The 144,179-nt window shown below is 47.3% G+C and overlaps 6 protein-coding genes across 6 annotated transcripts in view; 3 read left to right on the forward strand and 3 right to left on the reverse strand.

Moving 5' to 3' along the window:
- Positions 1–1,155, reverse strand: part of PtA15_6A826 (uncharacterized protein) — a gene marked incomplete at both ends in the record, with an annotated part of 2,074 nt that extends 919 nt beyond the window's left edge. Inside the window, 4 exons of the mRNA XM_053170571.1 lie at positions 1–79; positions 128–186; positions 241–312; positions 383–1,155. The exon at positions 1–79 is cut by the window's left edge and continues 433 nt beyond it. Of these exons, the coding sequence (XP_053021749.1) occupies positions 1–79; positions 128–186; positions 241–312; positions 383–1,155 (983 nt within the window). The remainder of the gene's footprint in view (positions 80–127; positions 187–240; positions 313–382) is intronic.
- Positions 1,156–10,471: 9,316 nt separating this feature from the next.
- PtA15_6A827 (uncharacterized protein) lies at positions 10,472–10,869 on the forward strand (the record flags this gene model as incomplete). The annotated part of the gene is made up of 3 exons (XM_053170572.1): positions 10,472–10,559; positions 10,657–10,750; positions 10,818–10,869. The coding sequence occupies 3 exons, from the start codon at positions 10,472–10,474 to the stop codon at positions 10,867–10,869; spliced, it is 234 nt and encodes a 77-aa protein (XP_053021750.1).
- Positions 10,870–16,217: 5,348 nt separating this feature from the next.
- PtA15_6A828 (uncharacterized protein) lies at positions 16,218–16,531 on the forward strand (the record flags this gene model as incomplete). Its single annotated transcript, XM_053170573.1, has 2 exons — positions 16,218–16,382; positions 16,502–16,531. The coding sequence occupies 2 exons, from the start codon at positions 16,218–16,220 to the stop codon at positions 16,529–16,531; spliced, it is 195 nt and encodes a 64-aa protein (XP_053021751.1).
- Positions 16,532–26,793: 10,262 nt separating this feature from the next.
- PtA15_6A829 (uncharacterized protein) lies at positions 26,794–84,141 on the reverse strand (the record flags this gene model as incomplete). The annotated part of the gene is made up of 4 exons (XM_053170574.1): positions 26,794–27,159; positions 27,234–27,263; positions 83,688–83,822; positions 83,887–84,141. The coding sequence occupies 4 exons, from the start codon at positions 84,139–84,141 to the stop codon at positions 26,794–26,796; spliced, it is 786 nt and encodes a 261-aa protein (XP_053021752.1).
- Positions 84,142–95,676: 11,535 nt separating this feature from the next.
- Positions 95,677–96,454, reverse strand: PtA15_6A830 (uncharacterized protein; the record flags this gene model as incomplete). The annotated part of the gene is made up of 3 exons (XM_053170576.1): positions 95,677–96,137; positions 96,343–96,394; positions 96,437–96,454. The coding sequence occupies 3 exons, from the start codon at positions 96,452–96,454 to the stop codon at positions 95,677–95,679; spliced, it is 531 nt and encodes a 176-aa protein (XP_053021753.1).
- A 1,999-nt stretch (positions 96,455–98,453) lies between these two features.
- PtA15_6A831 (uncharacterized protein) lies at positions 98,454–101,642 on the forward strand (the record flags this gene model as incomplete). The annotated part of the gene is made up of 6 exons (XM_053170577.1): positions 98,454–98,518; positions 98,729–99,009; positions 99,072–100,421; positions 100,515–100,775; positions 100,863–101,233; positions 101,325–101,642. 6 exons carry the CDS (start codon positions 98,454–98,456, stop codon positions 101,640–101,642), a joined length of 2,646 nt encoding a protein of 881 aa, XP_053021754.1.
- Positions 101,643–144,179: the final 42,537 nt, after the last annotated feature.

Consider the following 144,179-nt stretch of genomic DNA (forward strand, 5'->3'; position numbering starts at 1 on the left):
AAACAAACCCACACGGGGTCTTTCTTCTTGGTTTTCTTATCCGGGCAGTAGATCTCGAAGGATATCGCACAATGAAATTCTAGAGAACCACATTGCACTGGTTGAACATGGGCTCATTTTGCTGGACGTGGAGTGGGCGATGAATTGCGCAACGCCGGGCCCCGCAGGTTGGATGAACAAGTGAGCCTGAGGAATTCAGTCAGTAAGGACAACGTGCATGAGCAATTTCAGTAGGCTTACCTGATTGCCTTGGTTGCGTCAGGAAGCGGCGACAAGACAGGTGAGATCTGTCGTTCTGGTGCCAAAATTACACTGGTACAGTAAACAGTAAAATCAGTCAGTTGAGATTATTTGGTGGAAGAAACTCAATCAATTTACAAACCGGATGGAATCAGTCTCATCTGTGAATGAGGTTGAAGAGCGCGTGAATGCTTGGGAGGGGGCGGGAGTGCATCTGAAATGACTGGGCAATTCGGAGGGTGCTGGGGAGACGCAGAGCTGATTTTGGGAGTATGACGGATGTATGACGGAGTCGGATCTGAAATGACTGGGCAATTCGGAGGGTGCTGGGGAGACGCAGAGCTGATTTTGGGAGTATGACAGATGTATGACGGAGTCGGATCTGAAAGCATTGGGCAATTTGGTGGGTGCTGGTGAGATGCGGAGCTGATTTTGGGAGTATGAGTCGGACATGTTGCTGGGGCCTGTTGAAAACTGTGAGACAGGAGAAAATTGATCAGAGCGTTCAGTGGGTGGTGCTAGTGAAGCGCGGACCCAATTTTGGGTGTATGACCGCCGTATGATTGATTCAGATGTGTTGTTGGGAACAGTCAAAGACTGTGAGAACAGTCGGCAGGGTGCTGGGGACCACCTGAATGAATCAAATGTATTGCTGGGGGCGGCCACGGATCGTGAGTGGGGTGCAGTAGTGTAACTGGGAGATTCAAAAGCATGGGAGGATGGTCGGTAGGGAGCCAAGGGTTGTTCAAAGTGTTCATTCAAGTTACGGCCGGAATTGTAAGAGCGCTGGCTGGCTGGATAACAAAGCGATGGGGGCAGACAACGTGAAGGAGGGGCGGTACCAGCGTCAAGGTTGGAATATTGGTTGGAGCTCATGTAAGGGTCTTGCAAATCTGGGTTGTAATCATAAGACATTTTTAGTATTGATAAGTGTTGAGTCGGTGGAAAATGGAGAATGATTGGAAGGGGGTTGAGGGAAATGGGATGAAGGGGAGAAAAATCAGGAAAACGGCCAGCTCACCAGTTAGTCCGGCCTACAGCGCCCTCAGGTTCCAATCAAGCACGGTTGGGTTGATTCGGTGGGTGGATGGAGGTGATATCATTCACGCAGTAGGTGCGGCGTGATGGAGCTCGATTGAGTTGGTGGGGTGTCAGGTCGTAACATTTTTGCTTTGCACAGCTCGCACTCAAACATTAAAAGTATGCGACCAACGAAACCGGAAAAATTGAGAAATTATCCAAGCTTTACGGAAAAGACAATATCTTAAACACAACTTTAACCAAAGTCAGGCTCACCCCACTTCAATAAGACCCTTCACCTTGTTGTGTTACTTCCTTCTTTGCAGACTAAGTGTGCTTCCTCGCTGCTTGTCTTGAGCAGAAATCATTTCCCTTCCTTCGGCCAATCTGATCCACCGACGGTAACACACTCCGTTTCTGACTCTCTTTCTACTATCCGCTCAAGCAAACTATGGCTGGGTGCTGCGAAGTCCCACCTTGGATCTATTGTATTTGCAAGAAAGCTTGGACCCAGCTCCTTTTTGAAAATTTTGGCTTCCCCTAAATTCATGTGGTTAGTCGAAAGCAGTATTGTTTTGCCCAAAACCCAAACCCAGCTCCAAAAGCTCATGCAACGTCAGCATGTCAGCTGTCGAGCTATGTACCAAATAAACCAATTTCCAATCATGCAAATCGACACCCAACAGCGACAGCAGCCCTGCCCGATCCTTGCCCCCCCCAACCCGCAATCAATCCAATCCGAATTCCACCCGCCATCCAGAAAACCGCTGCAAGGAAAATCAGTTGTTTTGGTTTGTTTTTGTTCCTCCCACCTCCCCCAGCAGCCCTACTCAATTCTCCTCCCTCAGAGCCTGAATCAACCCAACACTCACCCTGGCATTGACAAGAAACTGAATCTCCATGATGCGCAAGATGATGGGACGCAGATTGCCGACAAGATAAATCTGTCTACCACTGTTATTCAGGAGGTTGCGTTGACGGAGGCTGAATACGTTAAGATGATGGATATTGGTGTTCTACTTGTATATACCCTCTGGAGGGCGGAATCTGATTTTTGGAATGCCTTTCACTATTTGAACAATGGCGACGACATTGAGTTGGTGCTCAATCTTGTGTGCATGGCGGCCAGAAAACTACAGCAATTCTTGGACCTGTTCATCCAGAAATACGAAGCAAAAAACAAACTAGTTGATTTTTGCAGGTTGCGGCGCTCAAGATCAATGGCGACCTGTTGATTCCCAGCATCCTCTTCTGGGCCAATACGCTGCTGATCATGATGTTGAAGGCGTACATGCGGATTGTGGGTCGGAGGTTCGTAGAGTCTACTCTCAGCCCGGTCATCCAGTGCATCTGTGAGGCAAAGGCCGAGCTGGAGATAGACCATGCGACTTTCAACTCCCTAGGCAGTGACACCTGTCTTGGCCGATCTTGTTTCTTGTTTGATTTTGCCTCAATTTTCTTCTACCCAGATGACCATTGTGTTACGTTATTTTCCACATTATAATAATTGAATAAATTTTAATGAATCAACATTATTGGGATCACTCCTTTTTCCTCCCAAGTCCATTTGGTTCGCATCCAACCTTCACCTTTTGAGATGAACTTATCAACGGTATCAGTGGCCGTTGAGTGACGCTGAGGGACTTGTAAGACTGCAGGCATGGTGGAGCAAGGGTTGCCCAGAGAGAAAGTATCCAAGGGACTTGATGTGATCTGCTGTAAAAAAAAAAAACGAGCCCTGAGGCTAATTGGGCAATGTTCCCCCTGGCTTGAAAACACAGCTCTGATTCATTTGGGCATCATGTGACTGTGTCAGGATTTGAAAGTCGCAATTTGTTTTTTTTTTGAAATACTGTTGTATTGATGGCATGGTAAGGTCTGTTTTACAGCAACTAGTTCAGAAAAAACAAATGTGTATAATTCAGATGGTCAAGAAGAAATCATGTAGAGACTGTAAAATGAAGATGTGTCTGGTGAGAGTCAAACTCACGACCTCAGCTACGCTGAGACACATACTAGAGTGCTGCCTTTACCAACTAGGCTACACCACCCGCAAACGGGTGTGGTTTTCTCCGCAGCCACACCCAGTGGTTTTCCTGCGGAACTCGCGCGGCCCCCCGAAAACTCGTGCGGCCCCCGGACCCCCTAGCTGCATATCATTTGGGGTCCTCACCAGGGGGGAAAGTGTGGCACTCCCTGGAGAGTGCCAGACTGTATGTTCCTTTGGGAAGACTGTCTGATGTCGAATGTGTGAGCATGTGGGATTTAGGCTTCAAATATGTTGACCTTATGTTCAACTCAGGCTGATCTTTGATCCACTCCATGGTGAACATGTTGGTAATTGAGTTGAGGGTACCCCCACTTGATGCCTGGTACACCCTGGTATTCTACACTTAGTGGTGTGTTTCAGGAATCAATTTGAGACCCCCTCCACTCAATGAATGGGTTGTAAAGTCATTGAGTGGAGATTCCCTCCACTTGATGACTGTTGGACAACCATTGATTAGAGGTTGTGTCCACTCAATGACCATATCTAAATTACCAGCCACCAAGTGGAGACATCCTCCACTCAATGACTGGTTTTTAATGTCATTGAGTGGAGGGATTCTCCACTCGAGAACTGGTGTGTATACTGGCTGTTGAGTGGGGGGGGGGGGTTCCTTAATTGGTGACTGGTTCTACTGGCCGTTGAGTGGAGACACCCTCCACTTGATCACAGTTCACTAGGCTGGGAAAATCCCAGAGCAGTGACCAGTACTGCATGTTGGTCATTGAGCCTGGCCTCTCCCAGCTTTAAGGAATGTATGTACTGTACTCAGCGCGGGGAAAGTCCCGGCTTGATGGACAGTATGTACTGTCCATCCTGCTGCACTTTTCCAAGCTGAGTGGCCAGTGTAGGCTGCCTACCGCGATCGAAAAGGCTGACTAGATGATCAGCATTTGCTGGTCATTGGGCCAGGGCTTCTCGCTGGATGACCAGTATCTACTGGTCATTGGATTTGAGCTCGGAGAGGCTGCAGATCAATGACCAGGGCATGATGCCTGTCAAGCGCAGCCTCTCTGAACTCGATGACCAGTTTGTGTTGGCCATCCAGTCGGAGAAGCCCTGGTCCGATGACCAGCACCTATTGGTCATTGTTCTGGGCCTGTCTGAGCTTTGTGAGCAGTCTGTACTGTCCACCAACCTCGGAAAAGCCAAGCTGAATGAACAGTATTTAGTGTACTGTTCATTGAGTTGGGGCTTTCCCAGCTCAATGACCAGCAAACAAAGGTCATCAAGCCCGTGTAAAAAAGCAACTCGCCAATGTCCACCCTGATGTTCGGCCGAACATGACGGTGGACATAGCAACAAAAAAAAACACGCTCCCCGGGGACACCCGGGGATACAGAGCTGATCCCTGTTGCCCCGCTGCCACCGTAGTTCACTTGTGCCCAGATTGAAACTCCTGGAACACAAGCTTTTTTGGTGATTTGCAACACATATGAACACCATTTTTGCCACTACAAAATGATGATGATTTTGATTGTTCTGGATACAGCAGGTCAAAAGAGCATCATTCTTATCTTACACCTGGTGCTAATAATTACCATGTGATAAGAGCAATCAACCCCATTTTGTTGCACAATGGCCACAGACATAATGGTAGGTGTGATGAAGGTATGCTACCTGGAGGAAAAAATCACCCAAAACAGTCAGGCAAAAGGTGTGAAGATGATCAATCTACAAGACAAACGGTATGACCCTGCATGCTGAGATGTGTGTGGACATTTCAGATTTGACTTTTCACCTCAGAGTTCAGACCAGCTATTGAAATCTTTCTCCTGCTGGTTCCAGGATCATCAAAATATTGATGCATCTATTGATATCCACCAATCTGCCCCCTTCCCTCTGTGAAGCTTAATAATTTTAACCTCTAGCTGCTGCATTTTATCAGGCAGATGGAGGTCAAGTGAAGGAAAATTGTGCAATGTGTATTCACATACAAAAGGTGCATGGACCCAAATGAACAGCTGACCGCATGGCAAACTTTAGCCTGCATAAGTGGACCATCACTTGGTAAACATGGTTGGTGAAAAGGCCTCTTTGATTGTTCAAATTTCATATTACAGGGAGGGAAGACAGGTTACAGAGGTTTTCCCAGCTTTGACACTGTGTGATACTCAAAAAAGAGAAATTTAATTTTACATAACTTTCCTCCCAATTGATGAAGGGAACAGGCATGGCAGAAATATCCCACAAGGATTAATCTACCAGTTAGCTGAGTCTTTGCAGTTGCTATAATTTACAGCTATTTTTCATTATGTGATTTTATGTGGGTTTTGATTGAAAAAAATCAGCCCTGAAAAATCTTCCTTCTCACTTGGTCAAGGATATCTTTGAGCATCAGGATAGTTAAATTCTTGGCAAAACATGTTGTGAATTGAAGCTCACATCCTGGATTTTTTTTGATATGAACCAAACAGAAAATTTCAACTAAGATATTTCCATGTGTTGGAATTGAGTTACAGATCATCCCGCAACCACTTCACCTACAGTTACACATCTGTTGGGAAGAAAATTGAACAAAGAGTTGCGACTCACATCTAACTCACATCAGACCATTTGACTGACAGAATTACGGCCTGGCACTCTCCAGAGAGTGCCACACTTTCCCCCCTGGTGCCTTATGGGGCCGACCGGTCATCAGCATAAATCTCGATGACCGGCGAGCTGGCTGGTCATTGAGGTTGTATAAATGTACCTCAATGACCATCTGAACGGTCATCGAGGTATACATAAACCTCGATGACCGGCCAGCTGGCTGGTCATTGAGGTACATAGTACCTTGATGACCGGAGCCAACCAATCATCAAGGCATAAACCTCGATGACCGGAGCCGGCCGGTCATCTGTATACTTCAATGACCATCTCAATTGAACGGTCATCGAGGTGTGGTATTCAGATGACTGGCCGGCTCCGGTCATTGAGGTCCTTGATGACCGGTCGGCTCCGGTCATCAAGGACCTCAATGACCTCAATTACCGGAGCCGGCCGGTCATCTGGATACCACACCTCGATGACCGTCTCAATTGAACGGTCATCGAGGTGTATGCCTTGATGGCCGGTCGGCTCCGGTCATCAAGGACCTCAATGACCGGAGCCGGCCAGTCATCTGAATACCACACCTTGATGACCGTCTCAATGGGACGGTCATCGAGGTTTATGCCTTGATGACTGGTCGGCTCCGGTCATCAAGGACCTCAATGACCGGAGCCAGCTGGACATCTGGATACCACACCTCGATGACCGGTCAGCTCCGGTCATCGAGGTGTATGCGTTGATGAACTGTCAGCTCCGGTCATTGATACACCGCGATGACCGGCCAGCTGGCTGGCCCTTGAGGTACATATTTAGGTACCTTGATGACTGGAGCCGACCGGTCTTCAACGCATACACCTCGATGACCGTTCAATTGAGACGGTCATCGAGAACGGTCATCGAGGTGTGGTATCCAGATGACCGGCCGGCTCCGGTCATTGAGGTCATTGAGGTCCTTGATGACCGGAGCCGACCGGTCATTAAGGCATACACCTCGATGACCGCTCAATTGAGACGGTCATCGAGGTGTGGTATTCAGATGACCGGCCGGCTCCGGTCATCGAGGTCCTTGATGACCGGCCGGCTCCGGTCATCAAGGTCCTTGATGACCGGCCGGCTCCGGTCATCAAGAGCCGACCGGTCATCAAAGCATACACCTTGATGACCGTTCGATTGAGATGGTCATCGAGGTGTATGCCTTGATGACCGGTCGGCCCCACAAGCACCCTGAATGATATGCAGCTAGGGGGTCCGGGGCCGCACGAGTTTTTGGGGGGCCGCGCGAGTTCCGCGCAAAAACCACTGGGTGTGGCTGCGGAGGAAACCACACCCATTTGCGGGTGGTGCTACAGACGCTTGTGGCTGCCAGCTGGGTGGTTGGTTGGTAGTGCTCATGGGTCGATCCGACAGCCCTCCATACTGTGGTGATACATCATGGTAGCAGACTAACAGACAACTCAACAAATCATGGACAAGAGAGAAGAATAAGCCAAGATATATAGGAAATAAAAATGTGAAGAAAAGCGTGGAGGGGGCTACTATGGGGCTCATTGGCAAGAAAAAGTAAAGAGATAGTTGACCTGCTTGTGTGTCGAATGACTGGCTGTGGATTCATTAATTGTCGTAGAGGGTATCAGGGCTTTCCGGACCCAGATGGAGACAAAGAGGATCCACTTCATCTTTTGATTGTAAAAAAAGTAGTGCGAGCTCCACAGCAGTCCGCCGGCAGATTCCTCTTCATAACTCGACTCGCCCGAGCTTGATAGCGGGGAGAGGAGCGGGGCCTAGGGATCTGAGTGCGCCTTGAAGGATTGGTGGAGCTCGGAGTTTGGCCGAGTTGGTTTTTGGGATGGTTTTGAGAATTGGGTAGGATGGGTGGCCTGGCTAGGCAGTGGGGAGGAGGGGGTGCTGATGGTCTGAGTGGGTAGGTTGGATGTGCCGAATCATGAATGAGAAGACTGGCATGTATGTATCATCAAGGAGGCGGGCATCTCCCTGAAACACTCCCACAAAACGGTCCTGGGCACGCCCTAACTTAACACAAGTCCCCCTGGTGGGAGGCTCGCTGTGGCTGGTGGCAAAGTTGCCCCTCCTGCAGGGAGGGACTTGCGCATTATCCCAAATTTTACGCGGGAGCAGAAAGTTCATTTGGCTGAGAGGTTTTTAAAATTTTTATAGCTCCTCCCCCAGCCTCTCCACCAATATGCCCTATCTGTACCCTATGCTACTTTTCTTTCTCTACAATTTGGTCTACTCAGCTTTTTTCTATCACAATCTGTTGACCTTTTCATAAGATCAAAAATGCACCAGTCTTCCAAATGAGGCTCCACTTATTTGGGACTCCAGGAGTTGGTTTTCTGGCTACAAGATAGATAAGTGACTCAAATTCCTTGCAAGAACAGAAACTAAAACTCTGTGTATTCAGTTTTTCTATATTAGTTGGGATTTGTAGTGTAGCAGATCCTTTCTGCTCCTGCTTAAATCAAGACTTGACTCATAAGCCTCTCCTGCGGAGAGCCCTCCGGGCGGGGTCCCCCGGACCCTCCGCCCGAGAGGCTTTGTTAAGCTAGGGCACGCCCAAACAGCGGCTCTTGGCCCTCGGCGCCCACGGAGATCTGCGCTTCTAATCGGCACATTTGTCCCAAGGGGTTGCTTTATCTGAAAATTGGTGGGTCATAAGGGTGAGAAGTGCCAGGGATGAGCAATGAAGGTTTAGAGGAGAGGATCGATCCGACGGAGGGCACTTACAGCTCCAAACCGAATTTTGATAATTTCAATCCACATACGACAATGTCAGCCGAGAAATGCTCCCCCAGTCGCCACCTGCTCAAGCTGCCAAGAACTCACCTGGACCAGAAGAGGGACTGCTGCAAGTATGCTGCTGGGGGAGGTGGGAGGAACAAAAACAAGCCAACACGACTGATTTTCCTTGCAGCGGTTTTCTGGATGGTGGGTCGAATTCGGATTGGATTGATTGCGGGTTGGGGGGGGGGGGGGGGCAAGGATCGGGCAGGGCTGCTGTCGCTGTTGGGTGTCGATTTACCCGATTGGAAATTGGTTTATAGCTCGACAGCTGACATGCTGACGTTGCATGAGCTTTTGGAGCTGGGTTTGGGTTTTGGGCAAAACAATACTGCTTTCTAACCACATGAATTTAGGGGAAGCCAAAATTTCCCAAAAGGAGCCAGTCCAACCTTTTCTGAAAATACAATAATCACATTGAGGTCGAACCAGTTTCCTATCGGTCTATCGGAGGTGGAAGTTCTGTCATCATGGATCATATTTATAACTTCGCTTTGAGGTTGCTCATTCTTTTGGCGTCGTCGACGGTCGTCACCGCTATCATCAAGGGGGTCAATCCGGCCAACCCTCCGTATCAAACCATGAAAGGTCAATATGGATACAACCAGTGTGGCACCGGCGCTTCTGCAGATAGTAGATGCCAGTAAGTGTGCTGTGGACAGGATTAGAAAAACCCATTCGAAGCGCAATACTCACTACTTATTGATGACAGAAATGTGCACATCAAGAGTGCCACCGACTTCTGCATATTTGGGCGTGAGGATCCCTATTGCTGACCTGCGGACTTGAGTCGCATTATGCACTTACCACTTGCCTTTTTGACAGCTCCGAGGTTTGCTGGAGTATCTGAAACGGAGCGGGAGGCTGTTTCCTATTGCACTCAACCTACGCACGGCACGCGCTTAATTCCACCGGGGACGTTCAGCAGCTTGCATTATGTGTAAGAATTATCCACCCCCCCCCCCCCCCCCCCCCCCCAGGAGACGACGTAATTACTTATTTTATCAATTGGAACATCGTGCCCTTCTGCCCTTCTGATCCAGCTCCACCCCAGTGAGTTCCGACTGCTTACCTTGACATCTTCTCATCAGGTATGTCGGAGGAAGAAGGTTAACCTACTACTCTTGCGAGGAAATAGTCCTACGTTCAGATTACCGGCCGCGGAAATGTGAGTCAAATGATGAAATTTAGTCACTTGGAAGGAAGGAGCTCATTTTATGTGATTGATCTTCTCACCTGTAGTTCACGAAAATAAATGTTCCGGCCGATGACGATGGTGGTGAAATGGGTAGGTCGTCTGGCTCCACAAGTCTCTATCAACTAGTAGAAATTTAACTTCCGGTTTTCCCATTGGTACATGGTAACTCTACAGACCCGAACAGGTACAGGCTTCAATCTTAGCAGATAATGCATGATAGCTGGCTAACACGACTGACTGGTTCCACCTTTTTCGATGCTGCATTGAGTTGGGACGCTCGAGGGAACCCCATCGGTGAGATCATTTTCCTTTCTATCAAAGAAATTCTAGTATGTGCTGTCGCGCCGTCGGCGACCACGCAGACGATGAACCTTTTTTTATTCTTAATTTTTGTGACAAGAACTAATCATCTCCGAACTTGATCATACAGGTGGTGTGGTATTCGGGAATGGTAATCAATTCGTACAATGGACCGAGTTTCTGCTTCCCGACGAGTTTTGTATTCGTGCTTGCTACAACGGCCCCGATGCATGGAGATACTGCAATCACATATGTGGGTACCGCAGCTTGACATTGGACGCGAACCATTTCCATTAACATGAGCGTTGCCACCCGCAACATCAGATGACTTGATGGCTTGTCGATGGAACATCCCCGGGGACTACGGACCAGGCTTCGATAGCTGCAAGGGAGATGATGTGCCACGTCCCATGGGCGAATGTGAGTAGAACCATTCCTCCCCTTTTCACGCCGAATTATTCCAATGGTGAGCGTGGAGTAACCTGACTCGCCAGAATACTTGATTTCTATCGTTTAGACAAGCTCGCGAATGGTTCCATCTTCACCTGGCATCAAGACGATGGAAATCCGCCGCCGCCTGGAGTGCCCGGAAAAGTGAAATCCTGCTCCAAGTAAGTATCATTATAACTGTCATCTTTGCGCGGAAAAGTGTGATCTAATACTCATGGGACCAAACAGAATTGCACCTCCCGGAAGCCTTTACGCTGACGGCAGAGGAAATCTGCCTTGAGCAAGACACCAATGCTGACAAGCCAGCCACGCACCCATCTCAATTTGTCAGTTACAAACTAAACAAACAATGACTTTTGGTTTGTATTGAAATAACGTCGTTCCTATGTACATGGACATTTGCCCTTCCTATTTCGGGTTTGCTTGCAACACACGACCGCCTGATTGGTCCTTTGCTTCTGGAAATCTACCCCATTACTCGCATGTAGAAATGGGCAGAAATTGGCGAGCTTTTCGTGCCTCCTCGGAGAGGCTTACACCAGGTCTGCAAGCAAACTTTCTTGAGTGGTATTTGAAGCCACTCGAGAAAGTTTTCAATAGAATTCAGATTGGACATCGGGTCCCGTTCACGGTGGAAACCGAGTTGGGATGTTTTCCAAGACTTCTATCAAATAGTTTGCATCTAGTAAACATTTGGTTTCTATTCCCCAAAAAGTTGCCAGGTGGTTTGGAAAACATTATGTTTCAGGAAAACCTTTTTTGCAAACCACCAAGATGTTTTTGACTGAATTGAAAACTTCTTCCAGAACTACAAAAGGTTCGGTAAACTTTTCCAACTCAATTGAAAACACTTCCATGATTTGCAAAAGTTTATTTTTTGTAAACCTGCAAACTGAACTGGAAGAGTTTGTGCTTTTTACAAAAGTTTGAAGAAAATTTCTCTGAAAACACCTGAAATGTTCTTGGTAGCTCATGAAAATTGGAAAACATTTTCATCACATTCATTGCAATGCATTTTTCTGTAGCAGTTGGAAAAAAAGGCTAGCAAAATAAATAAAACTGTGCAACAAGTGGCCGTATAGCTTAGGGGGTTGAGAAATCGACTCCCTCAAATTACAAAATCGACTCCCAAAAGGAGTTTACGTCGCGCGGACCGCCGCGCGACGCCTTCCCCGGGTCCTCGTGACCGCATTTTGACCCGGGGGCGTTTTGGGAGTCGGAATTGTAATTCCGCGATCCCAAACGGGAGTCGGACAATTAAATTTCCAAAATAATCATCTGGATATTTTTCGTCCGCCGGGGGGAGTCGGAGGTCTAATCCCCCGCTCCAGAACGGGAGTCGATCCCCCAATCAAACACCCGTGGGAGTCAACGTGTATATGCCCCCCTCGACTCCCGCTGCTCCAGTCGGAATCCGAATTTTGGGAGTCGGAGTGAAAAGTTTGGGAGTCAGGGTATCTAATGTAAATTTTCATTTTCCCGTCCGCAACAGAGCATGCGCCCCATCACGAAACACACAAAAGAGGCCGCGCTTTCAACAATTGACGAGATCAAGGCCAAGCTCCTCGCCATGAACCCCGCGCAGCTTGACATGCAATTGGCCGCAATCAACCGACTTCTTGAGGGCACGGGACCGTAATAGACGTCAAGTTGCCCACTGAAGCCCAAAAGACCCGTGGAAGACCCAAAGGAGCGCCTAATAAACCCAAAACTACTCGCCGGGACCCGTCCGCGTTTGAACATGTCAAAAAAAAGCGCAAGATTGAAGAAAAAGAAACTCAGAAGACAAAGAAAGCAAAAATTGACCAACAGAAGGCCGCCGCAAAGAAAAAGGAAGATGACAAGATGATTGAAGATCAGAAACCAAAGAGAGGACGCCCCCCCATCAAAAAATCAGTTGCAGAAGAACCATTGAAGAAGAAGGTACTTCCCGCGCGCAAAAGCAAGTCAGCCCCGCCGAAAGAGCCAGAATCACCCCAACCCCCGCCAAAAGAACCTCTAGACAAGCCAGCGCCGCCGCCTCCAACAAAAAAAACTCTAGAAAAGCGGCCCCCGCCAAATACCCACCAGCAAAAGCCCGCACCACCGAAAAAGCAGGAAGATGTTTCTGAAGATGAAGAACAACCGGTACCCAAGAGGAAATTCCGCCCAATCAAGAAAGCTCACCGGCTCCCTCCATCTCCATCTCCTCCAACACCAGATGTACCCTCTCCTCCACCGCCAGTCGAACCGGCTCTTTCGGCGGGCCCCGCTGAGCAAGAACCTCCAGAAATTCCTTTGTTCATTTCGTCCCTTCCAATTTTAATTCAACAAAGTGTCCTGAAGGTCTTAAATGTTGATGCGGATGGATACTGTGGATTCCGAGCGGTTGCTTGGGCTTTGGGACGCGGACAGGGCGATTATATGCGGATCCGGGAAGAAATGATTGACAAACTCAAGAACCGCCGTCAATGGTATATCAACCACAAATTTTTTCACAATATCAACAGCGTAGTGAACCGACTTACTGCAACTCAAGGACCCGTGGGTAGGAGTAGGTGGATGTCTTTTCCAACAATGGGTGATGTGATGGCCAACACGTTTGAGACAGCGGTTTTTTACTTCTCCACTGGCTGGTCTCAGACTTTCTTACCACATTTCTGCCCCCAAAACAATAACCCACCCATCTTCATTGCTCTTGTCGACGATCATTTTGTTCCCCTTGTTATGCAAACCACCGTCCTCTTCCCTGCTCCCCAGCTTCTTCGTAAGGATTGGGCTCCCAAAGCTACTCCTGATGCTCTGCGATGGGAGCAAAGGTTTTCTGTCTGTTTTGATTGTACTGTAGGCCGGAAGCTCTTGCAACCAGTTACACGTTACTAGTTGTATCCAATTTTTATATCTTTTTTAGTTCATTATTTTTAGTTTGTGTTGTCTTTTGGTTTTGCCCATCATATGCATACATGAATATTAGAACTTTTATCACTTTCCATTCCTCCAATGATTATTCCTTTGCGCCTTCTTGCGCTAAGGCGATTTTGGCGGAAAAAACGGTCTTTCTTGCTGCAAAAAGCGCTTCACCGCAGCGCAGCTTGCGCGCTTTTGCGGGGTTAGTGCAATTGCGTGTATCTGCGCTAACGCTACACTAAAGCCTAAAATAGATTTGCACCCTGCGCACTTATTGTTAGGGCAGATGCGCGCAATTGCGCTAAAGCTATGTTAAAATACAGCGCGCGCTCCTTTGCGGCGTTAGTGCAATTGCGCGTATCTGCGCTAACGCTACACTAAAAACTAAAATAAATTTGCACCCTGTGCGCGGAGCATTAGCGCAGATGCGCGCAGTTGCGCTAATACTACACTAAAAAGTAGTGCATTTGCGCAGCACTACACTACACTGACAGCTATGGTTAGCATAGCTGACCCACGGTTGATAGAAGGTGTTCCTGATGTGTAATACCTCCTTTGAGCTCAAAATATTTCCTAGAGAGTTTATTCATATGGCAGAAAAAATTTGGGGCCATTTGGAGCACCCTAGATAAGGTTTCGCGGGATTTCCTTAGTAGGAAATCAGCCCAATCAGCCCCCGGCTACACAAGGTGTCCCTGAGGTGTGCTAATGCCGCGAAGCTCAGAATATGTTTTAAAGAGTGTATTCTTGTGGCAGAAAAACTTTGGGGCCATTTGGAGCACCTTAGATAAGGTTTCGCGGGATTTCCTTAGTAGGAAATCCGCCAAATCAGCCCCTGGCTACACAAGGTTTCCCTGAGATGTGCTAATGCCATGAAGCTCAACATATGTTGTAAAGAGTGTATTCTTATGGCAGAAAAAATTTGGGGCCATTTGGAGCACTGTAGATAAGGTTTTGTGGGATTTCCTTAGTAGGAAATCCGCCAAATCAGCCCCCAGCTACACAAGGTGTTCCTGATGTGTAATACCTCCTTGGAGCTCAACATATGTTTTAAAGAGTGTATTATTATGGCAGAAAAAATTTGGGGCCATTTGGAGCACTGTAGATAAGGTTTTGTGGGATTTCCTTAGTAGGAAATCCGCCAAATCAGCCCCCAGCTACACAAGGTGTTCCTGATGTGTAATACCTCCTTGGAGCTCCACATTTTTTCTAGAGAGGGTATTCTTATGGAAGAAAAAAATCGGGGCCATTTGGAGCACCATAGATAAGGTTTTGTGGGATTTCCTTAGTAGGAAATCTGCCAAATCAGCCCCCGGCTACACAAGGTGTGCCTGAGGTTTGCTAATGCCGTGAAGCTCATCATATGGTTTGAAGAGTGTATTATTATGGCAGAAATAATTTGGGGCTATTTGGAGCACCGTAGATAAGGTTTCGCGGGAATTCCTTGGTAGGAAATCAGCCAAATCAGCCCCCGGCTACACAAGGTCTCCCTAAGGTGTGCTAATGCCGTGAAGCTTAAAATATGCTCTAGGGAGTGTATTTAGAGTGCTGTAGAATTTTGGGTGCATTTGGATCACCGTATCTCAGGACATGGCGCATTGCGTTAGTAGGAAATCCGCCAAATCCGCCCCCGGCTACACAGGGTCTCCCTGAGGTGTGCTAATGCCGTGAAGCCTAACATATGCTCTAGAGAGTGTATTTAGAGTGCTGTAAAATTTTGGGGGGCTTTGGGTGCCCCAGTGCGGAGGTATAAATTTTTCTTTATTTTCTGGCATTTTTTGCAAAATTAAAATTCCGACTCCCGTTTGGGATCGCGGAATTACGAAATCGACTCCCAAAATGCCCCCGGGTCAAAATTGGGTCATGGGGACCCGGGACAGACGTCGCGCGGCGGTCCGCGCGACGTAAACTTGATTTGGGAGTCAATTTTTTAATTTTTGGGAGTCGATTTCTCAACCCCCATAGCTTATTACATAACCAAATATTTTTGCGGCAAGGCAAGGCAAGGAGAATGAGTAAGCTCAGCAAACTCACACAATTTCCGAATTGCTTCTTGTTGCGTTGGCTTCACATTTGTTCTTAATTTATCCGCCACTCGCCAGTGATAAAACAAGGGACCTGTTGAGTGGGGGGGTGGGGAGCCACAGGCATCTATGGAGGCCTTGAACTACCACTCCTGCCAAAACAAAATCCAAGTTTATTAAAACCACAGAAACATGGAATGCAAGACCAAAGTTTCTGCCTATGCACTTTAGCAAAAGCTCTCACACAATTGAAATTAATACCCAAACACCCCAGAGGGCACCTTGGATTGACCCTCCAGCGCATGCCGCAGCACCAGGCAAAAGAGGGCCGGTCAAATGTTAAATCAAGGAGGCCCCAATCAATTGATTGGCGGGCTCCAGGGAGGGGGTAGGACGAAATCGCCAAAGAACCCCTCACCCAACTCAAACTTGTTTTGACCCTCAATACTCCTCCCACGTGGCGTGTATCTCCATGACCACAGTCCAAATGTACGCACTTGCCGCTTCCTGGCCGTCACCAGACGCCATCCTACACCACCAACCCCTTGAAGCTACACAGTTTGTTGTTGTCCCTCCCGGAAGTAGTTGATCAATTAGGCCACTTGCCCACACTACCACTCAACCCATCGCCCAACCTGGCCTATATTTTTGTTGATATAACAACACAACCTCCCCCCCACCCCGATGGGTACCCTCGACACTCCCCTCAATCCCCACCATGGCCTTTGCGGCATGGCGCACCACTCGTTCCATCAAAAGGCCCCCACCTGGGCAACAGCTACCATCTGCTCAATCACCACACCAAACACTCCAACCCAAACTCACCCCACTCTCCGCGCGACCGTCACTATGGCCGAACGCCTTTTCCACCCCACCCCAATTGGTAACCCTTGCTCAATCTCTCACTTCTCCCCCCACCCTGGCCTCCGCAGCATTGCACACCACCCGCTCAATCAATTGGCTCACACCCGCGGCATTTGCTACCATCCGCTGAATTACCAGGCCCAACACTCAAACCCCAACTCGCCCTAAACTCCATGCAACTGTTGCTAGGGCCCAATAAAACCTGCTATCCCACTCAACTAATTACGCCGGAGGAATGCTGGTCCAAGAATGCATACTTAAGGACCGACCTCTTTGCCTTTGCCTCCACTCTACCCAACAACTACTCCATCCATATCCATCGCCTATCCACCATCAGGTTCCCATACTTAAATTACTCCATAACCAAACACAATCTTCCGCCCCACCGCCATGGCTCTCAACTGCATTCCCAACCACCCCCATTGGACACGAGGGTGTGGGATTGTTAATATTTATTTGGTTTGCAATAGTATCTATGTTCACAGATCAATACAAGGAATGTCATGTCCTTTGATGATCCGCGCGAAGATGCAGGAATGATGGAGTGGACGGCTTGGGTTCTATTGCAACTTGCACCTGCCATGGAAAAATGCATATATCATATCTGTAAGGCTTTTCCACCAAATGTTTGCTGCTGGGGGAGGGTTTGATTTGTCTCACATTTGGGTTGATAGGATATGCAAAGTGCAAGGACAAGGGGTTTGTTGAAATCCTGCAAGCTAGGATGTTGAATTTGCTCAAGTTCCTTGAATCACACTTGGCGGGCGGCCAACTAATGGCAACCCGCGATTGGGTGGCAGGGGAGGGGAGGGGCAAGTTCACTGGAGCAGATATGCACATCTGGCCGTAAGTAAGGTATCACTTACCAGCTTCAGGGTGGACAGTTGCTGACGTGGGTTCTTCAGCTGGGTGAATGTGACCGGGCTGTGTGGGCTTGATGAGAAGGCACTTGGACGGTTCCCGTACCTAATTTTGTGGTGCAACTGGCGGTAGTTGCCGGGTGTTCAAGTAAATATGAGTAATGAGAGTGGAATGGTTTGGCCATGTGCGTCATTGCGTTCAAATATCTGTCTGGAAGCTAATTAGCCCAGTCCCCCTTGACCCGCGTTGATGCTGAGCCACAGAGCCTTGATGGCGATGATGGTATAGTTACAATTAGAGATGGCCAAATGGGTCCGGGTATAACCCGCGACGGGGCGGGTACTTGCTACAAATTTCTCCAGTTTTGGACACCTGGACCCAGACACAGCAGCCGCCAACAGGTACCGGCGGTACTTGAAGCGGGTACTGCGGGTACCGCCACTGCATTTTGCAAGTGGCCTATTGAGTGGGGTATGTACGCACCCCTCTTGATGGCCGATCATCAAGCAGAGTACACACCCCGCTCAGTGGCCGGCCATTGTGATCACCCTGTTTGATGCCTGATCATTGCATGGGATGTGGGGGTATGTACTCTGCTTGACAATGGCCGGTCATCAAGGGTGTGTACCCCTCTTGATGACCATTCATCGAGGGTGTGTACCCCTCTCAATGACTGTTCATCAAGCGGGGTGTGTACTCAGCGACCGGTCAAGGGTCATTGAGTGTGCATCACACTCAATGGCTGGTCATCAAGGGCACCGGCCATCAAGTGGGACGTGTATCCTGCTTGATGTCCGGTCATCAAGCGGAGTGTGTACTCCGCTTGATGTCCGGTCATCAAGCGGGGTGTGTACCCCACTCAATAGCCGGCCATTGAGTGGGATGATGTTGCTGGCCAGCCATCAAGCTCACTTGGAGTGCACAACTGCGGCTGACAACAACAGGTACCTGTTTGGTACTCGGGTACCCAGAGATTTTTCAGCCCAAATCGTATACCCGGCACCTGCGGACGGATACTCAAAGGGCAGTGGCCGGTACCCGCCAATAGGTGCTGGGTACCGCCAAACGGTTACCCACTAGAAATCTCTAGTTACAATAGTTTTGATTGTCAAAACCAGTCCACTGTGGAATTGAGGTGGATGGCAACAGTCTGGGCTGGAGTGCAACTGTGAGTCACGGCGGGGTAGGCATGGTTTCCCTTTGCAATTGTGTGCCGTGGACTTGTCGGGAGCGGCTTTGTTGGTGCTGGTGAAGGGGCTAGGGGGAAGGGGGGGCGCGGAGGCTGGGGGGGGGGGGGGGGGGGGGGGATCTGCAGAACCTGGTACCCTGCAGCGGCGAAGCCGCTTTGGTCTCTAGTAGATAAGTGGAATCAGAAATTCATTATAGCCAATGATTCCAACCACCTTACCTGCCATACAGCTGTGCACACAGCCTCAGGTTTCATCTTCACTGGATACAGTGGATGACATGAAACCTCTCTGGATTCTGCGCAGTCCCTATAGAAACACGTTATCACACACCCAACTAGAGATTGTTGAGCTGGGGGTTCCTCTTGAAATAACCAGGATAAGCAGTTAGTTTGGAGCCAATATAATCCCGGCAATATATGAGTTTTTTTGCCTGACATCCTATGTGACATCTGATAAGGTCCGCCAAAACTTGAACTCACCTCTGTAAAGATGACCAAAGACTTTGGCAATGAATTCTAAAGATGACCAAAGACTTTGGTTAATGAATTCCAAGGCAAGGTTACTGAGATGGTCAAACTGGGCCTTTCAGACCTAGCAATCAAGCAGATCCTAGAAGAAAGATACCCCATCACAGTGCCACTCTGTGCTGAATAGGGGGGTTCACAATTGAATTTTATAAAAATTTGGAGGCCAATTCAAGGCCTTTATGAACATAATTTTCAAATTTTGGCAATATGTCCAGAAGAAGGTGTGACTGATCAATCAGTGCAATTTATCAACTTTTTAAAAATATGTTCATAAACAGGTTAAAATGGGTCCTAAAGTTTTACAAATTTCAATTGTGAACCCCCCTAATTGGTTGGGCCAACCAAAACCAACCCAAGACCTGTTGGGTTTTGGGTTGGGTTTGGGAACATTCTTAAAGAAAATGACAAGAACCAAAACCGACCCAACCCAACTTGTAAAATTTTTGGGTTGGGTTTGGGCAGCTTATTCTATAATTGGGTCAGCCTGCAACCCGACTAAGACGCCTCAAACAGTCAAGTTGGGGGTTTTTGGCGCGTAATATATAGGTCGCCGACCGTCCCCACAGGACCCTCAGCGTACAGCGTGCCGCCGGCCAACAAGAACCACTAACTCAGCCTGCCCAGCCAACCGCAGGACACCATCCAGCCAAAAGCCCGTCCCGGGAAGCTCCCAGCCCGAGCTCATACAAGCCAAGGACCCCAGAGATACCACCCCCAAACACTATGTCTGCTTGAACTTAACTAAGTCCCTCCTGAGAAGCTTATGACTGTATTTCAAAGAACCAAAAACCAGAACTAAAACACAAGAATGTAAGAATGAGATCATAAAAAAGATAAGGATGATAAATGGAAACAAACCCTGAGTTTGAGGAACAATTATTCTGAGATTATGGACAATCAAAGGAGACAGGACAAGGAGCTAAGTGAAGAATAGGTTAGTCAAGAGATTTGGGTGAGGGAATTAGATGAGAGCGAACAAACCAATGATGACAGGACTTGTAGAATGGATGGAATATGGAAGGAGAGTGGACACAAGGGATAAGGGAACTTTTAGGAATAAATAAGGTTAGTGATTGTCGAAGAGTATGCAAGACCAGTGAAATGCTTTGGTGCATTTCTCACCAAGGTGAATACTTGATGAGAGTTGATATCGCCGTTGAGAGTGAATCTTGAGACTGGCAGAGAATGAATATAGCGCCGAGGAGAGTCTTGGCAAAAGCAGTTGATACTGAATTGAAGTGTTGGACGGAGATGAGGAAAGTTCGTCAAGGGAAAGATCGGCGGCAGAGAGCGGAGGATCGTAGTGATGGAGCGGTTGTTGGGGTTTACTTGATGAGATTGAGTTCAATCAGTCCGCGCACAAGCGTGGTCCTGTTGCCGGCTGATTTTCAACACCTCCCCCGCCTGAGGCTTTGCCGGAGGGACTTATGACTAATCTGCATCTCTTGCATGAGAGATATTTTGGTTTTGGTGGTGTTTTCCTTTGAAACCCCAGAACTCAACTCTGACAATACCCAACCTTCTAAGTTTTGGGTGGATGATACGCCTGGATCTGTCCCTCCTTCTGATATAATTTCAGACTTTTTTGCGTCCATCTTCCCCCTCATTTTATTTTTCTAGAATGTCCATTTTCTTGAGTTTCTTGGAATTTCCACCAGATCAGGAAATAACCGCCCGTGCGCAGTTATCTCAAGGTCAATTTGCTGATACAACATGATATAAGTACGTGTTTCTATTTTTTTCCACCAATCATCTCTGCTTATTGGGTCCCAATGCGGTTGGGTCAGTGCGCTATGGAAATACTAAATGAATTGAGAATGAAATGTAGTGATGTGCTTGACATCACAGTAATTTTGTTTTTTATTCTGATTTTCAAAATATTTATTTTAGAGGTAGATGAGCTAGATACATGGAATAAAAAATACATGAAAATTTTATTGATCAAGAATGCCATTCAGAAAAAATGGGTCCCATAAGGAGGGGTTGAGAATTGACTGAGTAATGAGGAATATAATGATGAACGTGGTCAATTATCCGGATCTCTCATGTGAGAAGTGCAGATTAGTCATAAGTCCCTGCGGCAAAGCCTCAAGCGGGGGAGGGACTTAGTTAAGTTTGATGTCTGCTGAATCAGACCTGTCCTCCGTCCAAACTCTAGCTTAACTAAGCCTCTCAAACGGAGGGTTAGGGGGACCCCGCTCGGAGGGCTCTCTGTAGGAGAGGCTTATGCATAATGTCTGAAAGCTGGCAGACAAGGGAAGGATTTTCAACCCTAAAGACACAAAAACAGAATTTAAAAATCAACAACACATGTACAGAGAAATCTGAGTAGACATTTCTCTCAGCAGCACTGATGCGCACCCTCACCTAAGTTTTTGAGGCATAAACTCCAAAACTGATTGTAGGAACTTGTTTTGAAGGTCAAAGGAATCCTGAAGGATATTCCATTGCTCTGAAGATCCAATTTTGGATTTTCTGATAATATGCACAATTGAATGGCTACAGGTGTAGGATCTGCACATATCTGCAGGCTTGTGAATCCAATATCCACGAGGCATGATGGTTGTAATTCCTTGGTTTACATTTCTTTGTGTTTTTGTATTTTTAAAAGATTAGTACAAGGAAAATGGTTGGGATTGAGGAGATGAGACCAGCACCATTTGAAAGCTGAGGTTTTGAAGTATATTTTGGCTCTGGGACAGGTCCGCAGGAGCTGAGGGGAAGGCTGGGTGATGCTAAGTATATTTCCTCCAGCCATTCATGATTTCTTTCTCAGCCAAATTTTTGACTTTGTGCACAAGTCCCTCCCTGCGGGAGGGGCTGCTTTGCGGCCAGCCACAGCAAGCCTCCCACCAGGGGGGACTTGTGTCAAGTTAGGTCCAAACTCAAGATCCAGCACACACCCCGAACTTAACATAAGCCCTCGTCCCTGCTGCGGCCAGGGGGGGGGGGGGGGCGCCCCCATTTGGCCTGGGAGAGATGCATAGCATTGAGATCTCTCCCGCAGGAAGAGGACTTACGACTAAAAAGCACATGTTGGCCTGAGAGATTCTGCAACTTTGAGTGGTGGCCAATGTCATCACTACCTGCAGACCGCACTTTTTGACCAGTTCTTCTTTGGTCTTCATGATTTGAAGCTTGTATTTCTCTTAACTAAACTGTCTACTCAAATTCTTGGCAATCCATCCCCCTCATGCCCAAAAAAAATAGACAAAATTTCAGATTCTTGGCCGCTTACTCACAAGGCCATGGCTTTTTCCCGTGTTTCTTTTTTTCAAAGTCACACTCTTTTTTCCAACCGTTCAGACTTTTCTCTCACTTTAACGTGCATTTCTTAATTAGAGTGGTATGGCATTAATCTCCAATCACCAAATGCCAAATTGGGATTTAATTAGGCAGAAGAGAAAACCTTAAAGGGCCGACAAGAGATTCAAAAGACACTGCTTTTAAAAAAAGATAGAAAAATAACAAAAGACAATGGTAAGAAGCTACCTATGTAGGATTGGAGCTAAGATGGCAGCGCTCAGCTGGGATAGATTAAGGATATTGGGGAATGAGTTGAATATTTTATAATTTGTAAGAAAGGAACCCTACGGTTATTTTTGAGATTCTCTCACGCGAGAATGTTGTTGTTAGTTGTAAGCCCCGCTTGCACCTACGGCTTGGCGGTGCTGCTAACTTAATAAAGTCCCTCCCGATGCGGGAGGCTGGAGTTTGGAGATTGTGTGGTGGTACAGGGGGTAGCTCATTTGGGTGGAGCTTAAGTTTGGGTGGTGGCGAAGCCACCCCTCCCGCAGGGAGGGACTTACGCCTAAAGCGACTGTTTGGGTGGCAGAGCACCCACCAAAAAAGGATGAAAATCCACACTTTGATTTTTCCAGCCTGCAGCTTCAAAGTTGCCCCCCCCCCATTGTTGGGACTTAAGCAGCTATACATGTCATTGAATTTTTAAGCTCTTCAGCTCATCGCGATAGTATCAGGGTTCCTTCCAAGCAATTTTCAAAGAAGTTACAAGGTCTGGGAGGCTGAGCGTATGTGTATAATCTTCTTTTTTTCGTTTGGCCTTTTTCCTCTCTCTCTTTTTTTTAATCACACTCAATTAACACTCAACTGTCCCTCTCTCCAATCTATCTTCTATTTTCCATACCCCTTGGATCAGACTATCCCATACCCGGACTTGGATCACACCATACAAATCACCTCCCTTTGTGAAACAACACTACCTCACAATTCATATCTGATCACCAGCAATGGCTCAAAATACCACTTCATCGACTTCAAATATCACCTCAGAAGATAACAAACTGAAGCAAATCTCCGACCTCATCGAAAAGCTCCACTGGGTACCAAAAAGCTATTTTGGGCACTTTCTGAATGCAAAATCAGCGGCCTTGATCTGCAAGCAACGACTCTGGGGATCACCGGGTCCAGGCTGGGACTCAACAAAGAGGCTATTGGAATCAATCAAACACGTTGTACGGAAGTATAGCGAGGGAAAGCAGCTTTGGTATGACTTCATAATGGAGGAGGTATGTGATTTCCTCCATCTGCCGCTCTTCTTTTCCTTTGAACTCAGATGTTTGATTTTTGGTTTGTACAGGCCACTCTTATCATTTGCAGGCAGAAACCAACGACTGGGAAATTTCCAAGAGGCTTCTACTACAGCTTGCACAATTTGAATGAGGCCTTTTTCACTCTGGAGGCACGATGTGGTGATTTATATAGGCAAGCGTGGTAGAATGTCCACACGGGGATAGCGCGGGTGGGAATGCACAGAGCGGCTCAGGCAGAGTGCATTCCGGTGACATAAGCACCGAGGATGATGTCAGGAAAGCACGCTAAGAAAGCTTACGGAAAGTCACACGTGGACCAGAATGCACGGATTGCGGATTGCGGATTGTGGATCGGGTATTTGGATTGGAGCGGAAAAAGACAGGGCTGGACTGCGGCGGATTACACACGTGGACTGGTAGCAGCGGCGCGTCAGCGGGTGAGCCACGACAGCCAAAGCGGGTTCCACCAGCGGGTGGAACCAGGGTGGAGGCGGTGACGAGAGACCAACTGGCGGGGGCTAGACAGAGGACGGTGAGAGATCAAGCGTTGGAGATGAGCCGAGTCTGGGAAAGTGACGTGCGGAATAGCGGGCGGAGCTGGGGGACTAGTGCGGGAAAGTGTCAGACGTGTGGGATTGGGTGGAAACGGCGATGTGCAAGGAGGGAAGGACAGGAAAAGGGGGCGGAGGGATTTCTGAGGGGGGAATAATCCTATCATCATCCTATAATCCTATCATTCTTACGGAATTCACTCATCATTGTACTTACAACTATGGACGTACTAGAGTTATTAGGAGAATATCTGAGATCTTATCTTTACCGTGAGATTTACTTGCGGATTTTGTGCTTACAAAGTGCGGAGCTTCATTCACTTGCGGATTATTACGCTATAGATCAGGCTCAGTAGAGGAGCGCTGAAGGCTAGCGGAAAGTAGCAGTGCAGAGCCGAGTTACCGACAATCACACAGCCCAGACACTAATATTCTTGAAGGAGGCGGTCAGCGGAAATTTCCACCAACTAACCAGCTTTTATTCTCATAAGTGGGGGTCTTGCCGGGAACCCAACTTTGTGTTGTTATCAGATACTCGGGGACTAGACTTCGGAAACGTTGAATGAACCCTTCAGAAGGCAAATTCTTTACCCCAGGCAACAAAGAAGCTCAGATCGGATCAGGTGGTTTGGACAGGGGAGACACGGTAATTGCGGAAAACGGAGAATGCTCTTCTTTGAGATCAGCCAAAACACAATTGTGGTTGGGATTAGCAGGAGGACCAAGACTAGGACAATCATATTTTTCGTCGGTGTGGAGTCAGTTTTCACCTAATCAGTCACTCGCGGCGAGGAGGCGACAGCTGTATCAGCGGAGCACTCTGAACGACCAACCAGTGGTGTCAACTGGAGGAACGTCGAGCGGAACTTACAGAGCCTGTCCTCCAGTCAACCATGATACAGAGGCGTTGTCATTTTGGGTTGACTGTAGTCGAACACCTTGACGCGTGGTCTGGAACTCATCCCTCAGTTGATTCTGAGCTGGCATGTCTCTTGGCCAAACATCACGTTAAATGTGTAGAGCTGTTCTACCCTCCGCATTGTGAGTGGGTCGCTAATGCGAATCGATCTAGCCCTTCTCGAAATCAAGTGGTCTATGTCACATGACTTCTGACACAACGCGACGAGTATGGTTACATGGGGGGTGATAAATGCCTTCGTGCCTGCATACTCTGGAGGGCACTGGTATCCGTAGCAAAAGTGGATCGGCCAGAAGCTGATCAACCATGAATGGAATGGTGACACGACATAAGACAAAGTTTCTACATATGGGGAGCTCGACGCCCAAGCAAATCGATACAAGATAGGCTGAGTGGTCAGCAGCAGACCCGGTTCAAGGATCATAAACGACTCGCTGGTTGCTCAACTACTCTTCTGAAACGTCGGGGGGCTATCTGGTATATCTGACCAACCGACTACGAAACTATATAGCAGTGGCCGATGAAGGGAATCCTGAGCTACGTATACGGAGGCCAGATATGGCTGGCAGAGCTAAAAATCTAGGTCGTTTCGCTCCAGGTTATGATGATCAAGAGGGATCAAGCCTTCTGGAACAGTGGGCACCCGCGGGGCTTTTGAGGGCGACCGGGGCCCGGGTCATCGCTTGAACGCTTCCGAGCGGCCGGCGCGCCGCGGAGCAGGGCAACATGCATCGAGAGGCTGAAAAGACGCTGGCGTACATATTAAATGGTGGATTGCTAGAATCCTTGATGACACCTTGAGAGTGCCTCCTGCTCGAACAAAATTAAAATCTGACTGCACGTTGTACAATCATTCTCGTTTATTTTATACGACCGGCAACACCTTTCATTCAGGATTTGGTTTTTGAAGATTCAGCAAAATTTTGAGGCAAATTTTGAATGATACCCTCACTATTTTCGTGTGGTTATGCCCCGCGCTAAAGTGCCGGCTTTGTTTCAAAAATTGAGTCGAATGAGGTCGGCTGTATGAGACTAAAATATTATGCGGGCTAATCAGTTCTTCTAAAACAGTAGGGAAGGCTCTTTGAAATGCGCTTAGACTTATGCTTAGCTTATTAGTGTGGTTTGAAGGATGACTGGATTTTTTACTTCATTAACTTCAATTTGAGAGGTGTAGTCAAGAGTATGGAAGCCTGGAAGGGATTGGTAGCGCTTGCTCGAGCAGAGATTCAGAATGCTTTTAATAAGAATTTGTTTACCGCAGGCACGACGCCCCACGACAAGATGCATGGATATAAAGTGTGATATGTGATTTTGATAACGCTATAAAAACAACTAAGAAGATGCCAGGGATTCCTCCACCTCCCATACAGTCTTCAAGAGCTGGAGTCAAACGGAATTATGATTTTCCAACTGCGGTACCGTCTATGCACGAAACAACGCTATGTATATCTTGGTATGGAATCTAAATTTTTGCTGTATTTATTGGAGGTGCGGACTCAATCAGACATTGGGGGTTGGTAAAAATCATGATTGATCAGAGAAATGACTAGGCACAAGGTGTGGGTAATAGTTCGTGTACAAATAATAACTTTCATGTGATACAGTTTGGAGATGAGCTAAATGAGGGCGGATAAGTTATGAAAGTCATGTTAAGGGTATTCTACATGAGAGCAACCGTCCACAAGAAAGACGAGAGAAAGGGCAAAGGAACTGCAAAGAAAGAAGAAAAATTGAGAACTGTTGAAATAAACACAGCATGTATGTTAGTCGAATGTTTTGAGTTTGAATGAAAGTGAATTTATGAAGAACTGACTAGGTTTCATGATTCACGCGGGGTTAGCCTTTGAGCCTTGAGCTCGAAGTTCCTTGAGCTCTTGGGGAAGCTCGTTGACGTTGAAGACAACACCCATGCCGCGTGCAGTTCGAGCTGGGATGGGGGCAGGAAGGGAGTCAGGAGCTGAGGGTAGCTCAGATCCACCGATCTTCTGGAGCTCTTGGGGGAGATCGCCGACGGAGAAGACCATGCCCTGGGGGCGATTGGCTCGTGATGAGGATGGGGCAGGGCGGCGCTGGGAGGCTGCCTTCTGTGGTGGCTTGCGGTGGCGGCTGAAGTCACGGGATGGAGCCCCGACCGGACAAACTCGCGCATCCGTGTCGTAGACGGTGCGCATCTTGCCTGGCCTGGGCTTCTTCTGCATAAAGAGGAGTGGACGTTAGAAATTGGCCAGTGGATTTATGCGGAGTAGGAAGAAGGAAGAGAACTAACCCTACGGCCGCGCGCTTGATCTGTTAGGGACTGGTGACAAAACAAGGAAGATAAGAAGGCAGATAAGCAATTGAACGAGAGTGCAAGAATTAGGATGAATGCTCACACCTCCTCCGAGGAGGGTCTTACAAGAGTAACTCTCAGAGTCCTTGAAGTGCTAAAGACCGGCTTGCTAAGGGTTGGATTAAGGGAGGGGGAGGGGAAAAATTCAAGGGAAAGGATGGGTGTTAATATATCAAGTCAGGAAAGGAAAGGGAGGGGAGGGTTCGTAAGAGGGTATGAGGGCTTCTACTTACTAGCGTCACTTGGAGAAGGAGGGAGAGTAATTAAGAGGAAGAGGTTGAGGATGGAGGGAGATGGGGAGTGAGTTGCCCCGTCCAGCAGTGAGCCTATTTAAATTAGATGGCTCAGCACCACCAGCAGCTTCTTCTCCGGTATCCCCCTGGTGCCCTTTGTTCCTTCACGCGCCTTCCCTAATTCGCGCTGCTCCTGACTCTTTGCTCAGCTGCCTTTCAACTGGAGCGTGGTCAATAAATCGCGGTCCGCGCAAGGTGAATTGTGATTGGCCAGACACAGTGAAAATCGATTCACTGTCGATTGCTGAGCATTCTATGTGATCACAAAGGATTAACAGAAGTATGGTGTTACGGAGCAGACATGTTGGTCGGTATTCTACCGTGATCGCCACGGCGAGTATTGATTGAACGGCAAAAACTTAAACCCCAACAGCTCTCTGCTATATCCTCACTCAGGTCTCCACCATGTAAGTTATGTCTTTTTTTGCGCCGGGAGCCAAGGAATAAGATGGTCTGGGCATCCCTATGCTGGTTGCATGCCTTCCAGATCCTTGTTACAAACGTGTCTACTTCCGTAATGCTTTGTTAGTATAAACCAATTCGTGATTTAAGTTAGTGTTAGACAAAAAATCCAGGAAACCAAGGATGACTTGACCAGATGGCCAAATATTATCATTTCTTGAGTTGATTGCACAACGGGTATAGCTTTCTTTACCGGCGATGAAGGGAGCTGCTCCAACCAAGCTGATCCCATTCGATTACACTTCATGCCCCGGATTTTTTCAGAAGAGTTACAGTTACTGTTAGTACAGCTTGTCCCAACGCAAAATTCACAAGCGCTGGTGCCTTGTTGGGAGCTGATAATTCAAGGTCCCAAGTAAATTGAATTTGAATTAGAGGGACTTAAACATCACTCAACGGTTCTCTGTTTGATCAAAATGCGACCCAAATCAAGATAGTATTAGTCAATCGATACGGCAATAGGAAAATCGACAGCATGTTTGCAACTCAACGAATCAATCCTTTCAGACTGAAAAGTAAATTTCTTGGTAGACCTGGGTTGAATCACCTGGTCAATTTTTGGTGGTGTCCTCCAGTCAGCCATGAAATAGGGGGTGTCAATATGACTTAACTGTGGACGCGCAATGTCGAGCTCTCCTCCCAGTGTCGATTATTCGCCGGCTTGCCTTCTAGCAAAGGATGATCGTGATAAAGCTGTTTAGTCCTCCACCAGACTAGTGGGTCGCTGGTGCGACTCAACTTTTTCAAAAATTACGTGGTCGGAGTCAAGAAACGTCTGACAGAACTCGAGATGTATGTTTGCAAGGGGATGATAGATGCATTGATTGGCATAACATGCCCTCTCAATCTCTGCCGCTGGCATGCGAAGCAAAAGTGAATCGGCCGGGAGTCCACTCATGTCATGAATGGAGTTGAGGTAAAACATCAGACAACAGCTCTACAACGAGTTCTACACTGAAACAAATCGTTACACGATAGGCTAATGTTCAGCAGCAGACATTGGACAAGGATCATAGATGACCCTCGCTGGTTGCTCAACCACTCTTCTGAAACGTCGGCGGGCTTCATCTGGTATATGATATATCTGACCAGCGGACTTCAAAGCCATATAGCAGTGGCCGATGAAGGGAATCCTGAGATAAACGGAGATCAGATATGACTGGTAGAACTAAGAAAAACCCTGGTCGTTCCGCTCCAGGTACGTGTTTCAAATTGTCGATGATCTTGCTCAAGCCTTCGAGTGAGAACGGTGAGTTCAACATGGAACAACGCGGGGCACCCGCGGGGATTTGTAAGCTGGCCGGGCCATATGCTTCACACCGCAGCTTGTACAAGGCAAGGCTCTCTCGAATATGCTTCAACCTATGCTTAGCTTATTAGTGTGGGTTGAAGAATGATTGTAATTTTTTACTTCAATACCTTCAATCTGAGTGATGTGGTGGACAGTGTAGAGGCCTGGAACTTGGAAGGGCTTCGTAGCGCTTGCTCGCGTAGAGCCTTTGCAGATTCCCCACCTTAGAACATGCCAGTGATTCAGATTGCTTTCAATGAGGTTATTTTTACCACCAATAGGACGACGACGCCCGAAACCAACATATTTTCATGATTATAGAGTGCTAAATGTGAGAGCATAGCTCTATGCAGGCAAAAAAGTAAGATGCTAGTGATTTGCCCACCTCCCACATATTCTTCAGGAGCTGAAGTCAAACGTAAATGGGATTTCCCAACTATGGTCTATGCAAAAAATAAAATCATATATTCGCATGGAATAAACAATTTGCTTGTGTTTATTGGAGGGGCGGGCTCAACAAGGGTGTGAGGTTGGTAAGGGTTGGTAACAATGATGATTGATCGGAGAAATGACTGCCTTTGAAACTAGGCACACGGTGTGGGTAATAGTTTGCGTACAAATAATAAATTTTATGTAATACAGTTTGAAGAAGAGCGAAGTAGAGGTTGATGAGGTAGAAAAGCCATGTTAATAGTTATTTACATGATAGCGATGGTAAACAAGAAAGACGAAAGAAAAGTGCAAGGGAACTGCAAGGATACATAGAAGAGAAAGTGAGAGCTGTTGGAATAGAATTGCATGTGTGTTAGTCGAATGTGTTAATGTTTGAATGAAAGAGAAGGAATGAAGTGCTGACATGATTCAAGCGGGCTTAGCCTTTGAGCCTTGAGCTTGTAGCTCCTTGAGCTCTTGTGGGAGCTCGTTGACGTTGAAGACAACACCCATGCCGCGGGCAGTTCGAGCTGGGACTGGGGGCAGGAAGGGAGTCAGGAGCTGGGGGTAGCTCAGATCCACCGATCTTCTGGAGTGTCAAGACTCAGGGCTTGCCCCAGAGCAAAGGAAGCGCAAGGAGCGAAACCCTAACCCCGCAAGGGGGAATGGTGAGTCCGCGCGACCCCCAGGTCCATGCATATGCATGAGACTCTCAGACAATAGGAGTAGGCGAGAAGCTGAAACTTTGTTCCTCTCCTTCTAGCCACGTCTACATCCGACGAAGAGCCTAAACGTCCCAAGAGAAGCACAACACCGAATAGGTAAGCTGTGCTCCTTGGGTTCGTCATAAGCCGAGGAGCGAGCTGCTGATTAAAAGAACAATGTTCTAATTACAGCAAGCATTTGCCCGACGCCAACTCAGACCGAATCGGTTCCAGCCTCATCGAAAGGATTTCCACCTCAACGAGTGGTAAGTCCTTCGATGCAGAGTCATCAAAGCGTAGCCGGTCACTGATATAGAGATCTGTTACAATAACAGACCGTAGCAGTCCCGGCACGCTTCTCACTCGTATCGGCGGACGTTAAAGTACCAAGCCTGAACGAGCACAAGTAAGAGATAAACATCATCTCTTTAGCTTTCGCACCAAAAGTTCAGGCACTGATGCAGAACACAGTTGCGCATCCCAGACAGTAGTCCTCTCCCCACGATCTCGTGGTCCTAGCTGCCATAGCAGTCTTTTCTCATTATTATTCTATCTCATACCAGAGCCGGCAATAGTTCCGCTCTTAGGTACATGACTTGTTTATTTCTTTCTCTGTCTCTGAGCTTGTCAGATGGACCAACCTCATTCTAACCATGAAATAAACGCTCTTAGTATTGTGAAACCTTTTAGATTTACAGTCTCGGATCTCGGAACCACCGAACCTCAGTACCACTACTAAGAGCGGAACAACATGGCCGGCACTCGTCAAACTCCTGCTGCCGCTGCTTCCTCGTCGAATGCGAACACCTCCTCTACCACGAGTGATGAGCGCGACTTGTTTAAATGTCCTACCTTTGATGGAAAAAACTTTCCCATCTGGCAGCGCAAGGTCAAGACCTATCTGGCCGTCAAGAGTTTGATGAAGTGTATTGAGGAACCATTACCGCCTAACGCCTCCGAACAAGCTAAACTGGAATATGTTCGAGCTGCTGCCATCATCAGCGGTCACATTGAGGACGATATATACAACCATATCATCACTGACGAGAACGTAAACGACGCCTTTGCTCTCTGGAAAGAGCTTAAGGGAGAATATGCGTCAGCGTCGGTACTCGCCATCTATCATGCGTGGCGAAAATGGGAAGATATCCAATACAGCAACGACATCAATCGCTATATCACTCAATTGGAATCAATGTTGGCGGAATTTGCTGCCATGGGGTTAGATGTTCCCGGAACTATCTTGAGCTGCACGATAATCGCTAGAATCTCACGAAAGAGGCCCTCTCTCATGGAGACTCTGATTAGCAACGCCGAGATGCTTTCGCATCCGAAGCAAATCATCGCAAAACTTCGGGATATCGCTCACCACGATGCTGTCTCAGCAACCATGACCAGGGACGAGGAAGCAATTATCGGATCTTCCACAGCGCTAGCGACGCAAGCGCAGCATTCCGGAAACCGTGGAAATCAGCAGCGCAAGCGACGTTTCAACCCTCATCCGTGCACAAATAAGCAACACAATCCCTTGGCAACTTCACATACCGAGGAGGACTGCTGGACCCTGCACCCCGGTCTCTACAAGAAAGCTCGCACAAATCCACCCACCGGCTTAGTCACCACCACTGCACCAGGTACCTCCGAATCCGCGAACATTGTCAGACCCTCCTTTGGCTACTTAACGGGCCCGGACACTGCCGGGCTGAAAATGCCTATGGTTTTGGACTCAGGCGCCAGCCACCATATGCTGAATGCTCTCGACTTATTCAGCACCACGTCTTCAGTTCGAATCAGCATCGCCACCGGTAATAAGTGGGATCAACGTGAGCTGTTCGCGGTAGCTAAGGGGACCGCTGTACTGCGACTTGAAAACGGGTCAACCATTATCTTGAAGGACGCTCTTTACGTTCCGAACTTGACTCGGAGTCTGATCTCGTTTGCTCAGTTAATGGAGAACAACGCCTCTATTTCACCAGCGCCATGCGGATTTACTGTGACTATTGACAATCAAACTGCGATCGATATTGACACCACAAACTCGATCTTTGAGATAGTGGGTATCTGTGAACCTGAGGCCGCACCAACAGCCAATCTCACTGAAGTGACAACAGCTGCCAAACCCAATAGCTTCGACCTTTGGCACAGACGGTTGGGACACGCTAGCCGCAAGAGGATCGAAGTGATGCTCAACAAACCATTGTCGCCTGAAGCCTCAAGAGCGTGTGACGCATGCATGAAGGGTAAAGTCACTCGACTTCCCTTCAACAGCCACTTCAAAGCCACAACCTGCCCTCTCGAGGTCGTTCACGCCGATCTTGTTGGGCCCATCACTCCCGCGACGAATGGAGGCGCCCGCTATATTCTCACAATAGTGGATCAATATTCCGGTTACATTCACACGGACATCCTGAAGCTGAAGAGCGACGCTCCGAAAGCCATCCTAGAATACAAATCCTTCTTTGAGGCGCAGACTGGTACCACCATTAAGAAACTGATAACTGACGGTGGTGGCGAATTCGTTGGGAAAACACTGGGCGCTACTCTCAAGGAGGCCGGAATTCAACATAACGTTTCGCCGCCCTATACACCCCAGCACAACGGATTCGCCGAGCGCGCCAATCGAACGGTTATTGAGATGACTCGCACTCAAATGATGCAGGCCAATATGGCCCCGGAGTGGTGGGGGGAAGCTGTCAAGTCCGCCACAGCAAACACGAACTGCTTGCCCTCTCTTAGCAAAAGTCGAGCCTCACCAATGGAGCTTATGTTTAAAATCAAACCAAACATGAGCTTTTTCCGACCATTCGGATGTCGTGCATGGATCGTAAAACCAAAGCAAAATTGTGGGATCAAATTCAATCCGATAGCTTGGGACGGGATAATGTTGGGCTATGACAACGACTTTACGTCTTACCGGATATTTCGACCGGATGACAAGTCCTTCGTGACATCAAAACATGTCCACTTTGATGAGTCGACCTTTCCTGTCTGTCCTGCGATGAGCAAGAGCTACAATGTCTTCGGAATCGATAAATTACCGGCTTTTACCGAAGAGGACCCTTTGCCTTTCACCAAGGAGGATGAACTAAATGAACTGCAACGGGACGAAAATGAGGACCGTGAGGAAGAAGAAGACATTGAAAGGGTACTAGGGGAGCTGGCGCCTGGCCCGCAGCTAGGCGATGAGGACCGTGAACATGAAGAACGCCAAGAAGACGCTGAGGAAGCCATGGCCGGCGTAAATCAACAGCAACATCCTCCGCAACCAACATCACTTCCCCGTCTGAAGATTATCGGCCCTCGACATCCCACTTTAATCACCAGTGACATCGACCCGGCTAACATTCGGAACTACAGCCGACGTCAAATGTATCATGCAACAGCAGTGTCGGAGCCTCAAAATCATCGTCAAGCAATGAACTCAGCTGAGTCACTTAACTGGAAAGAGGCCGAATTGAAGGAAGTTGCAAACATGATTCAACACGACGTGTGGCTACAGCGGCGCCGTGAACCGGAAGATGCGCCAATCCCGGCCACTTGGGCCTTTCGGAAGAAACTGGGTCCAGACAACAAGGTGACTGAGTTCAAGGCCAGAATCTGTGCTCAAGGCTTCAGACAAACGTATGGACTGAACTACGAGGCGCGCTACGCACCCACGGGGCGACCATGCTCATTAAGGTTGCTTGTCTCTTTTGCGGTCAATCACGGACTGGAGATTCATCAACTCGATGTAAGGAGCGCTTTCCTTACTTGTCCCCTTGAGGACAAAGTCACGCTCCTTCTGCCTCCTGGGCTCGATATGCCGCCTAACTCCGTACTGGATCTAAAAAAGGCAATATACGGTCTGAGGCAAGCGCCGTTGGTGTGGTATAACCGGCTATTGAACTACTTGAAAAAGATCGGCTTCTCTATCTCGATTGCCGATCCTTGTGTCTTCTACCGCTGCGGAGTTCCAGGGAGAGCGGACACCTTTGTCTATGCGCACGTAGATGACCTAGTCTTCATCAGCAAGCAACCGCTCCTATTTAAGGAAGAGATGGAGGCGGAGTTCAAGATCAAGTACATGGGCGAGGCGAAATTCCTTCTAGGAATGAACATCGAGCGAACGGAGAAAGGCGTCCACATTAACCAATCGCAGTTCATTGAGCGAAAGCTGGAGGAATTTGGGCTCGACAAGCTTCACCCGGCCTCCTGTCCACTCAATCCAAAAGCTTACCTAAAGAAGCCTACTGTTCAAGAGATAGCTGAGTTCAGGAAGACCGGTGTCAAATATCGAGCGTTGATAGGCTCGCTCAATTACTTAAGCGTATTAACTCGACCCGACATAGCGTACGCGGTTAGTTCGTTGTCTCAATATCTAGAGAACCCTGGCATACTGCACTATCAGGCAGCCATCCAGGTCTATCGGTATCTGGCGGGAACGAAGACTCTTGGCCTAACCTATCTGAAAAGCGCCGACATCGCATTAAAGGCATACGTTGACGCGGATTGGGGAAACTGTCCCGATACACGCCGATCCTCCACTGGCTTTGCAATCATGGCGGGATCTCACCTCATAGCTTGGAAATCGTCAAAGCAAGCCACGGTGTTGTTGTCAACAACAGAGGCTGAATACAAAGCCTTGTCGGACCTAGGTTGGGAACTAGCCTGGTTATCCAATCTGCTATTGGAAGTTAAGATTCAACCGGAACCGCGCAACATTGAAGTCCTAGTCGATAACAAGGGAGCCATCGACTTGGCTAAAAGCAAAACCTCACAAAACAGTTTTCGCACAAAACATATGTCGATCCGTCTTCACTTTGTCCGCGAACTTATCATTAGACAGCTCATTCGGCTAAGCTACATCCGCTCTGAGGCAAACACTGCCGACTTTCTCACCAAACCGGTCGGCAGAGTCACTATACGAAGAGCCCTTGAAATCATCAGCATCAAGCCTTCGTCTCAAGTTGCTTCAACCCTACCGGATCGAAGCATGGCGGGATGTCAAGACTCAGGGCTTGCCCCAGAGCAAAGGAAGCGCAAGGAGCGAAACCCTAACCCCGCAAGGGGGAATGGTGAGTCCGCGCGACCCCCAGGTCCATGCATATGCATGAGACTCTCAGACAATAGGAGTAGGCGAGAAGCTGAAACTTTGTTCCTCTCCTTCTAGCCACGTCTACATCCGACAAAGAGCCTAAACGTCCCAAGAGAAGCACAACACCGAATAGGTAAGCTGTGCTCCTTGGGTTCGTCATAAGCCGAGGAGCGAGCTGCTGATTAAAAGAACAATGTTCTAATTACAGCAAGCATTCGCCCGACGCCAACTCAGACCGAATCGGTTCCAGCCTCATCGAAAGGATTTCCACCTCAACGAGTGGTAAGTCCTTTGATGCAGAGTCATCAAAGCGTAGCCGGTCACTGATATAGAGATCTGTTACAATAACAGACCGTAGCAGTCCCGGCACGCTTCTCACTCGTATCGGCGGACGTTAAAGTACCAAGCCTGAACGAGCACAAGTAAGAGATAAACATCATCTCTTTAGCTTTCGCACCAAAAGTTCAGGCACTGATGCAGAACACAGTTGCGCATCCCAGACAGTAGTCCTCTCCCCACGATCTCGTGGTCCTAGCTGCCATAGCAGTCTTTTCTCATTATTATTCTATCTCATACCAGAGCCGGCAATAGTTCCGCTCTTAGGTACATGACTTGTTTATTTCTTTCTCTGTCTCTGAGCTTGTCAGATGGACCAACCTCATTCTAACCATGAAATAAACGCTCTTAGTATTGTGAAACCTTTTATGGAGCTCTTGAGGAAGGTCGCCGACGGAGAAGACCATGCCCTGGGGGCGATTGGCTCGTGATGAGGATGGGGCAGGACGGCGCTGGGGGACTGCCTTCTGTGGTGGCTTGCGGTGGCGGCTGAAGTCACGGGATGGAGCCCCGACCGGACAAACTCGCACATCCGTATCGTAGACGGTGCGCATCTTGCCTGGCCTTCCTTTGTATAGAGAGGAAAGGGCGTTAGAACTTGGCCAGTGAATTTATGCGGAGTAAGAAGAAGGAAGAGAACTAACACTCCGAGCGGGCGCTTGACCTTCGAGATACTGGTAAGAAAAAATGCAGATAAGCAATGGGCACCGAGTGAAAGTGGACAGAAAGCGCGCCGGGGAATATGATTACCCACAAGGTACTTCGAGGAGGGAGCGGGCTCTGAAAAAGTAACCCCAAGATTCCTAGAAGCGCTGAAGACCCGCTTGCTAAGAGTTGGATTGAGAGGGGGAGGGGCAAATTTCAAGGGCAAAGATATGTGTTACTTTGTCGAACCAGGAAGGGAAGCAAAGGGGAGTGGTGGTGAGAAGGTATGAGGTACTGTACTTACCAGCGTCAGTTGGAGGAGGGGGAGGGGGGGGGGGGGGGAGGGGAGGAGGGGGGCAGTAATTGAGAAGAAGAGGATGAGGATGGGCGATGGGGGGAGGAAACTGACGGTCAAGCAGCGAGTCTATTTAAGCTATGCGGCTCAGCATCATCAGCTGCTGCTTCTCGGAAATCTTCTTGCTACCCTTTGTTCCTTCACGCGCCTTCACTGGAACGCGCTCCCTTTGATTCTTTGCTGAGCTGCCTTTAAGCTGCAGCGTGGTTAATAAATCCGGGTTACGCGCAACTTGGATTGTGATTGGCCAGACACAGTGAAACTTTGTTATCTGTTGTTTGCTGAGCATTCTAAGGATCACAAGAGGTATGGAATTACAAAGTGGACATGTTCAGCGGTATTCCATAGTGATCGCCGCGGCGAGTTTTTATTGAAAGCCAAAAACTTAAACCCCAACATCTTTCTGCTACATCCTCCACAAGTTCTTCATCGCACATATCTATGAAGCAGGTTTTTCGTAGGCTCCGAGGAATCAGAGACGCTGGCGCGGTCAGCTTGTCGTACGACTTGCTGGTGTCTCTAGAGGGCTATTGTTTCAAGTATCACTTTTATAGTCTTTTAGAGGTAACCTCCACGGGATGTCAGAGACAGGTGACTACTTGGATGGAGTACTTCAATGTGATAAATCTCATAGAGGTCACAGCCGCTTCAGTCGAATTGATTTGGGCAATATCCGCATCCTGAGATATGTAGTATCAGATAAATTCCCTTCAACAGGAATAAAGAACACTGCCTACACCCATGTGTGATCTCATCTACTCTTCATATCCCCATTTATGCCAACGAAAGTCTTGATATTTTTTCTCGACACGTTACGTGACTATGAGAGGCAATCGCAATCTTGCAGCGGGCTGTGGAAAGTGTATTGGTCTGTGCATTGTATATTTCTTCTGCTCAGCTTTGAAAACGACTCGCTCTTTATACCGGGGTTAAAAATTTCCGATCATATCATCCATTTATACTATTTCAGCCTTTGACCTATGGAGGCCAGTCTAAACGAAGTTGGTATTTCGTCCCACGCCAACCAAGTAACCCCGGAACAACAAGATCAAGGTTTCCGCGCGACGCTGCGAGGGGGCCAGGGCTGCCGCCTGCACCATCTAATCCGACAAGAAGGAAGATAAAACAAATGCAAAAACAAAAAAAAACTGGCCAAAAATGCGAGGGCTGGGTGAGCGGGTCGCAGCAAAAAAAAAACGTCAGATGGCGGACGAGAGGAGAAAGAGGTTTCCGCTAGGTGCAGTCTGCAGAGAGCGGCGAACTTTGGGGAGTAGAGGAGCAAGATAAGGGGACGATGCCTGAGTCTTGGCTTCCAGCTTCATATGTATTGCTCATGTGGCAGTGTAAATGACTGCGATTGGAGGCGAAAAGTCCGCCGACCCTGGCGTGGCTTCACCTCCCGACAGCTTCCTGCTGCGCTCCGGAAATATATAACCAACGAAAAGTGAAGCGCCATTAAACCTCGTTGGCAGCAAATAAGTCACCTCAAAGGCCGCTGGGATTAGTTTTATCAAGGCGAACCTGAAAAGCATCAGTCCCGCGGTGGTAGTTGATGTATCAACCTTTCTAAGTGCACAAAATGGACTCAGCGCTCCCTTATCGCAGTCTGATCCTGCCCCATGTTACGCAGTTCGGGAAGCAGTGGTGGGTGATCGTGCCAAATCAAAAAAGCGATATGCTGCCGCAATCTACTTTAACCAAATCTCCGAAAGAGGCATTTTACAACACACCCGATCGACTGATACAACTGGTCTTATTTTGATGATTGATTGTACTATGAACGAAAGGTTGTGCATTTATGTCGAGTGCGTCGCGTCTCAAGTGGGACAATCCGATCAATTTCTTCTCGCAATCAAGTGGCGGTCTCAATATAGCATCTGAGAGAACCTGACGTGTAGACAGCGAGAGTAATAATCACATTGCATTATACATGTCCTGCCTTTCTACCAGTACTCTGTTATGAACCTCAACGCTTGTTGTGAAGCTCAGAGCCTCTAAAGATCCAACAGCGCAAGGCAATTGGTCGGTGACAGTGGATAGGACGAGTTGATCGATCGGAAGTCCAATCAGAGATACATCCCACTCACTGCATGGAATGGAGACAAAAAATTAGTCAACGGTTTTGCGCTGAAGCTTGCCGATACAATACAGCGTTGGGTGGAATACCCACCATGGTTGCTCAACTACGGCGGACCCATCTAAGAACATCGGCGGGCTTCATCTGCCATCCACGTAACAAGACGACAGCAAAACAGGATAGCAGCGGTGACCGAAGGCAATCTTGAGAGCTATGCGAAGGCCAGATATGACTGGCAGAGTTATATCCAAGAATCGGGTCGTTTCGGTGCAGATGGCAATCGGCGATGATCGAGCCCTGGCGAGAGTCGAAAGAGAATTCGTCACGGGGGCAGTACGGGACTTATGCGGGCCCCTCGAGGACCGGGGCTTGATTCCTTGAAGCTTAAAAACCGGCTCCGAGTCCTCCAATCCGGTCGCCTGTGGGTTCCGGAAGGACACCGGAAGAGACGGCGCAATGAGATACCGCAGGAACTAAGGGTTTTTACTAGACCCGAGTCGAGTTTATTTTATGCACAATTCTCCTTGCAATCTGCATCCAAAGCTTGTATTTCCTTCTCAAAAGCATGCAACCCAAATAAGGTTGAGACTCCGCACGCGCATACATCCAAGTGAAGGTCTCAGGCAAATTGATACACCCAGCTCCAGTAGACTCTCCGTCCCAGAGTCCGCCGGGTTGTCACCCAGGATTGATGACTCAGCTTCCGGGATTCAGGTGAGCGTAGCCGTCGCCGGAAACACCAACTGGTTTCCTCCCCCGCGACGAGTTCGTAAGAAGTCGAGGCAATGCGATGATGATATCTCATCTGTTGATTGTAAGCAGTGCCGGTGGCTCCAACTGTGGACGCTTGTTGCCAGAGTCGCTTGGCATTTCCAGGAGACCAGGTGTTGGTGGGCTGGGCATCTTCTGAACCCTTGGTGTAACGGATGACTTTGATAAATTGTAGGTCATGCGCTGCTATGCGCTAATGAAGGTAAGCCAGGATGCTTTGATCATGATCGAATCTCCTTGGCAGGATTAATTCATTATTGATCAATGACGTATTCATTTCTTCATGATGTCATTGGTTTGAATTTTGTTTTGTTGACCTACTCTTTCTTTCGCGATTTGTCTTCCCTTCTTTCTTTCCTCTCTTTCTCTATTGCGATATTCTTTGTCATAGTTTTCCTCACAATCAAAGTTATCAACTATCCTAAGAAATTCAAATCTTAAGATTATAACTCAGAAATCGATAAACTCTTATACATATAAACTTCATCAACGTGACTCGGGAGAACTTCACAATCATATATTTCCTAAGCTTACTAAACAAGCAATCGGCGAACTATCCTCTTGGATAGTTTCATAGCCATATAGTGAACTGTTTAGTAGGCCAGGCCTCACACTTGGCCGGCCCCGCAACAACTAGCACCCTGACACGCCCTCCAGTTCGATTGAGTTGTGTATCAGCTGGCATGAAACAGATCCTGTTAGAGTGTTAGACAAGATTATGCGTTTCATACCTATATACATACTACTTATCATGTTTCTTTCCGGGAGCGCAGCGGGAGGTGGGTGGAGTCCATGGGGGCCGTCCAGCCTCGCCCTGTACGTGCCAGGCCTCTTCTGTAATACAAAGAAAGGCTGCAGATAAATTACCTACGTGCCAGCACGTGGTTGCGCGTACAGGGCTACAGGGGAAGGGCGGATGTCCGCGCCGGGCCTCTCCCCCCCTCGCCTCACCGTCAAGGTCTATGACTCGACTCCCAGTAGGCCGTTCCTCCCTCCTGAGAATAGCCTCAGAGTTCCACTCCTTGTCCTTTTCCATTGCTTTGTCCCCCCACGGTTGGAATCACCGTTTCCAAGGTTCTTCCTTTTTCAAAATTCCTTTCTCAAAATCTACAAAAAGCCTTTTAAGGGCCACGCAACTTAGATCATCAAGGAAACCTAAGAAATCACACAAACTTGATTACCACAGCATACAGAACCATCTTCACACTCCCACGTTCTGATCCATCTCCACACTTCCACGCCCTATCCAACTTCCCGTAGCTATTTCGCAAACCAAACCTTCTTTCCCCCCTCCATACCATCTCCACCCTGAATCCCAGACCAACCCCTCCGATGTCAGGTCTAAACATCCAAGACGCTTTGAACAGCATCAAAGCCGCAGCTCAACAAACCGCTCACAAAGCGGATGAGGGCAGCCAAATGGCCTCACAGACAGGAACCCCACAGGAGTCGGATACAGACGCGTCGTCCCAAAACCCCGGTCCACCCCCCAAAACTTCAAAGCAGGCAAAGCCTCCGAAGAACAAGGTCACTACCCAAGCCGCGGCAAATAATCTCCCAAATGCACCGCGCATGAAGCAAGCAGAAGACGCACCCGTGAGAGAAGGACTCAAAGATCCTGAGATCACAGAGTTACTATCAATCCCAACCGGTAAGTACAAAAAAAAAAAAAAAAAAAAAGGAGAGGAACAAGCGCCAATGTCACAAGAGAACTGACACTTCTCCCAGGTTTGAATGGACCGCACAGACACGCAGACAGCCAAAGCGCCCCCACCAAACCCCACAGAGGAAGAGGAAAGCAAAGAAGTAGACCTGGAGAAGGAGGCGAGAGGGATCCTCCTAGCCAAGATGGTCAGAGCCAAGAAGGCGGGCAATGAAGCAAAGGCAGAACACTACTCCAAGATGTGCAAGGCGATCCTGGCCGACCAAAAGCCCAAAGCAAGCAAGGTGGCGGTTGACAATGAAGTGCAAGTGTCATTCACAACACCAGTCATCCCCCAAAAGAGACCCATGGTACTCGCGGAAACAACACAAGTGCAAAATGTGAAGTTCATTGTTGGTCGATCAAACTCGCACGACAACAAGAGCTTCACCCCTTACTTCCACAAATTACTTCTTGAATGCAAGGGCCCTCTCCCATTAACCATCTTCAATAGGGAGTGGCAGGAACAAGCCCTATCTTACCACTCAAAGAACCGCCCAAAGACGGATGAGACAGCAGCCGAGAAGGGACTCCCCTACCATGGTTACCCGGTCCCGGATGAGTTCTCCCAAAACTTCTCGGAGTGGACTCTCAACTACCGTAGTTTCTACCTGACAATGAGAGACCGCTACAACTACCCAGTCCTTGCTGAGTGGATCCTGGCTCACAAGGAGCACTGCAATTGGCTCCATCAAACACAAGGGTTCATGGTTGCCCTTCGCTACGATATTTGGATCAGGAATAACACATTCACGTTCCGAGTCGAAGAGGATGGAGAAGAATCCTTCTCAGACATCTCTAAATTCAAGCAAGAGCACGCCGATGAAGCAATTTCCACTTGCAGAGACTTCAACGAAATCAGACTCCCGGACAACCCCTACGCCATCAGAGACGGCAAAGTCGGAGGCAACCCCTTCAAAGGGATCAAACCATTGAAGACCAAGCAAGTCAACCACATCCCTCAACCCTTCCAACCCAAACCCAAAGCAAGCCACAAAGAACTCTTGGTCAAACCGTTGTCCCAAGTTCAAGGCCACTCATTGCTCCCAGCCACACCGGATCAAAGCCAAGGTTCAAGAGGAAGTGGTTACAAGGGTAATAATTTCAACCCAAATCACACCGGCGGAAGCGTCCGGAACAGGAACCGTGAACAGTAGGTTCCAATTCCCTAATTCCGTGAGGTGTCCGTCAAGTTGCCCCAATTATCCCCCCCCCCCTCCCCAACCCCCCCCTCGATCTTCCTCCGCTGAAACAGCACTCTTGTCTCTCTACATTACCGAGTTGTTCCTCTTTCCTTTGCCCCTCTAATCTTTCCGCTCATTCCCCCCCTCCTTCAACCCACTTTCCAATCCAGCCATTCCCTCTAAACAAACCACCAACCCATCCCTATGAATATACCTTGTAATAGGAAACCATTGCCCCTCCCGAGTGAATTAAAACAAATCCAGAGTTTCTGACAAAGACTCATTTGTCCGCATCACAGATGGGAAACTCAAGAGTACCCCAACCCCACTGAGCCCACTGTAGAGATGGCCATTTTGAACCCGCTGGCGGGTACCCGCCACCTTTCACAAGGCAACTGTGTGCCCTTGCAGGTACCCATGGCGGTGTGGAATGTTCAATCCTAGTAAAAATTCAAGGAATTAACTCCACAACAGCCCTGGGTACCTGCCAGGGCACATAGTTGCATCCTGAAAGGTGGCGGGTACCCGCCAGCGGGTGCAAAATGGCCATCTCTAGCCCACTGAGCCACCTGTTGAGGAACTCTTGCCGGTGCTAGGCCGGAAGCAGTTGGGGGAGGGGAAATGGAAAAGAAAGGAAAATGAGTTTTATGCCCTCCGAGGTGATTGGTCGAAAAAGAGCGCTGAGATTTGTGTAAGCGTAGGGGGGGGGGGTTGATTTTCTGACGGCTGGAATGGCGCGTCGGCGATTTTGTTGTTGAGAAAAGAGCCGGGGATACTGCCGGCGGGGTTGTGATCTAAACCAGAAAGCTGGAAGAGATAGGCGTTGCGGGGAAATGAACTTAAAGACGTGAGACTTTGGGCAGACTGTTTGCCAAGACTTTTAAACTTTAGAAATTGATGGATGACTAAGATCTTTATGGTTCAGAGTGGGTCCATGCCGCTCCAAAGCCTGAGTTTGAGCTGAACTCAAACCTTGGAGTTGGTGACATGTAGCAGACATCTCATCACAACCTAGCGCGCATGCGCGCGCTACAACAAACAAAACAAAATGGAACAAGCCAAAAACCAACCCTCCTCATCCAAAACCTAACCAAGACGCGCATATAAGAAAGAGAAAAAAGATAACAAAACTTGATGAAAAGAAAATTAACAGGAAAACAAAACCACCAAACACAGAAACAAAGGAAAAGAGGGGGAAAATAAGAACCCTGAAACGCCTTGAGGATGCACGCCACGCTGCGCCATTGAAACTTGAGAAAGCCTTGAGGGATAAAACTTGAGGTCTTGATGTCTTGACTCTTGGCGTCCTCCGGCGCGCGCCATGCGCGGCAAAAGGCTTGAGCCTCCGCGTGTACCAGATTGTCCACCACATCCACCCACGACTTGCAGTCTGTCCCTAGACTGCTCGTCCAATGCCCGTGCCTAAAGAAAATCCAAGCCCTGAAAAGAAAGAGAAAGAAACCAGGCGCGCCCGCGGTGCTCACGAGCGTGGCAAGAAGTAGAGTTTTGAAAAATTGCGGTAGTAACTACCCAGGGGATGCATACTTGGAGGGGGAACTTACTTCTGGTCAAGAATGTCCCCGCAAGAGAAGAACCTTTTTACTTGATCCGCGGCGAAGCGGCGCTTGAGCTCCGTGCCATCGAGTTCCGCCAGGACATAAGAACCGCCTTGAACCTGCTCCACGACGCGATACGGGCCGTTCCATCGGTGCACAAACAACTGACCCCACTGCACTTCCAGTGACCGGTTGTAGGCGAGGACCTGATCGCCGGGCTTGAGTGGTTCGCGAATCCTTGAGCCGTGCTTCTCCTACCAATATTGAACCGAGTCACCCCGTGCGTCCATCATCTTCTTGAATGTGATGCCTCTCGTCTCCTCACTGCGCTCCAGCTGACGAGACCGGGCCACTAGGAGGTCGGCCGTATCTTTGACGGAGTCCCAGTCCACGCCCAGGTACAACTCAATCTCCAGATCCAAAGGCAGGACGGCCCGCTGGCCGAAAACTAGCTCATACAGAGAGTAGCCGGTGGTCCGCTTTGTCAAGATCCGATCAGCAAACAGAACTAGTGGTAGGAATTTGCGGCAGTTTTTCCCGCTCTCACCCGCCAACTTCACTAAAGCCGCCTTGAGGGGTCCGTGGCCACGCTCTACCATGCCTTGTCCTTTGGGATAATAAGGAGTAGATAAGCGATGCTGGCCGGGCAGTGCGCGCAACATCTCAGCTAAAGCACCACCAAACTTGGAACCGCCGTCTGTCGAATACGCCTGAGCCAAACCGTAATGCATCATCCAGTTTTCTTGCAGGAAAGCGGCCACCGCCTCTGAAGTCAAGTTGTTGAGGATTTTGGCTTCAACCCAACCAGAGAAATCGTCACGAGCAACAATCAAGTACTTAGCGCCACTCGCTTTTAGGTGAACGGCGTCCATAGAGACTCGCCCAAAGACCGTTGAATCGCCCGTGGGATAGCGTAACTCTTGCGGGCGACGGAGGTCCTTCTTCTGGCATGCCTCGCAGCTTTGGCACCATGTAGCGACTGCCTCCTTCAAAGACGGCCACCAAAAACGCTCCGATACCCAACGATAAGTTTCTGTGGAACCCCGGTGGCCCAAATCTTCATGGAGTTTTGTGAGGATCTCTTGTTGTTTTGAAGGAATAGTGACAACTATGCAGGGCAGGGGGCTTCCTCTTTTCATAAGGCAGCCGGCCTGCAGAAAGAAATCCAAAGATCGGCGCTTCAACGCGCGAAAATCCTTAGCGCCCATCCCGTCCGGCTTGATCAGCGTCGCTAGAAAGCGCTACAGTTCACGCCAATAACCTTGCTAAAACCCTGAGTACGCCTCTTCCGCGCCCAACGCGTAAGAGTGCCGTGCTTTGACATGTGATGCTTCTTCATTGAAATCCAAGGGAGGGTCCGATTCATCATCTCCTTGAGGCCGCCTAGAAAGCCCGTCCGGCATGGTGAGAGATTTTCCCGGCCTGTGTACGATATCAAACAAGAATAGTTGAATAAATGCTACCCAACGCGTCATAGGTGCGTTGGGGAGACTTGGCGTGTTTGTCATCTCACTCAGATAGTGGGCGACCACCTGCAGTTCGAAATGCTGGGCCCACAAGACTGATTGCATCTTCTTGAGGATCCAAGCCACACCGCAAAGCTCAAGCTTGGGCTGAGAATACCGGTGTAAGACTCAAAAGTGGTAATGAAACCCTTTTGCTGAATGGTGAAGGGTATGATGGAGTTGCAAGCTCTGCCCTTCTGTTATCAGTCAACAAGACCCACCAAGCTCAGCTTGGCAAGTTTTATTAAGTGATAGGTCTGGTCTGTTCCAGATGAAATCTGTTTGACTGGCAACGTGTAAGTGTTTCAATTACTTTTTTATAAGGGTTGAATTGTTGTTATAAGGGTTGATTTATTGTTATAAGGGTTTTAGGATTTGAGTTTGGATGAGTGTTGGGTGACTTGTGAGTTCTGGGTGAGAAACTGGGGAGCAGACCACTGGGGGTGGAGAGAGCTCCTTTTATAGACAAAAGTGGAGCCCCAAAGGGGATGTGGGTTAGGGTTTCAGCTAATCTAGACAACAGGGTGAGGGATTTTAGCTGGTGGGAGTAGATACAAATGATGTCATAACCCCTCAGGGGCGCATGAATGGTGTCAGAATATACAACAGAACATTCTAAACATGCCAGGGGTGCATACATGATGTCAGAATATACAAAAGAACATTCTAACGCATGCATGAGGTGACAGTAGACTGCATGAGCTGTCATACAGGGGGAATTAGTGTATACACAAAGTCTGAGGCTGCAGAAACAGTGTAAATGATGTCATACTATGTATATAAAGGAGTGTATGTAGTTAATATGTAATGAGTGTAGCCGGACAGGGAGATGTATTTTTGTATCCTGTGATGTGTATAAGTGTATTACTGTGAAACTTGGGTTGAGGCCGGTGACAGCTGGGTTACTGGGGCTGGCCGTGTGATAGGTGTCCATGAGGGGTAACTTCCACACTAGAGGGGGTCCAGGGGTACTTCCAGTGGTGACTAGGGGTGAAATTGGCCGTATAATCCATTTCTGGGGTCCATTTGATGGTATCTTGAGGCCTAGGATGAGTAATTATGTGGCATAGAAAAACTTTTTATTTTTCCACTTCCGTCTACCACACCGGGATTCAACATCGGAGAACAAAAGGGACTCGTAAAGGGTGGGCCTGTCGAGTCCATTCGCGTCTTCTTGCGTGAGAACCGCTCCTGCTGCGTGGAAGCTTGAATCCACGGCTAACTTGAGCTTGCCTGCGTCCGGACCATACATGATTTTCACCAAAACTATGTCCTTGCCAACGATAACCTTCAACCGCTCGAAGGCCTTGTCGCAGTCTTCCGTCCAATCCCATTCTGAGTCCTTACGCGTCAAGCGCCTCAACAGGAGACAAATCTCGGACAAGTGAGGTATAAAAATCCGCACGTAGACCACCACGCCAAAAAAACCGTGCACTTCCATAGGATTTGCCGGTTTGGGCCATGAGAGAATCTTATTCACCTTTGTCTTCGCCATTTTTCGACCTTCCTTGCACACCACGTGTCCCACAATCTCAAGCGCGGGAACACACGCGGCCAGCTTTGAAGCTGAAACAGTTAGTCCGGATTCCTCAATGCGGAAAAGAATCCGCTCAAGGGTTGTAGCGTACTCCCAGATAAAGCGTTGAATTCTGGAGTGCCAAGAAAGGAGTTCATTGTTGTAATCAGAGATGGGCCCCTTGATGCCCCCATTGTCTATGAAAATGCCGGCGTGATTGGGGATTTCATCCTGTAGTATCCAGACCATCTGCGCCTGGTAGACGGCCACGGAGTTTGTAGCACCCTGTGGAAGGCGCGTGAGCTGAAAGCGTCCTAGCGGCGTGTCAAAAGTCGTCAGGGGTCTAGAAATGGGGTCCAGGGCACGCTTGTTGTAGCCGCCCATGATATCACCTAGGCCGTAGCAGGCCCGTCCCGCGAAGGACTCGACAAATTCTTCCATGGCCGGCGGAATGCCCGTATCCTTTATAGTCACTTTGTTGAGCGGCTGGAGGTTGTGAACAATACGTATCTTGCCGTTGCTCTTCAGAACGCAAAAGACCGGACTGGTGTAACTCAAGGTGGATTGCTCGTACAATCCCGTCTCAACGCGCTCACGAATAACTTGAATGTACTCCTCAAGCTTTGCGGCCGGAATCGGAATCCGCTTCTTCTGCCAGGGTTCGTGCTCCACTACAGGAATGATGTAGGGTAGCCCATACAACTCTTTCAACAAACCTTGTTCTTGCTCCGTGAACCCAATGGAAAGGTTACGCTCGGCTAAGACGTTCTTAATGACATTCAGTTCGTCGGGGTATAGCCATCCAACAGGGCCAAAATTCACGACCTTCAAGTGCTCTTCAGTCACACGTCCCTTGGGAACAAAGGGCCCCGCCATAAACCTAGGCAGCTCTTGGTACGGGTCCCTAGACAGTGGCGGTCTGCGGAGCGGAGGGTTGATTTCTTGGGGCATCGGCTGATTAACTGGGTTGACCTTACGCGCTATCGGCTTGTACTTCGACGCAAACGCCAAGAATTCCCCTTCCTTCCATGACTCTAGCAGGGCCAGCTGCTCCGGATAGCGCAATCCGCGCTCCATCAAGATCCAGGTTCAATGCTCCTGCGGGTCTTTGAAAGCAGCCTTGACTGAAAAAGGAGAACCAGCAGAAATTCCATTGCTCACGTATGTGGCACGCGGTAGAGTTTTCAGGGACAAAGCGGCATCTTGCCCGGAGGTGCACAACTGGGAGGAACTTACTTTTATTTCTCCCTGCCTCCGTGTTATACCAAAGTACACAAATCTTCCCTCCGCCGCCATACGGTAATCCGCTAGTTTCACCTCATTGCGGAGGATCTTTAGTTTTACCTTGTTGCGGAGGCTTGGGAGTTTAGGCTCATTGCGGAGCTGAACTAGATTAATCTCATCGCGGAGAACGTCATAGGACGTATCTAATTTATTCTCATTACGGAGACCAGATTGAGACGGTAGTTTATTCTCGTTGCAGAGACAAGAGTCCGTTGACAAAGAGCGTGAATCTGGAAAACCGGTGGCCGCGGGGTATTTTCGGCTCACATATGTGGCATGTAATGTTTGCGACGGTGTAGTAGAGCCACTGGAGGTGCATAACTGGGAGGAACTTACTTTTAGTTCTCCCAAACTTCATGCCAACCCTTTTTCCTCCTCCCTGCCCTCTGTTCCCGAATCATCCACCACAAAGGAGGTTCTTGAGCCCTGAACCGCATCCGAATCTTGAGATAACTTGAGAGAAACGTGAGGCGACTGAAAGAAAACAGTCGCGGAATCTGAGGAGCCGAAGGAAATATTTTTTAAAAAGTTTTGAGGATTTTCTGCTTGTTTTTTGACGTTTGTTGACTGTTTTTCCGGATAAGAGTGAGAAGATAACGAGAAATAGCGCCTCTGAGTTCCCAAAAGTGCAGTTGATTCAGCGGACAGAGTTTGGAACTCTAGATTAGATCTGCCGCCTCCCAAATCAACCGCGTCTACAAAAAATGACGGCCCTCCGAAGGGTCGTCACGAGCCTTCCCTTTGTGAGAAAGGAACGCCTTGCGCCCGTGCCCCGGAAACTCGCGCTCCCAGCGCCCAGAATCCACTGAGCATAAGGAAACTTCAATCTTGCGGCCCGTCGAGTCCGGCAGGAGAATCCGCTCGCCCACTTGGTTGTCGAAATTGAGGGTAGCATTGAAATCCATAAGGAAAGGTCGACCAAAGATGAGCGGCCTGTCCATGCGGGTGATCCAGAAATGACAAGTGCCTATAATTGATTTGCCCACGCGAATAGGAATGTCCTCTGCGACTCCTACAAGCTCGCATGCCTGGTTCCCAATCCCGTAAACCGCCGAGCTAAAGTTCACGCTGTGGAACTTCTCACAGTTGGGGCAGAAAGAGCTTGGAGAGGATAGAGTGCTTGAAGGGCTGCTCTCCGGTGGCTCTGGGAGAAATAGCACGAAGAAAAATAAGATTTGTGGCTTCTTTTATCTTTCTAGGCGCTGCTACTACAAAATACTCGTGTCAATCACTCGTAAGGCGCGGAGAAGAGGGTTTTATGGCGAAGGTGGGGGTCAATTTTAAGGGTTTATTTCACAGGGGCGCAATTTATAATAATCAATTTCAATCTAACAAGTTGTGATGAAAGCTAAATAGTAACGTGGTACTATTCCTCTAATGCTGACATGGGGAAGAAAAGGCCACAAAATGGGCTTCTTTTATAGACAACAAGCTAGTATGAGAGTAGTTTTTGGTCTAGAAAGATTTACAACTATGTAATGAAATTGTAGTTACATATGAGCCTTGGCTTTTCTGTATGTAAATGATTTTTAGTCTGGAATACTTCTCAAAGATGTTAAATTATTCTTAGAAGTGAATACTAGATTAAGGTGTAAAGAAAATTACTGTAGATCTCTTTTTATACTACTTTTTTATACATAAGTGACTTATTTTAGAAGGATTACATATATTGAGTGCTTCTTATATTTATAGCCAGAAAATACCTTTTTAAAGCGCTTAAATAAATAAGAAAACTATGTAACATCTTTGTGAAAGTGATATAAGATATATTTTCACTTGTTTATGTTAAAAAATGTTTAAATTGTGGCTATTTTACACGCTGCGCGCGTTGATTGCGCTCACCACAACGCGCGGGCTAATGTTGAACTTGTTAGCCATTGAATCGGAAATCAGGTTCAACTGGGAACCAGAGTCAATTAACGGGAGAGCGTTACTCTCTTCGTCGCCGACCAAACAGGGCATATGTCCCAACGGGCAGGAGTAGAGCCTCATGCCGTCAATACGCCCTTCTCCTTCCGAGTCTTCCGCCAATGTGCCCGAAGACACTCTCATCTCGTCTGCTCCGACCTCGACGCGCCGCCGAGAAACCCATTTCTTCATTCCTTCAGCTACCGACGGAGCCACGGCCAGCAACTCGGATACGGTGATGTTGGGCACCGTGACGTCAAACATCTTCTTGAGCATCACGTCCGTCGCGTTGGGGTGATCCTTGGCAATGCCTCGCTCGAAGCGCACCTTCGGTGGCAGTGGCGCTGCCTTGGGCGTCGCCGGTGCGACGGAAGCATCCTTCGACGTGTCTTCCGTGGCGGGCGCCGCAGGCACCCGCTCAAACAACTCGGGGTCGGCGTCCATTTCCTCCGTATCTGATCCGGATTTCGGGACTGAAGCCTTGCGCATCGGTCGCCGCGCCGCAGAAGGGGGGAAAACAGGAGCCTTAAAAGGCTTAGGGGCCTCGTGCTTCTTCTTTGCGGGATCTGCTTGATACGTCCCAGAAAACGACTGAGAGGAAATTGAGGGGGGCTGCCAGGGGTCTAGAGAACCACATGCAGCTCGAAACTCCTGGTCCGGAACGCTAGCCGTTTCTGCCTTTGGGTTATACGAAGCCACTACATGGCGGATAGGTCGCGACGAGTCGACAGGTATAAGTGCGCCATTGGGGAGAAAGAAACTGCCCCCCCTTTGCTCCACCAACTTCTCGTCCTTGTCCTTCTGTAGCTCAACGCATCGACCGAGCCCATGGCCCTCCCTGTGGCAATAATAGCAAACAATAGGGCCTCGAGGCGTCGCAGGTCGCGCCTGAGCCGCGAACTTCTGTTCCAGACGCTGCTCGTATGAATGCAGCATACGTTCAAGATCGTCCATCGTTGCTGGTGCTCTTGCTTGGGTCGGCGCCTCCTTCGGGCGGCGGTCGGCCTCAATTTTCTGCATGATTTTGTTTGATTGCTTAAACCCAGACTGAACTGGAACCTCGGCCCGAGACCCTTCAAAAGTGAGCGCAGTCTGATTCTTCATGACTTCCTCCACAGCCGCCTTCAAAATCTCGAACGTCGGAAGCTTAAAACGGTTGTACTGAGTGGTGATCATCGTTTTATCTTTGATTAACTGATCGCGAATCCGCTCCTGAAGACCTATTGAGAAAGACTGATAAAAAAGCCGCTTGATTTCCTCCACAGAGTCGATGTGGTACTTGCGCAATAAGTAGGACTGAATAGGCTGCCAGGCCTTGCGAAAATCTTGGAAGTCCACGACCGACGATACACCGCCCTTGTCCTTCCATCCCTGGACCAATTCCTCTAGGTCTTGCGTTGTGAAGCGGGCCGTATTGATCTTGCCCCAGTGCGATAGCATGGCTGCTTTCAGCAGCGCCCAGTTCGGAGGATCGAAGCCGTCCAATGTCTCGACAACATCCTTGATCTCAGCACCGCGAATGAAGAAGCGGACCTGCTGCGCCATGTCAAGTTCTGAAGCGCCATCCAGTCTTGCAGCCAGCTGATAGTCTGCCAGAAACCTTTCGACGTTGGTACCGTCAAATCCCAGAGTCTTATCCTGGGGTTTGATCTTCACCATTCTGCTCGCCTCGGCCATCGCAATAATCCTAAAAAAAAGAAATACGGCGTATTCAAGAGGCTCACAGGCGTGGCGACGTAATGTTGCGACTCGTAGTAGACGGACCCGGGAGGTGCACAATTGGAGGGACTTACTTCTAATCTCCTTGCCCTTGCCGCAGAAACCTAAAAAAAAGAGAAGAAAACTTAAAATAAGAACAAAGACTGCCAAGCGTCTCGAAACCGTCCAAATCGGCGAGACTGTAAATCTTGAGGTCGCTGGTTCGATCCCGGCTCGGGGGACCAAATGAGGAACTCTTGCCGGTGCTAGGCCGGAAGCAGTTGGGGGAGGGGAAATGGAAAAGAAAGGAAAATGAATTTTATGCCCTCCGAGGTGATTGGTCGAAAAAGAGCGCTGAGATTTGTGTAAGCGTAGGGGGGGGGGTTGATTTTCTGACGGCTGGAATGGCGCGTCAGCGATTTTGTTGTTGAGAAAAGAGCCGGGGATACTGCCGGCGGGGTTGTGATCTAAACCAGAAAGCTGGAGGAGATCGGCGTTGCGGGGAAATGAACTTAAAGACGTGAGACTTTGGGCAGACTGTTTGCCAAGACTTTTAAACTTTAGAAATTGATGGATGACTAAGATTTTTATGGTTCAGAGTGGGTCCATGCCGCTCCAAAGCCTGAGTTTGAGCTGAACTCAAACCTTGGAGTTGGTGACATGTAGCAGACATCTCATCACAACCTAGCGCGCACGCGCGCGCTACAACAAACAAAACAGCAGGAACAAGACAAAACAAAATGGAACAAGCCAAAAACCAACCCTCCTCATCCAAAACCTAACCAAGAAGCGCATATAAGAAAGAGAAAAAAGATAACAAAACTTGATGAAAAGAAAATTAACAGGAAAACAAAACCACCAAACACAGAAACAAAGGAAAAGAGGGGGAAAATAAGAACCCTGAAACACCTTGAGGATGCGCGCCACGCCGTGCCAATGAAACTTGAGAAAGCCTTGAGGGATAAAACTTGAGGTCTTGATGTCTTGACTCTTGACGTCCTCTGGCGCGCGCCATGCACGGCAAGAAGCTTGAGCCTCCGTGTGTAGCAGATTGTCCACCACACCGTGAGACATAGCCCGAGAGAGCAAACTCCCAAATGGCCCACTAAGGTGACCTGCGAAATGAACATAACGGAATGGGAAAAAGCACCCACCCATGCAGGTCTGTTAGAGAAGTACTCAGACGTGATAACAGGTTTCCAGGAAGGTTTTCACCAAGGAATTCCCGAGCACGACTTTGGACCAAATGTCTCTTTCTACACTCCCCCAAACCATCAGGGGGCCCTCCTAGCACGAGGAAAGATAGAAGAGACCATTGCAAAGGAGATCACAGCTGGCAGGATGTTTGGCCCATTCAGCCACAAACAACTCATGGCCTGATATGATTTCTTCAGGACAAACCCGCTCGGTGCCGCGGTGAACGGCGATGGATCAATAAGACCAATCAACGACCTGTCATTCCCAATGAACGACCCAGAAACCCCATAGGTGAATTCTTTTGTCGATAAGCTAGACTACCTCACCACATGGGACGACTTCGAGACTACCTCTTGTTTCTTCAGGAAGCAAACCCAGCCCTTACTCCTTGCCATATTTGACTGGGAGAAAGCATACTGCCAGATCCCCACAGCCAAGAGCCAATGGAAATACCTCATGGTCAGAGATTTCAATGGAGGCATCCCAATCAATACGTGAATTGCCTTTGGCGGGGTAGCTGGATGTGGTTCATTCGGCAGGCCATCGGACGCATGGAAGGAATTGATGGAGAAGGAATTCAACCTGGAGCACGTATTTTGGTGGGTAGACAATAACCTTTTTGTCAAAACTCCCCACTCCTCAGTCGAAATGGATCACATCGTACGACGCTGTGGAACTACTCAAAGGGGAGAATAGAGCTTGGAAGGGAGATGGATAGCAACACTAGTACTAATGTAAGCTATGCAAGGGTGCTGATGAGGCTGCCTTCCTGACTAATGCTGAGGGGATGAGAGTAACACTAAGAAAAAGAAGAAAAAGGTGTGGCTGATTTCTGCTTGATCTTAGGAGCTAGTACTATGAGCTTAACTACTGACTACTGAGGGTAAGAGAGTTGGAGCAATGGTTGAAAGAGGGGGGAAAGCAATGGGCAATGGTTTAATGGCAATGGGTTGATGAGAATGGGCACTTATAATTTCTGTATCTAAAATTATCTATAAATTCTGCATAAGGTACAAGTGAGGGAGGAAGGACAGTTCTTATATGAAGGAAGGATGAGCACAGACAATGAGGAGTTATGGCTATGGGAATGAAGGTTATACAACTGGGGAAAGGTTCTGGCTATGGGAATAAAGGCTTGTACAAATGGAGAAGGTGATGTGAGCATAGTAACTACTTGTAATGATGAGCACTACTGAAAGGGATAAGCACAGATCCAATGATGTAATGTGTACAATAGGCATAGTACATAATGAGTAATGTATGTAAAGGATTTAGTATGTGAGAAAGTATCTGTAAAAAGAATGTGATGTAATGATTCAACTAAGCTACTAATGAAATGAGTGTTGTAACTAATGAAGACTGTAAGGTTTCTGTAAGTCTTATATCCTCTATAACTACTGAGCCATTGAAGATAAGGGGGTACTATGTATGAGTGACTATAGGTGAAATTTGGCGTAGAATCTGAATATGAAATAATAATGAGGTATTTGTGAAGTGTTATGGGGAAATGGGCATTGTAATGATGAATATGTATAAAGGAAAGCAATAAAATACTACTTATGGTTTGGAATGGAGCACCACAACGCTTGGAACAACTAGGAGTCAAAACCAACTCATCCAAGTTCTCACCATTCAAAGAAGAACAGAAATATATTGGATTCGTATGGAACGCAACCAAAAAGACGGTACGCCTCCCGGACAACAAAAAGTACCAGAGGGTACAACAGGTCAAGGAGTTCCTCGCGCCAAACACCAAGTTCTCCTACAAACAAGTGGAACGCCTTGCGGGTCGGCTCAATCACGTCTCGTACATCCTCCCCCAGTTGAAGTGCTATCTAAATAGCCTCTACAGATGGATGAACGGGTGGATTCACCGCGAAAAACTCCGGACCATCCCAAAAGACGCCAAGACAGACCTAGAATATTGGCTCACAACCTTACTCGGATACAAAGAAACTAGGATGATACAAAACCCGGACCCTGTTGAAATTGGGTGGGTGGGCAACGCTTTGACAAGTTTTGGAATAGGAGTCCTCATTGGGAAGCGATGGGCCCAATTTCAGCTAACACGGACATGGGACGTTGGCCCAGAACCCAAAAGAGACATCGCCTGGCTTGAAACCGTCGTGATAAGGCTAGGACTCATTTTGCTACAGCAACTAAGCATCCGGCCGGGCAAAACCCTCATAGTATGGACTGATAACACCACAACTGAAACAGTAATCCGCCAACGCAAGTCAAAACACCCCGCAGTCAACAAAGAGTGGAAAATCATCCAGAAGATGCTAGTAGACATGGAGATCAATATAGAGTCCCAACCAATCACGTCAAAGGAGAACGCCGCCGATGGCCTATCTAGAGGAGACAGATCAAATCACAACAAGCAATATCAAGTTGCAATAGTGATCCCCTGGGACCTAGAGCCAAGACCGTTTCAGGTTTTAATTGCCTGATCAGAGATTGCTTAGTTGTTTCAGATTGTACCGCCCATACAGACACACATACTATTGTTTCCCCCTCTCTCTCCTCTGATGCAATATAAAAACCAAAGCATTAGAGCAGTACCAAGCTCCCCTATCCCTCTGACAGCCAATAACCATGGCGTCTTTAGAATGGCTCTCGAGCCTCACAGCTTTAGCCGGTGACGGCTCCGACCCCAAAGCGCTCACCGCTCAACACAAGCACTTCCTGCTGGGCTACCGGTGGAACACTTTAACCTGCTACAATTCTGCTTTCAAGAAATATATCAAGTTCGCTGCCGCCACGGGAAGAACCCCCTTCTACCTCCCCCTCTCAGATAAAGACGTGTTTGAATTCTGCTATTGGGCAGGGAGGACTTTTGAGTCGCCGGCTAGCCACAAGGTCTCTTCGGTAACCCTAGCTAAATGTCTGGCAGGAATTCAAGTGTGGCACACTATGCACGACGCCCCGTACCCCCAAAACACCAAGAACAAAGTCACCGTCTTCTTAAAGTCCTCAGCTTATATTGACACAGAGTCCGCTAGCAAGCCGAAGAAGAAGGCCGTCATGATTAGACATCTTGTAATGCTGACCACGGCGTGGATCAATTGCACCGAGTTCCAAAAGGCCCTTCTCGACCTAGCTATCGTTGCCTTTTGGGGCCTAGCGCGGCTCGGAGAGCTCACATACAATGACAAATCCGGCCCACTGAGGAAATCAGCGTTGGTCATGGTCAGTGACATATCCATCAGCTCTACCGGACCCGGTAGAAGAGCGATCGTACAAATTCGGGGAGCCAAGACGGCCAAACCAGGCGAAATTCAGGAGTTGAACCTCATCGGAATGAAACTTATGTTATGTCCTATCCTCGCTCTGGAAAGAAGGATAAAAGACGCTAAGGACAGGGATACTTCCCTTTTCAGATACTGGGAAGCGGGTCAACGCATACACATCACCAAGCCCGCCGCCTGCCGCGCCCTCACACAATTCTGGAACTCCAACGGATGCTCAGGAATCTCAGGTCACTCCTTCAGAGTCGGAGGCGCCTCCCTTCGACACGTCACGGGAGTAGCTCAAGAAGAGCTGTGCTGGCTCGGGAGGTGGAACTCAGACAGCTACAAGCTATACCTTTGGGATTACTCAGCAGAAGATATAACTGACACTAGAACCATCATGCACGAGATCCAAGATTGTTGGAAAAAGTGAAATCAACCCCGATGGGCATCAAGCCCCAACTTTGGTGTCAAATGCAGCAAGCCAAGGGCGCCCGGCTTGGGCCCTCTAGCCGGAGAATTGGGTCTAGCGCCCTTGCCCTCACACCTCCGGTGTCTTTTCTGTTCCGGGAGGTCCCGCTCCGCTGTCCTCTCCTCCCTTGGGAGCTCCACGCAGACAAGTCTTCCCTCCTGGATAAATTAATGCTGGAGAAACCTAAAAAGAGATTAACGCAGTGAGTCGGGAACAAAAACCTCCCCTGACCCACACACGGGAGCCTTGGGAAACCACTCCCTTGTTTGCGGGGCCCCCCAAATGTGAGCTGAACACACAGGTGTCAACCGAGTGATAGCTTCCCCTATAAGGGCTAGCTGTGCCCGCAGGCTAACAAGTCTAAGGGCCTGTACCATAGCAGTTCAGAAAACTATTTTTTGCCCGGAAAACAAGTTTATCTCCGAAAAACAGTTTTCACCAAAAAACATGTACCACAGTGCATGTTTTTGGGAATAACCGGATATTGTTTTTCTATCCAAACGATCGATTTCCACAAACAGGTCTGACCACCCTGTTTCTTCATACTGATTTCTCGTCACTCACCGTTGCCCAGCAGTTGACTCATTGCAATGGACCATAACATTGATCCAGCGGTCCTCATGGACATTCCACCACCTGCTCCACCATCCGCCCTACCAGTCGAACGCTCTGCCACTATTGCGCCTTCTCCAGCACCCAGCTTGTGCTCCACAAAGCCGCCACCAAAAAAGAAATCCGCACACAAGAAAGCTAGAAAAAAAGCGAAGAGCGATGAGGACGATGACAATAACGATATTGAATCTAAATCACCACCCCACATTTGGACAAACAACCAGCGGTCTGCCCTGCTTGAGCTTATAGCAACTGAATTTGCTGCTGGTAAGCAAACCAATAACGGTGGTTTGAAGAAGGAAGCTTGGCCGGGTGTTGTGAAGAAACTCAATGAGAAGCTTGGAACCAATCTTACTGGTAATCAATGCAGGAACCAAAAAAATACTCTCCGAAGACTTTTCATCGACTTCAAGTTTCTTCGTGATCAGAGCAGGTTTGGGTGGGATGAAGAGTGTAAAACGGTGACCGCTGATGAAAAGGTTTGGGAAGAGCTGATTGAAAGTCATCCTCGAAGAGAATTCGCCAAACTGAAGGATAAGCCGTTCCCTCTGTATGATCTTGCTCTGAGCGTCTTCGATGGAACGGTGTGGTGATTTATATAGGCAAGCGCGGTAGAATGTCCACGCAGGGATAGCGCGGGCGGGGAATGCACAAAGACGCTCAGGCATGGTGCATTCCAGTGACATAAGCACTGAGGATGAGGTCAGGAAAGCACGCTAGGAAAGCTTACGGAAAGTCACACGCGGATTGGAATGCACGGATTGCGGATTGCGGATTGCGGATTGCGGATTGCGGATTGCAGATTGCGGATTTCGGATTGGGTATTCGGATTGGAGCGGAAAAAGACAGGGCTGGACTGCGGCGGGACTACACACGTGGACTGGTAGCAGCGGCGCGTCAGCGGGTGAGCCATGACAGCTCGAGCGGGTTCCATCAGCGGGTGGAACCGGGGTGAAGGCGGTGGCAAGAGAACGACTGACGGGGGCTAGACAGATGACGGTGGGAGGGCAAGCGTCGGAGAGGAGCAGAGTCTGGGAAAGTGAAAAGCGGGATAGCGGGCGGAGTAGGCGGACTAGTGCGGGAAAGTGTCAGACGTGCGGGATTGGGTGGGAAAGGCGATGTGTGTGGAGGGGAGGACAGGGAAAAGGGGTTTTTTGGCTCTCTTCTTCAGAATTCTAGATTATTATCTTTATCCTATCGTATTACGGATTACAATCATCATCATTGTACTTACAACTACGGACGTACAAGAGTTATTGAGAGAATATCTGTGTTCTTATCCTTATTCAAGAGTTACTTGCGGATTTTTGTGCTTACGACGTGCGGAGCTTTATTCACTTGCGGACTATTACGCTATAGATCAGGCTCAGTAAAGGAGCGCTGAAGGCTAGCGGAAAGTAGCAGTGCGAAGCCAAGTTACCGACAATCACACAGCCCGGACATCAATATTCTTGAAGGAGGCGGTTAGCGGACATTCTACATCAGCCAACCAGCTTTCATTCTCACAACGGCTGCCACTGGCGGAACAGCGGGCGCTCATCTCCCTCCGTTGACAACCAATGCAATCAAACTCACGTCGGCGGCCAAAAGAAAAATGGTGAAGGAAGACAATGATGACGACGATGATACTGATGTCAAAGTGAACCCCTTGTCTTCTATCAAAACCACGACCTCAACTGCTAAACCCAAACGCCTCCGCGAATCAAAAAACATGCTCATCAAGTCAGAAATGGAAAGCATTAATGGTGCAATCCAGGCAGTCTCAGAAAACTCCAAAGGTCTAATGGGAGCATTCACAATGATTGCCTCAGCAATATCGAACAACTCCAAACCTGAAGATCAATCAGTCAGTACCCCAAGCCTCCCAGTCCTTGGTTCTAGCACCCCATCCTTGGGACCAATCCAATTGGTCAAAGACGCGGCCCTAGACCTTTGCGCCAAAAAATTCTTGGGGATTGTTCCCGTTGAGTCCTACGTCGAATATGTATTGGTACTTGAAGACAAAGACAAGGCCTCAACATTTATAACACTCAATCGTACTTCAAGCTATGAAGTCTGCCACGCATTGCTCGAGAAGCAGGTATCAAAGGCCAATAAGCAGGCATGATGCAACCCCAGTGAGTCTGAAAGCCTGATAGTAATTACCATCTTGATGCTTGTTGTGACTGACTATTTTATAATCTGTGTTTCCTCAACTCAGACCCGATGTTCTTCTCAGATCTGTGTTGCTCGCGTCTCAGTGGCATCTGTTTCAGCTTCTTGTTTGCCTCTGCTTTGGCAATTTCTTTCTCTGCAATGTCATTTATCTCTAAGACTCTAACTTTATCTCTCTGATCTACAAAGTCGCTCATAGAATGACAAGTCATGATATAAACACAAAAGTTTGCCTTGTATAGGCTACATATTGATCCCAGAGCTTGTTATCAATAATGTCGGTACAAGAATGAAAAGATGCATGATATAAACAACAATAGAAACTAAGTTTGCCTTGTATAGGTTACGTATTGATCCCAGAGCTTCTTTGCCAGTTGATCACGCCGTTGCTTCATGATTGCATCCTCCTTGGCGACATTAAAAGGTTCCGAGTCCATTCGGGTACGGGCAAATACTCGGGCATCTTCATCGGGATTGTCAGATAGGTTTTCAATTCCCTCATGACTTCAGATGAAATTCCAAAGCATGCAGAGAGCATAGATCAAACGGACTTGTTTGCTCAGGTCAATCTCGGGTGCCGATTGGAGGATGGAAAATTTCCTCTTGATACATCCAAAGATGCGCTCAACAGTGCTACGGAGGGTAGTGTGCCTTAAGTTATAGAGCTCCCTTTTGTTTGACGGCTTCATTCCGGCTTGGGCCTGTTCTTTGAGATGGTATTGGACACCCCGATATGGTGTCATTAATCCTTGTCAAAGGCCGTATCCGGCATCGGCGAGGAAGTAATTCTTTTGAGGGATCTGGAGACCTTTGGATGTTGCATCGTTGAAGACTTGGGTATCGTGAGCGCTGCCTTCCCACCCAGCCAGGACATAAACAAATTCGAAGTTGAAATTAACGGCCGCAAGCACGTTCTTGGCCAAAAAGTGTTTCCGGTTTCGCCATGGACTCTGGATCTCAGCGGGTACAGTTGCTGGTACAAAGACCCCATCAAGAGCGCCTAGAGCATTCTTGAAAGCTTTATACTTCGGGTTTTGCGAAATCACATTGGGTTGTTGACACGACTCCATGTCAAATTTTACATAGTTTGGATATATAGCAACCAGCAAGTCAAGAACAAGGCTAAAGTACCTGATCAAATTGTACACACAGTAGTATTAATGACTTGCTGCCAGCCACTTGAGGATATTGGGAAATAAACAACTCACCAATTAATTGTAAACAAACCACGGCGGAACTTGACCGCTGTCTGGCGCATGTTATTGTTGTGACAAACAATATCCAAGAAAATTAACACCTGTTCCTCCACGGAGACCGATCGACCGTTCTTAAGGAGGCCGTTAATCGTCAATTCTTCAACTAGAGTGTTGAAAGTTGTGCGTTCCATCCGAGTGATTTCGCGGAAGAGCTCGGGCCTGACTTCATCCAGCAGGAATCTAGTGTATCGTGCTTGCCCTCCATCTCCATAATATGCCTCGTATGTATTCCATAGACTACCGAGGTACTTGCAAGCTACTCCAGCGGCAGCGAGCGTAATTAAGACGCGATCCATTCTGATAATTGCTGCTCCGGCAGCAGCCAGGGCGGCTACAAACTTGTTATCAACCATTCTTGATGAGGCTGGATGGGTGGGGTGATGTGTGTTGTGTCTTGATGGTTGAGGTGGTGCGTTGATGTGTTGATTTTGGTGTCTTCAAGGGTGGATAGGTTTGTCTTGATCATTGAATGGTGGAGATGGTAGGATACCGGTGATCACAGGACCAAGGAACAGGAAGGCTATGGTACACGTTTCTCAACAGGCTGTTTTCCGGTTCCAAACAACACAATGTCAAAAAAAAAAACTTGTTTTCCGCGCAAGCAAAAAACAAATTTTGTATGGTACAGGCCCTAACAAGACCAGTGCAAGATCTGCGGGAGCCGCTGCGATGTACCGTAGCCGCAGTCAGCTAGGCCTCCCCCCGCCGACGTACGCCCTCCCTGAGGCGCCTAGGTATAAATGGATGTATATAGCTGCACTAGACCTAACCTTGTGATACCGGTACACATAACCCTATCTATTGTGTACCGGTATAGATAGCCACGCGCCCCGGCTCCCTTCTCTTCCCTCATCGATATTGGAAATGCTTACGCGCGTGGTTAGCTTACTCAAAGACTGTCATTGTACAGATCGCCTGAGCTTTCTATATTTGTCTCCACTCTGCGCGGCCCTCTTGTAACGACTCCGCTTGGTTTCTACTGAAAGTTTACAGATATTTTATGTTATTCTTTAAGTCTGTCTTTAGTTCAATTGACGATTGGGATTCCGGAGCGGTGTTGCTTTTCAATTTCGGTGCATGTAATCATGATGACATATTTTCATTGTGACGTCATTGGAGTTTTGCCAATGATGGTTATCTACTCTCTTTCCTTGTACCTCTTTCCTCCGCTCTTTCTTTCCTTTTCTCATTGAGATATTATTTGTCATTATAGTTGTAACCTTACTTATCATTATCTATCCGAGCAAAATCTTATATCTCGGAAAGTATACAACCAAGAAGCTTATAGATACAAACTTTGACTTGAAATCTTAACTTATTACTTAAGCACACAGCAAACTATCCTCTTGGATAAGTTTCATAGCTACATAGCGAACTAAGTGATAGGCCAGACTTCACATTTATATCTTGATCTCTTTTTTTTTTTTTGGACTACTATACTCCTTCATAATCATGTCCGACAATTCCGTAATCTCTCCAATAACTCCAGTTTGAAATTCTCCTAGGTTTTCTCCGTCTCCACCCAGCAATCCGCCAAACATCTTGGTTCCTAATTCTCAACAAACCCCGTTCTTTCCAGCTGGAGCTCCTTCGCCAATCAATCACAATTCTTCGTTTTTCATGACCTTTTCTCCTTGACCAATTCCTACAACTTCTCCTCAACCGCAAGTTGGCCCTCAGCAAGGTTCTTCGCGGGATCATCCAGCTACTCTTAATGACGCGGGCCAACAAGAAGAAGACATTTCGGCATTACTTTCCAATTTACGAGTCAATAATTCAACCCAATCCACTTTGTTGCAAGAACAATCGGCGCCAATCGCACTTTTGAAGGCTCAAGCTCGTCAAGACAAGCTTGCAATCTCTTCTTTCAAAGCGGAATCAAAGAATATCAAGGATATTTTTCATGCGGAGTTGTTGAAACATCAAGCAAATAATCAACAATCGATTGCGCACTTACAAGGAGTATTAGAGGGATCAAATGACGCTTTGGGGGGTCAATTGGGTCGGTTAGAGGTTATGAATACTCATTCTATTTCTGAGAGGCCTCGAATTTTCGTTGAACCCCCCCATCAATCTCATATATTCTTTACGGGAGCACCACGCAAAACTAACAACTTCGTCTTTTTGATGAGAAATACTTTTGAAAGGATCGGAGAGCAGTTTAATTCCGAGAAACAGAAGATTTTATGGAATTCTGGATACTTTTGTGGTGGCCCAGGAAGATTGGATGGGGAAGTGCCTTCGTATACTTGGTGGCGCGGACTACTTTCTAAAAACGCCGAGGTTCTTCATTTGCCAACTCTTAGGGCGTCTGCGAAGATGGACTATGTTATAGCTGAGCTGCAAGACATTGACTCTTTCATCGAAGCTATAGAGCGGACCTTTGTTAATCATCATGAATTAGAAGAAGCAGAAGCGGCCTTTTATTTGGCTCGACAAGGAAACAAGACAATCAAAGAGTTTAACATTCTATTTAATTCTTTGCTTCACCCTTTGAAGCTCGATGATCGCTTGCAGTGCAAGGCGTACGACAAGGCGATAGATGCGAACCTCTTCAGGTTGGCTCTTATCAGGGGACCTTGGACTGATGTGGAGGATTTGTCGATGAAGCAAGAAATCACAGTTTTGGTTTCCAGAAATTTGGCGGGAGTCAGCAAGATTCTGGACCCAATGCCTCAATCTCGAGTCATTAATCATCCTCCGGTTCGACTTCCACAACCACCTCCTCAACAACAGCGGGGAAAGGGTCCGGATGACGATGCTATGGACTTGGACAAGGTTTTGGCGGCCATGAGGGATGCCGGCTTTTCGTATGTGGATTTTCGACAACAGTGCGTGGACCGCAACATCTGCATTTGATGCAGTGGTTCTTTCGATGATGCCCACTATCAGAAGCGAGGTTGTACACTGGGGAGGGATATGAAGATGGATATGACTGATATGTTGGAATTGTGGAAGGAATGGGGTGGTTCTGTTCGTCGTAAAAAGGCGGGCGGAAGGCGAAGTGATTCGAAATGGGCTCCTGAAAGCTTGTCGAAGCAAGGAACGGGGACGTCTTCTAATCGATCAATCCCTAAATTTTCAATCCCTCAATCTCGACGCGACAATAGTGAATCGGTTTCTCTGGCTCCTCGTCCAGACAAGGGGAAGAAGCGTCAGTCGCTGGCCAAAGTCAATGGGTTGCCATTCAAAAAGCAGGCGGCACTGTCTCAAGCCCGTTCCGATGATGCGGGATTATCAGCCGATGTGATCAATATGGAGGATATGTCGGCTGGGGAGGTGTTTTTTAACACTTGTATGGCGGAAAAGATGAATTCTGCCGACTGTAAGCAATCTCATTTTGTTAATCTTTCTGCTTGGTCAGACGGTCGACCTTTCTTTTATGGTAGTTTGCTCACTGGAAATAATTGTAAGACTAACTTCTATGTTTTGGTTGATTCTGGCCCATCCGCCTCATTTATTGACATTAACTTTGCTAAGAAAAATGGCCTTCAGATTCTTCCGATGGCAGTTGGCTTGCAGTGTAAATCATTTGACGGCTCTTGCGCGACTTCGGGTCAAATTGTTTCTTACACAAAAGGGGATGTATTAATTCCCACAAACTGTAGTTCTTATCTTTGCTCTCACATGAATTTGCATTTAACCAAGTTAGCGTCTGCAGATATTATTTTAGGGAACTCGAGGTTAAAAGAGTCTGGTTCTTTTGTAGGTGGGAAGAACAGTGATGTAGTAATGTATGAATGTATCCAAGAAATATGTCAATTTATAGTATGGAATCTAAGTCGCTTACAGACAAGTTTTGCAACGTTTTTGTCACAGAGTCTTTAGCTGTTCTTCCTCCTTATCAAGGACAGTTTGATTGTGAGGTCAATTTAAAGTCAGGAGCCGAGCCTCCTTTTGGTAAAATGTATAATTTGAGTAAACCAGAGCGAGATGAATTGAAGGCCTACATTGACAAGAATCTTTCTAAGGGTTTCATCAGGTTATCCTCTTCTTCAGCGGCGGCACCGATTTTTTATGTTAAAGTGGCAGGTAAAGCAAATTGGCCGTGTGTTGATTATCGCATTCTGAATAATATGACAATAAGGGACTCGTACCCTTTGCCGGTTATTGCTCACTTACTAAATAATTTACAGGGGTGCAAGTTTCTTTCCAAGATCAATCTCAAGGCGGCTTTCAATCTTCTGCGGGTGGCAGAAGGCCACGAGTGGAAGACAGCTTTTCGTACGCCATGGGGCTTGTATGAATACCAGGTTATGCCGTTCGGATTGGCAAATGCACCGGCTACCTTTCAGCGGTTTATTCAGCACGTTTTAAGGGAGTTCTTGGACGTTTGCTGCTTCGTTTACATTGATGATATTTAATATATTCTAAGACTCACAAGCAACATTTGGCTGACCTTAATTCTATTTTACAGAAGCTCCAAGAGCATTCTTTGAAAGCTTCTTTGAAGAAGTGTCAATTTTTTTGTTCAAAGGTGACCTTCCTCGGCTTTGACATTACAGATGAGGGTTTGAAAATGAATGAGGACAAGCTGAAGACTATTGGCGATTGGCCTTTTCCGGTTACGGTGTGGACTCCTGTCAGGGCTGAGCTGAGGCAGTCGGTTGAGGGGTTGGTGCTTGAGTGCTGCCCTTGTTGGTGATCCCTGCAAAAATTATCGGGTATGGGTTGAAAGATGTGATAGCGGTGGGGGGATTTATTGAGAGGGAACGAGGGAGTTGGAATACCCTTGGCGGTTTGGTTGGGTGTAAATCTCAGGAAAAGTGGGAAAATCAGAGGAAAGCCGGCGTGTTCGTCGGAATGTTGGCTGGTGATCAGAATAGGAGAGACTCAGAAGGCTCGGGTACTCAAAACTCAGAAAGATGCGGGGATGAATCGACACAATCCGGGATCAATAAACTTCAGAACTCAAAGATTGATGATATTCCTCGTGGTTCGGAGGTGGATACCATGCCAATCCTTCCTCCAAGTTTGGCTGAACTTGGATTCAGGCCCGCAACATGCCGCGCGACAAGCCCTCGTGCCCGCCGCGCCCGTACAACTAAGATGAGCAATGAAAAGGAACAACCAGAGCAACAAACAGAAACATCACAGAGCAACAAAAGAAGCAAAACAAACCCTCCTCCCTCTCATCCTCTCCAACGCGCGCAAGTAAGAAACAGAAAGAAAGGAAAGGTCAAAGAGAAAACAAAATCACATGAAACAAAACCAAACAAACAAAGAAAAGGGAGAAAGAAGGAAGAAAAGAGAAAGAGGTAAGGAATGATAACATGGGCCTGAAACGTCTTGAGAGTGTTGCGCGCGCCGCGCCGTCGAGTATTGATGGTCTTGATGATCTTGAGGCCATCTTCCTGGTGTCTTGACGCTGAGTACGCGCCAGAACTCCACATCTCCTCCCAGATTGCAGTCTGTCCCTAGACTGCGCGTCGTTCCTTGACTACATGCTGCCGGACAAAGAAAGAAAACCGCAACAGAGTGGCTCACAGAGTGGCATGTAATGCTATGACACGCGTAGAGGAGCCTTGAGATGCATACACATGGGAGGACTTACTTTTGCCCTTCCATGTCCTCGCGAAAAAAGTATCTCTTGACCTGATCCGCCACAAATCGCCGCTTAAGTTTGGTGCCATCCAACTCTGCCAGAATGTAAGAGCCTCCCTCGACTTGACGCACGACGCGGTAGGGACCGTTCCACCTGTTCGCAAATAGCTGGCCCCACTGCGTTTCCAGTGCCCGGTTGTACGTCATAACCATCTCGCCTGCCTCAAGCGAGTCGCGAAGCCGATCTGAGCGCTTGCCTTCCCAATATTTAACAGAATTGCCACGTGCCTCCATCATTTTCCGGTAAGCAATTTCCCGTGTTTCTTCGCTCTGCTCCAGCTGTTGGGACCTAGCAACTAAAAGGTCGGAAGTCGTGCGCACTGCGTCCCAATCAACGCCCAGGTAGGATTCCATCTCCAGATCAATGGGAAGAACAGCTCTCTGCCCAGAAACCAGTTCATACGGAGAGTACCCTGTGGTTCGCTTTGTAGAGATCCTATCAGCAAAAAGGACCAAGGGAAGGAATTTCTTGCAATTCTTGCCGCTCTCTCCCGCTAATTTGGCCAGCGCCGCCTTCAATGGTGCGTGCCCTTGCTCGACCATGCCTTGAACTTCAGGGTAGTAGGGTGTGGACACTCGATGCTGCCCCGGCAGGGTGCGAAGCATATCCGCCAACGCACCTCCGAACTCCAAACCGCCATCTGTTGAGTAAGCTTGGGCTGGACCGTAACGCATAGTCCAGTGTTCCTGGAGGAAGGAGGCTACGGCCTCGGAAGTTAGATTGTTTAAGATTTTGGCCTCTACCCAGCCAGAGAAGTCATCTCGTGCGACAATGAGATACTTAGCTCCACTAGCCTTCAAGTGCACTGCATCCATTGCCACTCGTCCAAAAACCGTTGACTCTCCCGTCGGATACCGCGGCTCCAGAGGCCTCTTAAGACTACGCCGCTGACAAGCATCGCAACTCTGGCACCACTGAGTCACTGAATGCTTGAGGGCCAGCCACCAAAACCGCTCAGACACGCGGCAATAAGTTTCCGTCACTCTGCAGTGCCCCAAATCTTCATGCAGCTTTTGAAGTACTCCTTCCTGTTTCGCCGGGATTGTGATGACAATACGAGACAGCGGGCTACCCCTTATCATGAGGCGCCCTCCTTGCAAGAAGAAATCTGAGGACCGTCTTCTCAAGGCTCGAAACTCTACCGCATCCATACCCTCGGGCTTCGCTAGTGTTGACAAAAACTGCTCCATCCATCGCCAATAACCTTCTTGATACCCTGAATACTGAACAGAATGCACGCGGTAGGGATCCACGGGTCGGATGAACGGGGCTTCCTTGTCGAAGTCGGAAGGGGGATCAGATTTGTTGTCACCTTGTGGGCGCCGTGACAAGCCGTCCGGCATGGTGAACAATTTGCCGGGACGGTGAACAACGTCAAAGGAGAAAAGCTGGATGAAAGATACCCAACGCGTCATCGACGCGTTGGGCAAACTTGGAGCGTTGATCATTTGAACCAGGGACTGAGCATCCACTTGTAGCTCAAAATGCTGCCCCCACAATACCGTTTGGAGCTTCTTCAGTATCCGGGCGACGCCATATAGCTCAAGCTTTGCCTGCGAATATTGTGACTCCACATACAAGAAGAGCAGAGACTTGTAAAGCGCCGGACAATCCAAACCATTTGAGTCTTCCTGAGTAAGCACCGCGCCCGCGGCATGAAAGCTAGAGTCCACCGCAAGCTTGAGTTTCCCCGCATCTGGACCGTAGTCAATCTTGACCAAAACTATGTCTTTCCCAACAATGTTCTTGAGTTCCTGGAAGGCCTGCTTGCATTCTTCGGTCCAATGCCATTCTGAATCCTTGCGCGTCAGCCGGCGGAGGGGAAGAAAAATCTGAGACAATGACGGAATGAAAATTTGGACGTAGACGACGACACCCAGGAAACCTGGCACTTCAGTTGCGCTGGCAAGAGTTGGCCATGAAACGATCTTGTTGACTTTACTGGCCGCCATTTTCCGGCCCTCCTTACAGACCACGTGGCCCACAATTTCTAAGGCGGGAACGCAGGCCGCAAGCTTTGATGCAGAATCCGTCAGACCAGATTCCTCAATCCAAAAGAGGATGCGTTCCAGGACCTTGGCGTACTCCCAAATGAAGTGTTGAATTCCACAATGCCAGGACAGAAGCTCGCCGCTGTAGTCAGACTTTGGGCCTTTGATGCCCCCATCATCAATGAAGATGCCGGCGTGCTCAGGTATCTTGTCTTGTAGTATCCAAACCATTTGCGCTTGGTAGACTGCTACTAAGTTTGTGGCTCCTTGAGGGAGTTGGGTCAACTGGAACCGACCTAGAGGCATGTCAAAAGTAGTTAAAGGCCCAGAAATGGGATGTAAAGCGCGCTCATTGTAGCCGCCCATAATATCCCCAAGACCGTAACACGTGCGACCCGAGAAAGACTCAACAAATTCCTCTGTAGCCGGAGGAACCCCTGCGTCACGGATCGTAACTTTATTCAACGATTGCAGATCATGTACCACCCGTAGTTTACCGTTTCCCTTGAGTACACAGAAGACCGGGCTTGAATAGCTCGATGTTGACTGTTTGTACAGACCGTTTCGAACTTGTTCCCGGATGATGCAAATATACTCTTCAGACTTGGCGGCCGGAATCGGAATCTTCCTCTTTTGCCAAGGTTTGTGTTCAACAATGGGTATGATGTAAGGGAGTCCGTAGGTCTTCTTCAGCAGTCCGCGCTCATCCTTGGTGAAGGCGATAGCAAGGTTGCGCTCCGCCAAAACGTTCTTGATCAACAATAATTTGTCCGGGTAGAGCCAACCCTCCGGGCCGAAGTTAACCATGGACAGCCTCTCTTCGGTTACTTGTCCCTTGGGTGCAAAGGGTTCAACTAAAGAACAAGGTAGACCTTGGTATGGGTCGCGTGAGAGAGGCGGACGGCATAGCGGTGGGTTCAACTCCTGAGACATGGGCTGATTCACTGGTTTAATCTTTCTGGCAACCGGTTTGTACTTAGCCGCCAACACCAAGTAGCCGCCCTCCCTCCATGATTGCGCCAAATCTACCTGCGCGCTGCACCGAAGCCCTGAACCCATAAGGAGACTTGTCCAATGCTCCGCCCAATCCCCGAATGCCGCCTTATCTGAAAAGGAGAGTCCGGCCGGAAAATCTTTGCTCACGTACGTGGCACGAGGTAGGGTTTTACGACGGTTGGGGAGCATCACGCCTCGGAGGTGCATATTGGTGGGAACTTACTTTCACACCATATGCCCTCCACGGTAACCTAAACATCACCACTCCACCTTCACATTCCAATTGAAAAGAGAATAGTTTAAGCTCATTGCGGAGCTCCGCGCCGCATGCCGCGCCTTCCGTTGTACCAGATCCTAAAAGAGAAACGCCAGCATCCGGGGTGTGGCTCACCAGAGTGGCACGAGGTAGGGTTTTCGACAATTGGGAAGCATCACGCCTCGGAGGTGCATATTGGGAGGAACTTACTTTGTTACTCCCAATCTTCCGCGGTATATCAGAATCCTGTTTACCGGCTTGAGCCTCTGTTCCCAAGGAAATTAGTTTACTCTTGTCTCGGAAGCCGTCATAAGACGTAAATAGTTTTCCCTCTTTGCGGAGGAGGAGTAGTTTATTCTCTTCGCGGAGACGATCGCGGGTTGAATCTTGAGCCTTCTCCTGAGCTGGGAATTGAGAATTAGCAGAGGGTTCCCGTGATGGGGCTGAGGCCTCCTTGCGATGAAACGAGGATAGTTTATCCTCTTCTTGGAGACAAAGATCCAAGCTTGGAGGGTTGACAGTACTGGAAAACAATTGGGGCGAACAGGGGCGGCTCACAGCGTGGCATGTAATGTTTTCGACGCTTGCAGAGATTCCCGGAGGTGCACAACGGATGGGACTTACTTTTATCCCTCCTATGCCCCGCGGCATATCCTTTTCCTCCTCTCTTGCACCTCTCCTAGTGTACAACTGAGACTTGAAACTGAAATAAAACTGAGAGCTGATCTTCTTTTTGATGTTTTTGATTATCTGTAAATGTTTTTCAGGTTTTCTGATTTGGTGATTGGACGAAGAGTTGGAAAGAAAATTGGGCCGATGATACTCTGAAAGATAAGTTGATTCGACGGCAAGAGTTCGAGCATCTAGATTAAAACTGCCGAGAACCGAACCAACTGTGCTCATAAAAAAGGACGATCCTCCGAAGAATCCTCGGGGAGCCGCGCCACATGACTAAGCACAGCCTTACAACCATGACCTGGGAAATCACGCTCCCATCGGCCCGACCCAGTCGAGCACAAAGAAACCTCGATGTTCCTTCCAGTGGCGTCCGGTATGATAAGCTTCTCGCCCGATTGTGGTGAGAACGCCAACGTCGCAGCCACATCCATTAGGAATGGCCGACCTAAGATCAGCGGCCCGTCCATTTTCGTGATCCAAAAGTGACACGTCTTCACCAACGACTTGCCGATCCGGACCTGCACGTCTTCGGCTACGCCCATCAATTCACAAGCCTGGTTATTGATACCGTAGACCGCAGATGTGAAATTAACTCGAGGGCTTAGATTAAACTTGTTGGCCATGGTGTCCGAGATAAGATTCAATTGAGAGCCCAAATCAATGAGGGGAGACGCTGAAGTCTTGTCGTCTCCAATGAGACACGGCAAATATCCTAGAGGACAGGAGTAAAGGTTTGGATCTGTTCCCAAATCTCTGTCAGAGACCTCGGCCAACGTTCCGGAGTTCACCTTCAACTCTTCGGTTCCAACCTCTACACACCGCCTAGACACCCATTTCCTCATGCCTTCGGCTATGGATGGGGAAATCGCCATGAGTTCCGATACCGTGATGTCGGGCACCTTCAAAACCGATATCTTTCGCAACACGCCGTCAACCGCGTTTGGGTGCTCTCGCGAAACCTCTCGTTCGAACCGCACTTTCGGACCAGCCGCCTTCGTAGGCTGCGGAGGAGTCGCGGGGCGATCAGGAGAAAGCTCGTGAGTTTGGTCGCCCCCAGCGCCTCGCTCAAATAGTTCCGGCTCCTCTTCCATCGCACTTCTTTCTTCAGGAACAGGCGAAGTTGGAACTCGTCGGATCGGGCGTTTTGCGGCGCTAAGAGGAACAGCTGGGGCCTTGTAAAGCTTCGGGTCTTCATGCCGCTTCCTGCCAGCGGGGTCGGCCTCATAAGCTCCTGAGAATGACTGAGACGACACCGCTGGCGGGTACCAGGGTTGAAGAGAACCACAACCAACTTTAAATCCTGCCACGGGCTCCGTCGCTGCCTGACTTGTAGCAGCTCGAGTAGGCTAAAACGACGCTACTACATGACGAATCGGCCTGGTAGAGTCCCAAGGTATCAACGCTCCGTTCGGCAAGAAAAAATTCGTGCCCTTCTGCTCTACGAGGTTGTCATCCTTATCCTTCTGGAGCTTGAAACAACGAGCGGTCCCGTGTCCCTCCCGGTGACAGTAAAAGCACACCATCGGACCCCGCGGATTCTGCGACTGCGATGGTTTAGTGGGTACCGAGGCCAGCTTCTGGTCGAGCTTCTGTTCGAACGCCTCGAACATTTTTGACAGCTCATCCATAGTCGGAACGGGCTTGGGTTGCAAGAATGAGAAGAACTAAGAGTTTTGTATTCCATAAGACATTTATCCAGGCAAATGCGAGTTTAAGAGAAAGAAAAACAACGGTTGCTCTTACCTCAGAGCAAGGGTATGACAGCCAAGAACTTCTTGAGACGGGTGGATTTATAGAGTGAGATAGGGAACTTTAGGGACAAGGATGGTGATTGCGGAGAGGTTCCGATGATGAAGAAAAGTAAGAAATAGGCTCAGACAGGTATTAAAGAACACGAGTTGGTGTGCAGGAAGTATAGAGCCTTGGCGGTGGATTAACGAGGATTGAGAAGCGTGACGAGAAGTCTGAAGGAACAAGATTAGAGAAAGAGATAGTGTAAGATTGGGATATTTTTAGTTTTGTATGTTTTAGCTTTAGGGGGTGTGGATTGCAGAAATGCTGGTGTGAGCTTGAGCGAAAGTGCTGGGAGTGTTGGAAAGTACCGGTGAGATGGAAGAGAGGATTAATGAGCTTCCTGGTGAGACGGCAGCGCTCTTTTATAGAAAAATATCACTGTACTAACAGGTTGAGAGCCCAAACGAATTGGGAATCCTTTCTTGCTGAGGAGCTCAGGGTTCAGGACTGATTGGTGCTGCACCTGACCAGGGGCCAGGGTTAGAGGCTGATACAACGCCTGCCAAAGCTGCGGTAAGTGGAGTGTATTGATGTACAGGATTAGTTTTGGAGCGTGGCTGTGTTTCATTCTCCCAACAGCGGCACGGGTCAATCTGAAGAGGAAGCTTACAGCTTAGGAATTCCTCCGAGCTGGGTTTTGCTATCTGACAGGCTGGCGTGCTTGGAGCGGCAACGCAAGAAGCAAAATTCAAGGAGGCTTGCAGCGTGAGAGGAGCAAGAGCTCGGCGGATTGAAGTTCGACCGACTGGCTTGGTGAGGAAGTCAGAGATGTTGCTATATGATTTGACATATTGCAGTTTGATGCGGCCTTCTTTGATGAGTTCGCGGACATGGTGAAGACGCAGGTCCATGTGCTTCGTGCGGAAGCCGTTTTGACTTGTTTCGCTGAGGGCAAGGTCGATTGCCCCCCGGTTGTCGACAGAGATGATTGGAATTGAGGGCTGAGTGTCAGTGGAGACTTCTTTGATTAGATTGATAATCCAAACGGTCTCCTTGCTTGCGTCCGAGAGCGCTTTGTATTCGGCTTTGGTCGATGAGAGTGATACTGTGTCTTGCTTGCACGATTTCCATGAGATGAGGTGAGAGTTCAGCGTGATCAAGTAGCCGGTGTGGGATCGTCTTGAGTCAGGGCAGTTGGCCCAGTCCGCATCGACTGACACGAGCAAGGGGGTTGTGCTGTTTCTGCTGAAGGAGAGACCGTTTGATCGCGTCCCCTTCAAGTATTGAAACACCTGAATTGCTGCGGAGTAGTGGGATAATCCTGGATTCTCCAGGTACTGTGAAAGCTTGCTAACCGCGTATGAGATGTCGGGTCTGGTGAGGATGCTGAGGTAGTTCAGTGAGCCAATTAAGGCTCGATAGTTGATGTTTAGAGACTTGAGTTGATTGACATCCTCTGGGGTGGCCTTGCCGATGTGGGCTTTTGGGTTGAGAGGACATGAGGCTGAGGGGAGATTGGAAGCTTTGAACTCGACAAGCTTGCGCTCGATGTACTGAGATTGGTGTAGGATGAAGCCAGTGTCAGTTTTGTCAAGCTTCATGCCAAGAAGGAAGGAAGCTTCGCCTATGTATTTGATTTGAAATTCCTTTTCCATTTTCTCCCGAAAGGCGGAAGGGTCGCAGCTGATGATGACCAAGTCGTCGACATGGGCGAAGATCCAGGTTGGAACTCCATCCATCTTCCAGAATACGCACGGGTCAGCGATTGAAATGACGAAGCCGATAGAAGTGAGAAAGGTGCTGAGCCTGTTGTACCAGGCCAGAGATGCTTGCCTCAGCCCGTAGATGGCTTTGTTGAGTTTGAGAAGCAGGCGCGATTCGGGTTTAAAGCCGGGAGGAGGAATCAAGTAAACGGTTTCTTTGAGATCGCAGGTTAGAAAGGCTGATTTGAAGTCCAGCTGGTGGATCAGGAGATTGTTGACGGTCACAAAAGATAAGAGGTATCTAAGGGAGCAGGGCCTCCCCGTTGGTGCGTACTTGGTGTCGAAGTTGAGGCCGTATGTCTGGCGGAATCCTTGGGCACAGATCCAAGCCTTGAATTTGATTACTTCGTTGCTGGGGCCGAGTTTCTTGCGGTACGCCCATGTTGATGGAATCAGGTTCATGCCTTCTTGGTATGGCATCTCTGTCCAGACGTTGTGATCGATCATGTTCTGAATCTCCTTCTCCTCCGCTTCCTTCCAGCGAGCGCTGTTGGTGCTGATCATGGCTTGGCGGTGATTTTTGGGTTCAACGGTGGCTGACAAGAAGGCTTGAGGCTGGCGTCTGGAGTAGTGCAGGATGTTTGATTTGTCAACGTTGCTCTGTATCAAAGTGGGATGGCGAGGGCCGTGAATGATGATGCGTTGGCGGGGCGGTTCCGGGACGTCGTCCTCATTGGCTTCTTGATCCACCAGGTCCATTGGTTCTGGCAACTGGTCTTCTGGCTGGTCCTGGGTTCCTTCTTGAGCATCGTCTTGGTGCGGTTGGTCGATGTCAGCCGTGTGGTCGTCAGTGTCAAAAGGGAGAGTAGGAGCGGAGATGATCTCGGCAAATGGAGAGTTGTTACAGTTGTCATGGCTGGGATTGAGAGCCGACATGGTGGGAAAAACTGACTCGTCAAAGTAGGCGTGGCGAGTCTCAATGACCTTTCTATCAATTAGGCGGACTACCCAATAGGCCGAGTAATCGTTGCTGTAACCAAGGAGAATTCCCTCCCAGGCAACTGGGTCGAACTTGCCGGTGCGCAGCTGTTTGGGTTTGATCATCCAGGTTTTGCAGCCAAAAGGTTTGAAGAATTTGAGGTTGGGGACTTTCTTGAAGAGTTGTTCAAGGGGCGAGATTCTGCTGCGGCTAAGAGAAGGCAGGCAGTTGGTGATCATCATAGCGGTTTTAACGGATTCACCCCACCACTCCTTTGCCAGGTTGGAGTGAATCATTGTACACCAGGCCATGTTGATGATTGTTTTGTTGGCTCGTTCAGCAACACCGTTGTGCTGCGGCGTATAGGGCGGGGCGATGTTGTGCTGGATTCCGGCAAGCTTCAGTTGTTCTGAAAGAGTTTTGTTGACAAATTCTCCGCCTCCGTCCGTTATGAGCTTCTTCATGCGGTGGCCGGTTTGGTTTTCAAAGAAGGTCTTGAATTCAATGATTGCCTCGCAAGCCGCCGATTTTTCTTTCAGGAGAGTTATGCTTATGTAACCGGTGTGTTGATCGACCAGCGTGAGGAAGTAGCGGGCTCCCGAGTTGGTTGACGGAGATATTGGGCCCACCAGTTCACCGTGTACAACTTCCAGCGGGTTCCTTGTTGCATCGAAGCTCCCTTTGAATGGTAGTTTGGAGGTCTTGCCAAGCATGCATGAGTCGCAAGCCGTGGATTGGATGAGGGAGGGGTCGTTGACAGCCACCCTTATTCTTCCTATGCTAGCGTGTCCAAGGCGATTATGCCACGTTTGGTAAGGCGAGGAGTTGAGAGAGTGAGTGTTACTGGCCAGACTTGTCACAAGAGCTGATACTGGTCCTATTGGGAGGTTGATTTCGAAGATTCCGTTTGCCAGGTTGCAGGAGAAGTAAATTGAGTTGTCGATCACGACCTCGTGGTTGCTGGCAACTTTGCGTACTTGAATGTTGCTTTCCATGAGCTGCGCGACTGAGATCAGGTTGCGGGTCAAACCTGGGACATAGAGGGCGTTTCTAAGGACCACTATCTTTCCCGTCGATTGGAATATTTGGGCCAGCCCCCCGCGCGTTGCTGTAAGGTTGTTTGCTCCTTTTCCTGTGCTAATGGGAATGCTGACGACCTTGGTTTCAGTGAAGAACGCCAAGTCATTTAGCATATGGTGGGAAGCTCCTGAGTCGAGGACTGGGGAGAGCTGATGCGGCTTGGTGAAAAGGCATTGAGCGGTGGTTATGTTGGCAAAGGCCGGCGTATTGTATGAGGCTGAGTGTGGAGAGGCTTTGACGGCGTCGGCGACTACGTTGTGGCTGACAGGTGGAAGATCGCAAATTGGTCTCAAGTGGGGGTGTAGCGCCCAGCACTTGGATTCCGGATGCGTGGCGTTTGGATTGTGTTCCTTCTTGCAGCGTGGTGGCGGTCTAACACGGGAGTTGCTAGCAAGGGCAACGGCGGATCTCTCAGATTGGTTGGGCCTGTGGGTTAGCTCCTTGTGGTTGGCCAAGTCCCAAAGTTTTTCGATTAAGGCTTCAGAGTTGTTTTGCAGGGCTTCGTTGGTGAGAAGCGGGTCAGTTAGCCCGGGTCGCTTTGTTGAGATTTTGGCTATGATAAAGCCACAGATGTCGGTCTCAGAGATGACCTTTCCAATTGCCGCAAATTCAGCAAGGGATAGCTCAACGTGGTCTAGGAACTGGTTGATATTTCCGGTGAAGAATAGGTTGTTCCATTTGTTGGTGGCTCGGATGCGGTTGTGGATGGTGTTCGATCCATACATCCTTTTCACCTTCGCCCATATGGCATATCCGTTTGATGCTCGCTGAGGGGTGACTATTCCGTGGTAGATGCGGTCCCCAAACTTGGAGCTTATTATGAACGCGGCCTCGTTGAGCTTCTTGTTCACGCTTGCCGTTGGGTTTTTGCCAGGATCGTTGGTGACCGTGGTGAGGAGTTCCTTGTGGCCGAGGTAGGTTGTTAGCCGTTGGGCCCACATGGGGTAGTTGCTGCTGCCCGTGAGCATCGGGAGAGTTGAAAGTTCTTCTTTGTTTGAAGTCATGATCGTCCTTGCTCTTGTTCGAAGTTGAGGTAGGGTTGTTGGTGCGTCGAGACTGTAAATCTGCAAGAATGAGAAGAACTAAGAGTTTTGTATTCCATAAGACATTTATCCAGGCAAATGCGAGTTTAAGAGAAAGAAAAACAACGGTTGCTCTTACCTCAGAGCAAGGGTATGACAGCCAAGAACTTCTTGAGACGGGTGGATTTATAGAGTGAGATAGGGAACTTTAGGGACAAGGATGGTGATTGCGGAGAGGTTCCGATGATGAAGAAAAGTAAGAAATAGGCTCAGACAGGTATTAAAGAACACGAGTTGGTGTGCAGGAAGTATAGAGCCTTGGCGGTGGATTAACGAGGATTGAGAAGCGTGACGAGAAGTCTGAAGGAACAAGATTAGAGAAAGAGATAGTGTAAGATTGGGATATTTTTAGTTTTGTATGTTTTAGCTTTAGGGGGGGTGGATTGCAGAAATGCTGGTGTGAGCTTGAGCGAAAGTGCTGGGAGTGTTGGAAAGTACCGGTGAGATGGAAGAGAGGATTAATGAGCTTCCTGGTGAGACGGCAGCGCTCTTTTATAGAAAAATATCACTGTACTAACAGGTTGAGAGCCCAAACGAATTGGGAATCCTTTCTTGCTGAGGAGCTCAGGGTTCAGGACTGATTGGTGCTGCACCTGACCAGGGGCCAGGGTTAGAGGCTGATACAACGCCTGCCAAAGCTGCGGTAAGTGGAGTGTATTGATGTACAGGATTAGTTTTGGAGCGTGGCTGTGTTTCATTCTCCCAACAGCGGCACGGGTCAATCTGAAGAGGAAGCTTACAGCTTAGGAATTCCTCCGAGCTGGGTTTCGCTATCTGACATGGGTGGGGCCGCTACCGCCTTCGGGCACTTCTCCTCTCCCATCCTCTGCATAATACCATTCGCCTCGGCCAAAGTCGCGGGTGCCACTGGTTTTGACGCCTTCGAATCTTCAAAAATCAGTGCCGTCTGCCTTCTCATTACTTCAGTGATTGCCGCCTTGAGAACCTTGAACTTTGGTAACTTGAAGCGGTTGTCAGCTGTAGTGATCATTGTGTTGTCTTTAAGAAGCTGATCCTTCTCATTACTTCAGTGATTGCCGCCTTGAGAACCTTGAACTTTGGTAACTTGAAGCGGTTGTCCGCTGTAGTGATCATCGTGTTGTCTTTAAGAAGCTGATCTCGGATTCGATCCTGAACCGTTAACAAGAATGACTGATAGTAGTCGTTACGGATCTCCTCCACGGACTCAATATGATCCTTGGCGAGAAGATAGGCTTCGATGGGCTCCCAATGCTTCCTAAAGGCCTGATAGTCCTCAACGGAGGAAACTCCTCCGCGCGCAACCCATCCCTCCGTTAAAGCTTTGATGTCTCGTGTTGAGGGGCACAGGGGTCGCAGGACTGAGGTTCACGGACTGAGTCTTGTGACACGGGGAGCTGTTGACACACGGAGACAATGAGGGTTGTATTCAGTGAGTAAAGAGCTCCAGGATCAGAGATCAGACAGACTAAATACAACACCAAAGCACAGCTATAGTAGAAGCATAAAGTATGGTATAAGCATCTCAACATCTCGAGCCATAAATTTCGCCGAGTCAATCTCTCCCCAGTACGACAGCATTGATGCCTTCAGTTTGGGCCAGTTTGGCGGCTCGTAGCCTTCTAGGGTCTCCAGGACGTCGAGGAGAGCATCGTCCACGAAGAAAAACAGCTGCTCAGCCATATCTTGCCCTGAGGCCTTGTCTAGACGGGCGGCGACTTGATACTGGTGTAAAAAGCGTTCGACGTTCGTCCCATCAAACTTCAGGCTCTTGCCGTGCGGAGGCTTAATCTTGACGGCCTCAACGGTTACGGGATCGGCCATCTTGCTCTTGAGGACCTTCAGGCTGAATCTAAACAAGAAGAGGCGGACGCGACGGGAAGGCTCACAGCGTGGCAGGTAATGCTTTCGACGCTTGTAGAGATGCCCGGAGGTGCTACTATGGAGGGGACTTACTTTTGTCTCCCCTATGCCCCGCGGCAGACGCCTAAAAAAAAAATAAAAGCTTTGTTCCGGTCTTGATCCTGAAACGAGGATCCTGAAACGTCTTTGGATAATGTGAGAGTCGCCAAAAAAAAAAAAGCAAAGAAAAGAAAAACAAAAGCGGAAGAATTCCAGCCTCTGACCACCAGTCCGTCTCGAAATCCTGAGGCAAGAATGTAAATCTTGAGGTCGCTGGTTTGATCCCGGCTTGGGGGACCAAATGTGGACTCCTGTCAGGGCTGAGCTGAGGCAGTCGGTTGAGGGGTTGGTGCTTGAGTGCTGCCCTTGTTGGTGATCCCTGCAAAAAGTATCGGGTACGGGTCAAAAGATGTGATATCGGTGGGGGGATTTATTGAGAGGGAACAAGGGAGTTGGAATACCCTCGGCGGTTCGGTTGGGTGTAAATCTCAGGAAAAGTGGGAAAATCAGAGGAAAGCCAGCGTGTTCGTCGGAATGTCGGCTGGTGAGAATAGGAGGGACTCAGAAGGCTCGGGTACTCAAAACTCAGAAAGATGCGGGGATGGATCGACAGGATCAGGGATCAATAAACTTCGGAACTCAAAGATTGATGATATTCCTCGTGGTTCGGAGGTGGATACCCTGCCGATCCTTCCTCCAAGTTTGGCTGAACTTGGATTCAGGCCCGCAACATGCCGCGCGACAAGCCCTCGTGCCCGCCGCGCCCGTACAACTAAGATGAGCAATGAAAAGGAACAACCAGAGCAACAAACAGAAACATCACAAAGCAACAAAAGAAGCAAAACCAACCCTCCTCCCTCTCATCCTCTCCAACGCGCGCAAGTAAGAAACAGAAAGAAAGGAAAGGTCAAAGGGAAAAAAAAATAACATGAAACAAAACCAACCAAACAAAGAAAAGGGGGAAAGAAGGAAGAAAAGAGAAAGAGGTAAGGAATGATAACAGGGGCCTGAAACGTCTTGAGAGTGTTGCGCGCGCCTCGCCGTCGAGTATTGATGGTCTTGATGATCTTGAGGCCATCTTCCTGGTGTCTTGACCCTGAGTACGCGCCAGAACTCCACAATGGTTCGCGGCCTTCAGAAATTCTTGGGTTTTACAAATTTTTATCGATTTATTCCGCGTTTCTCTTTGGTAGCAGGTCCGCTGACGACTCAGACTCAGGAAAAGTACAGTGATGCGGCTCTTTTGGATTCTGCTGCAACAAGGGAAGCGTTTGACGCCTTGAAAAAGTTGTTTATTAATGAACCTTTGTTGTTGCATTTTGATTTCAAAGAGGATAGGATTGTCCATGTCAATAGTTCTGGCTATGCGATAGCGGCAGTTCTGAGCCAGCCAAATACTAACGGTGACTACCTGCCGGTTAGTTATTTTTCTCAAAAGCTATTGGACCAAGAGCGATCTTGGAAGATTTTTGATTTAGAATTGCTGGCGATCGTCTTGGCTTGCAAGGAGTGGAGGGCATGGTTAATGGGAACTGCCAACCCTGTAGTTATGTACTCTGATCATTCCAACTTATTATATTTTAAAACAGCTAAATATCTTTCACCAAAGCAGGCGCGATGGGCGTTGTTTTTGGACAATTTCAACATGATGATTTATCACATTGTAGGTTTGAAGAATCCGGCAGATGGGCCCAGTCGCAAGGATGATTATTTTGATGGGAGAAAGCGGAATACTGATGTAGAGCTGATCACCAAGCAAATGGTAATCTGCGAGGCAGGGGAGACCAACAGTAATAATGACACTTCGCCTTTTTCTACTCATGATCTTTTTTTTCAAAGACCAACGAGTGAATTATTGACTTATTTTGTGGCTCATTATACAGAAGGAGAGAGGTCGTCGAAAGGGGTGGTTTTTATTGATGGTGTTTATTGGCATCATCACAGAGTCCTGGTTCCGGCTTCTTTGCGCGCAAGGATAATCATGATGTATCATGACTTTCCTGCGTCGGGGCATCCGGGTGTAGCTCAAACTTTGTCTAGCCTGTCTCGAACCTTTCCATGGCCAGGGATTAAAGCTTTGGTTATCAAGTATGTGACTAGTTGCGATTCGTGCCAGCGGGTAAAGGCTAGGCGCCGTTGTCCTGATGGGAAGCTGGTGCCTATTGTCGCGGATCCCAAGCCCTGGAGTGTCATAGGGATGGATATGATAGTTAAGCTCCTCCCCTCGGGGGGATTTGACTCTATTCTGGTTATTATTGGCTTGTTGAGTAAGCTAACTCATTTTATTCCTTGTAAGGAAGCTTCCTCGTCGGCGGTCTTGGCGGGTTTGTTCCGCAAACACATTTTCTGGTTACATGGCTTGCCTGATAAGATAGTCTCGGACAGGGGAAGTACCTTTGTTAGCAAGTTTTGGAAGGCCCTTATGAAATCTTTGAGTATCAGGTCGGCCCTTTCAACGGCTTACCATCCGCGGACCAACGGCCAGACGGAGCGAATGAATCAAGTCGTGGAAGATTATTTGCAACACTTTTGTTCCTATTATCAGGACAATTGGGACAAATGCTTGGAAATGGCTGAGTTTTCCATTAACAATTCCGATTCGTCTGGTTTAAAGATTTCTCCATTTTTCTTTACTTATGGCTTCCACCGGCGGTTTAATGTTTTAACGGAAAATACGGGGCGCAAGGGTCTGGACAAATTTCTGATTGATTTGCAGGTGTCTCAGGAGACCGCGATGGAATGTCTGCGACAGGCGCGGATCAAGCAAGCGTTGTATTACAATAAAGGGAAAAGGGATAGCCCGGTTTATCATGAAGGCGACGAGGTTCTTTTGCTAAGGAAATGTATTCAGTCTCGTAGGGTAAACTCCAAGTTGGATTACCAGTACATAGGTCCGTTCAAAGTAATCAAAATGGTGGGACCGAATGCGGTAATGTTGAATTTGGTTTTGGATTATCCTAAACTACATCCAGTTTTTAACGTTTCTTTACTGACGCGTTATGTACGCCCTGATTCAATTGGGGAGCGCGGAACTGAATTAGGGTTGAAAGAAAAATACTACACGAATGAACAGGTAGTGGACTGGAAGAAGATTAAGGCCGTTCTGGATGTGAGGACTGTGAAGAAAGGCTTGTTTGATTACTTGATTTCGTGGCAGAACTCCACTCTGGGTGAGGAGACTTGGGTATTGCAAAACCACATTCTGGTAGATGCAGGTAAATGTTTAGATGCTTTCCGTCAACATGCGGAGGCCCGCAAGAAGAAGGTTAAGAAGATTGCTATTGTTGAAGACAACAATAAGGTTCCTGGGTAGTAGCCAAGTCTCATTTTGTAACAACTCCGCTTGGTTTCTACTGAAAGTTTACAGATATTTTATGTTATTCTTTAAGTCTTTCTTTAGTTTGATCAACAATTGGGATTCTGGAGCGGTGTTGCTTTTCAATTTTGGTGCATGTAATCATGATGACGTATTTTCATTGTGACGTCATCGGAGTTTTGCCAATGATGGTTATCTACTCTCTTTCCTTGTACCTCTTTCCTCCTCTCTTTCTTTCCTTTTCTCATTGAGATATTATTTGTCATTATAGTTGTAACCTTACTTATCATTATCTATCCAAGCAAAATCTTATATCTCGGAAAGCATACAACCAAGAAGCTTATAGATACAAACTTTGACTTGAAATCTTAACTTATTACTTAAGCACACAGCGAAGTATCCTCTCAGATAAGTTTCATAGCTACATAGCGAACTAAGGGCCTGTACCATACAAAATTTATTTTTTGCTCCCTAAAGGCACGCCAAACATTTGACCAAAGCACGCCAATATAATGGGGTGGCTTGAAGCGCACGCCAAATAAGCTGGCGTGTCACAAATCTGACGCCATTTACATGGCGTAGGACTCCATTGCCCCGAGGTATGTGGCATTCTACAAGGTCCACGCCAAAAGTATTGAAATTAGTGGAGTGCCAGACGCTGTACGCCAATTGAGATGGCGTGCATAGTCCCCCAATGCCTCAATATCAGGTGGAGGTTCCCAGCGCACGCCAGTTAAACCTAAGATGATTGGCGGACTGCACACTTTCAAATTGGTGTGTACACTCACTTTGTGCACTCCAAAACCTGCCCCCTCACCCCCAATTGCATCTCACATCATAAAATATATCATTTTTTTGAACTCCATTCCATATATAAGAAAAAAATCACTCGAGAGTATTTAAGAAAGAAATTCAACATAAATATACTACTTAAGATTGTTGTGGAGAAGTAGGCCCGGGCAAATATCAGTTATCCAGAACTTTGCCGCCTTTGAAGCCATACGGACCAACGTGAGTGAAGGGGGAATGGGTTTGAGGCCATCCTTTGGCTCCACAATGGCCAAAACCCAGCGGGACTTGTCCACATGAAGCAGATAAATTGGTGTCGAGTCTGGAGATTGATTGGGGCCAAGACGCAGGGGAATGTCGGAATGGGAGCCTTGCATCGAGAGAAATATGACCAGACGGATTTAAACATCTGCAAGGATCTGACCATGGGAGAGCTTATTTAACCATTTTGCACGTGTTACCGGTCCTTTCTCATTGCCCACATCCCAGCCATTGATGATGGATCTGACCTTGTTTGTACCGCCGAGTAACTTTGCATAGGTATCTTTGTATTTTCAAGTCTCCTTGATCATCTCCTTCCTTACCTGGTAACAACCATCTTCATCATCGTATCCAAGTGCTCTAGCTACAGCTCGAAACCCACAATGTCCATTGGCAGATGGGTCAAAAATCTGGTTAATATAGGAAAGTAAGGCGGGAGGAGACTGATGTCTATACCTCTAATTATCAATAAAACACAAATCAGTCATGTACAATTGAGTAATAAACAAAGAAAAGCCTAACCTGAAGCGCAGAAAGGAGAGGGTCAACTTTCTCATCAGGCTCTGATTGGTTGGATTTCTCAGATTCAGGCGCTTTGTTGACCTCAGACGACGTCTCAGAATCCCCCGCTTCGGACGATTTGCTTGCCTTTGATTCATCGGCTTCGGATTCAGGCGCTTTGTCAACCTCAGACGACGTCTCAGAATCCCCCGCTTCGGACGATTTGCTCACCTTTGATTCATCCGCTTTGGACTCTTGCTTTGACTCGGAAGGCATATTCTCCGCTTGATTGGTCAATCCTTTCTTGAATCTTGATGATTTTCGTGTCGCGGGTTGAATATTATTACTTTCTTGACTAACTTCTTGGCCATCAGAAGCTTTGGAATCATTTCTGAGATTCTTCTTGATTTTTTTGGTTTTTTTTTGGGGAGCCTTCAAGGCCCTCTTCCTTTTGCCCAGATTAGCTTTGGCTTTTGCGAGTTGAGCTTCAACGAGTTCAAATTGCGAGGGATTTCTCTTGGTTGAAGTCAAACATGCCTTTTTTTGAGCAGGTCTTCCTTTTGTATTCTGTTTGACCAGTATCGCGCTTCTACCTGTGCGCGGTAGACAGCGGGCTGAGGGGATGGTGCAGAAAAAGCTGCCCTCGTGGTTGATCCGGAAATGAGTTGTAGAATCAGACAGATAGCGGGTGGGTAGGGATTTTTGAGAGGACGAGGGGGTTGAAATACCCCTTGGCGGTGTTGAGGTTTTTTAAGGGAAAAAAAAGGAAGGAAGAATCTCTTTGTAAAGGATGCGGGAAAAAATGTCTTGGAACTATGCGCGAAGGGCGTCGGGGAAAAGGAGCTCGGATAGGATCAATAAACTCAGAAGTATTGGGTACTCAAAAACTCAGACAGAAAAATAAGCTCCAAAATCGTGATGATACTTTTCTTGGATCAGAAAGAGGTACCATGCCGACCCCTCCTCTAAGTTTGGCTGAACTTAGACTCAAGGTCGGGGACAGTTCATGCGACAGGCCGCGCGACAGGCCCTCGTGCCCGCCGCGCGCGTGCCACAACCAAAGAAGACAGAGGGGAGAAGAAACCACCACACAGCAGACCCACCACGCAACAAATCATAGAAAAAAGAAGAAACAAAAAGCAGAAAAAAAAAAGAACAAAGACTAACAAGCTCAAACAACCAACCCATCACCTACTCTCCCATCCAACGCGCGCAAGTGAGAAACAGAAAAGAACCAGCAGAAACAGCAAAAAAGAAAAGAAACAAGAAATAAACCTGAACAGAAAACATTTCAAAACATTGTAGGGGTGAAAAAAAAGGGGGAAAGAAAGAAAACAAGGGAGAGGAAAAGAGTAAAAGAAAAGGGAACCAGAAGAAGTGGCCAAAGTCTTGATCCTGAACCGCCAGGCTTGATGAAACCGGATATCTGAATTATTTTTTGGCTGATGCGGGCCTCCACCAAGTTGTCCACCACATCCACCCACCATTTGCAGACTGTCCCTAGTCTGCTCCTGGCGCCGCGTCCACCTAAGAAAGAAAAAGAAGGAAGGGAAAAAAAAGAGGGTCCTTGGGGCTCACATGTGTGGCAAATTGTGATGCTTTCGACAAAAGGCGGTAGAAGTACCCGAGGTGCACACTTATGGGAAGACTTACTTCTGCTCCCTCAAGCCTCCACAAGACCGATATTTCTTGACTTGATCCGCTGCAAAGCGCCGTTTGAGCTCGGTGCCGTCCAATTTGGCCAGAACATAAGATCCTCCTTCGACTTGCTTCACCACGCGGTAGGGCCCATTCCATTTGTGCGCGAAAAGTTGGCCCCACTGCGTCTCTAGAGACCGGTTGTAGGCCAGAACCATGTCGCCAGGCTCGAGTGGGTCGCGTAGCCGACCCGCGCGCTCTTCTTCCCAATAACGGATCGCATCGCCGCAAGATTCCAGCATTTTCCAATATGCAACTCCACGAGTCTCTTCGCTTCGCTCCAGCTGGATAGACCAGGCCGCTATCAGGTCCGTCGTCGTCTTCTACGAGTCCCAGTCGACGCCTAAATAAGACTCTATTTCTAGATCAAGAGGCAAAGCCGCGCGCTGCCCGAACACTAGCTCATAGGGAGAATACCCCGTGGTTCGCTTTGTCGAGATCCGGTCCGTGAACAGAACTAAAGGGAGGAATTTTCGGCAGTTCTTGCCGCTTTCGCCAGCCAACTTGACCAAGGCTGCTTTCAAAGGACCGTGCCCGCGCTCCACCATACCCTGCCCTTCGGGGTAGTAGGAAGTAGAAACGCGATGCTGACCAGGAAGTTTTCTCAACATCTCCGCTAATGCGCCTCCGAACTCGGATCCACCGTCCGTGGAGTACGACTTGGCGAGTCCATACCGCATGGTCCAATTCTCCTGTAGGAACGCCGCCACCGCCTCAGATGTGAGGTTGTTGAGGATTTTGGCCTCAACCCAGACAGAGAAATTGTCTCAAGCAACAATGAGGTACTTTGCTCCGCTCGCCTTGAGGTGGACCGCGTCCACTGAGACGCGCCCAAAAATCGTGGATTCTCCGGTTGGGTACCTCAACTCCTGAGGCCGCCGTAAATCGCGCCGCTGGCACGCGTCGCAACTCTGACACCAACGCGTAACTGCCTGCTTCAATGATGGCCACCAGAATCGCTCTGACACCTGTCTATACGTCTCCGCCACGCCACAATGTCCCAAGTCTTTGTGTAGCTGTTGGAGAATCGAATCTTGCTTGTCGGGGATAGTGACAACTATACGCGGTAAGGGAGATCCACGCTTCATGAGCCTTCCCTGTTGCAAAAAGAACTCCACTGATTTGCGCTTTAAAGCGCGAAAGTCCTTCGAGCCCAAATCTTTTGGCCTCTCCAGCGTCGCCAGATACCGTTCCAAATCGCGCCAGTAGCCTTCTTGGTAGCCTGTATACTCCTCTGCGCGCGCCGAAAAAGTTCGCACGGGTCGAATGTGAGGAGTCTCTTCGTCGAAATCAGAAGGCGGGTCGGATTCATCGTCGCCTTGGGGGCGCCGAGACAAACCATCGGGCATGGTGAAAGTCTTGCCGGGGCGATGCACAATGTCAAAAGAGAACAACTGGATGAAAGCCACCCAGCGCGTCATGGGCGCATTGGGCAGACTAGGGGCATTGATCATTTGAATCAAAGACTGCGCGTCTACCTGCAACTCAAAATGCTGTCCCCACAGGACCGTCTGGAGCTTCTTCAGAATTCGCGCCACGCCGCATAACTCAAGCTTTGACTGGGAATATCGAGATTCAACGTCGGAAAACAAAAGAGATTCGTAGAGGGCTGGCCGGTCGAGTCCGTTCGCATCTGCCTGCGAAAGGACTGCACCCGCCGCATGGAAACTGGAATCGACCGCAAGCTTGATTTTTCCCGCTTCTGGCCCGTAGTCAATCTTCACCAGGACAATGTCTTGGCCCACAATACGCTTAAGCTCCTGAAATGCATCCTCACACGCGTCTGTCCATTCCCACTCAGAATCTTTCCGAGTTAGTCGACGGAGAGGCAAACAAATCTGAGAAAGGGCCGGAATGAAAATCCGGACATAAACCACAACGCCCAGAAAACCTCGAACCTCCGTTGAGTTGATTGGAGTCGGCCAGGACGCGATTTTGTTGACTTTACTAGGGGCCATCTTACGACCCTCCTTGCAGACTACGTGGCCGACAATCTCGAGCGCAGGCACGCACGCCACGAGCTTGGAGGCCAAAACTGTCAGGCCTGACTCTTCAATCCAGAAAAGGATACGCTCCAAGATTTTGGCGTATTCCCAGATGAACCTACAAATACCGGGGTGCCAGGGCAAACTCTCGTTGTTGTAATCAGATGTTGGGCCCTTAATTCCACCGTCGTCGATGAAGATGCCAGCGTGATCCGGGATTTTGTCCTGAAGGATCCACATCATCTGCGCCTGATACACGGCGACAGAGTTTGTGGCTCCTTGAGGAAGCCTAGTTAATTGAAATCTTCCCAGAGGCGTCTCGAAGGTCGTCAGCGGCTGGGAAATGGGGTCCAAAGCGCGCTCATCGTAGCCGCCCATGATGTCGCCAAGTCCGTAGCACGCGCGTCCGGAAAAGGATTCCACGAATTCCTTGGTAGCTGGCGGAACTCCCGCGTCCCTGATAGTGATCTTGTTGAGGGGCTGGAGATCGTGGACTACTCTTAGCTTTCCATTTCCTTTGAGAACGCAGAAAACAGGGCTTGAATAGGAGGATGTAGATTGCTCATAGAGCCCATCTCGGACGCGATCTCTAATCAGGCGCGTGTATTCATCAAGCTTAGCAGCGGGGATCGGAATCTTCCTCTTTTGCCAGGGTTCGTGCTCCACAACCGGAATGATATACGGCAAACCGTACGACTCCTTCAGAAGTCCGCGCTCGCTCCCATCGAAGGCAATTGCCATATTCCTCTCGGACAGCACGTTCTTGATTAGATCCAGCTCGTCCGGGAGCAGCCAGTCAGGTGGCCCAAAGTTCACCATTTCCAAATGCTCAGCAGTGATGCGTCCCTTGGGCACAAAAGTCCGAGCTAATTCACGCGAAAGTCCTTGGTACGGGTCCCGGGATAACGGCGGCCTACGCAGCGGGGGGTTCAATCCTTGAGGCATCGGCTGGTTTACCGGCTTGATCTTCTTGGCGACCGGCTTATACTTTGCAGCGAAAGCGAGAAAGTCGCCTGAACGCCAAGCGTCCAACAGCGCATTCTGCGCCCAGGTTCCAAGTCCGCTTTCCAACAAAAGGCTCGTCTGATGCTCCGCGTGATCCTCAAACGCCGACTTATCTGCCAGGGAAAATCCGAAAGAGGGTTCTCCGCTCACGTATGTGGCACACGGCAGGGTTTTTGACAAGATGGGAGCATCACGCCTTGGAGGTGCATATTGGTGGGAACTTACTTTTACCCCAAATGCCCTCCACGATGGCCCAAAGAATACCATTCCCCCTTCGCCGCGTACTTGATGGGAACATAGTTTAAGCTCATTGCGGAGCACCGCGCCGAACGCCATGCCTTCATCATTAGATAGTTTAACCTCTTTGCGGAGGCCTTTTGATTCGGACTCCCTATGGGGTAACGGAAGTTTATACTCATTGCGGAGTGACACCAGTTTAGGCTCATTGCGGAGTGGCACGAGTTTACCCTCATTGTGGAGCTCGGGAAGTTTATTCTCGTTACCAAGACGAAGATTTGTCACTGAAAGTTGCTGAGATCTGACGATAGAGACAGGCAAAGGTCGGAGGCTCACGAAAGTGGCGCGCGGTAGGGTTTTTACAACGGTAGTAGATACCCTGGAGGTGCACAAACTGGGAGGACTTACTTTTGTTTCCAGTTGCCTCCATGGAATTCCAGTTTCCTCCTCCACTGCACCTCTTCTGTTGTACACTTGAGATTGATAGCCGAATTGAAATTGAATTGAAATCTTGTTTTTTACGGTTTTGATTATCTTGCAATGTTTTTTGGGTTTTGCATTTGGATAGTTTGACAAAAGAAAGCGAAGAAACACGGGCCGGTGATACTTGAGAGGATAGGTTGATCCAGCGACAAGAGTTCGAGCATCTATATTAAAACTGCCGCTTGCCGGACCAACTTGATTCATAAAAAAGGACGATCTTCAGTAGGATCCTCTTGGAGCCGTGCAGTATGAGTCAACACGGCCTTGCGGCCGTGGCCTGGAAAGTCCCGCTCCCAACGTCCGGAGCCGGTTGAGCACAGAGCCACTCGATATTCCGACCGTTTGCATCAGGGATAATGATTTTCTCTCCTGACTGTGGATTGAAAGAAAGAGTAGTGGCAACATCCATCAGGAACGGGCGTCCGAGAATCAAAGGGCCGTCGTTCCGTGTAATCCAGAAATGGCATGTCCGGTTGAAAGTCTTGCCTACTCGAATAGGCACGTCCTCAGCCACTCCGATCAACTCGCACGCCTGGTTATTGATTCCATAGACGGCGGAGTGAAAGTTTACCCTTGGGCTCAGATTGAACTTATTAGCCATCGTGTCAGAAATGAGATTGAGTTGAGATCCAGAGTCAATGAGAGGAGCCGCTGGCGTCTCATCGTCGCCAACAGGACAAGACAGATAACCCAACGGGCAAGAATACAGGTTTGGATCTCCTGCCAACTCTCGCACCTCGTCGCCTTCCGCCAACGTCCCAGAATTGACCTTGAGTTCTTCGAATCCGACCTCCACACGTCTGCGGGACACCCATTTCTTCACGCCTTCCGCCACCGCAGGCGAGATCGCCAACAGTTCCGAGACGGTAAGCTGGGGAACAGGCAATTCAAAAATCTTCTTGAGCGCCCCGTCCACCGCGTTCGGGTGCTCTCGGGCTACGTCTCTTTCAAAACGAACTCTTGGCCCAGCAGGCTTCGCAGGCCCAGATGGACTGTCTGGACGCGGACCAGCTGCCTCCTGAGGTACGCCTGCGCCAGATCCTCTCTCGAAGAGCTCCGGTTCCTCCTCCATGGGCTGAGTCTCTTGATTATCATTCGGGACGGAGGCGCGCCAAATCGGTCTCTTCACGGCGCTGCTGGGGACAGAAGGAGCCTTGTAAAGCTTTGGGTCCTCGTGACGTTTCCTTCCGGCCGGGTCCGCTTCGTACACTCCAGAGAAAGACGACAAGGAGACAGCGGGCAGATACCAGGGCTGTAGAGAACCGCACCCCACCTTGAAGTCAGGCTGCGGCTCCACTGTTGCTTGATTAGTCCTTGCCGGTTGGAAGGAAGCCACTACATGGCGAATTGGTCGACTCGAGTCCCAGGGGATTAGCGCTCCATTCGGAAGGAAGAAGTTTGTGCCCTTCTGTTCGACCAGGTGGTCGTCCTTATCCTTCTGCAGCTCGAAACATCTAGCGGTCCCGTGGCCTTCACGGTTACAACAGAAACAGACCATCAGTGGGCGGCTTCCCTGATTCTGAGACGACTTTCCAGGAGCCGCGGCGAGTTTCTGGTCTATCTTCTGCTCAAAAGCCTCAAACAGTCTGGACAACTCGTCCATGCTGGGGACCGGGGTCAAAGAAGGAACTGCGTCTTTGGGGCAACAATCAACACCCATCTTCTGCATAACCGCGTTGCCTTCTTGAAAAGGGGAAGCCGGCACTGGTTGCGCGGATTTAGATTCCTCAAAGGTGAGCGCCGTTTGCTCTCTCATTACCTCATCAGCCGCGTCCTTGAGCACCTTGAAAGCGGGAAGTTTGAACCAATAATCGAGTGTAGTAACCATGGTCTTCTCCCTGATCAGCTTCTTCCGAATTTCATCCTGGACCATCGACGAGAAAGATTGATAATAGGAGTTGCGGATCTCCTCAATCGAATCAATGTGCGCCTTTGACAATAGATATGATTGAATGGGCTCCCAAGATTGACGGAACACCTGGTAGTCCGCTGCCAAGGCTACACCGCCTTTCGCTGACCATTTCTGCACCAAAGAGCTGAGATCCCGCGTCGTGAACCGGGCAGTATCCACTTGGCCCCAGGAAGCTATCATGGCCGCCTTCAGCTTTGGCCAGTCGGGGGGGGTGAATCCTTCCAAGGTCTCGAGAACATCCAAAAGGTCATTGTTGGCTAGAAACAGGCGAATTTGCTTTGCCATGTCGAGTTCCGTTGCCTCATCCAAGCTGGCTACCATCTCGTACGTCTCAATGAACCTTTCGACTTTGGTTCCATCAAAGCATAGCCTTTTGTTGGGCGCTTTGATTTTGACCATTGTGACAACTCCTAAGATGAAAACACAAACAGACGGCAGAGGGCGGCTCACAGCGTGGCGGGTGATGTTTTTGACGAGTATAGAAGGCCCTGAAGGTGCACAATGGAGGGGACTTACTTATAGCTCTCCTGTGCCCCGTGGCTGAAAACCTAAAAGATGAACAATAGATAAAAGAAAAAAAGAAAAAGAACCAAGAATCCAGTCAAAGACCGCTAGTCCGTCTTGAAATCCTGAGACGAGACTGTAAATCTTGAGGTCGCTGGTTTGATCCCGGCTCGGGGGACCAAATATGGCGCTTCTACCTGTGCGCGGTAGACAGCGGGCTGAGGGGATGGTGCAGAAAAAGCTGCCCTCGTGGTTGATCCGGAAATGAGTTGTAGAATCAGACAGATAGCGGGTGAGTAGGGATTTTTGAGAGGACGAGGGGGTTGGAATACCCCTTGGCGGTGTTGAGGTTTTTTAAGGGAAAAAAAAGGAAGGAAGAATCTCTTTGTAAAGGATGCGGGAAAAAATGTCTTGGAACTATGCGCGAAGGGCGTCGGGGAAAAGGAGCTCGGATAGGATCAATAAACTCAGAAGTATTGGGTACTCAAAAACTCAGACAGAAAAATAAGCTCCAAAATCGTGATGATACTTTTCTTGGATCAGAAAGAGGTACCATGCCGACCCCTCCTCTAAGTTTGGCTGAACTTAGACTCAAGGTCGGCGACAGTTCATGCGACAGGCCGCGCGACAGGCCCTCGTGCCCGCCGCGCGCGTGCCACAACCAAAGAAGACAGAGGGGAGAAGAAACCACCACACAGCAGACCCACCACGCAACAAATCATAGAAAAAAGAAGAAACAAAAAGCAGAAAAAAAAAAGAACAAAGACTAACAAGCTCAAACAACCAACCCATCACCTACTCTCCCATCCAACGCGCGCAAGTGAGAAACAGAAAAGAACCAGCAGAAACAGCAAAAAAGAAAAGAAACAAGAAATAAACCTGAACAGAAAACATTTCAAAACATTGTAGGGGTGAAAAAAAAAGGGGAAAGAAAGAAAACAAGGGAGAGGAAAAGAGTAAAAGAAAAGGGAACCAGAAGAAGTGGCCAAAGTCTTGATCCTGAACCGCCAGGCTTGATGAAACCGGATATCTGAATTATTTTTCGGCTGATGCGGGCCTCCACCGAGTTGTCCACCACACCAGCGGCGCTTGAACGGGGACGGCCTTGTGGGTGCCAGCAATGATTTTATGGAACTGGTCGATGATATCAATGAGCGTGTTGGGCTGTTCTTGAGACAGAGCCACCGTAATCTTCCTTATCTCAGCATCTAAGTCGATTTCGTCATTCTCAGTTTGCTGTAATCAGTCAAGAAAAGGGTGGTTGGTCAGCAATTTGAATCCATTGATCATTTGAGGGATTCCTTACCGTGACCTCTGGATTATATTTGAGATGCCATTGTAAGTGGAAATCATCGGGTGAGAGAAGATCACCCTGGTCCCTCAATTCAGCAAGTCGATGGGAGCAAGGAATACCAAGGCCAATGGTAACAGTATTAGAGCACTCTTCCGTTGGATCAAGAGTTTGCAGTCGTTCGTATTGAGCCACACATTCATTGATTGCGCAAGTCAAGATATGACCTAGGAGAGGGATGAACATATTTGGAACATTGACGAGAGTCTTGACGGCATCGCTTCCAATTGACTCGTGGACGTGATTTATCTGCATATCTACTGCATGAGCAAGTGATTCAAAAACTGAGAGCAAGTCGCCTCTTGAATTCTTCAAAAAGATTTTCAGATAGGTGTGGCCGGATTTGACTCTTGAAGTGTTCAGGTTCCGGAGGTGAGGGTATTGAAAGGCCCAAGCAACCAAGAAGAGATGTTTATCTGAGATTATATTCTTTTCAATATACTCAAGGACAGCCGGGCGCATTGATAAGAATTTCTTTAAGTTTTCAAATTGTTTGAAGTAGATCTTGGGCGTTTTTGAGGACGTTACTTGCTGCCAAAGCTGCATGAAGACATCCCAGGGCTGTTTTGGTTTCTTGGTGGGTTTTTTCTTCTTTTTGTCGTCTCCTGTTGGTTTGACCGAAGGGAAATGCTTCTTACAGTTTGTTGTAATGTTCTTGTTGATATGCCAGGTGCACAGGTTTGCTTGCGAGTCAGGAAAAACTGCCGCTAGTGCCTTCCGTAATACTGATTCTTGATCGGTGACAAAGACCCTTGGGACGCGCTGAGGACGCCAGATGTGCTTCTTGAGTTGATTCACCGCCCACATATAACCGTTGACATCTTCGTGAGCCATAAAACAGAAAGCAATTGAAAAGGATTGGTTGGAAGCCGCCTGTCCAATAACATGTAGTAAAGGGAGATCATAGTAATTTGTCTTGTATGTTGAATCCAACAGCGCAATGTGATGATTGATCCGAGCGAGATGGATTGATCCGGGGTGTGCAAAAAAAAGGTTCTGGACATGGCCGCTAGCATTGTCAGCCTTAGAGTCATCACAGCTGACCTAAAAGCTGCCTGTTCTACCTTTGTTACATATAAATTACTTTATATCTTTTTCATCTTAAGAGATAACCTTGTTTTGACTTCAGATTCTGTTTCCTCATGCAATTTTGACCCTAGTTACAACTTATCAATTCATTGTAACTATACTCCTTCCCTGAGTTACTGAGTTGTGGCGCGCTTGCGCAGTTGTGACGTGTCAGCACTACCTGGCGCGCCAAACCACATGTACATATGTAAATTACATAAGCAAACTGTGAAAATTTTCGTAGTCAGAATCCCCCTTGCCTGAGGCGGATCCACAGACTTCAGCACACCAGAACCACCACCCAGATAACCCCAGGATCACCACCAAAGAGCCTACTCTACTCCCAGTATACCTACCGTCACAGGCGCCTAGGATATTGACAGTAAGTAACCTCTTTCACTGAACCTTGATTATCTCAGAGGTACAACTCTGTGTCTTGCTTGATCTGCCTTTTCTTCTTGCTTTGCCTCCTCCTTGATCACAGGGCTGTCCCTCCAATTCTACAGGCCTTTGCCTCTATCTTGATCACAGGGCTGTCCCTTCAATTCTACAGGCCTTTGCCTCTATCTTGATCACAGGGCTGTCCCTTATAATCACTTGGCCTTTGCCTCAAAATCTAGGTTGCAGGGCTGTCCCTCAGGTTTCCCATTAAGAACCTTGACTGTCCAGAGAGAAGTCTAAAAAACTGTGGCTGGATTAAACTTATCTAATCCAGATACCCTCCTGAGAGGAAGCTGTAGCACTTCTAGCACAGATTAGCAGCACTCTTCTGAAGAGTAGCATTGCCAGTGGACGTGCATTCCCACTAGAATAACCTAGTACTTCTCTTCTATCTTATCCTGCTTGGTTTCTTTCTCTCTCTTTCTCTTTTTCTCTTACAGTTGTATTTTCTTTATCCCAAGAAATCAAACTGTTGTCCCCCATTTCTTGTGTCCTGCTGTCACTATAGAGACTCAGGCTCACAAGCATCCACATCAACATTGTACGACCAGTTTGTTTCTTTCAGGACTGACAAGAGGGCTTGGATTGGGGTTCGTCTGTCCAAATCTTCCAGGCGTATCTTCTGAAGAGCATTGCTTACCGTCTTGTTGGTTGCAAAAGTCTCGTTATCAGATGTTCGCAGTTGTAGTAGTATTTGGGCTGGCTTAAGATTTGATTTGGACAGCTTCCAGATCTCCTCAAATTGATCTGGAAGGAGTTTCTTGTGTGCCGTGTGGGAAGAAGCTCCATGCAAAGGCTTGTGATTGTGGGTATCGTTCATAGTTGACAAGGTCCAAAATTTGTTAATGACCTTCTTGCTTGTGGGAATTGAGCCCTTGAGTTCAAAAAGGCATGATATCTTTGCGGAGGCCGTTTTTCGTCCAGATTGATTCAAAACCGAGCCGCGAAACTGTCCAGATTGATCACAGCGGATGTATACATTCTTATTTGCGTGAGAGTTGGCCTTAGCAATGGCGTATCCATGATGCTTGGCCCATTTTTGACAGAAGGAAACCAAGTCATCCATTGAGTTGAATTTCTCGGACGGCGGTGGATCCAATGGATCTATATTGCCATTAAAAAACAGGTTAAGTTTGGAATGAAGCGGTTTGTGAAGCAGAGGAAGTTGGCTTACCACCTGTTTTGTAGTTATAGCTGTTGAGATCAGTTATCACAAAGCTTCTGGGGTCTCTTGGATGAACTGGAGGCTTGAAAATATCTGAGCGGAGAGCTGGAGTGACCTCTGATGATTCAATCGGGACCGCTGGTGGACTGAGAGCTGGAGTGACCTCTGATGATTCAATTGGGACCGCTGGTGGACTGAGATCTGGAGTGACCTCTGATGACTTGATCGGGACCAGGATATCAGGGAGTTCATCATTAACATTGGCATCAAGTTTCTTTTCTTCATTGCTATCCGTGATTGATGCCAATTGATGCAAAGATGGGGGTTTTGTGGCAGGGGGAACAGACGTAGGAGTTGATCGTACTGGTGGCGCCAGAGCAATGGATGAAGCAGGTGGGTCGGCTGGAGCGGAGGAGGAAGCAACTGATGGCGGAGCAAAGTGAGCGAGGATATTTTGCATTTGGGCCCATACCTCTGGAGGAACCATCACACCAGTGGTTGATGGTGTGTCAGAAGCGTTGGTGGGCGGGTTTGGGGTTGACATTGTTGCGGCTCGTTGGTTTCTTCTGAGGGAGCGTGGTTGTGGGGGATTGTTGGACTTGAATGGAGGTCCTGTGCCCGCACTCACTGTTGAGTGAGCCAGGAAAACTGTTCTGGTGTGCGGGGCCATGGACGCCAAACTATAGGGGGTTGACAACTTCAGCACGCACATGAATATTCACCTGTTGGAGTGCTAACATGTGCACGCCAACTACTTTGATGTATCATTCCTGACACGCCATACCTTTGGCGAGAATCTCTCTCCACACCAGTTTTTCTTGGCGTACACGCCAAATGCACGATAATTTGGCGTGCCTTTAGGCCGACCCTTTTGTTAAGCTAGTCTACTGGGGTTTCCTATCTTTTCTTTTCTTGTTGTCTGCTACACACATGTCCTTCATCTTTCTCACATGTCACTCACATTTCACTTGCTTGTTAGTCTACCTGGGACAGTGTACGTGGAAGTCCCCTTTCCTCATCCTTCCACAACCACTCATCTCCGCCTCGTGTACGCTGTTCTCAGGTAGAGTCCTTTCTCTTGTTCCTTTTTCTTTCTCTCATCTCTCTCCTTTTTGTTCCTTTTCCTTTCTTCTATGTGGCTGATCTTGTGTAATGAAAATCCTTCCACAACCACTTGTCTCCACCTTGTGTACGCTGTTCTCAGCCCAACACCTTTTTTTTTGATATTGTGTTGTTTGGGACCGGAAAACAGCCTGTTCAGAAACGTGTACCATAGCCTTCCTGTTCCTTGGTCCTGTGATCACCAATATCCTACCATCTCCACCATTCAATGATCAAGACAAACCTATCCACCCTTGAAGACACCAACATCAACACATCAACGCACCACCTCAACCATCAAGACACGACACACATCACCCCACCCATCCAGCCTCATCAAGAATGGTTGATAACAAGTTTGTAGCCGCCCTGGCTGCTGCCGGAGCAGCAATTATTGAGATGGATTGCGTCTTAATTACGCTTGCCGCCGCTGGAGTAGCTTGCAAGTACCTCGGTAGTCTATGGAATACATACAAGGCATATTATGGAGATGGAGGGCAAGCACGATACACTAGATTCCCGCTGGATGAAGTCAGGCCCAAGCTCTTCCGCAAAATCACTCGGATGGAACGCACAACTTGGGCAGACTGCTGGTCGTTTGTCCAGATGTGGGGTGGTGATTTAGATTCAATATTGTTATTGTCATCGTCCTCATCACTCTTTGCTTTTTTTCTAGCTTTCTTGGGTGCGGATTTCTTTTTTGGTGGCGGCTTTGTGGAGCACAAGCTGGGTGCTGGAGAAGGCGCAATAGTGGCAGAGCGTTTGTCTGGTAGGGTGGATGGTGGAGCAGGTGGTGGAATGTCCATGAGGACCGCTGGATCAATGTTATGGTCCATTGCGATGAGTCAACTGCTGGGCAAGGGTGAGTGACGAGTACGGAAATCAGTATGAAGAAACAGGGTCAGACCTGTTTCTGGAAATCAATCGTTTGGATAGAAAAACAATATCCAGTTATCCCCAAAAACATGCGCTGTGGTACATGTTTTTTGGAGATAAACTTGTTTTCCAGGCAAAAAACAGTTTTCTGAACTGCTATGGTACAGGCCCTAAGTGATAGGCCGGACTTCACATTAAGCAAAACCTCAATTGAAATCCTGTCGCACTTGCGCAGTAATTAATATAACCCCTTTTGTCACTTTGCAATTGCAAGGGATTTTTTTTAAAATTCCCCTGCTGCACTTGCACAGGCTGAATAAAAACTCTTTTTGTGCTGCCGTTTGGCAAGTTGATTGAATTATTTTTCTCACAAAACTTGGCTGTGGTTTCATATTGCCCCCCTCTGTCCCCTTGCACTTGCAACAGGCCAAGGGGGTTGACGCCGGTCCCTTTTCATCTGCGGTTCGCGGAATGGGGGGCCAGTCCAAGGCATTTTTTATGTTCGGGGACTTAAAACAAATTTTCCACGGCGAACCAGTCAAACATACTCTTGCCTGAAAAATAAGGGATTTTGGGGGCTTTTCAGAAAGGGGCAGGGGAAACCCTTGATCCCAATTTCCATGAAAGTGTGGATTTAATATACTTAGATTGGCTGTGGGGGAAGCCTGAGATAGCCCCGAAGCCTGGGCCCCGGGGGGAGTGGCTTAAAAAAGTCGAGTGGGCGCAGTGGGCTTTCGGAGTGACGTCATCCTGGACAGCGCCATGAGCAAGTCGGCCTCGAGCAGCGCTGGCTCACCACCCCCACTCAGATCGAGACACTCAACCAGGTCGTTTACCTCCCTCGCCCCCTCAGACTCACGCTCAAACTACCACCGCCCAGCACAACCCAGCAACTACCACAAACCATCCACCCAGCGCCAGGGCCAGAGCCAGAACCACACCCAGAAGCCGACCAGGAAGCTCAAACGATCCCCCCTCCAGCAAGACGACCTCCCCCACTCCATCTCATCCAAACTGTCCCTCCCGCTCGCAACCAGGCCAGAGGATATCGATCTCCTGTCGATCGACGATCCAGATGACCTCTTCCCCAACTTCACCATCCGCGAGATCCGCGCGATCGAGCAACGCGCACGGGCTGATGCCGACCAGAAACGGGAAGACCTCAGGCAGATGGTCGGCGAACGATACAGGGACCTGCTAAGTGCCGCCGATTCGATCGTCAGGATGAAGATCAGCTCAGAGAATCTGCTTGGGAGCTTGGACCACGCTCGACTGCAGTCCGACAGAAACCGCCTGAAATCCAAAGCACAACTCGCAGGTATGTACAATCAACACAGTCTTGAACAGAAAACCGATGCTGACGTCAATCTTGAAAAACAGCTAACTCGCATACTAGCTCAATCACTGGATCATCCAAACTCTCCTACATCCTGGCCACCCTGCTCAGGCTGCTGTTAGATCTCTCAGAGCACATTTGGAGATCATTGGAGCAGGAAGACTTCTTGACAGCCTCTAGGTATGAATCACTAGGTCGGATCATCTCGAACGAGCTGACGAGCGGAAATTGGGATCCAAGCGGGGAGACTGAACCAAAGGAGGTCATCGAGATGTTCCCGATCGTCGAGAGGCAGAGCGAGACCTTGGCACAACTCGGTCCTCAAATCTCGGCTCGAGCAAAAGGCTTCCTGAGGAAATGGGAAGCCAACAGTCAAGCCACGATGGAAGCCCTGGCCGCTGTGGTCCTGATGGATACCACCAGTCTATCGGACAGTCTCCAACTTCTCTTGCTCGTTCGCAAGACCGCCTTCAACTCGTTGATCGCTCGTCTGAATGGATCCTGGACAGAACTCATCAAGAATGCAGTCAAACTCTTACTCGCTACCCTAGACAATGTCGAGCAGATCTTTCTCAAGGATGACCTGACTGACTTGTTGAAGAGTGTCCAAGAAGGCTCGTCTGAAGAGAAACACCTCAAACCCCTCCTCTCCTTACTCCCCAATGCTCACCAATTGATCCACCACATCCCTCAATCGATCATCAACTTTTGTCCGTTTGTGGCTGCGCTAGCTGGCTCAGAAGATCTCCGACCTCATTCAATCACCGAATCTTGGTTCCAAGCTTGCCAGCTAGAGCTCATCTCATACATTGACAAGAAACTCGATCAGGTTCAATCCACTCAGACCCTAGTTGAATTCAGATCAAGTCTTCGTGAGATGATCGGTGAACCGAACGGTCAATTCCAATCAACAATCGAACGATTCGGAAAAGCCGTGCTAGCTAGCCTTAATAAAAGGTTTTACGAACTATACCAACATAGGCTAGACCAACTCAAGATCGAAATCATCCAAAGTCTCAAGCAAACCGATCGAGGAAGGACCTCGAAGGAGAGCAAACGAGAGAATTGGATCTTCGATAAGAAACTACCGGCCCTAGAACCAAACGATCCGACGAAATTCCCGAAATATCTAAGATCGATCCAAAGTCGAATCGAAGGAAAAATGATCGAACAAGAGGAAGATCATGATGAGCAAAATAAGACAGGGTCTTCTTCAAGTGGTGGGATCGTCAAAAAAATGGAGAAGGTTGCAAGGTTGCTGCAAGACGATTTCAGGAGTTGGGAAGAGGAACGCGACAAATCAAGGAGCAGGTATCTCGATCTGGGAGCTCAATTTACCACGAGTTGTTTACAAGAAATCAACGCGATTTTGGACGAACACATTGAGAAATCAGGTTGAGTTCTCTCTTCTCCCTGCAACATTGAAGACAATTCGCGATTAGAGTGGCGTGGCTGATTAGTTTTTTGTTTGACGAGAAACTTTGTAGATGTTGAGAGAGAATTGAGTGTAGGAGATCTAGCGCTTCAAATACTATCGACTCGAAACAGTTTTATGGTCGACCTATCATTACAAGATCGGGATGATTTACAGCAAAGTCTGACCCAGCAGAGCTCGTTCATCGAAAGTTTCCAATCGGGCCTGAACCAGATCCTTTCTCGCTCTTCACGACATTGGGCTCAATCGATTGTCGATCAGGCCGTGCTCATCTTTCAGTCCTCGCACCGGAAACTCGCCCAAAACTCTCACTGTGAGATCTTAATTTGATGATTGTCGGACTGGTAAAACTTGATGTCCCACTACCTTCTAGAGTCTGATTCTCCATGCACCATTTCAGACTTCCTCTTGGAGGCGACGACGACAGACGAGTCAAGGATGGTGACCCGGCCAAGCGAAGCGCTGTTCATCTCACTCTCATTCATCTCGAACTCGACGACCCGAAGCTTAGGCGTCCATCGCCTCAAAGCCCAGCAAGCTGGTCTATTAGACACCCTGATCGAGGGCTTCGTTCGCGGGATCCTCGACGACCGGTTTCGGAAGCTTGTTGCCGAGGCTAAGCTTCATGGCCCACAAAACCAGTATCTGTTGGACTCGATCTTCTTCGATCTTGCCTTCTTGGTCCACTTGTTTTTCTCCTCCCCCGGCCGGTCTATTCCCCACGCCCGTCAGGGACTCGAAGTGATCAACGAAACAATCGACTTGGTCCTCGTCAGTCACACGCACCCTCCATACCCTCTCTCGTATTCCTTTCCCTTGCTGATTAAACTTCTCGCTTATTTTGACTCACAAACATGAAAAGGGAATCGAAGGAGGAGAGGGAAGAAGGACGAAGATGGAGGAGATCGAAGGCCAAGTGAGCCGGTTCAAATTGACGATCGTCAGACTATGGTGGCCCTTGATCCCCCTGCACGGTCTCGCCGAAGATCGAGAGCGGAGCAGGGAAGATGACGGTGAGGGGGACGATATCGATGGACGAGCGCCGCCGCAGAAACCTTCCGGCCTCATCCGCCCGGATCAATCCAAGTCGTCCCTCGTCGACTTCAGGAAATTACCCAAGTTCGCCGGGATCCGCTGTGTGAAACCCGGCAATCGGTTCACCCTGATGTCTGCCCAATGAACCCTTTTCCTTTTCTTCTCCAAGAAAAAAGACAAATCTTGTCGAGAATGTTTTGCAGCTGTTTGCTATGTATTTGGGTATTGGTTATTTGCAGGATGTGTGTGGGTTTTGGGGCAGGCTGTGGTGGCTGTTCCCGGGAACTACATCTCAAAGCTCCATAGAAAAGTTGAGGCAGATGGCAACATGGACTTGCACATGTTGAAACTAAGGATGTTCAAAGTTGAAATCATAAAATTTTCAAATCATAAAATCATAGCACTTGAGTGATAATTTTTCATCTGCCATTATAGAATCCTTTTTCTGTTTTGAGTGATTGGGAGGGGTTCACAATTGAAATTTACAAAACTTCAGGACATAATTGAAGGGGTTGATCAACACTGCAAGAGCTACGCTTCGCTACAAAAAGCGGTGCTTTTGTGTAGCGAAGCGGAAACACGCTACTCTGGATCCAGAATAGCGTTAGCACTAGCGGAAAATCACTAATTTGAGCGGTGGCAAAGCGCCAGAACCGCTACTGCAGTTTTGGCCTCCGCGTAGCAAAGCGCTTTTTTTTGCCGCTTTGCTACAGTATAGCGCAGCGGAAAAATTGACGCTTTTTGGCGCTAATAGCGCTTTTTAGCGCCAAAAGCGTAGCGAACCGGGTCGCTTTTGGCACAAAAGCGTAGCAAACCGGGTCGCTTTTGGCACAAAAGCGTAGCGGGCATCTCTGCCTTTTGGTGGAAAATGCCAGAAATAGTACACAAACATCAATCCTCCATCATTTTATGATGTGCAGTATTGATGTTTGAATGGTGCTATGGTAGCGCAGCAAAATCACTACAGTAGCGCTTTTTCCGCTACTATAGCGAGAAGCGTAGCAAATTGCTGCTACTCTGCGCTAAAAAAAGTGCGCTATTTTCTTTAATTTTTTCCCCTTAAAAAATGTAGCGTATAGCGAAGCGCCAAGTCTGCTACCAAAAGCTTAGCAAAGCAAGGCTAAAACCGCTACACTGCCTCTTTTTGTAGCGTAGCTCTTGCACTGTTGGGTTGATGACCATTTTTTAATGCATTGATGAATTGGTGTGGAACTCCAACTGGCGCTGGGCCGTCAGCAGTTACTGGAAGGCATATTGTGCCATCAGTGCTGCCTTTGTGGTAAGGTTGCAACCCAGACCCTGATGATCCGGTGGTATCTGATTGGATACCGGGTTGAGTCGGATCACAGATGCACTTTTAGAAACCTGGTATCCAATTGGATACCTGTGTATGCAGGCAGAGGAAACAGTCCAAAATTGCAATGTATATATATATTTCAAGGCAAAAAAGTGGGTAATTTTGTGCATGTAAAGATAAAAATACATTACGGAGAATCAATTTTGATGTTGTCAACATCAACAATATCCCAAGCTTTTTAAGCAAGTGCCTTGGCCACCAGAGTGCTAGCTGATTTGATTGTGTGTAAAGTTCTGTATGATATAACAACCTGAAGAGAAAGCTTGCTCAGTTGGATCATTCAAAGCAGGTACAAATGCAAGGTACGTCCTTGCCATGTTCACAAGAGGTTGCAACTGATTGTGATTTGCCTTCCAAGAGTTGAGGGCATCACATGATTTTGCATTCCAAGTTGAGATAAAATTCAATCTCTTCAACAAGCAAAGAGACTTCCTTTTTCTTTTGGGGCTTGACTAATCAACACCCTAAAATTTGACTTGTAGTTATTCAGAATAAAGTTCTTGGCTTCTTGCTTGAACTGCCAGCAAATAGATTGCTTGCTCAGCTTTATCAACCCAAGGGCTTCAGGAGTGAGTGTGTTTGTTTTAATATGTCAATCAAGCAGCGTTGAGCAGAGATAAAACGGGTTTTCAATAGCAGTGTTGAAATGACCCCTGCTGGAATGACTTCCTCAGCATTACACTTCTTCAACAGGGTGTTTTAGTACTGGCCAAGAGCAGTTGAGCTGATGAGGGATCCCACACTAGCCCACACTCCCTTCACAAACTCACAGCTCTTGTGTAGTGATAGTCACAAATTTGAGAAAACACTAGTGATCCAATGGATACCCGGCATCAGAGCCAGATATGCTGGGTTTGGATCTTGGGAGAGCCATACCCAAACCCAGAGGCCAGGGTTGCAACCTTACTTTCACTTCAAAGATAATTAAATTCCCCAAAAAAATTACTTAAAGTTTGAAGTTGGGAAAATCATTGAAAAAAAATCACTTCCTACTGAAAAAAAATGCTAACTGAGCGTGCTCAGCCAAAAAAATAAAAATGTGTCAGAATGAGTAAAAAACAATGGGACACATTTCTGGGGTGATTTGTTAGATGGGCCTGCATCAGGCCCGCATGGGCCCATACCAGGCCCATTGGGCCCATTGAAAAAGCAGTATTTGTTTGGAATTCCCATGCTCTGCTAAAATATGAAATGTGTCAAACCGAATAAATAATGAGGGGGCACATTTTTTGGGAGATTTTTTCACGGGCCTGAATGAGGCCCACCCGGCCCTCACAAAGCCCACTGCCACTGGGCCCATTGAAAGAGTAGCCTTAGTCAAGAATGCCTTATATGCTCAGCTAAGAAACAAAAATGTGTCAACCTGAGTAAAAAATATGGGGCCACACTTGTGGGGAGCGCTTATTGACAGACCTGCATCAGGCCCATACGGGCCCACCCAAAGCTGGTTGGGCCAACCCAAAAGTATTCTTGGTTAAGAATGCCCATATGATGTTTTAGAACAGCACCAATTGGCCACTGATCAACAGAAGATATTGAAGGGCTTCTGACATCTGTATGACATTTGTGCACTCACAGAATGTAGGTCCAGGCCCATCCCTTCCCCTAGGAAACCTGTTGGCCCGTACGTGCCTGATACAGGCCCGTCCAAAAAGCCTCCCCAAAAATCCCCCCCCCCCGTTTTTTACTCAGTCTGACACATTTTTTTTTTCTTAGCTGAGCATATGCTTTCTTAACCAAGGCTACTCTTTCAATGGGCCCAGTGGGCTGTGTGGGGGCCATGTGGGCCTCCTTCAGGCCCGTGAAAAAATCTCCCAAAAAATGTGCCCCCTCATTATTTATTCGGTTTGACGCATTTCATATTTTAGCAGAACATGGGAATTCCAAACAAATACTGCTTTTTCAACGGGCCCAACGGGCCTGGTATGGGCCCATGCGGGCCTGATGCAGGCCCGTCTAACAAATCACCCCAGAAATGTGCCCCATTGTTTTTTACTCATTCTGACACATTTTTATTTTTTTGGCTGAGCACGCTCAGTTAGCATTTTTTTTCAGTAGGAAGTGATTTTTTTTCAATGATTTTCCCAACTTCAAACTTTAAGTAATTTTTTTGGGGAATTTAATTATCCTTGAAGTGTTTGCGGTGGTCTGGTGAGATCTGTGGATTGGAGTGATAGTGGAAGTTGGGGGGGGGGGGGGGGGGGGATTTGTTAAGAGACAACAGGGGTTGGATTCCTGTCAGCATTAGTTTGCTGTTGAGGATCTGGACAAGAAAGGAGGCTGGAAGATGTGATCTTTAAAGACATGGCTATTGGATCCATCATTCTAAACCAAACATAAATTCACCATTATCTTTGGTTTGGAAATGATGGGAGGGCAGAGCTGGATGGAGCTGTGTCAGAACCACAGAAAAAAAGGTTACCACACACTTTTGACCAGTTTTGCCTATTTTTTTTTTTCATATCCCCACTAATACCTAAAAGCCTGCCCCCTAATCCCCAAATGGGGGATGGGGGCAGAGGGGATTGAACCAGAAACCTGCCTATTAGCTTTCTATGAAACGTTTTCTGCTATAGATGGCCCCGCCACACCCGGGTACCTGCAGCTTTTTTGGCCAAGTGGGACACCTGCACCCGCACCCGCAGAGTGGGTCACAGTGCGTACCCGGGTACCCACCCAGGTACCAGCGAGTACCTGCCCCTCAAAATCAACCGGAAGGATATCATTGCAGCCAAAGAGGTTCTGTAACATCTTTGACCAGAAGGAATTTCTTTCATTCAAAGAAGTTCTGTAACCTCTTTGACCGGAAGGAATCCTTCCCATTCAAAGAGGTTCTGTAACCTCTTTGACCGGAAGGAATCCCTTCCAGTCAAAGAGGTTTTGTAAACTCTTCAACCAGAAGGAATAACTTCCCATTCCTTCTGGTCTTCATGGCTAAAAAAGATGGTTACCCACTTTATTTCTCCCAGAAACCCAACATCGGCACCCAAACATGCACATGCTGGTGGGTATCTGCGGGTACCCGCAACAGGATTTTTGGGGTCGTGTCTATTTTCTGCACAGGGCTGTTTGGGAGATTTTATTACCCAGGCCAGCTCTGCTCAGCTCCATCCAGCTCTGCCCCCTAATTGGTTCCAAACCAGAGATAATGGCAAATTTAAATTTGGTTTGAAACTGATGAATTGGATTGACACTGGTGGGAGTTCCACAGCATGTATAGCCCAAATATTAGGTAATGTAGAAATCCTTGATTTGTAGTAAAAAAAGCCACATCAGCTGGAACCAGGAGCTAGAGTAAGATAAAAAAAGATCAATCAAGCTAAAATCAAATGTGGATGGAATATGTTTCTGAATAAATAGGGAAATAAAGTATGTTGGGGGGAGAAGTGGGCTGCAAATTTGAATGCAGTTAAAATGAATTTTGGCACCTGATTAATTGTTGATTTCTGATGGGGTTTGTGAACACTTCCACAGCCTGGAAAGAAATCAAGGGGTGGTAACTTCTTCTATGATAAAAATTAATATTGACATAAATTTATCATCAAATTTTCATTTACATCTTGAATCAGTATTCTTTTATGTAGTAGTAAACCTAGAATTAAGTTTAATAGGTAGCTTACCTTTTGCTTTCTTTTTTTGTGGACCATCATTCCCCATGACAAACTTGTTTTCTGTTTGTTTTCAAGCATGAAAGATTTGAGTCAAATACTTGTGAAATCAACACAAAAAGACTGAATTTGATACATACTGTTTTTGTTATCTGATCTAATGCTTGGGTCTCCAGATGCTGATCCTATTCCATAATGATTTTGAGGAGATTTTCCTGGAAATCCAAGTATCAAATCTGGGTTTCCAGATTTTAGGCCCATCAAATCTGTTGGGTTTTCCCCCTCTTTTTTAGTATCCTCCAATTTTATTGCTCTAAGACTGCCTACTTTGGATGTGAAAAAATGTAAGTCAGTTTTCCTGTTTCAAGCACTTTCTGAATTGAAAACATTAAGAGGTTTAAGATGGTATATTGATTGTAAGATTAATGGGCCCTAAGCCCAAGGCCCTGCTGCTTGGACATTTGGGCAGCATCCTGAGTTGGTTGAATCCTCCATTAAATGTTTCACATTATTTTTGGTGGTCATATATCTCCTATGGGCTTTGGCCCTATGCCTTAAAGTATGGGGAACCAAGGAGACCTCTCTTTGTTGGCCTGTCATAAGGTGTACTAGTCACACAAGAGGAATTCTATGTGGTGAGAATATTTTCCCCTCCAGACAGCCCATACCAGTAATCATCCCAATAGCTAATATTCTCCCTTGGCAGCCAGTGTAACTTATCCCTGGATGTAGGAGGGTGCATCTGTTGAAGGCAGCAAGGCATAGCCCAAAGAGGGGTGAAATGGAATAAGTAGAATAGAAGCACAACCCCCATATGGATTAAACCAACCCAGGGTACTGTTGCCCCAACTTCTATTGAACACAAGATTTGATCAAATTGATTGTGGTTTGGGTGTTGTTTATTTTCCAATATAGAGTTGAATAAAACTCACAGGATAACCTCAATTCTTTTTTGAGATAATTCATTATTATTGTTGTTTGTGTCAGTATTTTTTCAGAGCCATGCAAATCCACAGATTTCAACTTATTTTTTTGTTCCAAGTAGGCATTATATGTTTTTTTCCACCACTGTGAAGCCAGTACAACCATGTTGCTATGTGGTCCAAAACTTTGTTTTTCATCTTCTTCCTTGTCAAACCATGTCTGGAAAGCCTCTCCCCAATAATTGGACTCTTTCTCCCAGAAATTTACTCTTGGCCCTCCAAGGTGTTTGGTTAGATCTGTTGGAAAAGATTCTTGGTGGAATAAATTTATTTTTTGAGAATATTCTGGATTTGATATAAACATGTATACATAAATATCTGGTAGATTGAGAGGTTCATTATATCCAAAACAAATTGTTCTTTTTTTCACCCTGAACAAATTTGATGTGGCAGAAATATGCTGGATAAATTCTTCAAGAAAAATCACAGATTGATACTCTTTTGAGGTCTGTAGAACTTGTTTCATTTCTCTAGATATATATTCAAGACCAGAGTTTATCAGCAATTTCATCATGTCATAAAAAAGCTTAAAATTCAAATAACCATTTTGATTTCTGGTCCCTTCATGGACAAATTCAAGATGTGAGATATTCATGAACATCTCCTTAATCAGAGCTTGACATCTAATTTTTGATTCAATTCCTGGGGGAAAGAATTTGTTCTCCCCAGAGTCTGAACAGTTCATCTTGATTGATTTTCCCTTCAACTTTTCAATTATATTTTTGATATATGGTGATATTGACCCATATTTGATTTTCAAAATACTTAAGAGGTTATCCAATTCTGCCATATACCAAAATTCATGATCCATGACTTGAGATCAAAAACATAAAATATAATAATTTGAGTCAATTTAAGCTGCTCATTTGGAAATAATACAAAAGAAATGAAGCACCTTTGAGTAAGGCCTGTAAGTTTCCATAGGATGAGCTCAAAAGGATACACAACTTGAAGTCAATAGTGACAAGATATTTTTCCACTGGTCTTTTCCTCAAAAAAATATTGTTCATGTGGTTCAAAACTAAAATCTTTCCCCTTTTGCCCCTCAGAAATAATTGGATACCCATTAAGTTGCAAACCTTGTGTTTTATTGATTGAACAAGAAATGACATCATGGAGTCTTCCATGAATCTAAAAACATTATAAGTTTTAAGATTTGAAGCTTGGATTGATTCCAGTTTGTTCCAAATTGTGTTCCATTCTGTGATGAATTGATTTGATGAAACTTCATGCCTTGGGATTGTGACTCCAAAAATGTTTGTTGAGGATGAATCTGGCTTAAACGTTTCTTCAAAAGCAGAATTCATAAGAGTAAAATGCTCCTGCAGTTCAACCACTGAATCAAGTTCATTCTCTGATACAAAAGTGGATTTTATGGCATGATCAACACTACGCAAACACTTCCTGACTTGGTTTGCTGACTCTTGTATTGGGAGCACTGTAATTTCAAATTTAATGTTTAATATTTCAGCCTATAAGCCAAACAGTATTTGTTCCCCTAGATTTTTAAATGGCTAACCTTCATGATTTTCTTTTTGCAGTTTATTTAACCCTGGAGGCAGTAACACATGTTTTTCAATTTCATTTTCCAAGAAATTTTAACAATTAATCCTGCCTTGAATGGAAACCAGCCTAGCTTCATAAATGGAAAATACTAACCTCGCCCATGTTCCAAATCTCTTCCATTTGAGGATTCCTGAAGCAAAAAAGGACCTGTGTTGACTTTTAGCCATTTCATATAGAAATATATGGGTGTCAACATGGAGATCTTCAAGCAAAAGATTAAATTCATTGACTAAGAGACTTGAGAAAAAGAAACATTCTGAGGAATACTGTTTGCATAATTCCCTTACCTCCATTTAAACCTCTGGCAGAAAATGAATCACAAGTCAGTTTGTCCACCATGCCTTCACTTGCTTTTACATAAAGGGGGTTGTTTGCAACCATTGCTTCCCACATAACTATCTGCAATATGAGGTTCAGACAGCCAAAAATTCCAGCACACATGTTTGCACTGCAAGAACTGCAAGAGCAGGTTCAGTACCCAAATATGCAAAAACTCTTTATCTTTTTCTTCCACCCAAGTAAAGTATATAAAATTTAGCCAAAAGCTTTCCACATGGATTTGGATAAGAATAGGAGAGAGTGATTACCTGACTGAACTAATTTTCTCTGTCAAGGAACTGACCACAATATTTTGTACATGTGGGAAGTACCTATCTTTATAATATATATACAGTCCTGCTGCAGAAATCTTGTTGGAACTTGCTGATGCAAGTTTGATTGAGCAGTGTGCCTTGAAACAATGATTAAAATTCCCTGCACCAAACAACCTGGTGAAACTCAAGTATTACATAAAACTAGAGGCCAACGTGTCTCCACCACTGCAAATCCAAGTTTATTAAAACCACAGTTTCACAGAAACTGACTTCATGGTTTCATGCTGCATTTTATTGAAATTGCAGGCAAAAAAGAATAAAAGGTTTCAAATTTGTGTTTTTTAAATGTTTTTGTTGTAGTTGAAAGTTTGTGTTTTGTTTGAGTGTGAATTTTTGGTTTTATTTGATTTCAAAGTTTTTTGTTTTGTTTGATTTTAACTAGAGGCCAAAGCGGCTACGCCGCTGCAGGTTGGAAGCCTACGGCCCCCTGTAAACCCATTTGTTGCTGTTGGATCTCACCCCATCCTCCTATTGAATCTCATTTTGCTATCCCACAATTCTGCGGCCTCCACCATTGAATACCCCACGGAGCTAAGTTGAACCCCTGTGCCACAAACACCTCTTTTGTCACAGGCCCCCTCCCCAGACACCCCCACACCTGCTCATTCAATCCAAGTCTTCCAGTAAAAATATTCAATTTGACATTCACTGCAAAAATAACTTGGTCAACTGCTTGCAGTTGACATGCAGGATACTCAAGCCAAGCTGCCATGGAAACTCCACATGAATGCAGAAGTGCCTTTTTTGGCACAGTCACTGTGCAAGGTGCACAGTGACTGTGCATTGAAGCTTTGGTTGAGTCAAACCTTGAGTAAGGCTGGTGTAACACCACAAGCTTCCTCAGAGTTGCCGCATGTCAACTGCTCACAGTTGACACAGTTTTTTTTGCAGTGATTTGTAGCTTCAATATCACAACATGATTCTTTTATTGTGGCTCTCATCATCCTCACACAAGATTTCCAGTCAGCGGCACAAGTTATGTGTGATATGAATTCCCCTGGCAGAACACACAATCATATTGATTGGTAGGTTTTTATAGTTTTTTATTTTTGGTAAGGTACTTGCTGATTTGATTGCTTGAAATATACAATTACAAGGGGAAAAATAGCAATTCCAAGTCTTCTCCCCTTGCTACATGTATTCAAATCACCCACTCTGCCAAAGATGTGTTACCACACCTCAACTGTCAGCTGGCTTGTTCAAACCAGTTACCCCTTAACTGGCTCAAAAAGTCAGCATAGCAGGCAACTTCCTCTCAATATGCACCCAGGGCCACAATCAATGTACGTACAACAAGCTGATAGTTGCAGTGATTTATTATTTTAGTTTGGTTTTTTTCTGTTTGCACCAACAGCTTTGTGGGAGGTGATTTGAAGGATAACCTTTGTGAGTGGGACAACATTCCCGTGGAATTGAGCTTGGTTGTGGATCTGGAAGCATAAAGTTCATTGAAGAGTTCATTTCTGAAGATCCAGCTTTCAAGAGATTGGATTATTAGGTTTGCTATAGTCCTCTGTCCTCACCAAGACAAGGCATTAAAGATCAGAGAGAGACAAACATGCTAATGAAGATGCTGCAGATGGATGTGATTAGCAGGCTGGGCAGGAAAATAGGTGAGTCGGAGGCATGGTCATCATGGAGCGTTTCTTGGTTTGGGTCGATGATCAAGCTCTTTGTCATGCACGGTCAAAGAAGAACGGGTGTCCCAGGGGAAGATCTTGACCGTAGAGCTGCTTCAAACCAAGTATTGGTTGTTTCTAGATAGACTCAGCTTGAGATACAGGGGGCAATCATGTTTGGGTGTCTAGTTGACTGCTTGAAGGTCACAATAGATGTAAGCCATCGTGGTTCTGGAGCCTGATGCGAGACAGACCATCCCTCAATTAGCCATCCGCATCCCTTATTCATGGCGAAGGAATGACAGTAGATTGGATCACTGGTTTACAGGGCTCTCAAACGTGAGAGCAAAAAAGTACTGGAGCAATTACGTTGAAAACAGAGCCCTCGCGAGGGGACCACCCATTGGCAGGGCGCTAGATTAGGATGGATTCATGAATGTTAAGTTCGGCAAAAAACGCAATGCAAAAGTTATAAGACCCCTTCATGTGTGCAAAACAAAAAATGCAATTGGGTCAATCAAATACAATACATGAAAAGGTAAATCTGGGCTACTGAGGATTACAAATAAATAAATTCTTTGATGAATACTGGTGCACAACTGCAGCCCTTGACCAAGCTAGCTAAACAGTGCTAGTCACATTCTCAGATATGATTCATTTTTTCAGAGCTCCTGTTTATCTTGATTGGCAGCCTGTGCAGTGTTCTCATAGATCGCGTCCTTACAGCCAGCAGCGTCTTGCTTGATACTGTCAGAATACAGAGGCTGATGCTCTAGGCGCCAAAAGGCGTAGGGGAAAAACAGACTCTGATGCAATGCATTGTAAGCCCCGAGTTTCATCCCTTCAGACTTAAGCCACAGAAGCTAACCCCGTTGTCTCGTCATCTCTACAACAGATGAAACGAGCAACAACTCCGCTAGGGCGCAGCGCACAGGCAAAGAACATAGCAACATCAGGGCAGCTCCGAGTTCCGGTCATTCGATCTCGTGAGTATTTAAGAGGCAGCCTTTGAGGCAGCAGATGAGGCACTAGACTAATTCTTTTCGCTCATAAACTGCAGTCCACTGTCTCACAGAATCTCCAACAGCCCCACAGACCTAGCAACTCGAATAAGTCATCAGACCAACAAGTAAGCAAAATCAGCATCACTCCTAATGGCAGTAAGATTGCGAGTAACTAACAAAGATGTTGTCCATCTTAGCCGTAACAGGAATAACTCAAGCTTGCGCCAAAGACTTCAACAACATTGAAACAAGCGTGCAGAACACAAGAGGTACTTGTCTCCTTGTAGTGTTCCAGCAAGTAGATTCAAAGAACTAACGCGATGCAAACGACATCGTAGTCTCTCATCCTCTCACCGTTCTTAGCCAATCCCTTCCCATCTTCTCTCTCTAGACTTTGTGTCCAACTCTTTTTCTTTTATTTCATCCAACAATCCAGAAGCGCGGAAATTTTGCCTGCTCTTAGGTGAATAGCTCTTTCACTTCTCAAAGCCAAGACTCAAGGAGTTTTTATATTTCAATTGTATATAGTTAAAGGAGATTGTTTCTAACGATGGAATTTATCTTAGTTGTCACAAATTTTACAGATACATCCAGACCCAACAGGCTCCTTGAGCCTTTTGATAGTGTCTTTGAGCAAACAGGGTCTTCAAGAGCCTGCTCACTCGAAGAAAATTCAGGTAACTGAGGAAATTAGGATATTACACATTTTACCTTTTGATTCGGCGTCTTGACAAAAATTTTCATGCAGTCGGTTAACGAGCTCCAGACACAGAGGAATAAGGGTGATGTAACGTGAATCAAAAACTTACAATTTTTGTGCATTAACTAAAGTAGTTCTTTGCAATTGGTGCTCATTGGGACCTCCACCCCATGCATACGCAGCCACCCGCGCGCTCGATTGTCTGACCAGCTGACATATCCACTTGACTTCGAGGCGAAATTGGAATACTTCTTTGAAAAAAGGTCTAAGATTTCCTCTTTCTTGGCCTAGTAGTTGGACTTCAGAAATCCATTATCAATTAACCAATTCAAATGTAGAGAAAATCAGATTCTCATTGTCAGTCACCATCCATGAACACCGGGATTATTAAACGCAATCCTGTCTCATTTGGCTTTTGCTCCATCCACCAATGATAATACTTTGTTTAAGATCCTTTCCAATCCAACAGTTTTCTTGCCCGGGTTTGAATAAACAATCTCGTGCTTGTACCAGATGTTTAGCAATAGCATGACATTCCAACCAAGATCAAAGAGAAATTTTTTTCCAGCTGGAGTAAGATTTGTTACAAGCGCTATAGTAGTTGTCCGCGCCCAAGAAGAGATTACTACAAAACATTCCAAAAATGATTAATTTTGTATCACGACTAAAAAGATGGTTAACAGTGTTAGGACTCAAAACATCTTTTTCCTTCTGGGTACCTGGTTTGATGATTCCCTTCCTCTCGAACCAGCTGTGTAGTAAAAAAACCCCTGAGTGACTGGAAACAGGTAGGGGGGTGAGCGCAGCGGTGGCAAGTACTGACGGAAAAAAAGATGGTGGGAGCGCTCAGTACGTCGAGCTGATGGAAGGGGTGAGTTAGGAACAAAAGGGCAAAACACATGACCAGTTTGGGCTTGTGTTTAGGAAAGCAATGGTTGCGTCTAGAACGGGCGTGGGATGAGCAAAGCAGCGCGGGAGCTGTATGGTTGGAAAAACTGTTGGCTAAGGGGCACGTTTGTGCAACCAATACTCATTTCAGTAGCCAGCTGTGGGGTGATGACAAGGAAAACAGGTGAGGGGAGTAACTAACCAGCGGTGAATGGGCAACAAGCTGAGTTGGTTGGAAAAGTGGCTGGAAGGCGCTGGCCCCGCTGGGTTGGTACGTTGATGATAGCACTGGCGAATCATAACAACCAGGGCATTAGCAACATGCGGTTGGGGGTGTGCAGTGTTGAATGCTGGAGGCATCAGGCCCAGTGTGATTATTTAAAGGAGAGGAAGTTGCACCGTTTTATCCCCCCAGGGGATCCGGTTTTGTCCTACCCCCTCCCTGGGAGCCCCCTAACCACTTGGTTAGGCCCTCCCTGGACACCTTTAACAACCGGCCCACTTTTGCTCGTTGCTGCGGCACAGCTGGAGGGTCATCCATAGGGCCTTCGGGCCTTTGGGGATTTCAACTTGTGCCTTTGTTTAACTGTTTTGTGTGCTATTTTGTGCTGTAAATTTGTAAAAAAACCACCCCAAAACTTAGATCCAGAGGTCTAGGATTTTGTGGATTTAAGAAAGTGGGATAACTTACCAGTAAGTCTGCCCGCAAACATTGAGCTTTTTTCAACTTAGGTTAACGGGACCCAATTGCCGGAAAATTCTTTTTCAGATCTTGGTAATGCTTAGGATGGGTGCAGATTCAGTCTTTGCAGTAGATGTTGGATCAATTGATGATATTTACTTCCCCTTGGAACTTTCCTGAGTTGCTCTCTGGATTGTGGTTGTTGATCAGAAGATTGAATCCATGGTCTTTGGCTTATGTACCAAATCCCAGCAAGCCACCATCCCTCACTCTGGCAAAAGCGAGTAGGAAAATCAAAGAACTAATCATGTCAATCTGTCTTCCTTTTGTTCTATCAGACCATGACAGATATTCAAAGTTGTTTGACCTAGTAAGATTCTTTTGACTCTTTACTCGTCCAATGCTTTCCCTCATCTAGCATCTTTCCTGCCTTTGGCTTTGGTTCTTATTGTTTTATTGAACCATTGAGAGGTTTCCTCTTGATGAAGGGTTTAATTGGCCATCAAGAGGATTCCTCTTGATTTCCGGCCAAGCCGGCCATGGAGGGGGTGTATTCCCCTCTTGATGGCCGGTTTGACCGGTCATTGAGGGGATGTGTATTCCTCTCAATGACCGGTTTGACCGGCCATCAAGAGGGTGTGTACATTCAGCTGATAAAATCCGTGGGTGACCTGTTGGAGGTGACGAAATCCACGGCAGCTGACAACAGCACTGGGGCAAAATTTGGATTTCCTCAGCGCAACAAATTCCGGGTTTTGTCACCCATTTGCAGGCAGTCCCAGTCGGCAAGGCTGGTAGCTCCCTCCTCCCCAATGCGCGGTGATGTACTGGGTTCAATCCTTAAGGCCAGGCATTTTTTGCCGGGCCATCCCCTAACCGCTCACCGGACCCCGACTGTGGCGCCGTAAGACTCAAAAGTGGTAATGAAACCCTTTTGCTGAATGGTAAAGGGTATGATGGAGTTGCAAGCTCTGCCCTTCTGTTATCAGTCAACAAGACCCACCAAGCTCAGCTTAGCAAGTTTTATTAAGTGGTAGGTCTGGTCTGTTCCAGATGAAATCTGTTTGACTGGCAACATGTAAGTGTTTTAATTACTTTGTTATAAGGGTTGAATTGTTGTTATAAGGGTTGATTTATTGTTATAAGGGTTTTAGGATTTGAGTGTGGATGAGTGTTGGGTGACTTGTGAGTTCTGGGTGAGGAACTGGGGAGCAGACCAATGGGGGTGGAGAGAGCTCCTTTTATAGACAAAAGAGCAGCCCCAAAGGGGCTTGTGGGTTAGGGTTTTCAGCTAATCTAGACAACAGGGTGAGGTATTTAAGCTGGTGGAAGTAGATACAAATGATGTCATAACCCCTCAGGGGTGCATGGATGGTGTCAGAATATACCACAGAACATTCTAAATATGCCTGGGGTGCATACATGATGTCAGAATATAAAACAGAACATTCTAACGCATGCATGAGGTGACAGTAGACTGCATGAGCTGTCATACAGGGGTAATTAGTGTATACACAAAGTCTGCGGCTGCAGAAACAGTGTAAATGATGTCATACTATGTATATAAAGGAGTGTATGTAGTTAATATGTAATGAGTGTAGCCTTACAGGGAGATGTATGTTTGTATCCTGTGATGTGTATATGGGTATTACTGTGAAACTTGGGTCAAGGCAGGTGACAGCTGGGTTACTGGGGCTGGCCGTGTGATAGGTGTCCATGAGGTGTAACTTCCATACTAGAGGGGGTCCAGGGGTGCTTCCAGTGGTGACTAGGAGTGAAATTGGCTGTAGAATCCATTTCTGGGGTCCATTTGATGGTATCTCGAGGCCTAGTATGAGTAATTATGTGGCATAGAAAAAACCTTTTTAATTTACCACTTTTCCGTCTACCACAGCGCCCACGGTAGGCCAACATGAACTTGAAGGAGTTTGCAATCACTCCCGCTCCGGGTGAGACCAAAACTTCAGGGTGGGGTTGCAGGGTTCATTTCCACATTGCGTCCCATGTCAAACCACATTTGGGGGCGCTCTGTGGTGTACCCTGCTTCCTGCTTCCTGCTTCCCTAACAGCAACAGTCCTTTTCTTGTTGAAACTGCAACTTCCCAGTGTCCATTTCTCTCCCTGTCACACATCTTTCAATCTTTTTTACTCCCTCCAGATGAATGTGCTTTTTCACCTTCTGCCCACAACTTTTCCCTCAGTTATAATAGCTACAAAGTCTTCTCATCTGGATAATCAAAACACTATTAGTTTTCTGCGCCTGTTCCATGAGACCACCATCCAGTCTCTTGTTGTGTGTGTTGTTGAGGGTAACTTGGTTGACACAAGACTAAGAGAGAGGTTTGACAAGATTTCAAGTCCAAAGTCCAAGGACAGTGAGTCAAGATATAATCATCATTCAGTGAAGTAAAAGAGAAGACCACTGAGACAGGGGCTGAACTATATAAGATGGTACAGATATGGAACAGCTTGTGGGTGTATATAGTAGAAGCATACAACTCTATAAGAATATTGTACACTATCTTAACATGTGTGCCTTTTTCCACCGCACAAGCTAGCAGCTTTAGCCCTCTTTGAGGGCTTCCTTTTCCTTGTTCTCCGCCTCTGAGCTTTTTTCCTCAAGGCCTTTTTCTCAAATCCTTGCCGCCTTTTGTCGCAGCTTCAAAATTTCTCAACCACCCGCCTGCCCTACATGATGGTTTAGAAGAGGACTAGATACTCACATTCACACGTGGGGTCTAGCACCTTTTCCCTCACACCCTTGGGTTTCTGTCTGCTCCGCTGTCCTCTCTTGCCTGGGCAGCATATTGCAGAGAAGTGTCTCCCCCGGAAGGCTCTATGCTAGAAAGCTTGAAGAGAGACAAGAACAGTGGATCAGGGATTAAACCTCCCCCCAAACCGCACACAGGAGTCTTGGGAGACCACTCCTTGTTTTCTGGGGCTCTTAAAATGTGAGCAGCCAGTTGATTAAGCTAAAACTAAAACAATGGAGCCAGGCACAACTGTGTCCTGCGCTCTGTAGATCCCTGTGAGTTAAGTGGCAACAAGACAGAAACATCAGTGTTCTGTGCTCTGTGGCTTATAGGAGGCGGCAGCAGTTTGACACACAGCGCAGGGCCTTCAGCTAGACCTCCCTGCAGTGTCCAGGTTAGAATGGATGTATGTAATATATGTAGCTATGGTGATGATGATTGAAATATGTAATGTAGATGAAATGTAAGAAGAAAGAAAATAGCAATGAAAATATGAATTCTAATAACTTCTAATCCAATGGGAATTTCAGGGTGCTATGAGTGAGTGACTAGGACAAGAATAGGATGTGGAATCTGAATCTGGAATAATAATGATGGATATGTCACATGTGCATTGTGATGGGTTTGTATGATAGGATATGAGTTGGAACAGGTTTACTGCAATGTTCAGGCACAAGAAACAGGAATATAGATTCAAAGCAGGGTGCTTACATAGGCTCATGCTTCTTCCTGAGTTGATGGTGTAGTTTACACCCACCTTCTGTGCAGTGCAGCAGCCACCAAAACCACTGCACTTTCTTGGGGCACAGAGGGGGACCACTGCATGGCCTTCCCAAAAAGCAATAGCACAGCAATGGTCCTGCTGCGCTACTGCTGAAAGTAGCGGGCCCCCACTTTTTCCCTGACCCAAAAAGCGATCTTGCAGCGGGTTAGGCCGCTACTTTCAGAGCAGCGCAGCGGCCACCCTAGCTTAACAAATCCTTGCAAGCACTTGCTGGCAAGAGCCATGCGCGTATTAAAATTGCATGCAAGGCTTATACTCAAGACAACAGAGCTTGCACGTGAGGATCTAATTTTGAGGTGTAATTTTCTCTTTTTCTGCATTTTAAATTCCACCACTCACAATGTCACTGATTTTTTTTCAAATGACTAGCGCTGCTGGATTTTGCATCAATCCCTATGTTCAGATGTCTTTTTCCTTTTGTTGAACATGCTCTCATTCCCCGGTAATGTTGACTTTCTTAACTTTGGTTTTTTGTTGTTTTTCCCCTGCAAACCTTTAATTTATTTATTTCAAATAAAAGAAGTTTTGCCTTGCCAAAGCCAAATTTTTCAGATTAGGGCATGTCTACATATGGGGTGATGGGTTATATCACCCTGGATGGCTGAGATTGAAGGTTGTGTAAATTGGAATCTGAAATTTGGAGCAGGGAAATTAGTATGATAGGAGCGCAATTTGATAAATCTGAGTTGATGGATCAAAAGCCAAGAAGCTCAGGATTAATTACTCCAAAGTATTCTTTGATTGTGTTGTGGTAAGTATCTTTCCTGGGGCATGGAAATTGGTTTACACCAAAACCCCAAGATCCTCACACGCAAGACACAGCAGCTTGGGTGTAAGTCCCTCTCCTTGCGGATGAGGGTTGTGCGTCACACATTGACAAGGTTCCCTTGCTCATCACAAAGGGAAGAGGGACTGATAATTTAGGTGGTGATTAGCAAGACAAGGGGTCTAAGACTGAGGGGCAAGTGAGTGGTGAGCAGAATGGATAGATAGATTGCATAAGAGATGTGAGCCTGAGTCTCTATAATGACAGCAGGACACAAGAAAGAAGGGGGGAATATTTGGATTTCTTTGGATAAAGAAAATACAAATATAAGAGAGAGAGAGAGAAAGAGAGAGAGAAACTGAGCAGAATCAAGATAAGCAGATATTCAAGGTTATTCTGGTGGGAATGCACATCCACTGGCAATGCTACGTCTTAAGAAGAGTGCTGCCAAGCTGTGCAAGAGAGTGCTACAGCCTCCTCTCACCAAAGAAACGTGGAGGGCTTCTGGATTAGACAAGTTTAATCCAGCCAGAATTTTTTAGCTTCCTTCTGGATAGTCAAGGTTCTTTAAAGGGAAACCTATGTGGTTTTTTTCTTGCAAAAACCACAGAAAAAGAATGCTGTTAAGAAGGGACAGCCCTGTGATCAAGGATAAGGCAAAGGCCAGCAAAGAAGAGCAGATCAAGCAGACACAGAGTTGTACCTCTGAGATAAAAAAGGTTCAGTCAAAGAGGTTACTTACTGTCAATATCCTAGGCGCCTGTGACGGTAGATATACTGGGAGTGTGGTAATCTCTTTGGTGGTGATCCTGGGGTTATCTGGGGTGTGGTTCTGGTGTGCTGGAGTCTGTAGATCCGCCTCAGGCAAGGGGGATCCTGACTACAAAAATTTTCACAGTTTGCTTATGTAATTTACACATGTACATGTGGTTTGGCGCGCCTGGTAGCGCTGACACGTCACAACTGCGCATACGCGCTACAACTCAATAACTCAGGGAAGGAGTATAGTTACAAAGAATTGGTAAATTGTAACTAGGGTCAAAATTACATGAGGAAACAGAATATGAATTCAAAACAAGGTTATCTCTTAAGATGAAAAATATATGAAGTAATTCATATGTAAAAAGTATAAAAAGGCAGACTTTAGGTCAGCTGAGTTGACTCTAAGGCTGACAAGAGATAAGAGACATGAGCGACCAGAAAACAATGAGAGAGAAAATGAGATGGGACTATACCTGAGGGGCAAGTGAGTGGTGAGCAGAATGGATAGGGAATCCATCCAGTCACTGTAGGCTCCTCAGGTTTTGTCCTCTATATGTGACACCTGTGCAACAGGCATGTAGCATACATGGAAAGGGTCTAGAGGTCTAGCTTAACAGGCGGCTATCAAAGCTGCTGCGCTGGACTTTCACCCTTGCTTGAGCCCCCGGTCTTTTCCTGCCGCCTTCACCTCCACAACAACACTCAGTGTGTCTTTGATGACAGGATCAGTCATGGAGATGGCCAGTTGTGTTACATAAGTTGGATTGACAAGCTCACATCTTGTCAAATATTTCTGCGCTGGCAGGGCCGCAGGGGATATGTCAAGGATCAACTGTGGCTACCTAAAATATTGACCAGCTTGCAGTCCCTCTCAGAAGCTGAAAAATCTGCTCTCTCAGCTTTCCCTGTCCCAGTATCCAACCTTCTACACCTCCTTGCTAATTCTTCCTTCCAAAGTGCTCTTCCTCAAGTCAGACTGCCAGTGGTGCTGAAGTTTCAGGTTCCACAGATGCGTCCTTGCCACATTGACCCATCCTTACCCAACCAACCCAAGCTCTTCACTGAGTTTTTTCCAATTTGAAGGAAAGAATTATAAGAGATCTTGTTGATCCAATCTTGGCTCAATGAGTTGATAAGCCATTCTTGCACTGTAGCCAAGCCTCCACACCAGCTGAAGCAGCATTTTAAGGCTGCAGAATCATCAAAATGAGCACAAATACAGACAACCTTCAAGGTTGCAACTTTGGGGCTATCACTGGGGGATTTGTTAAGTTTATGAAAAATGCTTGGAGACAGTCCTGCCACTGTCAGATCAGATCCAAGAGTACACTTGGAGCTTAAAGCAATCCCATGAACATACATATGTATCTATTAAAAAAGGAGTCTTTGTATCTACAGGAATGCTCCCGTTTTCTGGAAAATGCAAACAATTTAAACCAGTTAGCTGAAGGGCTTTCATTAAACTGTAATTAGAGGAATATCCAAGTTTATTAAAATCACAGAAACACAGAAGGCAAGATCAAAGTTTTTGCCTCTGCTCATTAGCAAAAATCCCATAAAAGTTTAAATTAATCCCCAAACACCCCGGAGGGCACCTCGGATTGACCCTCCAGCCCGTGCCGGAGCAACAGGCAAAAAAAGGTCGGTCAAAAATGTAATCAAGGAGGCCCTAATCAAGTGATTAGTGGGCTCCAGAAAGGGGGTGGGAAGAAACCAGATCCTCTGGGGAGACAAACAGCTTCCCTCACACCCTTTAAGTATCCGACCCAGCTGCACAAGACCTGGGTCCTCATGCTTTGCACCCTGAGCACCTCAACTTTGGTTTCCAGGGCCCTGCGCCTGGGCAGACACAATGCTGGCCTGTACACACTCGTCAAGTGGTTACAGGTCAGCTCAAGGGTAAAGAGGGGACTCAGTTTTCAGTACATATGCAGTACAGTTATGTCTATGACCAATCTAGACCGGTCATCAAGGGGACTCACATCTCCGCTTGATGACCGTTCAGATCAGTCATCAAGGGGACTCACATCTCTTGATGACCGGTCAGACCGGTCATCGAGGGGACACACATCCCTCGATGACCGGTCTGTGCTGGTCATTGAGGGGACTAACATCTCCTCTTGATGACCGGTCTGTGCCGGTCATTGAGGGGACTCACATCTCCTCTCAATGACCAGTCAGACCGGTCATCAAGAGTAGATGTGAGAATTTGACTCCCCCACCCTGCCATACCGCTAGCGAGTCGAAGGCACCCTCCCAAACTTAGCTACAGAAGGCCCTCCTGGGCGCTTCACGCCCGCCTCCAAAGGGGGGACTTCTCAATCAGTGGAAATTTTTGGTGTGACAGGTTTTTCAGATTTTGCAGAGAAAATCCTAAGTCTGCAATAACTTTTTCAAAACAATAGCTATTGTGGCACTGTAAAGACCATGATGAAGGTCCACACTTGGCCTACAACCTCACAAAATTTTGGGGATGTACCACCCCTCCTTCAACAAAAAATCAGCATCAGAAGATGACCTGTGAGACACTCCGCCAGGTACCCCAATACAGTCAAGTACACACAGTTCCTTTGAGGCAAAAAAGTGACACATCTGTCTGTTTTTTCCATAGCTCTGACAGGTGTATGTACAGAGGATGAAAAGCAATTTTGCTTTTTTTTGATGACACTGACATCAAATGGATTTCAATCTGTCAGACAATGCTCCTAGGGACCCCTGTCTGACCCATTATGGGGCTTTCTTTCTAGCTGATTTCTTAACAATTAGGGTGGGGTGCTATATAAAAAAACAAATACTGATAGATGTGCAGGCTTCTTGCCTGTTGATGTGCATACATTGAGCAAACCTGTCATGCCAAAAAGAAAAGAAAACTCTTTTTTGTAAGTCCCTCCTTTGGAGGCGGAGGAGGGACTTAGTTAGGTTCAGCCCCCTCTGACCAAACCCCTTTCCCCTGCACAGGTGGTACTTGCACAGATCAACTTGCAAGTGTCAATGGCAATCCCTGCCGCCCCCACTCCCAATGCTTCTCCCTGTGGCCCTCCTCCCGGCAACATTGATCAAACTCCAGACAGACTGGGTCACACAAGAATGGTGGGGATCATGGACAGAGCTTGCTTGGATATGGAGGAGTATGAAGTGATTAGATGAATCATAACTAAAGTGTCCTTGGATTTTTTTCAATTGTTTTTGCTATATATTAAGCAGTCTCACAGAAACATCAGGGCTTGACTTATTCAGATTAATTAAAGACTTGTGCAATCCAATTTCTTTGCATGAAATTGATTTGAATGAGAAATATGTATTTGTTACATGCATGGGATGCAATGGAGTGTGTGTTCCTTAGCAGGGAATGGGAGATGCTTCACAACAGCCTACTTAGCCAAATTTAAAATCATTTTTGCCTGTCTAATATGGATAGCCTGTCAAGGGGGGGTGGGGGGGGGGGGGGGGGGGGGGGGGGGGTAATTGAAAGAGGCAGGATGGCCATTGAATTTGCAGCGGCGAAGCCGCCTTGGCCTCTAGTTTATTATAATGACACTGATATCAGGATTCAGGGAGTGAGTGAACCTGAGTATTATGCTTTGTACTAGAGGCCAAAGCGGCTGCGCCGCTGCAGGAATGAGATTCACCTTTTTATTTTTTCTTATTTGTAGGTTTTGCTCTTATAAATTTTCAGTGGTGAAATAGCATATCCAAAATTATCCAAAAGAGAATGCTTGTAAGAAATATACACCAGGATAATACTCCTCCAATTCCAGAAAACCAACCAGTAACATGTTTTTTGTTGTAATTCATGAAATAATGTTTTGTTGTACTCCATGAATTGTAATAGTTTGACTGGATCAATCAGCATCCTATCATGTATAGTGATTATTGTAACATTATTTTCTTTTTTTTGCCACATTCTCTTTCACAGCTTGAGAGCTTCAGAAACTGCAAGAAAAAGTTGCGCAACTGCAAGCAGTTGACATGCAAGAGCGCTGGGGACGGTTGCTGTACTACTCAAGCCTTTTAGAAGCTTGTGTTGACCAAGCTTCAATGCACAGTCACTGTGCATGATGCACAGTGACTGGGCAACAAAAGACTGTTGAGTGCTTGAGTGGAGTTACAACAAGGGCTACACAAAAGCATCTCGCATGTCAACTGCCGTCAGTTGTGTGAGTTTTCTTGTAGTGAGATCCACTCAATTTGAAATAAGCTCACTGATTTACCTAGATAGCAGTTAAAAAACCAAAGACAAGAACAAAGCCATTTTCCTTGCGGACACCAACTGTTGCTTTTCCCCTGAGATCCAAAAATAATGGGAAAATAAATCTCAACAGATTAGATAGCAGATTTCATATATTCTGCTTTGTTTTCAACAAGAAAACCGGGAGATAGACATCCTACTTTGTGTTTGAACATTAATCATGAAGAAGAGATATGAAGAAATATGTATCCAAGTTCAAACAAGCATATTCCACTGCTCTAAATACTCCTTACCCTTGGTATCCCAAGCTTGGTTTCTAGCTGGTTTTAGATTTGCTTTTGTACCTTGTTTTCCAAACTTCTCAATGTTTTCAAAAGGCAAGCTTTGAATTTATTAGTGATTGGCCCTCTTTCAGAACTCCCACTATTATTTTCAACAAGATGAGAATAACATACATCAAGGAGATGATTTATGCATTTTTTGCACAAAGCTGTGGTATGGCCACTGGAAATTGAATACACAAATACAAAGAAGTGTATTCATCATGGAGAATGCACCCTCAGTTCCATAGATAACACTCCTGAAATATGCACCAATAGTTTTTTGGTCAAGACTCCTTGTAAGGGTCGGGAGACCCTTCACTGTTCAAAGGCTGGTGGCACAGAGGGACAAGGCACAAGGCCTGGGGACATTCTAGATCCAACATCCTTGGGGGCTGTATTGCAGGGGGGGCTAGCACGGCAGAGAGAGTCGATGGGTCCGGGGGTCTCTTGTTAGTCTATGTACAACTGATCTTGAGGATGAAAGAAAGAGAGAGAATGAAATGAAGGGAACTCACCTAGCACGGCAGAGAGAGAGTTGATGGGTCCGGGGGTCTCTGCCGGGCTAGTAAGGAGGGGGAGGAGCTGGGACTAAATCCTGGCTGGTGGATATTATGTGATAGGCTGTGTGACACCTAGTGAACCCTGCAAGGAGTGCGGGGCTTCACACTCCTATCTGTATAAGGAATCATAAATTTGGATGAGATTTCCACAATTGATAAGTCAAGAGTAAAACGGGCACAACATTAAATGGTTATGCATAGGAAAGAATTATAGGACTCCTATGAATGACATGCTCACTTAAAAACACAGCTCAAGTAACTGGCAGTAAACATGTTCATCATGAAAACTGTCTAAAATGAAGATAAAAAGTGTGCAGATAAGGATAAATCCTACCCTTATTATTTTTCTTGCAATGGAGGAAGAGAAACTGCTCCCTCTGAGCTTGCTGGGATCCTCTATTATCATTTGGTCTCACTCTACACTCTCTTGGCGCAAATAGTGTTGTTTATTAGCATGTCTTTGATATTCCCAATGGAGGCTATGCCACAAGTGGCAAGGCTATTCTTGACAAAAATATTGAACCAATTAACTTTTGATTATGGTGCATCAAGCCTGTTTGGGCCCTTGCCCAAGTTCCGCGTGTAAATTGACAAGTTCGCGTGCCCAGGCCAAAGCCCGCTGGGCCGAGTCCCAAGCGCGCGTGGCCTAGACACAAGTTCCGCTTGGCACATAGCCAAGTTTGGGGATTCAGAGGACAAGTCCCGCTGGGCCGGTGCCCAAGAATATGTGCCATGCACACCAAGTGATGCACCCGATAGCTCAAAGGGGTGCATCACTCCAGTAAATAACTCACAAACCACTCACAAGAAGGAGGGGGGGTAGGATATTATATTTCTGACTGTTTCTACATTCATGACATGATTTTTTTTTCTGTTTTTTGTGGTTTTCAGTTTTTTTTGTTGTTGTTGTGAGAGAAAAAAGAAAAAAATTACTCGTGAGGCGGGGGCAATAATATAGCCCCAGTAATTTTTTGATATTCTAAGCAAGGGCAATAGAGTCGCCAACAATGATTCAAGAAATTGAGTGATTTTTCCGGGGTGATTGTTGTTTCAATCCCTTGGTTGATTTCTTCAACCATCGCCTGTCAATTGGGCGGCTCCTTTGATCAAACCCACGACTTGATTGAATGGAACGAGTATTTGATTGGATTCAAAAATGGCGAGTAGGGGGGGAGGAACTTGATGTCGATGTCCTTCGACTCCTTGATTGAGGTTTGGACCTCTTGAAACCAATCGCCCCCGTGGATTGAGGCGTTGTCCATGATGACAACACTGCCTTTTGGCAGCCTGGAAGCAAGACTGCCAAGGAAGAGGCAGAAGTCATCTGCCCCAACCCCTTTGGCCATCCTACCATCGGCATTGCGGAGCTCGTGATACTCAAAACCTGTCTCCGAGAGCGCCCCTATCAAAGTGACCTGCTTGACCTTGGGAACAAGGCTCAAGACAGCGGGTTGACCTTAAGCCAACCAAAATAAACATAACTACATTATTTTCAATTCAAGAAAACAGAGAAAGAAAATAAAGACACACCAGATGGGGCATAGCCATGTGATTGGCCTGAGTGAAGGTTAAAGCCAGCTTCATCAACAAAAACCTGCTTACGTCCAAGATTGAGACCACACCGGTTGACGAAGTTGGCTCGCTGCTCGAGAAGCTTGGGCTTATTCCATGCAGCTGAGATGTTAGTGACCTGCTTCCATGATATATCCATATCATGGATCAGGTCACTAACAGCCTGGGTGCTGACCTTGACGTCAAAAGTGTCCTTGAGGTATCGGACAAGCTCAGGGAGTATGACAGTAGATCGTTCCTCAAGTTGAATGAGGAGGTCGGTCTTCATGTTGTCTGTGAACTTGGAGGGTTGCTTTTTGAAGGTTTTGACGTTGTTCGGATCCTCCCTGACGATCCGCTGGACAGCTCGGCGCGAAACTTTGAAGGCTCTTGTAGCCTGAGCAATTTTCATTTGTCCGCTTGAAACGTTTTTGCAAATGAGTTGACAAACCTCGGGCTTGATGATGCCGTTTGGCTTGCGGGAGGTGTGCTGGAGTCGATCATTTTGGTAGGTCCAATTCTTTTCAAGGTTTTCTTTTCCTTTTTTGACTGCTGTGTGCTGAGATGTTTGCTGACGGAGCTCCTGGAGCCTCTTCATGAGTGAGTCCTCCTCCTGTTTGTTTGCTTGGATCTGCAGATCCTCCGCCGACATGACAGGATCCATCTTTGGTTCCTGGTCAAAAAATCAAACAGAAATGACGGTCAACAGGAAAAAACAAAGTGTTAAAATTCCAGAAAAGGTAGTCAAAACCATCCAGGAGGATAAAAAACTGTACATACCGACATAGGTGCGTTGTGTCGTGGTGTTGCGTAGCAAATGGGTGATGGGTGGCTTGAGGAGCTTGAAACCAAATTGGCCAAGCGGTTGTGTAGGCTCACCCGGGGCTTGGCTCTGTGCCAAGATTTGGGCCCCGCGGAACCCGCCCAATCCAGCCCGCTGTGCACACTCCCAAGCTCGCGTGGCGGAGTGCCCAGCGGGACTGGGCCAAGTGCCCAGACGGGATTGATACACCATATAATCTGAAAGCCAAAATTCAAATTAAAAATGATTAATCAACCTTTGATTCTTGTTTGCTGCTTATTATGATCATTGACAGTTCCACCCATATATTCATGGATGAGTCAATAGGATTGTGTCACAAACAAGTACATGAGGAGGGCTGTAATTAGTAAAACCCAAGGATAGGAAAATATAAAGAAAGAGACAGACGTAAATCTATGTGTCTGTATATTTGTTATATACCCAGTCAAAAATCAGCAAAACAACATAGACCAGAATAGTCAGGTTTCCAAGTTCTGACAAAGGTATCGCCTGGAGGAAGCTAAAGCTCATTGCCTCCCACGGTGAGTAGAAGATGCTGGTCGCTAGCGCAAGAAGCGTGATTGAAAGAAGAGACAATGGCGACTGGGTGGGCAGCAAGACAGCAGACTCGGAGGACGCAGAGATGATGAGCTTGTGGATAGATAAGTGTGATTCAGCCAGCTCTTGCCACGCCTTAAAAGCCGTTCTCCCACCTCGAACGTCGTCGCCTCTTTCTCTCCCACACACATTCGAGCCGATTGCCTCGGCCCACCGTGCAGGAATCTCCCAGCTTGACTGCGCCGTCAAGTGTAGTTTGCTTAGGGAGGTCGCGGAGGAGGAGAGACGCAAGGATGCGGCAGGGGTGGAGTGGGACAAGGAAGAATACAAGAAGTTAGAACATGCACGCAAGGGGAGGGGATCTTGTGTAGCAAGCGAGCTTGCTGGCATGGCCAGGGAGACGGGCAGGATTCAGATCGGCTTCAGCACATGATTGGTTGCGAGGGGGGTTGCGGGTAACCGGCCAGCGTTGGCTGAGGTCTGGCGCATCAACACCTTTGAGGTGCGCCATCGGCCGAGCCCCCCAATGCTACCCTCCTTCCGAACTTCAGCCAATCGACGGGGTCAAGGCAGTTGTAGAGGACAAGGGGGCAACAAACAGATCGTATGTGTCGAGCGGAGCTGGCTCTGGGTCTTGGCCACCTACCCTTGATGACCGGTACCGGCCATTGAGCGAGTGCACACATAGATCCCTTTGATGGCTGGTCAGACCTCAACCTCTCAATGACCAGTCAGACTGGTTGTCAGGAGGTTTCTTCCTCTCGGCGACTGGTATTATTGGTCATTGAGATTTTTTCCTCTCGATGACCCATTTGGCTGGTCAGCGAGGGAATTTACACATCTTAAACAGCATGGAGGAAGGTACTGGTCCCCCCAGGGGATCCGATTTCGTCCCACCCCCTCCCTGAAGGCTCCCTACTCACTTGGGTAGGCCCCTTCTTGATTTCACAAAACAAAAAAAAATCAAACTTAATTAACAAAACTCAAACACACCAAAAAATTTCAACTCTTGAAAAGAAAAACCAAAAAATCCCACTTTCTTAAATCCACAAAATCCTAGACCTCTGGATCTAAGTTTTGGGGTGGTTTTTTTACAAATTTACAACAAAAAATAGCACACACAACAGTTAAACAAAGGCACAAGTTGAAATCCCCAAAGGCCCGAAGGCCCTATGGATGACCCTCCAGCTGTGCCGCAGCAACGAGCAAAAGTGGGCCGGTTGTTAAAGGTGTCCAGGGAGGGCCTAACCAAGTGGTTAGGGGGCTCCCAGGGAGGGGGTAGGACAAAACCGGATCCCCTGGGGGGATAAAACGGTGCAACTTCCTCTCCTTTAAATAATCACACTGGGCCTGATGCCTCCAGCATTCAACACTGCACACCCCCAACCGCATGTTGCTAATGCCCTGGTTGTTATGATTCGCCAGTGCTATCATCACCGTACCAACCCAGCGGGGCCAGCGCCTTCCAGCCACTTTTCCAACCAACTCAGCTTGTTGCCCATTCACCGCTGGTTAGTTACTCCCCTCACCTGTTTTCCTTGTCATCACCCCACAGCTGGCTACTGAAATGAGTATTGGTTGCACAAACGTGCCCCTTAGCCAACAGTTTTTCCAACCATACAGCTCCCGCGCTGCTTTGCTCATCCCACGCCCGTTCTAGACGCAACCATTGCTTTCCTAAACACAAGCCCAAACTGGTCATGTGTTTTGCCCTTTTGTTCCTAACTCACCCCTTCCATCAGCTCGACGTACTGAGCGCTCCCACCATCTTTTTTTCCGTCAGTACTTGCCACCGCTGCGCTCACCCCCCTACCTGTTTCCAGTCACTCAGGGGTTTTTTTACTACACAGCTGGTTCGAGAGGAAGGGAATCATCAAACCAGGTACCCAGAAGGAAAAAGATGTTTTGAGTCCTAACACTGTTAACCATCTTTTTAGTCGTGATACAAAATTAATCATTTTTGGAATGTTTTGTAGTAATCTCTTCTTGGGCGCGGACAACTACTATAGCGCTTGTAACAAATCTTACTCCAGCTGGAAAAAAATTTCTCTTTGATCTTGGTTGGAATGTCATGCTATTGCTAAACATCTGGTACAAGCACGAGATTGTTTATTCAAACCCGGGCAAGAAAACTGTTGGATTGGAAAGGATCTTAAACAAAGTATTATCATTGGTGGATGGAGCAAAAGCCAAATGAGACAGGATTGCGTTTAATAATCCCGGTGTTCATGGATGGTGACTGACAATGAGAATCTGATTTTCTCTACATTTGAATTGGTTAATTGATAATGGATTTCTGAAGTCCAACTACTAGGCCAAGAAAGAGGAAATCTTAGACCTTTTTTCAAAGAAGTATTCCAATTTCGCCTCGAAGTCAAGTGGATATGTCAGCTGGTCAGACAATCGAGCGCGCGGGTGGCTGCGTATGCATGGGGTGGAGGTCCCAATGAGCACCAATTGCAAAGAACTACTTTAGTTAATGCACAAAAATTGTAAGTTTTTGATTCACGTTACATCACCCTTATTCCTCTGTGTCTGGAGCTCGTTAACCGACTGCATGAAAATTTTTGTCAAGACGCCGAATCAAAAGGTAAAATGTGTAATATCCTAATTTCCTCAGTTACCTGAATTTTCTTCGAGTGAGCAGGCTCTTGAAGACCCTGTTTGCTCAAAGACACTATCAAAAGGCTCAAGGAGCCTGTTGGGTCTGGATGTATCTGTAAAATTTGTGACAACTAAGATAAATTCCATCGTTAGAAACAATCTCCTTTAACTATATACAATTGAAATATAAAAACTCCTTGAGTCTTGGCTTTGAGAAGTGAAAGAGCTATTCACCTAAGAGCAGGCAAAATTTCCGCGCTTCTGGATTGTTGGATGAAATAAAAGAAAAAGAGTTGGACACAAAGTCTAGAGAGAGAAGATGGGAAGGGATTGGCTAAGAACGGTGAGAGGATGAGAGACTACGATGTCGTTTGCATCGCGTTAGTTCTTTGAATCTACTTGCTGGAACACTACAAGGAGACAAGTACCTCTTGTGTTCTGCACGCTTGTTTCAATGTTGTTGAAGTCTTTGGCGCAAGCTTGAGTTATTCCTGTTACGGCTAAGATGGACAACATCTTTGTTAGTTACTCGCAATCTTACTGCCATTAGGAGTGATGCTGATTTTGCTTACTTGTTGGTCTGATGACTTATTCGAGTTGCTAGGTCTGTGGGGCTGTTGGAGATTCTGTGAGACAGTGGACTGCAGTTTATGAGCGAAAAGAATTAGTCTAGTGCCTCATCTGCTGCCTCAAAGGCTGCCTCTTAAATACTCACGAGATCGAATGACCGGAACTCGGAGCTGCCCTGATGTTGCTATGTTCTTTGCCTGTGCGCTGCGCCCTAGCGGAGTTGTTGCTCGTTTCATCTGTTGTAGAGATGACGAGACAACGGGGTTAGCTTCTGTGGCTTAAGTCTGAAGGGATGAAACTCGGGGCTTACAATGCATTGCATCAGAGTCTGTTTTTCCCCTACGCCTTTTGGCGCCTAGAGCATCAGCCTCTGTATTCTGACAGTATCAAGCAAGACGCTGCTGGCTGTAAGGACGCGATCTATGAGAACACTGCACAGGCTGCCAATCAAGATAAACAGGAGCTCTGAAAAAATGAATCATATCTGAGAATGTGACTAGCACTGTTTAGCTAGCTTGGTCAAGGGCTGCAGTTGTGCACCAGTATTCATCAAAGAATTTATTTATTTGTAATCCTCAGTAGCCCAGATTTACCTTTTCATGTATTGTATTTGATTGACCCAATTGCATTTTTTGTTTTGCACACATGAAGGGGTCTTATAACTTTTGCATTGCGTTTTTTGCCGAACTTAACATTCATGAATCCATCCTAATCTAGCGCCCTGCCAATGGGTGGTCCCCTCGCGAGGGCTCTGTTTTCAACGTAATTGCTCCAGTACTTTTTTGCTCTCACGTTTGAGAGCCCTGTAAACCAGTGATCCAATCTACTGTCATTCCTTCGCCATGAATAAGGGATGCGGATGGCTAATTGAGGGATGGTCTGTCTCGCATCAGGCTCCAGAACCACGATGGCTTACATCTATTGTGACCTTCAAGCAGTCAACTAGACACCCAAACATGATTGCCCCCTGTATCTCAAGCTGAGTCTATCTAGAAACAACCAATACTTGGTTTGAAGCAGCTCTACGGTCAAGATCTTCCCCTGGGACACCCGTTCTTCTTTGACCGTGCATGACAAAGAGCTTGATCATCGACCCAAACCAAGAAACGCTCCATGATGACCATGCCTCCGACTCACCTATTTTCCTGCCCAGCCTGCTAATCACATCCATCTGCAGCATCTTCATTAGCATGTTTGTCTCTCTCTGATCTTTAATGCCTTGTCTTGGTGAGGACAGAGGACTATAGCAAACCTAATAATCCAATCTCTTGAAAGCTGGATCTTCAGAAATGAAATCTTCAATGAACTTTATGCTTCCAGATCCACAACCAAGCTCAATTCCACGGGAATGTTGTCCCACTCACAAAGGTTATCCTTCAAATCACCTCCCACAAAGCTGTTGGTGCAAACAGAAAAAAACCAAACTAAAATAATAAATCACTGCAACTATCAGCTTGTTGTACGTACATTGATTGTGGCCCTGGGTGCATATTGAGAGGAAGTTGCCTGCTATGCTGACTTTTTGAGCCAGTTAAGGGGTAACTGGTTTGAACGAGCCAGCTGACAGTTGAGGTGTGGTAACACATCTTTGGCAGAGTGGGTGATTTGAATACATGTAGCAAGGGGAGAAGACTTGGAATTGCTATTTTTCCCCTTGTCATTTTATATTTCAAGCAATCAAATCAGCAAGTACCTCAACACAAATAAAAACCTATAAAAACCTACCAATCAATATGATTGTGTGTTCTGCCAGGGGAATTCATATCACACATAACTTGTGCCGCTGCCTGGAAATCTTGTGTGGGGATGATGAGAGCCACAATAAAAGAATCATGTTGTGATATTGAGGCTACAAATGTCAAATTGAAAATTTTTACTGGAAGACTTGGATTGAATGAGCAGGTGTGGGGGTGTCTGGGGAGGGGGCCTGTGACAAAAGAGGTGTTTGTGGCACAGGGGTTCAACTTAGCTCCGTGGGGTATTCAATGGTGGAGGCCGCAGAATTGTGGGATAGCAAAATGAGATTCAATAGGAGGATGGGGTGAGCTCCAACAGCAACAAATGGGTTTACAGGGGGCCGTAGGCTTCCACCCTGCAGCGGCGTAGCCGCTTTGGCCTCTAGTTGATATAGCTAAATCAGTAATTTATATAAGAGTGATCAGTCCAGTAGCACTGTCAGTGGGAGGAGCTCATCGAGATGATTGTTGTTCAAAGGCCTGGTGCCGGCCATTTCAACATTGGGCGTTGTGAGAATGAAAGCTAGTTAGTCGGTGAAGGATGTCCGCTAACCGCCTCCTTCAAGAATATTGATGTCCGGGTTGTGTGATTGTTGGTAACTCGGCTCTGCACTGCTACTTTCATCTAGCCTTCAGCGCTCCTCTACTGAGCCTGATCTATAGCGTGATAATCCGCAAGTGATTGAAGCTCCGCACTTTGTAAGCACTGAATTGGCAGGTAACTCTCAAAGTAAAGATAAAGTCCCAGATAATCCTTTAATAACTCTAGTATGTCCGTAATTGTAAGTACAAAGATGATTATTCCCCCGTAAGATGATAGAATGGCTAATAGATGGGGTCCCCAATCCCCCTTCTCCCGTCCTTCCCTCCACACACATTGCCGTTCCCACCCAATCTCACACGTCTGACACTTTCCCGCACTAGTCCTCCAGCTCCTCCCGCTATCCCCCTCGTCACTTTCCCAGACTCCGCTCCTCTCCAACGCTTGACCTCCCACCGTCCTCTGTCTAGCCCCCATCAGTCGGTCTCTCGCCAGCGCCTCCACCCCAGTTCCACCTGCTGGTGGAACCCGCTTTGGCTGTCGTGACTCACCTGCTGACGCGCTGCTGCTAACAGTCCACGTGTGTAGCCCCGCCGCAGTCCAGCCCTGTCTTTTCCGCTCCAATCCAAATACCCAATCCAAAATCCGCAATCCGCAATCTGTGCATTCCAGTCCGCTTGTGACTTTCCGTAAGCTTTCTTAGCGTGCTTTCCTGACCTCATCCTCAGTGCTTATGTCACCGGAATGCACTCTGCCTGAGCGGCTTTGTGCATTCCCGCCCGCGCTATCCCTGCGTGGACATTCTACTGCGCGCGCCTATATAAATCACCACAGCGTGTAACCAAGGCATTTTCTACAAATTTATCAAACCCAGAAGTTTTAATCTGCACAGTTGATGATTGCATGTTATTTGCTTGATTAATTTTTTGCTTACTTTGAGCCAAGGCCGCGTAGATCCTGCAGGCACATTGTGATTGGGGTGGAGAAGGACCAACTCCTTTTGAGCAGTTATTTTCATACCACTCAAAAGTTTTTTGTATTCCCCAATTTCAGGCTGACTTCCTCCATCACAAACTACCATGATATAATCAAGAGGATTCCTCTTGATGAATGGTTCAATTGGCCATCAAGAGGATTCCTTCAATGACCAATGTGATTGGCCATTGAGAGGATTCCTCTCAATGTCTGGCCAAGCCGGCCATGGAGGGGGTGTGTTCCCCTCTTGATGGCCAGTTTGACCAGTGTGGTGGACAGTTTGGTACACGCGTGGGATCAAGTTTTTCTTGCGCGTGGCGCGCTGGAGGATGTCAAGGCTTCAAGACTTCAAGACTTCAATTTTACAGCTCACAGCACGTCAAGATTCAATGGCGCGGCGCGCGTTGCACTCCTCAAGGCGTTTCAGGCTTCTCCCTCTTTCCTGCTTCCCTTTTTGTTTTTGTGTTGGTGGTTTTGTTTTTCTCATGTCAGTTTCTTTTTCATCATGTTTGTTATTTTCTTCTTTCACTTTGCGGGCGTTGGATAGGTTTTGGATGAGGAGGGTTGGTTTTTGTCTTGTCTCTTCTTGGTTTTGTTTTGTCTCTGCTGTTCTGTCTGTTGTAGCGCGCGCGTGCGCGCTAGGTTGTGATGAGATGTCTGCTAGATGTCACCAACACCAAGGTTTGAGTTCAGTTGGAACTCAGGCTTTGGAGCGGCATGGACCCACTCTGAACCATAAAAATCTCAGTTTCTCCATCAAATTCAAATTTATTAGTCTTGGCATCTGTCTGCCCGAAGTCTCACGTCTTTTAAGTTCATTTCCCCCGCAACGCCGATCTCTCCCAACCTCTGGTTTAGATCACACCCCCCGCCAGCAGTACCCCTGGCACCCTTTTCAACTCAAACACCGCCGACGCGCCATCCAAGCCGTTGTAAAATCATCCCCTCCCCCCAACGCTCAACACCTCTCAACGCTCTTTTACGGCCAATCACCCCGGAAAGCATACATATCTCAGGTATCCTTTTTCTCATTCCCCTCCCCCAACTGCTGCCGGCCTAGCACCGGACAGAGTTCCTCACCGGTCATCAAGGGGATTTGTATGTATTCCTCATGATTACCGGTTTGACCGGCCATTGAGAGGGTGTGTACATTCAGCTGACAAAATCTGTGGTTTACCTGTTGGTGGTGACAAAATCCACGGCAGGTGACAACAGCGCCAGGGCTTGAACTCAGGGCAAAATTTGGATTTTGTCAGCGCAACAAAATCCGGTTTTTGTCACCTGTTTGCGGGCATTTTGGGGCACCACACATTTCTATGTTGGGCCCCTGGCTTATTGTCCTATAACAACCATTTCTCTAAATTTTGTCAGACAAAGTCTTTGGATTTGGACCAAGACTCATCCTTTTTTTTTTTTTTGTAATTTCTCACTCATGTAGCCTTTTTCCAAACATGGAAAGAGGCTCAGAAAATATGTTTTCCAAAAAAAAAATCAAAAAAATCATTTCTTGGTTGGCCTAACTAACGCAGGCTCAACCAGAGTGCAATGTTGGCGTGCTGCTCAGCACCAGCCATGATTGGCTTGGCCCACCCGCTGAGTGAAGCTGGTTGGGCTCTTGTCATGCCCAACCAGCTTCCACCGCGGGCACGCTGATCAGAGCCGGGATGAGTTGGCTGGGTTAGCCATGGCCAACCCATCCAACCCAGTGGTGGCCCACGGTGCTGGATGGGTTAGGTCAAGGGGGGCCCAACCAATTTTTGATACAATCCAATCCCGCGGTCATAATCTGGGCGGACAGGTTGGGGCCCACCTGGGCCAACCTTTCTGTGACCGCGCCATTGGGCCCACATCAACCAAATCTCAAATTCAAGTGGTGGTGTAGGGAAGAGTGCTGGCAAGGAAGAGATTCTGAGCCAGGTTGGCTGGGTGGGATTGGGAAGGCCTGGGGGAGAGCCCTAGACTTGGTCTTAGCACAGCATGGTGTGGTTGAATTTGGTAGCTAAACTAGTTAGCTGCAAGCCAAACTAGCCACTGTTAAAGATTATCCAAGGACTTAGGCATCAAGCATGCTTTATTTTCTGAGATGTTTGGGCACGCTTCAACCTGTGTAATTGTTCATTCATTAGGGCTTCAAAATTTATCCAGGAAGTGTTCCAGGTCCAAATTCCAGGAAAACCAAAACAATGCCAAAAATAATTTCCTGGAGGCTCTACATTGAGACCCCCAATTTGGGAAAATTCCTGAATTCAAACCCAGAAGCACACCTCCTGGGACTCAAACATAGTTTCATTGCTTTTTGCTCCACGCCTTTGGGGACCAAAGGGAAAGCCATCTTTTGCACCTACCTCCTCCCTCCTTGTAAATAGATACCCTCCGCTCCAGGCTATCCAACTCAGCGGTACCTGGCCTATACAGACACACCGGCATGATTCCAGTCATCAGTTGATTTATGACTAATTATCAAGGTATGTATTTACACACATTGAAGACCGGATGGTACCATTCATCAAATTTCTTCGATGACTGAATGGTACTAGAGATGGCCCCAAAGAACCTGTCGCGGGTACCTGTTATCCGCTGGGGGGTACCCACCCATGGTTGGCGGGTACCTGCCAGCGTGTGCGTGTTTGGGTGCGGATGCTGAATTTCTGGGTGAAATCAAGCGGGTACCTGCTCTTGTTTGGGCAGGTGGCGGCTGCTGCAACAACTGGACGGACTGGGAATTCCTTCCTTCTGGTCAAAGAGGTTTTTTAACCTCTTTGACTGGAAGGAATCCTTCTGGTCAAAGGGGTTACCAAAGGGGTTACAGAACCTCTTTGACTCAACTGGAAGGAAGGCCTTCCATTTGAAGAGGTTACAAAACCTCTTTGACCAGAAGGATTCCTTCCAGTCAAAGAGGTTGAAGGATTCCTTCCAGTCGAAGAGGTTACAAAACCTCTTTGACTGGAAGGGAATCCTTCTGGTTGAAGGGGTTACAGAACCTCTTTGACTGGAAGGCCTTTCCAGCCAAACAGGTTTTGTAACCTCTTCAAAGGCCTTCCAGTCAAAGAGGTTACAAAACCTCTTTGAGCGGAAGGATTCCTTCCAGTGGAAGAGGTTTTGTAACCTCTTTGACTGGAAAGGCCTTCCAGTCAAAGAGGTTCTGTAACCCCTTTGACCGGAAGGATTCCTTCCAGCCAAAGAGGCTACAGAACCCCTTTTACCAGAAGGAATCCCTCCAGTCAAAGAGGTTTTGTAACCTCTTTGACTGGAAGGAATCCTTCCACTTGATTTTGAGGGGCGGTCACCTGCAGGTACCCAATCTGACTTCCCCAGGCGGTGCGGGTGAGGGTGTGGGTTTCAAACTTTTGGCAAAAAATGTAAGAGATCAAAGATCTCTTCACTGGGGACAGTCTTGAGTGGGCTCAATGAGCGCAATTTCTAGTACTCAGGGCTGTATTTCGATAGCTAGCTTGGAGAAGAATATAAAAGGACCAGTCTTCTTCTCAGTATATACAATTCAGGAGGGAGCTGGGGAAAAAGTAAAAGGAGAATAAGGGTAAAGGAAATGCTCACCTAGCTCGGAAAAGAATTTAAAAGGTCCAGTCTTCTTCTGCCAAGCTAGGAACAACAAAGGGTAGTTACGTTACGTTGCGTTATCCGCGCAATTTTGGTAACGTAACTACCCCCATTATCCGGGGCCCCCCGTTACTTTACTAGTAACGGGGTCATTTCAGCCCCGCGCGTAACGTAACGGGCCTGATTTTTGAGGCCCGTTATTGCGTTATCCCCCGGATAACGCGATAACGGACCATTTAAGGCTGTTTTAGCCTCATTTTTTGCCCGTTCTCAAGGGCTCCAGGCGCCTGGATAACGCAACAAGCATAAAAAAACAGCTTAATGTGGTGCCATAACGTAATTGTACCGCCGTTACGCGTAACGCATAGATACCGACAAAAATTCTGTTACGTTACCGTTATCTACGCGTTACGCGTAGCGTAACTACCCTTTGTTGCTAGGAATGCCCGGGGAAACAGGGATGATGAGTCTTGCTGCTTACATAAGGTGTGACATGTATTTCTTGTGGAGCCCGCGGTGCGCGGGGGCTTCACAAAAAAGCTGGCGGGTACCCGCATCCGAACAGGTACCCGGGTTCACAGGGGCCATCTCTAAATGGTACCAATTACCATTCATCAAATTTCCTTGATGACTGGATGGTACTGTTCATCAAATTTCCTTGATGGCTGGATGGTACTGTTCATCAAATTTCCTTGATGACCGGCATGATACCAGTAGAAGTGATAACATGATTGCCTGTCTGGGCGAGCCATCCGGATATTGCCAGTTCAATCCTGGCCAAGGGCATTGTTTTGGATTAAGGTGGTACACATGATCAGCTATCTGATTTCCTTGATGACCGGCATGATACCAGTCATCAAGGTACATAGCCCTTGATTTCCAATAAGATACCAGATATCAAGGTACACACCTCAATGACTGATATTGTAGCGGTTATTGAGGAGCCACCGTGATGACTGGCATTGCACCGGTCATAAAAGGTTTGTTGAGGGTTTGACCTTGATGGCTGGTGTCATTCCTGTCATCAAGGTACACACCTCAACTTGTCATCAAGGTCATCAACTTGACATCAAGGTGTGCACCTCAAATTTAGGTGTTTACCATTAACTGCTTGGACCGGCAGGTCCAGTGAGTCTTCAGACCAGCCTTTATAAGCAGTTCTCAGAAATGGCTGTCCAAAAAGAGTTCAGATTAGCCTGTCCGAGCCAATGAGCCCGCCTGGTGACTTCTTGGACAAGCCTGTTTGACATCTTTTGGACGGCCATGTCCAAGAACTGCTTGGACAGGCCGGTCCGGGGACTTGTTGGACCTGCCAGTCCAAGCAGTGAATTCAGGTAGTGCAGGTGTACATGCTTCCAGCCGCCTGTCAGTACAGCCGTGCTGGTTTGTGTGTGTCCTGGTGTCGCCTAACTTGACACAATTCCCCCCTGGTGGGAGGCTCGCTGTGGCTGGCCGCAAAGCGGCCCCTCCCGCAGAAAGGACTTGTGCACAAAGTCAAAAAATTGGCTGAGAAAGAAATCAAAAATGGCTGGAGGAAAAATACTTAGCATCACAAAGCCTCCCCCTCAGCTCCTGTGGACCTGCTCCAGAGGCAACTTACACTTCTTGATCTCAGCTTTCAAATGTCACTTGTCTCATCTCTCCAATCCTTATCATTTTTGCTGTACTAATTTTTAAAAATTAAAAAACACAAAGAAATGAAAGAAATGTATACCAAGGAATTACAACCATCATGCCTTGTGGATATTGGATTCACAAGCCTGCAGATATCTGCAGATCCTACACCTGTAGCCACTCAACTGTTGCAGATAGGATATTCAATTGTGCATACTATTGGAAAATCCAAAATTGGATCTTCAGAGCAATGGAATATCCTTCAGGATTCCTTTGACCTTCAAAACGTATTCCTTCAATCAGTTTTGGAGTTTATGCCTCAAAAAACTTGGGTGAGGGTGCCCATCAGTACTGTCAAAAAAACTGTCTATTCAGTTTTTCTTGTACATATGTTGGTGAATTTTAAAATGGTTTTTTTTGTGTTTTTAGGATTAAAAATCCTTCCTTTGTCTGCCAGCCTGCAGATATTATTCATAAGCCTCTCCTATGGAGAGCCCTCCAGGCGGGGTCCCCCGGACCCTCCGTTCAAGAGGCTTAGTTAAGCTAGTGGTGTCGCCGTGTCAGCTAGCGGCAAAGACGGTGTGAAGGGTATGTGGGTGAGTTGGGTGCTTGACGGCTGCCAAAAAAAAAAATGGGGGTCAGCCGGTGTTTGAGAAAAAAGCTGGATTTATCTCTTTTTTGTGCATATGTTTTCCTGTTTTCTTGTCATCCTGAAGCTCCTGGAAGGGCATAGGAAGAAGGAGCACAGAGGAAGCATTCCAGGTCAGTCATTTTTTCTTGAAACTTTGACCTGGAACGCTTCCTGGATCAATTTTGAAGCCCCCTAGTGTTATAGTGGTTTGGTACAGCAATTCCGCAAAAGGATGGCAAAGGGGTCACGGATCTTCCATCCAGGTATTTTCCTTGGCCAGCCAAACTATGCTGTTAAAGTTGACGCAGGTTGATGCTACTGTCAAACTTTGACTGTACAGCAGCAACCCATGATTGATACAGAATGCTCTTCTGCCCCTCCCATTTTTGCCTTGGTCCTCCTATCAACGTCAATCCGTGCACATGGATCATGAAGGCCACCAGGCCTGAAATCATTGGTTTGATATGATTTCCGGGTTCCTTTTTTCACCAAACCCGGATCCCTAGGAACTAGCGGTGTCTATTTGGTTATAGGTGGGCAGTTCAGATATTTATGGAGGCTTGGAGCCAACTTGTCGGCCAATATCTTTTTTTTTGAGTCCCACCACCTGAAACTGGAATCCAGCGGTCAAATATTGATTCCACTGCCAAACTGGCCAGATTTGAAAGATTCTGTAATGATTCCCCAGTCATACTGGCCAAATAATCTGCCTGGGTGCCAAAGAAGATTCCATGATAATCACATGGCTCATGTACATGCTGTAATGCAGGCATACCTTAACCAACCTTTTGATGACCGGAGAAGACCGGTCATTGAGAGAGTGCGTAACCCTCTCAATGACCGGTGTGGTGAGATCACTCAAACCCATACATAGTATTTCAAGCCCATATAAGTAGAAAATCCTTCATTATTATAGCAGAATCACCATCTACAGGTCAAGTTATCCTGGGTACCATCTTTATTACATATGCCTAGCTATATTATTTCTCTTATTTTGCTCTTTTCCTTATTTTCTGTTACATGGCTACATATCACAAAAAAAGTCACAGACCAATCATTTCACAAGATATTCCCTCTTATTTATTATACAAGAGCATCTTTATACATAGTACAGATAAACACATAATCAAGAAGGCTAAAATCACTCTAGATAAATAACCCCATCAGCATCTGGCATAATTAGTACTATTACATCATCCAGTCTAGTCACCCCAACTGAAGAGTACATAGTTTAGCCTGAAGAATATTCTAGTGAAACCCCAGCCAGTTGTAGTAGTGGAATTACCCCAACTAAATGTCCTTCCCCAGTACAGAATAACCCAGACACAAACCCCAACCAGTTGTACAGGGAAGGCATTGCCCCACTATTTTCCCTTTTTACCCCAATGTACTAGATCATTTATAAAGATTACAGTCATCAGTTGTTGTTTCCTTTCTCCTCATGCTTGCATTAGAATAGTAAATGATACATACTAGCATTCATCACCTTATCCTTGAGAAATATCATCAGAGACAGATAACCATCATTGAAATCAGAACAGATTACCTTAGTGAATAACTGACCGAGAACCAGATACATCCTTGAATCCTCAACCATTCTCCCTCCTCCAACCCTCATTCTTCCCTCCTTGCAGGTTGTCCTCGTAAGACTCCAGTAATAGTTCTCACTAGAATAGAAGTCAGCCACAAATTATTTTATTCTTAGTGAACCCTTTCTCCCAGAGTTATTCCAGGAGGGCAGTCTTCCCAACACCCAAGTATATTATCATACTTATCCCCTCCAAGCTCATCTCACCCAGTTTGAGAGGTTCCACACCGGCTTAAACTATGCCAATCAGCAAGGGGAGCTCTTGATGACCGGTATAAATTATGCCGGTCATTGAGGCGAGCTCGCAATGACCAGTTTATGCCGGGCATCAAGAGGTTTACAAGCAAAATTCTCTCCATGACCGGCGGCAATGACAGGTCTTCCATGGTCATTGAAGGAGTACATCATATGTGCCTCAATAGCAGAGCTTTTGATGACCAGACCACTCATCAAGAGCTCCCCGCAATGACCGGCATAACAGACCATGAGAGGGATATTTACATACTCCCTTGATGGCGGGCATGACCAGTAATTGAGGGGTTTATCTATTCATTTGATGACCGGTATACATGGACCGTTCATCAAGAGGTTTGTCTCCTCGCCAGTTGACCGTTATAGACCGGAAATCAAGGGGATTTTGTACTCCCTCTGGTCTTTGAGAGGAGTACTCTCCATGACCGGTACAATCAGTCTTTGAGAGTAGTAACTTTGATGACCGGAACAACACTTTAGAGCCTTTGATTACCAATCAGTGACACATTGTTGCTTCATATTAGTTCCTCCTTCTATGGTGGCTTATACAGACAATTTGTGATGGAAGGAGGAACAAAGCAGAATATGGCTAAAATGGCATCTCCATGCCTGGTTTGTTGGTTTCGTTGTTCTGTCTATTTTGACAATGGGTTGTGCTCATCATGAATGGCCGTATATGCCTGGCCAGCAGGCGCCGTCCTGGCCGCTTTGGCAGGTGAGTTGGCCATTTTGAGACGATTTCACCATAATTTCAGGAATTCTGTCCAGATTGTCGCTCCAGAGCCTCCATAGATATTGTGTTTTGATGAAAGCTTGGACAAATGTGGCACTTGATGGCTTAGATTTATGTGCTTGCGCTGCACAGCAGCCTATTTTTGCCTTTGGTTTTCGCCATGCACAGCGGCAATTGATACAATCACATGCCCTGCTGTGATTGAGCATTGGCAAGTGTCCCGCCCCATCCAATCACCACCACAACGACCAACACTGCAGCCTACTGTTGGCCTCTCTCAACCACGGTAGCCTCCAATACAAATATTGCAATGGTTTTCTCGTCATACGCCCCAGACACCAAAGCTCACGCTGTTTGAATGGCCCTCAAGGGCCTGTTGTTTCCAGACATCCGACGCCTTATTGGATGTTTGATTTTGCGGCAGTCATTTGCTCAGTGGCTTGGCCTTTAGCAAGAAACTTGTTGTGTGATCAGGGACCCGGATACTTACAAAAACCGTGGTTGACCGGCAGAGTTCTCAAGAGAAGATTGCACCTTTATGATTGAGCTCATGCGACTCAAACCCGGCTTGTTTCTGCACAAGATTTTTGAGAAGCTGTACAACTCAACCAAAGTCCTGCTCAGCACCGCAGGCATTCACCAGAACCTTGTCAAACGGTTGTTGATCACACTCAAAAAACCCAAAACCAAGAACATTCAGAAATGTCTGGTTGCTAAATATTCCTTCATGGAGCGGATGGAGTTCTATCCAGCCAAGTTCTTGGTCTTTACAGGTTTGTATCTCTAAATCTATTTTTTTTTTTTGGTCCCAAAGCTGACCATTTTTGATTCTTTCTAGATGAAAGTTCATTCTGCGACAAAGATCTACTCCGATCACTTGCCAGGTCGCCACGAGGCACCCCCTCGGAGCGATTCCTCATCAATCAGAACGCAGCCTGGCCCAGCCTCCTCCCAGAACTCTTGATTGAAGGACTGGTGACCCTCACAACAACATTCAAGACGTTCACCAGTCGCCAATTTGAGCATTTTTTGGAATTTGACTTGGTGAGTCAATCAGGTGTCAGGTTATCATCACAACTTCCACTGACTTTCCCCTACTACCAAGCTTCCTCGAATGAACCGCTACCCTGACGTGAACTCTGTCGTTGTATGCGACAACACTACATACCATCAAGGCAAACAAGCTCAAGCCTTGTGCAATGCTGCCGGCGTCCGACTCATGTATTTGCCAACATATTGCCCTGAGCTGAACCCCATCAAACTTGGATTTGCAGTGATCAAGCAGGAATTGCAAGCCTCACAAATCTTGACCCGCTTGGACGACCCTGAGTGGGATATTGTTTGAGTTGTTACAGAAGTACTGACAGCAACCCTTTGCTATAAGTGGTACAAACACTGTGGCTACTGTGTCCCCCGCTAGATTTATTTTTTTGCTGGTCTCTTCCTTCTTTTCATTATCTATAGCCATATTCAATTACATCACTAAAGCTATCAAGCATAAAGTACTTAACAGCCATCTCTTACCAAATCTACAATACCCTTTTTCTTTTCTTTGCTTTGGTTTTGCTGATCATTGTTTGATTTTCTCAAATAAAAAGTCAAATTGTTGTGGAACTTGCCCAGCGTGGCGTTGGAATTCAGTTCCGAGTGCAGTGAATGGATTCTTATCAATGACTTCCATGATGAACTCGGCCTGTGAGTCAATCATTTGTTGCATGATCTTGCTAAAAGCTTCCTAAAAGAAGCAGCATTGGTCCTGCGCTTTGACTGGG

The sequence above is a fragment of the Puccinia triticina genome, chromosome 6A (assembly GCF_026914185.1).
Source record: "Puccinia triticina chromosome 6A, complete sequence".
NCBI classification, from domain to species: domain Eukaryota; kingdom Fungi; phylum Basidiomycota; class Pucciniomycetes; order Pucciniales; family Pucciniaceae; genus Puccinia; species Puccinia triticina.